The sequence below is a fragment of the Stegodyphus dumicola genome, chromosome 8 (genome assembly GCF_044657685.1).
Source record: "Stegodyphus dumicola isolate Sdum_Otavi_A_Nest chromosome 8, ASM4465768v1".
Lineage (NCBI taxonomy): Eukaryota > Metazoa > Arthropoda > Arachnida > Araneae > Eresidae > Stegodyphus > Stegodyphus dumicola.
Window position 1 is genome coordinate 130,071,643 of NC_140775.1, and position 144,179 is coordinate 130,215,821.

The following is a 144,179-nucleotide window of genomic DNA, read 5'->3' on the forward strand; positions in this document are numbered from 1 at the left end:
ATTAGAAATAAATTCTGAAGGCACTTAAAGGAACGCAGCGATTGTAAAACTGTTGGCCACCATAAAGAATTAAAAGCTGATTTTAAGTCGAGACATATTATTGCAGAATGAAGTTGCTTTATTTTGTTGTTTCTGACTTGATCAATAGCTGATTTAATTGCACGAATTGTTCAAAGTAGGCTTTGAAATCCAAACTTGTCATTGCTTATTAAGTTTTTGCTGTAACCATGAAATTTTAGGCGGCCGATGAGATATCTTTCCAAAGCTTTTCCCAGGGCTAGGAGATTTATCGGACGCTAAGATTTAGGCTCATCGGAGCTTTTATTCTTTTTATTGAAGGGTTATTATATTACACATTTTCAGACAATCAGGAAAGGCCGAGAACTCTGTACATCGATTGGAAAAACTACAGATTATGTCAGGATGGGCTTGATTGATTAATTTTATAACGTGATTATCGTTGCCATTTGGACCTGGTGCCAAGTTATTAACCTAATTATTTGCTTGATTTCTTGTTTTGAGGATGGAATATTGTTATCTGTTTGCGGAATGTCATTGCAATTACAGATATGGTTTGAGTAGGAGACTCTTCAGCTGGATCATCTTTTAGAAAGACAGAGTCAAGAATTTCATTTAGAATTGAGAGAGTGGCATTCTGAATTTCAGCAGAGCTGGAAAGCAAATTTGAGGAAGTTCGATTTGTGACGGTTTAAAAATTTTAATACTGGCGATTTTGCATAAGGTGCCATAAATTTCTTTACTGTTGGAACAATAATTATGCCAACTTTTTAATTTAGCAGATTGTCTTAATTTACCATCGATTATATATTCAGTTATCGATTTCATTTTCCGTTTCAGTGCTCTCGTCTTATGCTTCTGAGTGCGTAACGTTTTAGTCATTCGATTTATATGAAAGTAGGGGTTTTCAGATCATATTGGCAATGTATTTTCACCGATTTCTTGGATTTTTGTTATAAATTCTTCTGTTGCTTTATTTAGATCTTCTTTTGTTGCACTGAGTTGGAAGGAGGAAGTCTTTGGAAGTGCGGATTGTTGAATTGGCTTAATAAAGTTCTTTTTAGCCCAAAGAGCGTTAACCTGGAAGGGCTATTAATTTTGTTTTGGCATTTTGCGTTGGTTCACTAAAAATATCAGTTTACTTTTCAAATTGTTGCCACAAAATATGCGAGCCCTATATTATAGTTAAAAGAAATTAAATAAAGAAGGCTATGCATAAATGTATGTATGTTTCTCGCATTGTGATAAAACAACGGTACTTGGAGCCATCAGTTTCAATAACGTAATCTTTTACCGAATATGGACATCTGGAAGTCCTAATTTGAAATTTGTTTTATTATCGATTTTATATTTTGTAATACTTTAACGAATTTTTGAAGAATGGTAACACTGTACAAAACAACAACAACAACAAAAAAAAAAAAAAAAAAAAAAACTCCAGCGCGCTAGACTGTGTATCGGAAATTCTAAAGATATGTTCATTTTAAAATTATTTTGCGATACTGATGTTTAATTGAATTTTATGGTGTAAGTGCGAAGAACATGATATTTAATCAATAAAGGTAACCCACAAAACATTAGAAAACGCCCCTTTGGGCATAATGTAAAATCCGAAATCGTTCAGATTTTTGTTTTATTCCTAGTCTTTCTTTTTAGTAATTTTAAACATCTCTGATAGAAGAACAATATAAACATCTCTGATAGAAGAACAATATAAACATCTCTGATAGGAGAACAATATTATTGATGGGTTCTGATAAATTACATCTAGTGATGGATTTACGAAGGAAGCTCACCTCACTTGAACTGTTGAGAAGGCCCCTTATCTTAAGACACAAGGTATTTTATTATGTTTTAAACATCAGCTAAGGATTTAAAGATCCCTTGGAAGGCTCGGTTGCGACTTAGCCATCTCATAAATCTGCATCTAGTTACATTCATGCATTTACTACTCTCATTGTAATGGGTTTGGCCACAAAAGAGAGGGAATAAAGAAGCGTTTTATTTTGATAGAAAACGGGATAATATACGACCACAGAAGTCTATAAATGACAAATTAGGGTCAGAAAGCACACTCTGAAATCTTGTTATCGATTAGCGAACTCATCTTAGTAGCTATGCAAAGTATATTTGTAAGTATACTATATTTGTAAGTATAACATAATTACGGACTAAAGTGCTAGTGAAGTACACAGTATTTACTGCTTACATGTATACTTGTAGAGAGCATGCCCAGTCATATTTCTGCAATTCAGGACTACGCACATAACTATTAATTATTAGACTTGTAACCAATTTTTCTGGTACATCAGTCAAACACTTAGTAGGTCCCTGTTGTGTATACATAGTAATAAGTAAATTAGAAGTTGTACATATATGTAATAAAAAGTATAAAAAAGAATAAGTAATAATTCGCTTTCAATTTTTGCTGACTAAATTTCAGTGAATAACAAAATTTAAAAGAGTTTTCTTCATAATAATTAATAATAAATTCTTCAAAAAATATTGTTAACATTTGGTAATAGAACTACTAAATTCTTAGCCAGTTTTAAAGTAAAGTGTGGCTGATTATTCATTCCCAAAGTTAGTAAAAAATAAAATTCTATTATCTCCCATAGACTAATTGTCACCAATTCTATTTGAAATTTAAATGAAATTTTTTAGTCATCAAATAAGCTCCCAAGTTGGAAAAGTAAGAATAACATGTTAACTTTTGTATTAAGCAATATACTTTTTTTTCAAAAAGTTTCCGTATGAATTTCAAGTAAGCAGACAATTAAAAACATTATTTCCAAATTATTTACAAAATATTTTATTCAGTAAATTACAAAATTTGAGAAAGAAAACTGGTGCCATCGTCAAACATTGACTAGCAATTAAAGCACAGCTTTAAGCGTTTCTAAAATTGACAATAAAAATTACAACTTTCACAGCACAATTTTCACAGTTAAAACACGATTATTTGGCATACATAATTTCTTTGGAAAATAATTTTAAGATACATCTAATTACAAAAGGATTTGTAAAATATTTTCTTTAACAGATAACCGTTTAAAATACTTTAGTAAAAATATTACAATCTCATAACGCTAAATCATCAGTAAATGAATTCATGCAACTGCAATTGATGATTTCTCAAGATGTGAAAAATGCAATCACATTTCATTATCTTGGCAAAAGACTGACTCACACTAGTTACTTTTTTTAGGGTTTATTATATATTCTTAAATAGCAATAATTTTTGTCCTTTCTTTTTAAATATTTTTTTTCCACATAAAATTTGTACAATTTCTGGGAAAGATTACTTCTTTGAAAAAATTATGTTAAAAATGATTCACATTTCATATATGTGATGTCATTTTTTGTATTATGTGCGTTTCATATGTGAGAGTCACATTTCATATTATGTAAGCATAAAAAGGCGAGAAACCATCGACTGCATAGTTATCAAGAAGTCCATTTCTTGGCTTTCGCCGTTATTCCTTCATATGAATGACATAAATAATGCAGAATAGATTAAGACTCCATTCCTTGTTCTTTACTTTATCAAGTTCTTTAATTTTCAGTGAAGGAGACCATCTCTTGTTGGCTGACTTATCACATCATAACTTGTTGGCTGACTCAAAGACAAAACTTATCACATCTGGGTATTTCTTTTACCACATGGCAGCAACAGCATTCATATCGATGTTTACTTCTTTACCACGGGAGAAATTATGAGGTCCAGAAAAACTGTTTATTTTCCTTAAAAGAAATGGAATTATCATATTATACAACGAATCAATCGAGGTAAATGAATTTGCGTAAGAGGTAAGAGACAACGATAAAAAACACGAAACTTGAAAATTTGTCAAGTATTTGATAATATTTATTTCCTTAACTCTTTAAGAGCTCTGGTTAATTACTCTAACCACCTGTTTCCAAATTCTCCTGTCTATTTCCTGTTAATGGTTATAAGGAATTTTTGAAACTTTATTCATTCCTTTTATGTGTCGCTGTACAATATTACCTAATTTCTTTTATTGCTGGCACTGTTTGACAACAGGTCAACAGCGACGTATTATATACGCCTTTGGTACTTCAGTCAAGTTACAAAAGCGTATACACCAGCGGCACCTAAGAAATTAAAAGACATGAGCTTTCCGTAGAAGCTCAGGTCTATTTTGAAAGAAGCCCAGTCTGTGATGATGCTTACTCTGCAGTGCAAAGAAAGCCTACTATTGGTAGAATGCAATATGTGTAAAGTTGTGCTTTGTTTGAGAAACACTTCCGTAATTACCATACAAAGGATGATGATATATACTATACGTGTAAACTATTTACACTAAGCATTTAAAATTATACTTTAGGTATTCAATCAACAAATAAATGTTTTCATGATTGACCTTTTTATGACCATAAAAGGTTAACTAAATCAATATACGAATGCCACTGAAAAATTCCATTCTCCAGTTTATTTTATGAACTGAGTTAAAAATCATATAAGCTTATACACAGCTGCTAATATTTAGCAATGTAAGGCTGCGTTCAGACGACAACGTAAATGTCAGAGGCATACAAGGAATAAAATGCGGGAATTCCGTTTGGATGTGTCTACAGCTTTTCCGCGCTGTTTTCCCATTCAGGTTTCACATGTTCGCTCTGATTGTTCGACACTTATCCCAAGTCGGCATATACCCAAGTCACAAGATCTGGTTTAGGGCTCTTGGCATAAAGTTCGAAGTTCAACTTCGAACTTTGTGCCTAAACGCAGGTTTATAGACTATTAACTGACTTGAAGCAAAAGGAGAATAATAAAAAAAATATCTCCAAAGAAGACCAGTCTGGCACGAGAGGAGAAAACAGTAGCGCGTCATGTTCGAAAGCAATGCTGACTACGTATGATTTATTAATTAACTTACACTGTTAATAGCTTACTGAATACACTTTAAATTGACAGCGAATTGACATACATAGCATATAAAAACTGAATATATTTCTCATTTTTCAATTCATTTATTTAATTTTGAATTAATTTTACTGACTTAAAATAGTTAAATAAATAAAGTAATATTATATTAAGGTTGGCTATTTATGCAATATTTCCTTTTTTCATGAAATTCTAACACAATGTAATTTATGTACTAAGATATGTTTTCTCCACGATTTCATTTTAAAATGAAATAAAAAATACATAATTTAGAAATCAAACAACAAAAATCAGCGTTATATTTACAAAGTTTTCACAGGACTAGTTTCGATGGTTTTACCGAACCACCATCTTCAGCTGCAAAACCGCAAATGAACAAGATAGGAAATAATGATTAGATAAGATAAGAAAGCCTGGACAAGAATAAGCAAGTGGCGCCATCTGTTGGTAAAACCAGAACTAAAACATAATTTCTTTAAAGGCCGAAGGCAAATTTGGATTGGAATTATCATCGTTAACTAGAACAGAAAGATTTTTATGAATGTGAAATGCCTCTAGAAAATCCAGTTCTCCAATGGAAGATGTTTTTTGAATAATTTTGGCAGCAGAAAAACTGAAAGTGTGGTTTTCGGACCAACAATGTTGAGCAACAGAAGATTTCTGTGTTTCCTTTTTTCTAACATATGCCTCATGTTCCTTGACGCGAAATTTTAAGGCTCTCTTAGTTTGGCCAATGTAAATTAAACCACACTGGCAAGGAATCCTATAAATACCCCAGGAATTCATATCCGGAATGGGGTCCTTGAGTATGGAACTCTGAATTTTATTGATGGGAGAATAAACAACCCGAAAGTTAAATTTCTGCAAAATATGTGCAACTTTATAGCTAATTGATGGAAAGAAGGGAATGACAACAGAATTTTTATAATCTCCTAAAACAAGATTGTGCCTTTTAGTGTGTTGAGATGAGAATTTTTTAACTGCTTGATTAATAATGTTGCATGGAAAGCCCCTGTCAATAGCTACTGCTTTTAAATAATTTAGTTCTTCATCAAGGGATAGTTTGGAGGAGCAAACTTGAAGAGCAAGGAAAACATAGAAATAAAATGAAGCTAACTTTGCTTAGTCGGATGACATGATTTAAAGTGGCAAACCGATGAAGGTTTACAGTAAACCGTAGTACTAAAGTTGGATGTGTTCCTTGTGACCAGAATGTCGAGAAACGGAAGAGAATTGCAAGTCTCAAGTTCAAAAGTGAATTTTTTATGGTGTAAATGTTATTGTCTAATAGAGTTGAAAATCTAGAAACTAAATATTTAGCTAAATATTATTAATCAAGCAGTTAAAAAATTCTCATCTCAACACACTAAAAGGCACAATCTTGTTTTAGGAGATTATAAAAATTCTGTTGTCATTCCCTTCTTTCCATCAATTAGCTATAAAGTTGCACATATTTTGCAGAAATTTAACTTTCGGGTTGTTTATTCTCCCATCAATAAAATTCAGAGTTCCATACTCAAGGACCCCATTCCGGATATGAATTCCTGGGGTATTTATAGGATTCCTTGCCAGTGTGGTTTAATTTACATTGGCCAAACTAAGAGAGCCTTAAAATTTCGCGTCAAGGAACATGAGGCATATGTTAGAAAAAAGGAAACACAGAAATCTTCTGTTGCTCAACATTGTTGGTCCGAAAACCACACTTTCAGTTTTTCTGCTGCCAAAATTATTCAAAAAACATCTTCCATTGGAGAACTGGATTTTCTAGAGGCATTTCACATTCATAAAAATCTTTCTGTTCTAGTTAACGATGATAATTCCAATCCAAATTTGCCTTCGGCCTTTAAAGAAATTATGTTTTAGTTCTGGTTTTACCAACAGATGGCGCCACTTGCTTATTCTTGTCCAGGCTTTCTTATCTTATCTAATCATTATTTCCTATCTTGTTCATTTGCGGTTCTGCAGCTGAAGATGGTGGTTCGGTAAAACCATCGAAACTAGTCCTGTGAAAACTTTGTAAATATAACGCTGATTTTTGTTGTTTGATTTCTGAATTAGTATTTATTCGGCGTGTTATTGTGTCTTAAAAAAATACATGTTTCTGTCTCTTCTTCTATTGATTAAACTTTGATTTCTGATATAATTAAGACACAAAGTAAGCCAATTTTAAAAAACGAAATCTTATATGGACACCATATGACTTCCTTATATCGCATACTATACACATTTTTTGCTGCACTTTATTTAAACTTATTTCCTCAACGTATTGTAACTTAATCAATTCCTCAAAGCCAATTGAAAATGACATCGAAAATGGCAAATTTTGAAATTAAATATCCTGGTCAAGATTTGTCAAACGGAAATGAAACTTCTTAAAATTTTATTTTTTTCATAACGAATATAAAATTTTTCCAAGTATAAGTATAGGAATCGAAAGACCACATTAAAGTTAGATTTCATTATTTGCAAAATAAATTTTTGTTTTTTGATTTAACACTGACAAAGCATGAATATTTCCATCATTTAAAACACTTCTGTAATAAGTTAATTAATGCTTTTTCTGGCCTTTTATATCTTCATGTACATTCCCTTTTCTTATTATATATATTTTAAATTTAAATTTTTATTTTTTGATTTGTTTTTGCAAAGATTGCATTATATTTATTATATTTCGTAATTTTCTAATGTTTATTTCAATTACGTTGAGTTCTATTTCATAATGCCAATTTCCAACGTTTAATTTTTTACAAATAGTTTTGAATTAAAATGCATAAACACGAGGGTGTCGGGGGACAATTACTCAATTTATCATTTAATTGCATAAATTGCTTTTTTAAATTCAAAATTGAATTAGCAAAAATGCTTAATCAGAATGAATTCTATAGTGCTCTGCATTGGTTCTTGATACCTTCAATTCATGGAATTATTTGGCCTAACTTAAACTGCCAGTTTGGCATCACCTAATTACTTGAGTAAAAGACGAAACACCTTCGTATTTATTTCTTAATTATTGTTCATTGAACGGGAGTTGGTTTGTTCCCCTTGAAAAGTCAACTAATTTCCGATCAATGGCAATGATTACTTGCTTTTAACTTAAGTACTTGCTTTTAATTTAATTTCTTTTTACAATTGAAATTTCGTTATTCGTGATTTAATTCAAGTCCTCGTTAAACATTTTTAACAATTTACATTCATTCTTTTTAGATAATTCTACTAAAATTAATCTTAGGAGATAATATAATCAATATTTCTTTTCTATTGCGCAGTAGTAGAATAACTTGATTCCGCACTAAGTGAATTTAAGATCATACAACATATATATATAATACTGATTTTTACTTCTGATTTTTAAACACCTTCCTTGCATATCTCTCTCTCTCTATATATAGATATGCAAGGAAGGTGCACAGCTAGATGTTATAGCAGTCCCATATACAAAATTTCAAAGTTCTTCGGCTAATCATTTTGGAGTTAGGCGAGATAGATAGATACATAAATAAGTACGTTCAGACGTGACGAAAAAATCCATTTTATAATCAATTGTGGGGGAAGGAAGAGTCCTTTATTCTGCACATACAGTGCAGACGTCGATTAAAAAAATAGTCATTGAATTCGGAAGATGTAAAAATGCATATTTCCAATGAAATATGATACCCGAAATTTTTCGACTATAAACTGCCTTTACTCCGTACAAGGAAGTATAAAAAGGAGCATCTATTATATGGGTTCAGAGATTAAAAAAGATTATCAATGAAAGATCATTAATTTTTTCTTTCTTCTGATTTTTAAACATTTCCGATGAAACGAAAAACTGAATTATGGGGTTCATAACATAGCATTTATTTATAAACTCTTCAGAAGAAATCTACCGTTTGTGATAAGACATTGAAGAAAAGAAGGACAGGGTATCCTACCTTTGCACATAGGATAGTTGTTTTCTCCTGCCAGCTTCTTTCTGAGCAAATTTTCCAAAATTTTTCAAGCTAACAGCTCTTTTTCCATTGACGATTGTGCCGTATTCCTTATTTTTCTCATCATCTTCATCATCTTCAAAAGCATCATTGATAAGGCCGACTCCTGAAGTATTTGGAGTATGAATCATGGAGAATTGAACGGGTTTCAAAGGGGCTGAAGGCTGCAGGCAAGCATGCTCCCGAGTTGGTGATGTTGTGACTGTTGAATCTTGTCCAACGAAATACCTATAAGGAGTATCATAATCTACTTCGAAGATGGTGGAGAATTTGTTTGGGTAGAAATTGTCAAGTATGGACATTGCAGTTCCAACGATGACCGATAGTATACCTGCACATATATTAGCAAATTATAAATTATTATTATTTTCCTTACTGGAAAACAATCGTTATTAGTAAGGAAATGATATCATTCATATATGTTTACAGTAATAAAATCAAATAATTTATTAACATATTAAACGCAATCAAAAGGCGATTTTATAAAGTGAAAAAATACAAGGTATAGCTAAGAATATTTTTACTTTATGTGCAGTATTTAACCAGTGGGAGTACAAACTGCATTAAAGGTAGAATGGAAGTTTAATGTTCAAAATTTTACTTTTGACAAAAATATTTCATGAATTAGGCTAACCACATGAAGAATAAAAATGTTAGAAATGAGCAAATGAGCAAACGGCGATTCAAAAAAAGTTCAGGAATAATTATTTGCTAATTTTCAGTATTGAGTCATATTGCTCAAAATTTGTTGCATCTAATAAGAACGTTTTATAAATTTTTTGAATGGAATTGTGATATTAATGAAAAGTAATTGATGAAATTGTCAGTTTTTTTTTAATTTATGGGCATTAGTGAAAGTTCTTTGCAAATATTAAGGAAATCTGTTGTTTGTGGGCAAAAATATGAAATCTAAATTTTATGAAATAATAAATGATAATAAATGATGATTTTATGAGATAATAATTTATAAATATTATTTTTTTATAAAATCTAAATTTTTATTTAAATATCAATTTAAAGCTTTAAAAATGTTAAGTTACTGTTTGTAATAGCAATAGGTAAAACATTTTATAAGGGAAATGGTAGTCATGTTGTCTCTTCTTTCGCCTTTCATACTGCTTGTTTGCTGTTTTCGTAATGAATATTTTTCTCATCCTTTCAAAACATTTTGGGTATGAGGAATGTTTTCAAGTATTTATATCGCTGAAACGATACTTTTCATTTAGCACCCCTCAGTACAAACAATTTGACTATCATAAAGGTAATATCAAAATTTGCTCGAAAGCAACATTTTGGCAAATACTAAATAAGTAAATTGTATATTTAAAAAATATTATTACCTATTGCGTTTTTCATGTCATTCTTGATAAATCATTGAACATTTAATACGCTTTTTTTGGCATCCGAATGCTATACGATCGTTTTCAAAGGAAAACAAATTATATCAACATTTGTCGAGTTTATGTATCGCAGGGTTCATTCTCATATCCTCAGAATCATCTTGGGATCATAGAATGAGCTTAATAGTGCATGATATTTGGTTTTGGCTGTTGCTGGGATATGCGATTCTTGTCTAGAAAAGGATAATAATTTTGCACAGGACAAGTGCGGGAATTTAGCTTGTACGGCTATTAAAATCGATAGGAACCGTAAAGGTACCCAATCATCCAATCCTTATTGTCTCCAGAAATAAAATTTCGGTTAATTTACCCAGTGCATTTTTAGTATTTATGAATGTTGGAGGATTGTGCAGCCCTCTCACGCCTGATCGAATTAAAAGCCAAAATACACTGACTAATAAGTATTTTGACCAATAAGTATTTGGACACCTATGCAAATGACGATATATGCGGTCCTAACGTACGTCACGGACTCCTCCAGTATATATCGTGTAGGAAACAGCATCGGCTTTAGTCGCATGCAAGATGCCTCTCAGTTCGGAGCTCTCTGATTTCGAGAAAGGTATAATTATCGGGTATCACAAATGTGGCCGATCCTTAAGGGACATATCTAGCGATCTGAAGTACCCAAAATCGACAGTGGCCTATGTGATTAAGAAGTGGAAGGTGAGCGGTGATTGTCGGAATGTGCCCCGAGTCGGCAGACCAAAGAAACTGGGAGAGAGAGACCGACGAGTACTGTCCAGAGAAATTCGGAAGAACCGCACCCAACTGATGGCCCTCATCCGCGAAAAGTTTCAACAGGCATCCGAGAGTATTGTTTCAATGAATACCATCCGTAAGGAAGCACATCTGCTTGGTTTTCATGGTCGTGCTGCTGCCCATAAGCCTTTGATCACAAAGTCCAACCGCGCTGCTCGGTTAATGTGGTGCAAAGCACATCGAAATTGGACCGTAGATCAGTGGAAACGGGTTCTTTGGAGTGACGAATCAAGGTGCACCCTTTACCGTTCGGATGGCAGGGTCAGGGTCTGTGCCTGGCGTCTACCTGGAGAACGTCTCCTGCCAGAATGCATTGTGCCAACAGTCAAGTTCGGCGGAGGTGGAATTATGGTCTAGGGGTGTTTCTCCTGGTATGGGCCGGGACCCTTGGTCCCCATTCATGGTAAGCTCAACTCCGATGCCTACTGCACTATTTTGGATGACAATGTGCTTCCTACGTTGTGGCAGTTTTACGGGTTGGACCTCTGTTACTTTCAGGATGACAATGCCAGTTGTCATGTTTCGACGTTAACCAAGGATTGATATGGTGCCAATGGAGTTCATCGAATGGACTGGCCTGCCCAGAGTCCAGACCTGAACCCTATCGAGAACCTCTGGGACGAGTTGCATCGCGGAATTCAGGGGTGCACTACCCGTGCAAAATCGGTGAAGGAACTTCTAGGTCTTCTCCAAGCCGAGTGGAAGAAAATACCACTAGCTGTCATACAAAGACTTGTGGAAAGTATGCCCCGGAGGGTCCACGCTGTAATTACCTCTCGTGGAGGCTATACCAACTATTCATTTTGAATAAAGTTAGTTTTTCTTTTCTATCACAAATGTCCAAATACTTATTGATAATCAGTGTAGAAAACTTTTAAGATAAGATCCGAAATAAATAAGATTACGTTTATTGACTCCCTGAAGGAATGTATCATCAGAAGACTGGAAATATCAAATGCCAAAACTAAAAACAATAACAGTACATTTTTGATTGAACTATAAAATGTTAATAGCTTACACATAATATTAAGATATATTAGAATGATCTGCCTGATTATAACCTGACATTCTGAAAATACTTTTGTATTTGCTTTAAGTTTTTTTTTTTTTTTTTTTTTTTTTTTTTTAAGAGATCGCTAAAAATCAGCTTATTTTGCTTTTAAAAGACTTTTCCTCATCGAGCTGAAAGTAAAATAGATTATCACTAATCACTGCAAGCAAAGTTTAACGTAAATGTTTACTTGCTGGCACCGTAATTGTTTACTTCCAGTCACTAAGTGCTCATTTTACTGAAGATTGGTGCATCGCCGTTTGTTGTTCATGAACGAACCACGTTTTCACGTTTTTTCGTAAATTTGTACGGTTTTCATAACATGTTCATCAATAATTAAAGAATGACATTATTAGCTATTTTAGTCGAAAATTAGTAAAAATTGTAATATTACGTTATCCACTCAACCGTGACAAGAATCCCCGGGCAAAACGCTACGTCGTCGTAGTAGGCAACTCAGAATTTTACAAAAAATATATTTTACCTGACAACCCATTAAATTCGCGCAACTTTGGAATGCAGAAGCTTAAGTTTGTGATTCCTGCTTGTGATTAGTAGCTTCCCCTCGCCTTGTAACGAACTATAATGCAACTGTGGAGTTCGCATTTTCTTTCAGAAATATGGTGTTTTGCCTTAGTAGTAGCTTAGTAGTAGTAGAAATGCACATCCCATAAAATTGTATTTTGCAAACAATCAAAATGTCTGCGTTATCTTGAGAAATTCATTTGGAGAAAGTGTCTGGATGAAAAGGAAAAGAAGTGTTTCAATGAGATTTTAAATCAGATATTCACTGGCTGTAAAAATGTAAATATTGTTCGGATTGATTTTTAGTATTATTGTTGAACTAATAAAATGCATATAAAACGGTTCATTTGGCTTTTGTTTATCTCCGCTGTTATAATATTATAGAAAGCTTGTAGCTCGAAGGTAGTTTATGAACTGTTCTTGGGTTATTGTGATAATAGTTTTCTCCGAATGAGTGCAACTCTCCGATTATTTTTTAAAAATTAAAACAAGTCGATGTGTGCAAGAAGAGCACCGTCAGTTCGCTCTGCAATATCAAGAATTCTGCAGTTCTCTGATGTTTTTTGAAGTTAAAACAGATCTCTGTGCACACGGACAGAAGACCAAGAAAATAGAAAGTTAAGTATTTTATTATGGGTGTTTGTTGCTTTTTCAATTAAGTCAGTATTTTACAATTTTATGAAATTTTGAGTGTTTCGTTATGGATGTTTGTTTTATGTAATTTTTACTGTTTCATTACGCATGTTTCTTGCGTTTTTAATTTCGTTAATTCGTTGGTGTTTTAAGTAATCTCCATCATGCCGTCATCTTTTAAAATGGCTACGGTTTTTCATGTGAAGTTGGCGAAAAATTAGTAGTCAACGTTTGGTGATTTTGCAGGATATTTGAGTGGAAATGCGATAGTACCTTAAAAATATGTTTTGTTATTTCTAAAGGCTAAAAATTTTTAAAAGAACTTAATCATAATTTATTTGTGCAACTCTTTACAGGCAAGAAATATTCAAAATATTATAAATCTTTCAACATATTTTAGGAGTCATCTTCGTTTGCGAAGTTATTTTTCTAAGCTTTCAAATGTATTATTATCAGAGTCAGTAAGAAAATGTACCAGTGAAAAAGACTCTTTTTAACTATGATTTGTTTTGGTTTATGCAGCGCTATCACATTCCCTTCAAATTTACTACATTTAAAGATTAAGAGATAGTAATCAGTTACTATTTGCAGAATAGTAATCAGTTACTCACGTTTTCCAGGAATAGATTTTAATTGAAATTGGCTAATGCCAAACAATTTCACACAGTGTTAGATTTGTAGTTTAAGTGTTGTTATTGAATTTCATCGCCTAAAATGCTTGATTGCCGAAGCGAAAAAAACCTAGCTACTTGAAAATATTTTGTCTGCCTTCGTGGCGAAATATGACTGCAGTATTTGCGAAAGTTGCTTTTTTGAAATATCGCCATAGTTGCATTCGACTTATATGTGACAGTTAACTGCATAGTAAAATACAAAACAACGGCATGTCTTTTTTATAACGAACAATGAGTTGGCATGAAAGCATTTTGATGCCCTCAGGCCAGTCACAAATCATGTTTTGGAGGTACTAAAATGGAGTCTTTAATGATCGTACATAAATACACTCGTCGCCCTGAGCTTGATTTTAGTCTTGAAGCAAGTATGTTTTACACAATTCGTTTGTTATATTAAATAAACAATAAACACCTTGGATAGTAGCAATACGTTTAATCAAATAAATCATTCTTGATATTATCATAAAAACAATGTTTCACTTTGAGTAATTTAAAACTAAAGAATTGGATAAATATCAGAATTACACAATATAATATCTGGAAAATAATGAATATGCATCATCATTTCACTTAGAAAGCATCTGTGACTTTATGTATATCTGTAAGGTAATCAAATTTGCTCCACACTGTGCCAAGAATTCCTTATGCAACACAGTCTTACAAGTATACAAGACTAAATAACTTCTACAAGTCTCTTTCATAATTCTTGGATATCACATAGTAAAAATGAGATATATCTTAAAATTCTGTTGTAGTTTAAGAAATATTTCACAAATTAAGATGAAGAATCTTATTCGCGGTGTCTTATGTGTCAATTCTAGTCCGCCCAATCTACCAATTTCTCCGCCTACAGTGTTATCTGATGTTCAAAATGACTGCATTTTCAGTTGGCATGATAGGCCTATCAGATGTTCTCTTTCCAGGTTTGAATTTTCTTTTCAGCTGGTATGTCTGAAGTTATTATTTTCTGTAGTTTGTGTTTCTTTATTACTTATCTTAATTTCTAAAAATTGAATACATAACATTTTTTGTGGTAACTATTAAACGGTCGAAATTTCTATATAAATAATCTATATTTCTTTCTTTAAAGACTACAAATAATAAGCCTGACATCAGGCTTTCTGTAAATATCTTTGATGTTGTGAAGGATTTACTAAGGAAAGGCCGAGGAATTTCCTTTTCGTAACTTGATATTCTCTCTTTTATTCACTGAGTTATTTAAATCTTTTCAATACCAATGTATTTTCTTACACATGACTAATTTTTGGATATTGTATAATGCGTGCCAGTTTTATGCAGCATGCATTTAATGAAATTGGATTTTATTTACTTTAGATATTTTTTCAGTTTAAGATAGCTTCTCAGGCGTAGTAGGACAAAGAGGTCTCAATTTTTTTAAGCTTAAAGGGCCATGAATTTTCTCAGACATATAAGCCTAAACAAAATAAGCATATTTGAGTTTCACGTAGGAGGAAAACAATTTATATTTTCAGTTGGTAGTACAGACACTGGAAAATTTCATCTAGAAATTTTATTACAAAATTTAGAGTTTGTCAAGCAAAAACGGAAAGTGCCAAAGCCAGAAAATCTTTCATTCATTACTTTCTGAAAATAGTAAACTCAATTAAAAACTATTTTTACTAATGTACTTATCGTAATAATGATGTTTCAGGAACACAGTATTTTTAGTTGTTTACTTTCGATATATTCATTGTAGGGATATTTTCTGAAAAGAAATTTACACTTACCAGCGCCCATCAAAGCCCAGAAACACCATCCGAAGGAAAAGGTAAGCACTTGCATTTCAAAGTGAATGATTAGTGGTATCTTTGGTAGCATGAGAGCATAAAGACCATTGCATGACAAGATAAGAATACCGGTGAGTACCATAGTGTAAGCGCCATACCGTGGTACCATGCACAAAAGAATATTCATTACCATCCACACTGAAAAAGCTGTCCTATAATAGAAGCAAATAAAGGCAGTAACACCATAGGAATGATAGCAAATATTCAGACGAGAATACATAGTAGTCAAAGAACATGACAGTACATAACAATATACCTTGAGTACAGACATTTACTGTCAGAAATAACGCACACTGAGACACAGATTATAGTTTAATTCTAATTAAATAATTAGATATACACATAGTTAAGAGTACAAATTTATATTTACATAAACATATGTCGTGAATGTTATAATTTTGAAACAAATGACAAAAAAGCTTAATTTTTCAATACTTTTTTATTTCCTTAACGAAGCAAATACTAGTTGATTCTCAGCTATGTTACAAAAGCAGCTTTTAAATTGCTTTAATGGCCTTTCGTTCAACAGAAACTATTAAGGTGTGTTGTAAAATAGTAATAATTAAAAAAAAACAGTAAAAAGAAGAAAGGCGGTTATAAATTTGAACAATGGGATTTTGCTTTCGAGAAGCTAAAGTAAAATGCAAAAAGTGATTGACGCACTCCTAATTTTTTTTTTGAGTCATTCATATGGTATGCATCTCATACTATTATATGAATACTGTTGAATGTTAGTTGATTCGTTAGTGATCTTCTGAAAAAGCAGGCAAAACAAAAAGGAAATTACAGTTCTAGTTTGATAACAGAGTTTACACAAACATTAAAAGGATAGAAATATTATTACTGCTAATGCTTTTCTCTAATACGACTACTCACGATTCAAGATAGTTCGGTCCTTCGTAAGAACTTGTGGCACTTTAAAATTTATTTATTCGGTAGACTGCACAAATAATATCTGAAGACTATTAGTTGCCGTAAGGAAAGTGATGTTCAATATTGATTTTTATTTAATTTTTCTATAAAATACTGTACATAGTAATCATCTTCAGGAATGTTAACAGGAAAATTATCTCAGGTTCAGTTCCAATACGTCATGATTATTCGCTGTCAAAAATTCACAGTACCGAAGTTGAAAAGATTGATTTCCCAATCGGTCATTGAGCTAAAACTCAAGAATAAACATTCACAATTGAATACTTAAACGCGTAACTCAACTTTCGGCATCTGCCACCGCATTTTATGTGCTGTTTTAGAGCAAACAGAAATGCGCCTAAGTTATTCATTTTATAATTAATCTTCTTAATCTTTTACTTCGATTTGGATGTTGAATAGCTTTCAGTAGGTTTAAATTTTACTAAAAAACAACATCACATTGTGTATATACTTTCATTGTTTGTATTTGTAATTTGTATTGCATTTATCGTTTACCTTTTAATGGTTATGTTCGAAAAATCAATGACCAACCAATTTATATTCAGCCAAATGATCCTTGGATCAACTTGTCTGTTTATTTCAGAGCCATATCGAGGCTACCCTCGTTTTCCACCTTTATATTACAACCCGATTCGTATATACTATTTTTTGTTCCTGAATTCATGCACTAAGAACATTTTACCGCTCTTGCATTTCTTAAAATGCATTTTTCAAGCTGGTTTCTTTAAGAATTTTTCAAGCTGGTTTCTTTAAACATTCTTAAGTTCTTGATTACAAGAAAGAATTTTAGTGAGGATAAATGCTGTTACCTCTTTGTAAGCAGAAAGCCTTCCTACTTTATATCTGAAATCCTTTTTAAACATGTCGAGGAGATGATTGTTTTCAATAACTGAATTTCATGTCCTAGCGCAATAAAATACGTTGTCACGTTGAGGAAAGAATTTGTTCGTGCTCAAGGAAATCTGTATCTGTCAATCTGAAGTCAATCTGAAGCTGTGTTTTTAATACTTCATTAAATAAGTTCTCCTCTTCATATTACGTTAGTTTACAATAAAATAGTATCTTTACATATTTTCCGCCTAAAAATTTGTATCTCTTTAATCTTATGATTTATATATTCTTTAAAGGTTAAATGTTTTGCCCAAAGTTTTGAAGCTTCAGTGTTAAAATCTTTGAGGTATTAGATTCTAATTTGAAGTGTTCTAAGTGTAATTCTCATTTTTTTCCCTTTATCACCCAATCAAGAATTATGTTACGCTTTTAACTTGATTCCGAGTCTTAACAATGAAACTCTCTCTATCTAGACCTTAAGTTTTCCCAAAGAAGTCACAAGATTTTCATTTTTTTTAAGTACCAGTGTGATCAAATTACTTGGAAACTATGTACGAATAATTTTCAAAATGTAAAATCCTCAAGGGTTATTGAAGAGCGCATTGTTTCAAATTTGGAAAAAACAACAACTACAAAATACAAAAAGACCTGCAATCTATATGATACTAAAAATTTTCATTATAACTATTAAACTTTTTTTCTGGATGCAAAAGACAGGAGTATTAGTACTTTAGAATTTTTCAATCCTCAAATTATAGTGTGTTAAAAATCTACTTTATTTTTGACAGTCATGCTACAAAACAGCAGTTCTAATAAAATTTTGTTTAGTAGTCCAGGTAAAATGACATTTTAAGCCATTAATATTATACCGAGCAACACATTTATATAATACAGAAGATAAATGAAACATCGAATGAAATTATCGACATTTCGCAACTGTGATAATACATTGCAGTTCTGATTTATCAAACACTGAAAAAATAAACATGTTGAAGAAATTTAACTTCAAGGTGTTTAAAAACCTTTCTTTCTGATATAATTTTCAAGGATATCAGAAGGGTTTTAGTTCTGATTTGGATACTCTTAAGGTTAGTTTTATTCTCGTCACAGATATCTACAAACCAAACTCTCTAATCAAAGGACAGAAATAATAAATTATTCAAAATAACGTAAATGATAAAATATAATTACGAGTTTCGTCTTTTCCTAACAGTTCTTTAACAATCTACGGAATATGAAAATAACAATTATAGCAGTTCTTCATATAAGAAATGAAAGCATTAAAAACACATAATAGAGTCTTACCACAGCAAAATGGAAGTATAATATCCTGCTTTTCGATATTTTCCACCCCAAGAAAATCCCTCCATATTCTGACTTAAGTATTCAGCTATTGTTAGAATTGGGAATGGAAGGCCTTTAATTAAAGCTTCACGGAATTCAGTCTTTAGCTGGGTCGCTAGAGAATACAGGAAACAAAAAGATAATGATTCATCAAGATATTATGTTTGATTTTTTAAAATAAAAATTATCAAATTCTTACACATACAAACTGATTACCCTGGACGGTATAGTGGTTATTGGAGACTAACTGCTAGGTCGAAAATCAAGGGTTTGGGTGCGACTTGGCTATATATCGCATTCCCCCCTCCCCTATCTTCGCGGGTTGTGGTGCGCCCTCGGCAACCTTCTCGGTGATAAAATGGTTAGTATATCGATGGGATCCGTTATTCCCAACGAGCTGCCCCCCAAACAAATGTCTGAACCTTAAAAAAGATACACAGATCCCTTATGACGGTTGCCAGTTATTGACTCATCAGTTACCAGTCAATATTTAAGCAAAAAATATTTAAGCTTGCTGTATTTTAGTAAATTTGTAAAGATCTTAAGTCTTACTAACGTTTATTTTATTTTAAATCTTTACTATCACTTCTTATTTTCTACTTCCGGCAGAATTAAAAGCGTTAACTTATTTGTGCAAAATTTGTCTGGCGAACGCCAAGTACTTAAGTTGTGGCTTTTTGCCAAGCGAGAGAGAGGAAGGAGTTAGTCGAAGCCAGGCCGCTTACCTTAGAAGTTTTACTCAGTTGCTAGTTGCCTTCCAGGCCAGAGGTTTAATCCTCGTGATAATTTTAAACGTATTGTAGTGTTAACAGTTCTCTGTACTACATACGGCTTCCTGTTAATAACCGGCCAATCTTCCACGTTTATTATTCCAAAGTTAAGTTAGAGTTTAGTTAAATATTTTTATATTCTTACGTTCAGACCACAAGTAGTTGGTCTCTGTATTCCGAAGTACGGAAATTATTGTAAAGAGTGAAAAATAAAGGTTTTGTATACCCTTCCTGTGTATCTTGTCTACTTCCCACAGTTATTGAACAGAGCTTTAGTAAGCTCCCTGTTCCGAGTCAGGTCTTTGCATGTTTCCAAAGAAAGTAAGGCGGGACATTGAACCTGATAAATTAGCTGAATTATTCGATTCCGCAAGGGTAAAAGGTGGGCCAGCGCAAGAATCTGAGCGACCAATGCAACTGCACTGGGAGACAAAACTTTGTCCTACGCGAATAAACATACTACTGTTTAATAATATAAAAAATAGTATGCAAAAAAAAGCAAAAATTTACCTTAAAAAAATCCAATGTGGACACCAGATTATCTGATTGACCTCCTTGTAGGGCTATTCTATTATAGACATTTTTCTTTTTGGCTGCTCTTATTTAAACTTATTCCTCGAGTTATTCTAAATTAATTAACTAATCCCTCAAGGACAAGTTGAAAGTTACATCCAAAGAACTATTCGGCGGCTTAATTTAGGAGCGAAAGAGATTGCAAAAATGTCTAACGTCACTCTGTGTAGGTGATACCGTATTGCGAGCGAGGATAAAATGGAATTTAGTGATGACTGCTGAATCACTAAATTTTCTCATCAAATGTCGAAATTTGTCCAAATCGAGCAAATTTGTTAAGCAAATCGAGCAAACTGATTAAGAATAAAATCATGTAGCATTCATATAATGAATAGAAATTAGTAGGAAATTAATAGAACTTTAAGAATAGACAGAGTGATAGCATTTGCTTAAATTTTCTGTTTCACAATTTTGATATAAAACTCGCTATTGCTAGCAGCCCGTGATTTTATGTTAAGTCACACATGACCAACAATTTTATGATGACTAATTTTTTTCTTTTCTTTTTTGAACACATATTAAAAGTGTGAAACATTTGTATATGTAATAGGATGACATAGGGAAAGCTGCAACGAATTGGCAATGGTTCTCTGCGTTATAACCTGGAGAGATTTTATTGCGTTCTACGTATAGTTTTATTCCTGGGCAATGAATCCTGAGGAAAAATATTCCTTTCCATTTCACATCATTTCACGCTATGCACCCCAAAACTTTATACAGATCATAATTTTAGAACAATTGACAATAGCTGGCAGAGGCTAAGCAAGAAAATTAGCAACTTAACAGGAAGAGAGGCAGAAGCTAAAGTTCGCAGTTATCCAACATGGAAGCTAACCAAGAGAAAGTTTTGATTTAGGTTGCTTATTATTAAGAGAAAGGTTTCAGTTCTCGAAATTTTGAGTTCAGGTTCTGAATTAGCTACATCATCAGTGTTACGCAAGTTATATGAGATGGACTGATTTAGAAATGACGCAGTCCAGAAAAAAGCATTATTGTTTTTAGAATAGAGAGGGGTAATTAAGAGGTTACCAAGCTAGTTTAAATTATAATTTTGATTTATTTATTTTTTATGTTATAATTTTGATTTACCTATTTTTTATCTTACAATTTTGATTTACATATCTTTTATATTACATTTATATATACACTCATATGTAGATTTCTAACAATAACAACAACAGTTTTTTATGTAAATGCTGTTATTTTCATGAAATAATTTTCAAAAGTTAAAAAAAAAAAAAAAAAAAAAAAAAAAATTAATTCCTTTAGAATCCTGTCAGTTTTAAACTTCGCAAATACTACTTATGGAAATATCAAATCTCATGAAGTAGCTTGTGTTTCTTTTAGCGGTAAATGTGAAAAAGATGCAACAGATGGGAAAAAGATGCGGTAAATTTACCGTCATATTGAAATTTATCCATATCTGAGACACTGTTTCATTTGCCCAGTTTTTCGGATAATTTTATGGACATGAAATTCGCGGTGATATAACTCAGAGCTTAAAGTAAAACTTCCAATCGATCTACGTTTGTGTGATGAAATAGAAAACAATCTTTAATTTTTGTCAGTTAGCAAAGATAAATACCAATTTCCGCTTTAAAACAAAATAACTACTATAACTTTAGTGACAGCAAGGATGTACAGTTCCTTTCTCAAATTCATGAAAAACATTTTGAAATAGGTGTTCAAAGATCGAGGCCAATGGCAAAATAAATTTAAAATTACATTGCAACAAATGCGTAACGTTTCCTTGAAGGGAGACCTCAACAATTACATAACATCATTTAACCCAAAGAAAAAATCCACTCGATATTACAATAATATGACTTAAAATAATGGACTACAAGATATGATTTGGAGACCTTTGTCAAAAGAGTTAACAAAAATGAATGTACGCTTTATAAAACATAATTTTAATTAAATAAAAATTGTAAAATTCCAGATGGAATCAGTGTGTTATGAAGTATTGTTTAAATTCGGATCTGATAATTAAAAATATTCTTACCTTCGACCCAGTTGAATCTTTCATTGTAGTTTATTTCCTCACTATTCTTATGAATTTCATTTGCTGCAAAGAAAATATAGTAAAAGCAGATATTACGTTCGCTTAAAGCAGCTGAACCTAATAATTGCTTTAAACATTTAATTATAACAACTAAAATTTTACAAAAATAGAATAAATCTCATATACTTAGAACTGAAATGCGATAACATTTAAAAACAGTACGATTTTCCCAGTCTGCATTCTGTTTTAATGTGTATTTGGGTGGTGTCATTTAGTTTAGAAAATCCCTCCATAAGCATTTTAATAAATTTCAAGTTTATGATTTTCGATGATCAATTACTTCTGTTTCTGCTGTATGACATATTCAGATCGTACAGGCAAATTAATAACAAACTTACAGTACATAACAAATTTTGAAATAATACCATCTTTTTTTATTTGGAAGCACTGCTGAATTGAAGAAAAGGGCCATTAATCACCTTATGATCCAGATCATTTTGATAAAAGACCTAAACAAAATTTAATTATCTATGTGGTAAAAGAAAATCCTGTTGGCTATGGATGTTCATTCATAACAAAAGCAGATACGAGGAGTAACTAATTGGACCACGTATGACTTATTAAAAATTGAAAATCCATGCGATACCTAAAATTTAGTTACAAATGCAGTGTTTCATGTAAATCCTAAACATGCAGCTTCAGTACAATGCAGCATATAACATAGTCTTAAAATCTACTTTTAAATTAAAATTGATTGCAGAATCATTTCGTAACTTTAATGGTTATTGTAAAAGTAATTAAATTTTTTAATTATTCACTTTTCTAAACTTTTAAATTTTTTAACTGCTAACAATATTATAAAAATCTATTTTTAATATTTTACATGTCACCTGACCTCTACTTCAATAAAAAAGATTAGAAATTTCGAGAGCAGAACTGTTTCGAAAAAGTCCCATTTTAAAAAATAATTTCATCTAGCTTTAAAGTAACTCTAGAATACTTTATACACATACTAAATATTTTATTATTTACTGGCATGACTATAGGCACTTATAGCTCTTAACTATATATTATTACATAAAAATTCTGAATACACGAGCGCAAAATTATGAAATACCTTGTAATTCTTAATGCTGAATGACCTAATCACAATAAGAGATTTAAGTAATAACATAAAAAAAAATTAAGTGCACATTTAGAAAACAAACGATTTAAAAATCCAAGATTTATGGTTCCAAGGGTGTCAAACATTAAAGGAACAATAATCATAATAAATATAACATTAATGATATTGGATAAATGGAATGAAATTTCGTAACATAATGTCTATTTTACGGAATAATGCAAGAGGATTCGATCTCTCTGCAGAATAGTATGTAGATTTATTGCAAGATGTGCTTCTCTGGCACGTTGAAGAGAATATGTCACCCAGCGTTTAGATTCCGACTAAGAGGATGCGAGGAATAATACGATATAAAATTCATGATTAAATGGTGTACAATATAGAAGCTAGAAATTAAATAAACAGACAAAAAGCAGAAGCATATGGAGCCTAAAATTCCGAAATATATTTTCCAATATCTGGGAATGGTTCAGAGACACGACTAGTTTATCTCGGCGCCTAAAACCAAGGCTTGAAATATGCTGCTAACAATCTATCCCAGGAAATTGGATTGGCCCAAATCACCAAAAGAAAGAAGCAAATGACTGCTTCCCAAATTGGAGAAAATTTGTTACAGCTACAATATCTCAAATATTCAGACACTCTACGATTGAAAGGTATTCTAAAAGAAATTTGTATGAGAAAATACCATTCATTTATCCCTCCACTGACCCCAGCCTCGTAAATCGCCCAATTAAAATGACCCGTAAAGCATTATGTTTGAATTGGGTTACGGCAAAGCATAAAATAGCTATCTCAATGCCTCCGTACAAGACTCCTAAAGGAAACTGGATCGTATTCAGTTTTCACGTGGACAAAATCACGAAAATGTTCATGCAGCCAGGATTTATAACAGATGGAATGCATTATGACTGGAGCTAGGGTCTAGTCTAGGGTTTCTTTGGAAAGTGATTCTAGTGGAATTAAAAGCGCAATAATTCTATAATCATTGTAGCAAAAAATCTCTACAAAAGTGATAGACTTATAATTTGGGCGACGGAATCATCCTGAAAAAGAACACTGGTCTGTATATCTTTGTTCCTAGAATTACGACTGCTGATAGGTACTGTGAAGTTCTTGATCTTTGAGTGTAGCTTCTTAGAAGTTCAGTTCTTTACTCTAATAGACGATAATAATCGTCTCCATAGTGTCCTGTTGGTATTAGATTTCTTTGAAAGCGATGGAATGAACCGAATAGAGTGAACAGCGAATCACTAGTTGGTTTTAAATAAATTCAACAAAGTGAGAATAAGACATAGACTTATATTACTATAATCATCATTTCATATTCTGCAGAAGCTTTAGAATGCCGTTTAGCAAGAACACCTTTTTATTTTTCAGGTATTTCTAAAAAATCTAATCAAAAACATAAGAAACCTATGTGCAACTTGCACTTTGATCGATGACTGCTCGGTAATAAAACTAGGTCCAAACTTTAAAAAAAATGAATACCAAAATGCCTGTTATCTCAATTTGTAACTAAAATTTCTACATTTAAAAGTAATTAATTCTAAAAATCACGATTACACTTCAAAGATACGCCAGACTTAATTCAGGTAAAATTGTTGAGTAATTTAAATTTTTTTAATTTTCACCATAAAGTCAGTTGAGCTCTTTTATATTGTTCCTTTTAAATTCCTCTTCATTATGTTGTGAAACTTTTGAATACAATAAACAGTACTTTTTATAATATAGGAAAATAATGCCTTTTATTTTACGATATAAAAAGCAGCATATTTTATTTTACAATATAGTAAACAGTACATTTTAACCTTACAACAGTAAACATTACCTTCTGTTTGTTCCTTCAGATTCCAGTACACAAAAGACTGGTAATAATAATAAATGAAATGGATATAAAAATTTCTTAAAACAAGATTTCAACAAAAGAGAATAGAGAAAAACCAATGTAATTTCAGAATAGACTAAAATATTTAAAAGCAATGCATTGTGAATCTTTAATTTTTTATTACTTATATAAATGCACAAAGAGAATGCAAAAGTGCATCATGATCCCGGAAAAGCCGCGGGATTTGTAAATTTTATACATGTCCTCTTAATCCTAGCTTGTTTCGTAACGAAGTGGCGTAAAAGTCCGAAAAATGCTTCATTTTCGGGCACCAAACTATTTCGGTAAAAGCAACATTTACCAAAAACAAATGAATTTTTATTCCGTAGATGAAAAGTAAGAAATAAGAATAAATAAAGGAATAATAAGAGAAGATTCTTAAAATACAAACAGAAAAGCACAGAAATGGCGGCAATGAAAATGATAGGGATAATGGAACAACGAATGCGAAAAATGTAGTCAAAAACGTGAACCTGAAAGAAAAGAATATATAAAAGTATTCCAAGAAAGAAAATCAGAGAGAATCGAAAACAAAGCAAGAAAATTTTATGCGAAAATGTGAGAATTAAGAAAAACTAAGGAAGCAAACAGAAGTGCATGGAATGGGAATCAGAAAAGAGACTAAGAAAAACTTAAAATCAAAGAGATAAAAATAAAGAGTAGAAAAAGAACCATGTGGAACATACTTACAGATAACTACAACAAGTCTAAAATTTAGTCAAGGGAATAGAAATGTATCATAGGAAAAAAAAAGTATACAAATATCCATAGAAAACCTAAATTTCGTTTAAGTTGTAGACAACGTAAACAAACATGGTTTTTCTGTGCCATACTTCACACATTTCCTCCAGGGTGACAATACAGCCAGAAACGCCTTTAATGTGATATTTAAACTACCTTTTAATTTGAGCTAGCTATGTAAATAACAACTGAAAGACGTAAAAATGCATGACGATCTTATAGAACAGTAAATATATAATCAAAAAAACTTCCCCTATATAGGGAACCTCTAGCTCAACCAATTAAATGAAATTTCAGGTATTGTTATTTGAAGGTATGCGTTCGAGATTGTGACGATTTAAAAGAACAGAGCTCTCACGGCTACAATGAAAGAATTTTGAAATTTTCGAATTGCAAAACTCCCTTTTCTATTCGGAAAATTGATCAGCGCATTGAAAAACCATAAATGGTGTTGAAACGAAACACATATGACTAAAATTGCCAAACATTTCCAAAGGAAGAGTATTGTAAAGGACAAATGACAACACAGAAAGGAGTTGCATTGACTCACTTTGCATAATTCACAGGGATAGACAGAGGAAGCACTATTCACAGAACACCATGCGCAAAACATTGTTTGGGGAAGATCTTTAATAAGGAGCGTGGGAAGATAGTTTCTTCAGTCAGGTGTTCGTAAACGTGCTAACAAGTGTGTGTGTGTGTGTGATTATGGTAAAGCCTCGAGGGCTATCTGCCTAAGAGGAGGGATGCCTTCGTGGAGGACTTTCTAAGGGAAACTGGCTCGTATACACGTTACGCATGAGGAAAACGACGAAACCGCCCATGCAGCCCTCCCGTTCGCGGGATTCGAACCTCGGACCGAACTACCAGTGTTCAGCGACTTTACCGCTCGGCCGCTGGTGGGCCAACGTGCTAACAAGAGAACATTTACAGGAAAACGAGGTGAATTGATAAAGTTCTTTTATCTGAATATGCTGCTGAAGCAGTGCGAGTTTATCGGCGAAATCATAAGCTAAGACGAGACCCATGTTTCGTAAAAATTGTACATGATTTGGAAAACACAAATTGAAGAAACTTGATGCACTTGTGACAGACCGCGATCCAGATGACCATGAATTCTCGTTGAAGTTGTTGCAAAAGCTACAATTAAAGCAGATCCATTGCATGCTAATGTTACGGCGAAACACCGAAATCTGGAGAATGTCGACTTTCACCGGTGAATGTCAGCATTAACATAGTCTCTTAGTGTATGTCCGAAATATTTTCTAAATACTCTTATTTCTGACTTACACCGGTCAATGTCGACATTCACTATGTACTAATGGTGAATGTTGAACATATAACAATATTATATTTTCTTCTCCATAATTCAGTCGCGAATGAACGCACTTGAGACTTGAAATAAGAACTTAAGAACATGAGAACCTAAAACACACAATACATTCAAAATGAGAAAGGAAAATAATAGAAGTTAAAAACTTACTTAATTATACAGTACGTTCTAAATGAGAAAATAAAATAACAGTAATAAAAAACTTATTAAATTATGTGATTCAAATCTTATTTATTGCAACAACTTAAACTATTATGGCAATTTACGGCCTCTCTTTTCGACTTTCACCAGAGCATATCTGTGATTGTCGACATACACCGGTGAGAGTCCGAATATACAAGAATGTAGTGAAATATTCGGTCTTTCACCGACGTATTTGGTGAATGTTGATATTCTCCGGTGAAAGTCGACATTCTCCAATTTCGGTCTTTCACGGTAACACAAGTACAAGAAATGTTAGCAGTAGTTTGAATAAATAGAAAATTACAGTTATAAAACTTGTACTCTCTTTTCTGTAGATGTTTCCTAATCGATTCCAGCGCGTTCAAATGTTATAGCCTGCAGACGAGCAACAGCGTGTCGACTTTGCGAATTTCTTCCATTCTGAAATCCTTCTCATCAAGTATGATGAAGTTAGCAGGTGGCTGGGCTGCTGTGGATATTGTAGACGAATGGGAAACGTAAACTCAAAGAACTGCATTCACTGGGCTAACGAAAATCTTAACGATATGGCATCACCACATTTACACGAAGCTAAAATAACTGTAGTGCGGCATTGCAAGCACATTCGCTCTTGGTTCATACTTCTTCGAAGAGATCACTTTCACAGGTATGAAAGAGTGCTCTATTAAAAGTACTCGGTATATAACACTGCTGAATTGTGAAATTCCAGAACTGCAGCAGCAAAATGTCATTAATGACATTATATGGATGCAAGATGATGCTCCTCCACACGTTGCTACATGTGTTCGGCAAATGCTGCAACATCACTTTGGAGATAGACACATCTTTACAGTTTCGTGGCCACCGCAATCCTTTGAGCTCACTCCGATGGATTTTGGTATGATCTAAAATCTAAGATGTACACATCAAATCCACGAGACTTGTCAGAATTGAAAGGTGCCATACAACGTTAAGTTACGCTGCTTGCTCTTGCGATATTACGTTCGCCATTGTTATCAACAATTTTCAGCATGCATTGCTTTATCCAAATTGGGTTGGGCCACGTTAAAAACTTGTCATTCCAATAACAGTCTTTTTCCCTCTCTTGTGTTGCCATTGGTCTTTTGCAATGCTTTTCTTTGCAAATGTTTCATGGCAGTTTTCGTCATATGGATATCATTCTAATGCTATTTATTGTTTTTCAATACGCCGATCAGTTTGCGCAGGAAACAAGTGGATGCTGCCTTATGAAAATTTTCGATATGTTTTCAATGTAACCGTAATCGTGAGAGCTCTATTGTTTTAAATCATCACAATATCTGAAATTTCATTTCGATTGGTTGGGCGTATACGCCGCTCGGAGTTTATATATCAGGGAAGTTTCTTTATGATCATGTATATATGGAAAGAGACTGGGAGATATACGCTAAGATTGTGTAATGTATGCTCAGTGAAAGAGAAAAAAACAAAAATATAGGAAATATTCATTAATTAAACTCAATAGCTATGCCACAGCCCTGCAAGTCTGGGCGGGGGTGATTTTGAGGATGATTTTATAAGTAAAACCTCTCATATTAGGCTATATAGGGACCTTACAAGAAGCATAAAGGAAGAGCGAGAAAGAGCAGAGAGACTCCCAACAATTGACAGACGGGAGCAAATAGGCACATATTAATGCGTGAAGAGCAGAAGCATACGGAGACAAATCAGCATGTAATATGTAAACAGAAAGACACATCTAGAGATTCAAACATACAATGACAGTGACAGAAGTAAGCATACAGACACAAATAAAAACGCAAGCGGACAAAAGAAGAGACACACAATAGACAGACAAAAGAAGAGACACACAATAGAGAGACAAAAGAAGAGACACACAATAGACACATTCAAGAAAGACATTACAGCGATACAGACGGAGAAGTGCACATACAGAAAAAAATAGAAAGAAATGCATAAACATAGAGAGACACACTTTGATAAATAAAGACATATCTTCTGTTTTATACATATATATATATATATATATATATATATATAAGAAATAAATAATGGAGCAAAATATAAATGACTAATAGGAATATTTAGCATATATAAAGCACTAATAGCATATATAAAGAGGCATAAGTAGATACAGAAAGAAACGTTTTTAACCAGGCATAGCCTCACAAAATGAAAAAAAGCACTATTCATAAATTTAATGAATGTTTAAGAAATTCCGTGGCGTCTTTTTATTAATTTTAAACATTAAATTGAAAAATGGTGTATTGATTTTTGCATTAAGTTATAAGAATGTATTCGATTTACATTTTCGAATGCCAGACTCAGCAGTGGCTTAAGTATAGGCAACATAGGCATCCGCCTACGATCCCAGCCTGTCGTAAGTCGCCAACTAAGTTGTTCTAATGAGCAAGAAGTAAATAAAAGTTCATTTCGCTTAGAAATTTTAATATGTTTAATTTATAAAAAGACACCCATTAAACTGATTTCTTAGGGCACCGACAATACCTGAACCTTGACTTAACAAAGTATTTCATAAAAAAAACCTTTAAAAATTCTCTTATAATTTATTTTTAAATTTAAGATTATTTTTAAAGTTTCATGAACTGAACCAAACTGTTTCTCTTTAATATTCAAATATAAAGTTCAGTGAGCAAAAATTAACCACTTTTTCTAATTAAAGGAATAAAAAGCTATTCTAACATAGGAGACTTTATTTTAAAAAAATATATTCATACTTAAAAAGAATTTAGTAAAGAAGTTCGGAGGTATTTTAAATATTAAGTCGTATTTTGCATGGCACTGAGATAACTTTATAATCATCTGGGATGTTTTATAATTATTTGAAAATGGGTCCTGTTACTAATAATAGGGAGATGTTTGCTTTGGGAAAGTATACTGCTTGAGCAGTTAAAATAAATTGAGGTACATTATTAATATATTACATAAATCATAAATACATCCAGCAGCTAGGAAAGAACTAAGCTATCCAGCAGCTAAGAAAGTTGAAATAGCCAGAATTTAGTAATTTGACAGGTTTCGCAAATGAGAGTTCTAGCATAACAAAAGGCAAGAAAGAATATAAGAAATATAATCATATTTATTTATATAACCTACCTTGTAGTGTGACATTAACACTTTCGAGTCCAATTCTGACACGTATGTCAGCGTAGAGTTTTTCTCTGGAGAAAGCACGGTAGGGTGTGCTAATGGAGGCTTCTGAAACGTGCCAGTCTGTGCCATAGTTGGCCACTGAAATGCATAAGGTTATTACATACACACAAATTTCATAAGAAAAACTGCAACAATGAATAAGGTGAATCTTCTGCCAGTATGAAGTGATTTCGCTCATATCTTTTTTAACCTGATAATTTATATATTTTTCATAAATTGTTCAATCGAATACCTAATTTAAAGACTTATTAACGAGTTTTAATCATAAGAGTTTAATGGTTTTCAAAATTTTCTTCAGTGTTTTAAAATAAAAGCTTTTTTCTATTTGACAAAATTGTTGTCACATTCATAACATTTTAGTTAAATATTTAATTTATTACCGAGCTTAATTTGTAAGTTTCGTGGAGATGTATTACTTTTGTGAAAATGTTTTAAAGTGAATAGATTACTATCTTAATTCTTGTATAAAATACACTCTCAAGGAAATAAAAAAAAAAAAAAAAAAAAAAAAAACAACGCACCAAGAAGGAGTTATCCGAATGGGACGAAAATCGGTAGAAGAGATGTACATGTACAGAAAAACAAATGATTACAGTTTGAGAAAAATTTGACAATTTATTGAAGTGACAGAGTTTCACAAAGTGAAAAAGGCAGTAACGCGTTTGTCCACTCTGGCCCTTATATGCAAGCAGTTATTCGGCTTGGCATCGATTGATAGAGGTTGCGGATGTCCTCCTGAGGGATATCATGTCAAAATCTGTCCAACTGGCGCGTTAGATCGTCAACATCCCGAGCTGGTTGGAGGGCTCTGCCCATAATGCTCAATAGGAGAGAGATTAGGCGACCTTGCTGGCCAAGGTATTGTTCGGGAAGCACTAAGGCAAGCAGTAGAAACATGTGCAGTGTGGGGGCGGGCACTATTTTGCTGAAATGTAAGCCCAGGGTGGCGTGACCTGAAGAGCAACACAACGGACCTTAGAACTTCGTCGACGTACCGCTGTGCTGTAAGGTTGCGACGGATGACAACCAAAGGGGTCCTACTATGAAATGAAATGGCACCCCAGACTATTACTCCTGGTTGTCGGCCTGTCTGCCGGAAGACAGTCAGGTTGGTATCACATCGCTGTCCGGGGCGTCTCCAGACTCGCCATCGCTGGTCATCGGGGCTTAGTTCAAAGCGGGACTCATCACTGAAGACTGTCCTACTCCAGTCACTGACATTCCAGTGCAGATGAGCCCGACACCACTGCAAACGGGCTTGACGTTGTACAAAGGTCAATGGTAGTCGGCGCAAGGGGCGCCGTGACCTTAGCCCCCTTTCTGTGAGCCGTCTATGAATGGTCCTTGTGGTCACTGAAGCACTAGTTGCACGTACAATCGATGATATGATGCATCTGGGGCTGTGAGTGCCGCTCTGGCGATTGCTCGGTCTTCACGTTCTGTCGTTTCTCTAGGCCTACCTCTTCCTTCTTGACGCTGTGTACAGCAATGGTTCATCCATTCCTGCCAACATCGTGTGATAGTGGCATCGCTCCTGCTCAAATGTCGAGCTTTTCGCCGATAAGACCAACCGGCTGCTTTGAGCCCACTACACGACCTCTCTCAAATTCTGACATCTGCGCATATTGTTCGCGCACCTGTATGCGAGGCATAGTTACTGTCCACCAGAGTACACGGAATGAAATTCGTGAAGAATTTATAACCTGAAATTGTAATTTCTCCTCTTAAATATCCTGCCAGTTGCGCAGATCAGATGCGCTGTAGCGACAATCGTTCATTCATTGGCATCCAAAATGTAAAATTTTGCGTTTTCCGTCGAAACCTGTATGCATATCAATGTGCTTTATATCTTCTCGGTGCGTCTTTTTTTTTTTTTTTTTTTTTTTTCCCTCTAAGAGTGTACATTATTCTTTATTTGACTAAACGTAAACTATTCAAAAGTAGTTTACAAAAAAAGCGGTACTAGAAGAAGAAATTATGATCATGTAACAGACTGAATCAAAAATACGGCTTCAGGTTTGAAATAAATAGAGTATGTTACTATATATCTAGAGCAGTGGTTCCTGACCCTTTTAATGATAAGCATTTCTTAAATCTGAAAATAAATTTTCGTACCCCTTGAAAACATTTTTCTATTTTTTTAAATTTAGGAAATTGCATTTACTGCAAGATAATTTGTTTATTGAAAAATAAATATACATCTATATACATAAACAAAACAATGTATCAATTTTTAATAACCGTGCTGCTGTTATTTATTAATCACAATAATTATGAAGCATGGTTACTTTTTTTTTGGAAGAGCATTTAAGTCTTTTCTAGCTTTTGTTTTTATGTGCAAAGATGATGAATATCTAATTTTATGCCTATTGGCAAACACTAAAAATGTCTGCAATGCCTCTTTTGCCAGTTGTTCTTAAGGTTCTAGTGCGTGATCAGTGTTGTTACAAAGTCCAGTTTTTCATTTCATTTGAATATGTACATTGGTTCGTATTTCAGTAAAATTATCTTTTAGTACATCCCAGATCATCCATAGAATTTGAGTCAAATAGAAATCGATCCAGTGTCCACATTCGAACTTTGCTAATATTTCGAATGGTAAAGTATCCAAAAAATAATTACATTTATAAAGGTATACTGCAGCTTCAGAAAAAAATATTAATTTCTTATTTTTTAAGCTTTTTTTAAGATTATTATTTTATTTTTCAGAAAGATTTAAAGCAAAATATTTTGCAAAATTCCCATTTTCAATTCATATAATTTTACCAGCTCCTCAATTATCGCGAGACATTTTCGTTTTCTAGCTCACAGATATGCTTGATTAGAAGATTCAAAAATAGGCTTTTGAATTATTATAACATCAAATTTTCTGATAGTATCACTGATATCAAATCATGCCTACAGGATTCAAGATGTTAAGACTAAGCCTTCTGGATTCATTACTGTGCTGTTTGCTGAAATGCTCTTATAATCTGATACTTTAAAGTAGGAGTTTGAAAATATCCTGCGGCATAAAATGCATTGGGTACCATTTTTTTATTGTACAAGTGAATAAGCAATCTAACCGTGTTTCTACGAATTTTTCCAATATAGAGAGTGCAATTACAATAAATAAAATAATAATTTTTCTTCATCGTACCAGTATGAGTCAATGATTAATGTTGGTAATGTAAATCAAATTCGTGTTCTTTTCTATGTGAAATCACTTCGTTAACGTTCATGCTCGGAGTATACGAAAACGTCCGCATATTACTTTATTTCCTATCGCACTGCTATTGAAAAAGGCGTGGCTACCGTACTGTAATACGCAGAGGAAAAAAAAACCTTTCTTAGAAATAGGTTATAAAATATTCTGTCAATGCATTCATGTTTTAACAGAACAAAATTTAAGCATGATTTCAGTACTCATAAATAAGAATAAACTAACTAGTAATAAAGATAAATTTCACTTGAATGAAGCAGCTAGAATGGGATATGAAGCGCAAAGAAAGCAAGACATTTAATTTTTTCCAAACGACTGAAGGAAAATGTCGCAAACCACACAATATATAAGCCGCTTTTTAGAATTTACAGCACGTGTTATTGAATTAACATACTAGAACTGCAACAGCAACCATTAGCACATTTCTATAAAAATGACTTGCCTTATCGATTTTTGTTAATGAAGGAGGGAAGAATAAAGTATAGCAAACATGAGTGTCACTCTAAGAAGGATAGGAAACAGAATGAATGATTTGCTATTTCTATTAGTTTTACACTATTTAGATTTACTGTAACATTTCAAGTCACCCTTTCTTGTGAGTAGTTTACGTATTTTTTTTTAACTGTGTACTTCTTCCTACTGTGCTTTAGGGTAGCAAATGGAGTATACTTAGAAAACTCTTCTGTATCTTAACTGTGTCCCTGTCTTTACTGTATCTGAATTATATCCCAGGATGGCGAAGTAGCGTCCTCTAGAACTGTTTACCTGTGTACCCTAATACTGCCATTACACAATGTGATCAAACGTGTAGCCATATTTTTGACTCATCCTGCAGTATAAGAAACAATAATGAGTTAAAAATTAAACCGAAAAGTGAATGGTTAAATTTAGTAATATATGATGATGACGAGAACGATATCCGTAGAGAAAATAACTAAAATAAAACTTGATAACTTTGTATTTAGAGATCCTATGACATTAGCTTCAGAGTGATGGAGATTGGAAGAAATAGAAATATCATGGCATAAATGAGATAAAACGTAGAATAAGATTACTATAAGATGAATTAAATAATAGGTTGGCATTCCTCACTGTTTGAATTGCTAATATTATAGCTATTGAGAAAATCAGAAACAAAATGGGACGCAGTTCTGAACAGAACAAAATGAGTTAATATAATATTAGATGAAGAAGCACCATATGTAGATAATTTTTTCTATTGAAACCACAAATATGTACTTATATTCAAAAGGTTATTGAATCAGTTATCTTACGTGCTCAAAACTTGCAATAATTAAATTATGCACTTAAAGGGCATCTCTGATGGAGAAATATGTGACGCAGCATCATTGAGTAGTTAGATGGAATGAAGCTAAAAAGCACCTTTCGACCATATGGCATCATACGGCACTTTGGGCACAGGACGTCTGACCAAAGAAGCTTTGGGTCCTTTAACCATAAATATATTTTTGTCATATAATAACTGTTGCATTGACTAAATTTCTCACTCTCTGATCCCACAGCTCTTTCTCATCAACATTGTAAGGAAATAATGTTTCATACAATCAAGTTATACAAAATGATGAGAGGAAAACTTTATAACAGATAACAAAAGCAATATTCTATCAGTTCTTCAAGGTATGTCAAAAGAATAGGAGAGAGAGTATGTATTTTGATGGATGTTTCTTTGAAGGTGATTGGGCGATCATTTTTTAAATTTAAAATAAAATTAAAATAAAAACTTTAAGAGTTAAGTTGCTGGAACATAGCAAAGTTCACGAAGGCTACTTTCCTTTGGGAGATATATCTTTATGAAGGACTTTCTAGGAGAAACTGGCTTGTATTAAGTTACACACGGAGTACATCAAGCAAACCAATTATGAAGCCAGCCCATTTGCCTGGGATCCAACCATGTCCAACTCCCAGTATTCTGCGGTCCATGCTATTACCGGCATTGCAATGCCTTGACAGCTTTCAGTAAAGGAATATACGAGAGAAGAAGCAAAAATAGTGGCACAGACAAGTACCTATCAGCCACTGAATTAGGAATCATTGTGCAGAAGAAAGAACACACAGCGGACGCAATCTCAATCACTGTTTAATCGATTTATGGCAAATTATACCAAGACTATTTAAGGAAGGGCAGAAAGAATGCTTTCACCATGTTGGTTCCAAAGAAAACTGGCTGTTAAACCGATAGCACTTGAAGAAAATCACGAAAACAAAATTCTCCTATTCACCGAGAATCGAACTAAGTTTTAGCTGTCTTATTCGCTCGTTTGGTGGAGACAGTCAATATGAAAAAGAGTAAGGAATTGGATAAATACGCTAGCACGCATATCATGCCTTTAATACAATTGCTTCAAACCCAGAGTTACTAATCGTTGTGATCAGATCGGACGTATATGCACTTCTTCAGAACTCGAGAAACACCCTCAACGTTCAGTTAATAAAAAGCTGATCCAGGGTGCTCATACACCCAAAGTTGCATTGTCGTTAACATTTGCAAAGAACTGAATGGACAAACATAGAGGACCGTAACCTCAGAAGTGAGTTCTATGTAATACGCTGTCAGTAATTGTTTTTAAAACTTCTCCCGATCTATAACGTAGCTGAAGTACTTCCAAAGAATTGAAACTATTACGATCTGTGTTTAAACAAATACATTATTTTCCATGAAAAACCAGAATCACTTATCAGATATTAGAAGGATCGTGAATAATCACTGAAAGATTTCAAAGTTCTGAAACCCGGCATCTTACTTTGTGCTAACAGTCAGTAGAGGATTGCCTGGAAATTCCAAGGAACGATGGACAAAAGATTGTTTAGTGAACACAACTCAGAGTTTAAGAACTGTTAAGTTATGAGCTTGAGAGAAGTTTAACACATCTCAAGAGCGCAGTAGTCAAGATATCAGTCCAATAATCACATACCCATTATTTTCTGTTGCCATTGAAATAAAATTCATCATTTCATTCATTTTTTAGTTTTCATAATCATTCACTCAGTTCATTCTGATAATTTAATAAACATTTTCTCGTTCATTCCTTTTATTCATCTAATAGTTTCATTCATTTCTTGTCCTTCGTTCAGTTCATTCTTGTAATTCATCTAAAAATTTTGTAGGGTTTATATTTATTTTAACTAACATTTATTTTAAGTTTAAACTATCTTTCCTGTCAAGCCTTACTTTCCCCTAGAACTGCCAATGCCAGAATATGTAAATTTTAGTAGAACGCGCAAGCATTCAAATTATCAGCGGAAGTATTCTGATTTAAATAGGAAGGAAACAAGTTCGGTGTGTGATATTCTTACTTAGCGAGCGCGGAGGTAGTTAGCGAGAATTGAAGAACCCCGCGTTGCGGCCTAGGTGCTTGGCGGGAAGTAGTGGTAATCGTTCCAGTGAGCTTCAAGTCTGCTGAATTAGCAGCGGTATTGTAAAACGCGGTGAATTAGTTATTTTAGAGAGCCTCGTAGTTAGAATCTTGTCTTTAGTTTCTTTTCAGGTTATTATTTTTATTTGACTGCCGAGTTGGCACCGTCTGTAAGCGTCAAGAGCACGCAATTGTAATTTATTACGTTGAATAAAAAGGGACTTAAACCCTTCACAAGACTCTATCTTTTATACAGTTTTCACAGCCACCCCTTGGTTGCGTGCAAGTTGGAGGCGCGCAACGTTATAATTTTACCGATCCATAATCATACATTTCATTCACTCATAAATCATTCATTGAATTCATTCTTTTAGTTTATCTAAAACTTGCTGTTGATTAACAGCCACTCGAGTAAATCCACTCTTTTAGATCATCAAACGATACTCTTTCTATTTATTCAAATTTTAATGAAGTAATTTATTTTTCCTAAAAATTCTATTAATTTATTTCTTTGTTATTGTAATTTGGTTAAATATTAGTAAATTATTCCTCTGCTTTTATTTTACATAAAACTTTCTTCTCGCAAGAGACTAAAAATTCTATTAATTTATTTCTTTGTTATTGTAATTTGGTTAAATATTAGTAAATTATTCCTCTGCTTTTATTTTACATAAAACTTTCTTCTCGCAAGAGACTACATTTTCCCAGCAATTATAATAATCTAACTTTCATTTCCTTCTTCTCTTTTGTTATTTAGAAATAATCAAAAGGGTTTGAAGAATAGTTAAAGCAGCATTCCGTAATGTCATTTGGACATTCTAAGATGTTGCCTAACTGTTCTTATAACTTCAAAATTATCAAGAAATGTTTACAGAAGATTTCAAAAGAATATAATATCTGATATTTGATCTTCTGTTAAAAGTGATGATTTTTTAGTTCTTAGATTTTTTCTAAAACTGCGCACTTCTCATTTCATTAGCTTTATTTGAAGCATTCTCCCTCAACACACGTGTCTTAAGTTATGTTGACTTATATTTATAGAGCAATGATACTGAACTTTTATTAGTTATATTTATTACTTTTATTGTTTCCTCTTACACCTTCTGTTCGAAAGTTTTTCTTAGACTGTTCTCCTACAATCATGTCCTTCCCTCAAATAAAACATAAAATTAAATTATTCTTATTTCAGTAGGCTAAAAGGGCACACACATATTTAAGTTTTATTATATTTAATATTTATACATATATTATTTATAGGCTCATTGATATATTATAAATTATTATGATTATATTTAATAAGGGTTAATAAAAAAACTTCTGATTTCACTCAAGTCCCAAGTTATAATCTTTTCATTGCTTTTGAGGCGTGTAATTTCTACCATCATTAACTGTTTTTGTAGTGAAAGTTTTATCACAATTTGGATTTATCATTCTGAGAGTGCATTCTTCCCTTAGAATTATTTTAGAACTCACTAAATTTCTGATATGACTGCTGATTTCTCCTGGGCACTTAAATAAGAATTTTCATAGTTAAATAGAACCTTTACGATTCAATGATTAGCTTAATGTAATTTATGATCACACGGATAAATTTTAATTGTATACCACAAAAAGATATTACGCAATAGAAAGAATAAAGAGTTGAATTAAGCAACAATACTTCTGCCAGATTCATCTACTTTGATCGCATAAAAATTGTAAAAATTGTGTCATTCAGTATACAATCTGTGATTATGTATGAAGTTTATCTGAAATGATGTCAAGTTTCTTTCCTCGTTTTATTCTAATAATAATTAATTATTATTCCTTACTTACTCTTCTTTCTCAGAAATAAGTTAATTCAAAATAAAAACAATAATTTAATACAAGTCATTGGCTTTAACCTTTCTATTAGAAAATTATTTTACTTTGATATATCATGTTTGTTACTAAGACCCTAAAAAATCTATTACTTATTTATTTCAATTTTTAATCTTACATTTTGAGGAGTAATTTTTCTTTGACAAATTGTATTTTTCAATCCTATTCAGTTCTCGAGTAACAAAATTTTAGACCAAATAGTTTTATAATAAACATTTCCATTTAGAATTTGCAAAGCCGCTATAATACATGTATAAAAGGATTAGAAAATTACACCGGAAGAATTTTTACAGCTTCGATGCATCTCCGATCACTAAAGATTAAGATTTTTTTTTAACGAATTGTGAATGGTGTGCAGAAAAAAAAGTCTTCAATTCGCACGGAATTTGATAGGATTTGAGACAGAGCATTGAATGGACATTTAAAATTTTGAAAGACAATTTTGAAACTATTGTAACGTAAGTGCCTTTTATCGAAGCAGTTGAAAAATCGATCTTTTGCCATCTGAAAATAGTAGTGGAGTAAGGATATTCGTAGTTTGTGAAATTTGTATTTTTGTACTTAATTGGTACTCATTTTACTCATATAAAATTTGTATAGTTAAATTACAACATGTTTTCTCATCTTCAATATTATCCATATTACTCGATGCATAGCAAATGAACTTTTTTCCAACTATTTCTGAAAGCTTCCATAAGATATAAAGCAAGATTAGAAGTGCTACAAATCTTTACAACGATGAAATGTGCTTGAATAATGCTTCTTATTGCTTAAGAAAAGCAAAGGTTTAAAATTATTAAATGTGAGCTAGAATGGGAACTCACAGCTAGAGTGTGAACGCCTCATTCTGTTCAGTTATTCGAATATTGGAAAACACACGAGGGCTATCTGCCTAAGGGTAAGGATGCCTTTGTGGGGGACTTTTTAAAGGAAATATTCAGGTTACGCATCGGGAAAAGTATAAATACATCCATGCAGGAAGTCCGTTCGCTTGGGTTTGACTACGGGTTGAACTACCATTATTCAGCTGTCTTAATCACTTAGCCACTAGTACATCAGTGAACTGAGTTAGATTAAGACAGGCGAAACAAGGGCTATCTGCCTAAGGAAAGAAATGTCCTTGTAGAAGGCTGTTCAGGGAAACTGGCTCATATTTATGCTGCACATCAGGAAACCTCAAAAAATCCCATGTAGCCAGATTTGTTGCCAGGATTTGAACGCGGATCGAACTAGCAGAATTTAGCTGTTTGATCGCTCCAGCGCTTGTGGACTGAATTACGTATAAACGAAGTCGGACGAAATTACAGATGTATTTATTTAAACAGATTCATTTTCTGTGAATGTATGAACTGTATGAATTAAATTGCTGAACCAGATATTTGCTTCTTTATTATCTAATGATCAGTAAACATTTTAATTTCAGTGAATTTACATCGTATGGTAAAAGCACTTAGCGAAATGCATGTGAAATTACGTATTTTTTCTTTAAGAAATTTTATGTAACTTTTTTCAGTTTTAACATTTTTTCCTATGTACTAAACGGCACTATAGCTTGTAATCCTAAATAAATGTGGTTCTGTTTTTGAAGAAACACTGTTCACAAGTTGCTTTGCCTGTCAGGCCTGTGGAAAAGCAGTTAATTTCAAGTCGGCTATTTTGACCATAAAACTACAAATAAGAAACTTTCATTTTCACAACTTGAGAGAAAAGCGGGGAAGCCGTGACAAAGTACTACTTATTATTTTCCTGTTAGACACAGAGATCAAATGTTACTCATATAATGAATAAACATGACTGCTTTTACGAACACTTTAGGAAATAATTGACAGCCTACTCATCTTCCCTTTGCTGCAATAATGCTTTGATGATTGTTGAACACCTGTCTGCCCACTCGATATTGAAGAATTTCATCTTCTGTTATTGGGAAGCCAAAAAACTTCCAGTGGTTTTAACGGCTTGAATTTTTTCTATATTTATATGTTTTTAATTGTGTTAATATTCACCTTCCTTGTATAATCGCTTTGTTTGATTTTCGTGCACAATGACACACAGAATGGACAAAATCATCACAAAAATATCAATATCCATTTTATGTATCTAAGACATACAGAATTTTATGAAACATACTTTTTGGTGTCCAATATCATTTTTAGCTTATCAGATCCTCTCTAAGAAGACCACTTACGATTTCAGACAATAGTGAATCCTTTCATCTGCCCGAGAAGACAACCTCTGAAAGTAATCAATTCCTTTAATTACATAAATTGTCATCTTTATTAAACACCATACCTCTATCGCGATTGCTTCCCCAGAAAACCAAAATCCTTTGAAATCGAGAGTAGTTGTCTTAGACAGGATTCATTGAACTCAAAACAATAATACACTGACAAAAAATATTTCACAGAATTCTGAAAGTCAGACGCATAATACGCAAGAGATGTTTTTGTCATTCAATGTTTGTAGCACCTTTATTTGTTACCACGATGTTATTAAACTGCGAAATTTTCTCATTATTTTATATCAAATTGTTTGGCAAGCGAGAAATTTTTCTCCTTTTTTCAATCAAGATATTTTGTTCGATTATATTTTTTTCTTAACATAGTTTTCTCTGCAACGTTTGCGTCTGTGATTTTTTTGGTGAACACAGGCTAAAACTGAGAAATGAAAGTCACTTTAGGTATGGATGGTCATCTAGATCTCCAGAACCCAATGTTTGTGATTATGGCCCGATTTGAAGTGACAGATAAGCAGAGATTACCTAACGTCGCTACAGCAAGAAAAGAATGATATGCGATACTGTCTGGTATAAATACTTCTTAACCCATCTTCAAAGCGTGCTCAGTAACAAAGACTGTCAGTCTTATTTAGCTTTATTACGAAGTATGTTTTCTTTTTTTTAAATGATGAATGAAGATGAGTAAGTTATTACAAACTTTTCTGCGGTACTGTAGGATGGTAGAATGGAAGATGGTAAGTGTAAAGGGTAATCATAATAATGAGTAACTATTTTTTGTGTTTGGTGTTCATAGTGGAAATTTAAAATAAATTACTTGATGAAATTCCTTAAAGTTCAAAAATTAATTCTCTTGATTTTCTGAATTTCTGTGCATTACTATACATTGAAGATACACTGAGATTAAAAAAAAAATACAGACTTTTAAGATCACCCCGTATTTTAAAACACACAAAAAATAGAAGCAAAAGAAATATTAAAAAGCATAACTTTTGAAGTCATTCCATGCTTCTGATAATGTATTATTCAGGGCAAAGTTAAAAATTTATCATTCCGTTTCGTAATAGTGGTTTTGCATGCATATATAAGGAATAAAATTTCATAATACGTAGAGTTCTCATTTTATATTTTAAAATCTATATTATATGTATCTAATTTTTTTAATTTAACAACATAGTTAATAAAAACATCGATTAGAATGGTTTCGAATACGAAAGACACCGACCAAAATGTATTCTTTCGTTTGAATCTCATTCAATCTTTGTATTGGTTTCCAGTTTTGACCTAGAACAATTTTGGCTTGGATAGATTTCCGACTTATTAGAAACAGTCTGGTGAAATTTCTGGTGAAAATGAAATTTGTAAATGAAGAGTCGTCACTAACCAATCAATCCGCAAGTAATAATAGAATACATACACAAATTATCCACAGTTATATAAGCAGGAACTTATTTTGCTTGGAGAAATGTTTCGTTTTTGTTTGGCGCGATGCCGCATTTTTGAGCAAAGGAGTTTGAATTTCTTTAATTCAAAAATCCTTTCGTACCCCAGCTATCTCTTTTGCGAGACTTCTTCCCTTCCGATGCCGTTTTTTTTTTATTTTTTTTTATTTTATTTTATTTTATTTATTTTTTTATGAACATGTTATACGGAGTCTACGTTTTCATACAAACAAACTATCCAAAACTATATGACGGATACCAAAAGATGTCATTCTGACAATGATTCCAGGAATGCTAGGAGCGCTGAAGCGAGTGTTATAATTTTGCACATTTTTCAATGGCTGTTATTTTGAAAGTGATTAGGTAAGAACTTTTTACGTTTCAAATAGAAGTGTCATACAAACATTTTCCATGTAATTTCTCTATATAAGAATGGATCCAACAGATAATGATTTGCAATGCAACGTTGTTAAAGTTATTAAAAGATGTGTCTGATACTATTTGTTACGTAACTAATATAAAATCTTTCATTTAAAAATTTTTATGTATTCTGCATTTCTTTTAATTATATTTATTCAAATTTTTTAAGAACACTTTTAATGATATTTTCGCAGAGGTGTTGGAGTGTAATTTGAAATCTTCAAATTGAGATTTTTTCCAATACTTCCCTCTCACCAAGCTTTTAATACATAGCTCATACTTTTTTCTGTATATGAATTTTTTCATCTTCATTTTCCTAACTTATAGTTTTTTATTTTGTCTCCTGGCCGATCATTTATAATATGTCTGGTTACCTATTTAAATATCATAAAATATAAATTCCAAACTCATAAAGCATAGGGATTTTCTATATAATTTTCATTCATTCATTTTCCTTCATTCAGTCACTCAATTTCCTTACTCCTAGCGTCATTTTATATGCTCACTCAGTAACAGGTAATCAGACAACAGAAAATTGTCTGCTTACCTGTCATTTCAATCTCATTCTCACTCTAATTTATACGAGACCACTTAATCATTCATTCTTTTTTTCTTTCATTTTAGACAGACGTTAATATTATCTGCTCACCAGTCTCTTAAATCTCATTCGCAATTCACACAAACTACCTATATGCTTATTTCATTCACTCTTCCCTGTCTTACTGCTTACAATAATTTGTTTATCAATACCCTTACCAATCTCATTCTCACAAACAGTTCATACATACTATGCATACACTTGTTCATTCATTTATTCATCTCCTTCCTTACTTCCTTCTTTTATAACTATTACTCCCCCCTTCCTGAAGTCATTTATTCTGTCTGCTGGGAAATCATTGAACTAATCCAGTTTTTTGTAACAACTCTTAGTAATTTACTATGTAGTGTCATTAGGATTTTATTTTTGAAGCAGGAGTGCATGAAAAATGAGCAATACCCTCACCGGAACTCGAACTTGGACCTCTCGAATACGCACTGAGTGTGCTAACCGTTACACCACGAAGGCATGCAGAAAGGAGGGGGGAAATCTACTCCTCCTTTTACAGGGCGACTGGGGATTAGGATGGTGATGAATCAAATATCCACCACCTGGATTTGGCGACTGGGTCCCCTAATCCCCAGTCTCCCTATAAAAGGGGAAGGTATTTTCCCGCTCGTTTCGGCATGCCTTCGTGGTGTAGCTATTAGCACACTCGGCGCGTATTCGAGATGCCCAGGTTCGAGTCCCGGCGAAGGCATTGCTCATTTTGTATGTACTTTTGCTTCAAAAATACCTAATGTCTCTACAACTACTTATGCATTCTTTTCATTCTCAATTCATTTATACTACTTACACTCTTAGTCATTTATTCATTCTTTCCTTCTAACACTTTATTAACACTATCCTCTTACTACTCATTTAATCTAATTTCACTCACTACTTATTCACTATTATACATTTAACATTCTCACCCTTAATAATCAACTATTAAAACTGTTCACCAGCCATTTATAATATTATTCATAAGTAATACATATCATCTGTAAATTTAATTAGAAATTCTTCTTACCTTATTTCTGCCTTTTATTTATTAATACTGTCTACTTTCCAAACACTTAAATCTCATTCTCACCTAGAAGTTTCACACTGATTGACCATATCATAGTTTCTTTCAAAATTTTCTTTCTTTAAACACTATTGTCATGCATTCAGTTCCTTCTGCAACATATTTATTTCCCCAAAATTTTCTTCTGTCACATCGTTTGATAAGAAACAAATATTTTAATTATGTGACATTCAAATATTGATATTAATTCTTCTGTTTAGTTCCAATTATTCAATCACATTCTTACTTTTTAACAATCTCACTCTTATTTTTCCAATCCTTTAATTTTACCTTAGTTCATTTCAGTTTCTATTCACTCTAATTTTCATACATAATAACAATAAAATTATTCACTCATTCACATTTTCTTATTATACAAAAGAACTTTCATCTATTCAGTAACTCTTTCATTCATAAAGCTGGAAATAAACATACAATAATTTGTATTCTACTTATTTTCGTGAAAATCAGTGGATGAATAAACGCATAAGAAACTCGCTAAATCAAAATTAGTAATATTTAATTAATATTTAGACTTAATTTTAAAATTAAACATCCTTACAAAATTAGGCGGAAAGAAACGAACTCAGACTGGTATAGATTTGATACACAATTCGAGTTTTATATAAAATCTATGCTAATTCAAGGCTGGTTGTTTTCACCTTGTATTTTACATTTAGCACTGGCTTGTCTTTCTTTCCATAAAAGAAAAGATATATAAACTAAGTGCTAAAAGCCACGAACGTTATAATTTGTTTAAAGTTGATAAATGTTTAGTCTGTACATTTAATTTATTTTGCGATTATATAAGAGAAGGTAAATTCTTGGTAAAATTAATTTTTTTTTATCTTAAGAGTCAGTACTCAGTAATTCATATTCACAACCTATGTTTTGTTATTTAACAGAAATAATCCATAAATTTTCACTTCAGTCAGTCGTACATTTAAACGCATTTATTCAACCATTCATTTTAATGAATTCATCTATTCTATCATCATTCATAAAAAAACTCATTCATTCACCCAATCGTCACTTTACATAAATCCTTTCAAATCCCAGCAAACATTCTTGCATCCTAATGCACCTTTCTCACTGACATCAAACAATTGATGCACACATTTATTGTTTGCTTTCTCTTACTTTCATTTAATAAATTACTGCAGCTCTATTTATTTCAGTTTTCTTTAATTCCCACAACAGATTGATATTTGCAATTCCCTGTCCATTATTATCACAAATAGTCAGAAAATATCAACGTGCTATTTTTTTCTTTTTTACTGGTGCAGTATTGTGTTTTTACTTATTTGTCTTTCATTCTTTCTGTTGACTGCTCCAATACGGCAACAAAATTTATCAGCAGAGCAACTTTCAAGCGAATGCGACGAAATTAGAGTTCAAGGTCCGAGATATTAACTGTCATGTCTAAATGGAATGTACACACATAAAATCCATCGGTAAGAGCATGCATTCTTGTAGCTAATTATAAAACAAGAGGGATGTGAGAATCCTAAATACTCTTCTTTATAACATAACTATACATTATTAATATGAGTGCAGGTATTGGAGAGAAAGCCTTACTATCACCACTACTGCCTAAAATTTTGTTTTAGGCAGAGTTTTTCGATTCAAATACGATACAAAACAAGTGCAAAAGCATCATTCCTATGCCTAATAATCTGAGGAAATAAAAGTTTTATACCTACTTCACATACAACTCATTAACTGTTAATTTTAATGTTATTTTCTCGTAAATTTCATAAAATCTTAATGAATTCTTTCTAATCGACTACGTGATTGAAAGATCATAAACCCATTCCTTACCTAGCAAAACGATGATCACTCATTCAGATCTTTCAGAGCATAAAAATTTCGACTTTCACAAGAACGCACTAACGGACGGAAATTTGGCATCGCAATATTTTAGGTATGTTAAATATACTAAATAAGAGCAATTTTTAATAAATTTTTCGAAGTTTTAAGAAGAAATGTATTTTAATATACAGGGTAATTTACAAAATTGAAACTGCTTTTTTCCGCATTTGGTATTAAACCATTTATGATATTGAAACCCTCAGGGTATCCAGGAATAAGTAAATCATCAAAGTCTCGTATGGCACTGCTTAAGATTGATAAGTGAACCGCCCATCTCGCTGCATGTGTCTCAACAAATCCACGTTTGTGGTTTCGATGGCTACCTGTATACGTTTACAGTGAAAGGTCTTGAAGTATGATCGGTAGATACACTGTGCTTTTGCTATACGTCTGTAGGAACCAAATCACAGAGAATAACAGCAAATGATCTTCGTACTATCTGTGGTTTGATATTTCGACATCGGTAAACAAAATCACCTAATATTACATCTGCGATTTTTTTTTTATTTTTTTATTTACGGCAATTCGTCTTGGAATATTCATATGTTTCATGTCTACCACAGGATTTGACAGAATTAATGATAGCATATTGAAAAACCACAGAAGAGAATTTGCAACAAATCTTACGAAAAGAACTCGATTGCCGTTCTGGGCATACACTACGTGACAGGTGGTGCATAACCTAGAACAATTACAGTTCTTTTATATGATACGAATAACACACTTTAAATCTGCAGAAGAATTCTTGTAGAGATACTTAGGGATTCCTATACCATACACAGTTAGTTTACACTAAGCATTAAAAATCGTTTCCTCATTCTAGAATTTTCCTATATTTCGTCAATATTGTGATGAAACATTTTATCACCCACCCCTTTTCATTTTCTTCAACAAAAAACGACAAATATTTTCACACGTTACGAAACTGTGTGACAAAAATCAACCTATTATTTTTTTTCTTATAACTTCAGTAATACGAACTACGCATTCGTTCATTCATTCTCACTTGTTGAATAAAGATGCACTTATCCATTCATTCTTCGTTGTTAAACGAGAATACATTATTTATTCATTCATTAATTTATACACATTTCAATAATCTACGCCAATTCAAAGATGATGTTATGTTTCATGAATACAGCTTTCGGATTAGCTGCTATCCCTTTCAATCTTTGCTTCTATAACACATATTTTACATTAATTTTTCACAGCCATCTAGAGATTGAGTTCCTTAACGAACAACGTAAAATCATAATTATTTACAAAAATTCCTTTAGGCTTTACTAAATGCTCATTAAATAGCTCCAGAAAGATACTTATTTGTTGCATTTCTTGTGGGATCAACCTTCTGAAGATGATGTTGCGAAACAATATAATACTTCTTTTTATTTTTATTTTGTCTTTCTGTACTCTGCGGTATACAAGTTTCTCTGAAGTGCTATTTTTGATTTTTATTCTTCAATATTATTTAATTAACTGAATTTTCTATGAAAAGAATGTAAATCTAAAATATTTATAAAGCTTATTCTATTATTACTACCAAATTTACTCCAGATTTTAGCGTGTTATTTCGTTCCAATTTTTATATACTGATTGGTTTAGGTTATTTGAATATGGTTAAGCACACAAGGGCAGCCTTTGCTGGGTGAAAGAACATTTTATTAGAGGTCTTTCTAAGGGAATTCTAGCTTGTACTCATGTTACATAAGCAGAAAATTACGAAAATCGGTAATACAGCCAGCTCGTTCAATCAGGATCGAACTCTCAGTATTCAGAGTTTTTAACCAGTCAGCCATTAGTGTGTGTGTGTGGGGGGGGGGTTCTATTTCAAGTTTTAGTTTAATGGAAATTATAGGTACACTGTTCCTTTAATTATTGCACCATTAAACAGTGCTTTTTTTAAAAAAGTAACTAACGTGGTGAGTTCTGTAATTCTCATTTAAGGCAAAGAATTTTTTTCTTACAAATATGCTGCGCAATTGAAGTCAATTAATTGCTTTACTCCTTGCTATTTTATTATTGATTGCTTATTGATGTTGCTCCATCCTCTTCCTCTGTATGTTCATACTTTTTTATTATTAAAAAAGTATAAGGCTTCCTTTTTACTATAAAATGAAATTTATTTTAATCGCATAATTTTTTTAAATAAAATAATATAAAAATAATTATAGTTCACTCACTTGCATTAGAAGTAAATATTTGTATAGCTTACAAAATGAAAGAAAATCCATTATTCAAATATTTGAATGGGTTATGATCCAAAGAAGGAATATATCGGCTATTTGGAAATTTTACCCCTATTGCTGAACTTATCTCTATTTACTATTGTTGATCTTATCTCTCACCATAGCGTAGAAAATTAGAAAGGAAAAAAAAAGTTGTAATTAACAAATTAAACTTATTCACAAACTTTTCTCTCTTCATCTATTTCTATCACATAGATTATAAAATGTATACTTTTCCCATTGCTCTAATAAAAAAATAAATTCCAATAATTTTATGAATTTTTCACTCTGATTGATAACAAATGATTTACAATAGAATATGTAAACATAGTTCGGTAGAATGGTGCAATCTTAAAATTCCAATTCAAGATACTCATCTGAAATTTTTATTCTTATATTAGTTATACCAGGAAAAAATTGTTCCGCCAAATACATGCTTTCAATACATAAACAAAGAATGCTTATGAAATTCTGGAAAGTTTTCTTTGAATAAATACAACTTATTAAAGTCCGTTTAAAGAAATTTCTTTAATTTGCAGTTTTTTAACAGAATTACATTCTTTTTCTCAAATTAAAGGCAATTTACATGTCTGACTGTATGTAATTACTGAATTTAATTCTTATATTTTCTAACAAGGAAGCTGTCGCATAAAAGTTTCATGAGTGATCAAGCATGTAAAGAAAACGACGAAGGCACAACATGAGGTAGTTAGTATTCATTCTCAACCAAGAACAAAGAGTATAAAGAAACAAGTAAACCAGCAATAACACGTAATTGCACTTGCGAAGTTTAAAACATTCTATCGTCAACAAGTTTCACGTTACTCGGCTTCTGGAATTTGATGTGCATATATTGGCGAATGCATACTATTTTGTGTTCCATTTTATTACGCACCTCAACTGTTATGATAATTTGTCATATTTTATTGGTATTATCTTGTATTTTTGGGCAACCACTGCGAAAGTTTTGTATTGGGCCGACAAGGTAAATTCCAACATTAGAAAGTGCTTGTCAGTGTCAGTGAATGTGTCGTCTGTTGGCAACATAATGCGTTCATCTCCTTTGTTAATATTTTTACCACAACATAAAAATCACACGTCGTTTGACCAATCGTAAAACTCACTTATTACTTGGAAACACTACCTTGTTAGCAGAGAAGATTCTATTGTTGTGTATCACACTTACTCAAACAATAGTCAGTATCGTATGACATGAATGCCACCTTCTAAGAATGCGTCTTCTAAGAATGCGTCAACGACTCAGATTCATTATGCTTGTTGATCTATTGGCTGCACGTATCGCGGAAGCACACTTAATCTCACACGCTTTTTTTTGGGGGGGGGTGTTGAGGGCGACTGCGAAATGCCTTATTTTGCACTTGTTGTTTTGTTTACATGCTTGATCATTCCTAAAAATTTCAGACTATTATCATTGATAAGCCTTACAGCTTTTCTTGTAAATTTCATTCTTTCAGAGTTTCAAGGTGAGGCCTGGTCATTCACTCGAAACTTTTATGAATCATTTATCCACAATACAATAAACATTCATTCTTATAATACACTGTTTCACCCTTCTCAAAATTTTCATCATGCGATGTCTCCACACATTCTTTCCAAGCATCTGACACGAGCTCCATACAATCAGCTTTGTCCAAATAAATGATAGTTAAAGGCATCATTTTTAATTCTCACATCAATGAACAAAAAATTTTATATTGATGGTTTTCATTATATAGTTTAGATTCAACTAAAGAAAAACTAAAATGGAATTTAAACATTTATATTAAGAGAGAATCTGTTAATTAAGAGTTAAGAAAGAATCTGTGCTCGCCATTGACACTGTATAATACATAACAATAGATACAAAATAACCAAAAATTGTACGATGTTGGTCATGACTTTATTTTATGACTAAATTCAGATAGCTTATATTTTCCGAAGTGAACTTTGAATAAAATCTTTAGCAATAACTTTTATAGTAAATAATTATTAAAATGCAGATGGATGAAGAAACTAAAGTTTAGAAGGAAGATAATAGAACAAATTTGTGCAAATAAAGTTTCGCGCTCCGAGCATTTACATTCTTTTATGTTAAATAAATGACGTAATACTTTCAATAAGGAAAATGTTCTGATAATTTCATTCCCAATTTCATTCATTCAACTGGAAAATATAAGTCAGATTTCTTTTATACTAATATGTAATCATAATATAGAACTGATATTAATAAAGTTCCCTTGCATGTCTATGAATTTGATATATATCTCCATTTTTGTTACCAACAGATCATCGTTTCGCTTTTAAAACAATCAATCATTGTCACATTCTCGATCTCAGCATCAGTTTGTTTCTAAATTTTCTTCCACTCACTTATTTACCCCCTCTCAAGCATAATACTTCATTCTTCATAATTATTCTTCGTTTCCCATATTTTCACTATGTATGTAATCTGTTATTAAAACTACAAACTTTTCTGCTAACTTCATTTTGATTTTCTGCACCTTTTTGCACATATCCGCTGTATCAATCACATTCCAAGCTTACAATTCATACCTCCTATTACTCTTATTATACTCTTTCAGTTTGTCAAGTCGTAAGAATTTTCTCCCCTCTTACCATGTGCCTTCGTGAAGTAATTGGGAAGCACGTCCAGTTAGCAATTTGAAAATCAGGAGTTCGAGTCACGGCGAAGGCATTATTGGCAAAAATGCGTAATTGCAGATTTATCATGTTTCCTGTTTCAATAAAACCTTTTTTTTTTCTCCCCTCCCCCCCAATGACGGGCCCGCAGCTGCTTTCGGCTTGGCCATTTCGAAGGCCAGAAGTAGTGATCACTTTATCATGGAGGCACCTAATAGGTGGACCGCCACGTTTACAACCATGCCTTCTTCGAGATTCAAAACCTGTCCCGTTGGTACCTCAGTCTCCTCCCCTAACCACTATACTGTCTGAACGGCCCAATAAAATCTAATAGTCTTTGAGAAATATTTAGAGGATTAGTCCTAATGTTTTCACCACTGTATCGTCATTGAAAACAATAGGAATAACCCAACTGATGATAATAGGAAAAGAAAGGTTCAAAATGTTTTTTCTGCAGACTTTATAAATTCTCGGTTCGTCCTTCTCTAGCAACATGGTTAGTATCTTCACTATAATATAGTTCGGACTAAGTTCTTATCATCACTGTTTGCTATATGCGAGTGATAATGAGGATATGTTTCAATTATATTCAATTTTGGATAAATAAACTAGGTTTCCCCTCGCATTCATGAATAATTCGTGCATATCTCGCTGAGGAGTTAATCGTTATGTAGATTAGCCATATATCTGCCGATGGACGACCACATTCTGGCTCGCCACTTCAGTTATCAAACTGAACATTCTGTAATTTTCTATCCTCTGGGAAAGCATCAAGGGCGATTTGTTTGTGCCTCTATTTAATGGAAATAAGACTGGGATGGACCGTGCGAATGTTGACTGAATTGCATTTACAAAATTGAATTGCATAACTGAATATATATACATATGTCTGAATTGCATTTACAAAATTCAGGTGAAATAACATTATGGAGTGTTTTGCTTTCATTACGTTCACTTATTACTTTCCAATAGAGGGCAATGCTACACTAATTTATCAGATTTTAAATAAAAAATAAATTACACTATTAAATTATTCACATGAGCATTTGCAGTTACCTATCTTATCTACACATATGAATAAAAATTGGAGATAGGGGGATGTGTATAAATATCTTTCTTCCTGCTCTTATTTATTACTCCCTTGACAGCAATAAAGATGTCATTAGTCAAACACATTTTCTATCGGTGAATACAAATAGTAGTATTCAAGTAGTAGCTTTATCTGAGGGGTAATATATGTTCATACATTTCTTTTTTTATATTGTTTTATGTTTTTCTTGTTTTATGCTTTATGTGTTCATTCTGCATTGATTCATATTCTAAACAAAGAAATGAATGAATATAAAACGGGAGGAGGAATTTTAAACCGATATAATGTTTGTAAAATTCTTGATATTTGTCGAAAATTTACAAATGAACATTTTGAATATATGACATTATATTAAATATTACACATTGTTCACATGAGAGGAAAGTTTGAATAATGTAATTCTCAGAAAATTATTGAAATGTTGAGGTTTTAAAATACTGTTATATATTGAAATGTGTATTATTATAAGTGCAATATCTTACTATGATCAGAATTTTCAGTTTCCTTCTACCATATCTGCTGAAGACTTTACTCATTCTCTTTTACATTAATTAGACTTTCTCAGCTCTTTTACTCATAAGACACTCATTCACATTTCACTCTTTTCTTTCATTCATTCAATCATTCATCCAAGTCATGATTTTTTTTGGTATGTATTCATTCTGAATATAATAAAGTTGTCTTTCATTTCATGACGCTTTACGTATCATTGTTTTGACCGCGTTTAGTTAGATTTCGCTCCAATGCTTATATTTGGCGCTAAGTGGAGTTCGTCAACAGAAAAGATAATAATATTCAGTGAAATTATGAAACAATACTGCATTATAAAGTAAACAAAATCTTCATTTAAGATGAACTAGGAATTACATTTAATGCGAAATTTGAGATTTCCCCCCCCCCCCCGCTTCTTCAAGGACATGATTTTACTCGTATTCTAGGTATACTTTTTCCCATGATGGCCATTTGCACCTTATCTTATTTATAACTTATTATTCGTCCTGTGTAACATACTCATAACATGTTGCCACACACATTATATGATATACATAAAAAGTTAGTGAAAATGAGGAAATTAATGATTAGTTGATATACTGAAAAAAATTAAGTAAATATGAAGATATTATGTAAATTCATATTCACTTCTCTCACACTTTTCTGTTTGGTACAGATCCACTCATTCTTTGTTACATATTCATTCAGACTCCTTCATTCTTGCTATCTAACCTTATGTTGCCATGTTTTCATGCTTCGCCTTCATCCTTTCGTATCTTAGTGATATCAACTATTTTTTGACGATTCTTAATTATAACTGTGTTTTTACAGCATAAATATTCATTTGTCATGTGCACAAAAGAAAGATTCGTTTATTTTATAGATTTTAGCACAAGAAATGTTTTGTCCAGAATATTCGCCTTTTACGCTTTGGCCCAGAATTCGACGGCCAAGTGTAACAGACCTGAAGCAAATAGTAGTCATAATAAAACCGACAATATTTAAAAGACACTTGGTAATTATTCTCACTCGGTATAGTGACAATAAATAATATGAAGTGATTTATAGTAAAATAAATATAAAAGTATTTCACTAATCAACATAAAAATAAGTCTTCATCAGAATTACGGTTTAATACAAATAAATGATAGATTGTTTCCTCTCTCACGTTTAAAAACGTGTGCCCACATTTTGAAGATTAAGCTTTGTACTCATTCTTCTTCATCATAGTTGCTGCAACCATATCCGCAAGTTAAGTAAAACCCTTTTTGTGTTTCAGAATTTGTATAAAGTCCAAAGTTCTCTTCTTCCTCTATTTTATCTCTCCGTCTTCGTTTTGAATTTTTCGCTTAAGAGGTATCAGAAACTCCTATACCGACAATGTTAAATTGGCCATTTTCGATGTACCTTTTTCTCAAAATCTGCTGTAGATACACGCTTGAAATTTTTTGTGTAATTAAAGTGTACCTATCTGATTATACTGAAATGAGCTTTTGAAACATTTTGAATTTTAGACTAATTTACAGAATATTTTGTTAGGCATAGTAAAATTTAGCACTTTTCTCCCACAAAAACTGTTTTAATATTTTTTTCCAAGTTTATAACAAAAAGCTCATTTCAGTAAATATTAGGAAACCTAATAAACAGGCCATAAAAATTTTAGATACCTGTGAGCTGTAGTTCCTGAGAAAAGGTACATCAAATATTTAAAAAAAAAAATTACGTTTAGAAAAACGCGTTTTTTTGTAAAAATTCTCATTGATCAAAGCAGTCGATGACAAATTAAAACTAGATTTTTTACAGTTCTAATTTTTATAGAGATAAAAGAATGGTATTTTTAAAAAGATACAATTTTTTGAATATTTTGGGGTTCCAACACCCCTTAACCTTTCCTTATATTTCTCTACTTGGTTTCGTTTCTTATTACTTTTTTCTTCCTATTCTTTTTCCAATGCTTTTTTTTTTTTTTTTTTTTTTTTTTTTTTTTTCTCTGATGTGTCAGTTAGATAGGAGTTTTCGTTTTCCCCGTCGGTCTTGATAGACTATTTCTGGGGTGAATTCTTACGGAGAAGCCTAATCTTTGAGGGTAAAAAACCAATTTTTCTATTTTGGGAAAAAAAAAAAAAAACTAGATTAGATAATAGATAAATTAAATTTGTAAAAATTAAAATATTTAAATTAAATTTATGGAAAATTTAAATTTTACCTTTGTGAATTTTTTTCAGTTTACGCCAAGAACAATTCACTTGGCGAACTTCTTAATTTATAGCCACTTATTTTCCTTTCCTTTTTCTTCATTGTCCACAAGAGGGAAAAGTCAACATTAATACTTTCAAATAATTTTAAAAAAGTGCGTAAACTACATTTTCGTTATTAAAAGCCTATTTCAAAACGTGCAAAAATGTCGATTCCCGTATATCTTAGAAAATTTTGAATAAAAAACTCTAATTTTTTGCAGGTATGCTTATAAATACATCTACTTTAAGATAATGGCAAGCCTTTTATAGGTTACAATTAAATTTTTTTTTGAAAAATTTATAAAAAATATTTAAAAATACAAATTTATAAAAATAAAATTTTAATTTATAAAAATTAAAAATAAATTTTAATTTATAAATATTTAATTTTATAAATTAAAATAAAATTTTAATTTATAAAAATATTGGAATAAGTAAAGAAATTAAAGTCGTATTTTAAACTTAATAAATAAACAAAATAAATAAATTTTTTAAAAAGATCAATTAATTTACCTGAAATCAAAATTTACGAAATATTTTTTTCGAAAGCTAAAGAAGGAACACTTCTACACAGCCTTTCACTTTTCTTTTCGGCAGGGCACTAACGGTGCTTACATAATAGGGCCCATCAAAAGAATCAAGTTCAATGAAAATTCGGATAAAAATTTTTAACAAACTCTGCGTAACGTGAATGTTACGACTTAACCCTGTTACAACTATCCCCTAGCTCCCTATTGCATACAAAGTGGCTCACAAATACATAGTCCGCATGCTCATTCATTTATAATAGGGCCCATTCATTTTCATACATTTCATCCCACTTTGCCTTCATTTTTACGCGAAAAAAAGTGGGGGTGCAGTTCTATACCTCCCGCTCTACTGGGCCAATTGACGAAATTCAGTTTTCCATTTCTCGAAAGTGCGACTTAAGATATATATATTAGATTTATACATAGCTTTGTTCTACCTAGGCATTTGACACAAAATCGGACTTTTTCTGATATAACATACCAATTTTTTTCCATATTCCAATTTTACAACTCAAATAATGCCTAGATATTAAATTTGTAATTTTTGGCGAGAAATTTATGGAAAATTTAAATTTTACCTTGGTGAATTTTTTTCAGTTTACGCCAAGAACAATTCACTTGGCGAACTTCTTAATTTATAGCCACTTATTTTCCTTTCCTTTTTCTTCATTGTCCACAAGAGGGAAAAGTCAACATTAATACTTTCAAATAATTTTAAAAAAGTGCGTAAACTACATTTTCGTTATTAAAAGCCTATTTCAAAACGTGCAAAAATGTCGATTCCCGTATATCTTAGAAAATTTTGAATAAAAAACTCTAATTTTTTGCAGGTATGCTTATAAATACATCTACTTTAAGATAATGGAAAGCCTTTTATAGGTTACAATTAAATTTGTTTTTGAAAAATTTATAAAAAATATTTAAAAATACAAATTTGAAAAATAAATCATAATAAACAGGCGAATTTTATTTGGAATGAACCTTAATTTTGAAATATGAAAGGAAGAATCAAGTTTAATAAAAAAGAGATATTAATAAATAATATATATCAAATGCAATTAACACTGAGGAGCTAATATTTTAAAAACTACTCTTGCGATTTTTACAAATCTTGGCAGTTTGGCATAATTTGAGCCGTAAAATCGAAATATGGGAAAAAGTTGACATGTCATTTCAGGAAAAGTCCGATTTTGTGTCAAAATATTTGTATTAGAACAATGCTATATATAAATCTAATACATATCATAAGTCGCGCTTTCGAGACATGGAAATCGCAAGTTGAATGTCGTCAATCGAGCCAGTAGAATAAAAGATATAAAACTGTCCTTTTTTTTTTTTTTTTTTTTTTTTTTTTCCTGCAGTGTACTTACGTTCCGTCTTCTGTTTCACTATTCTTTAATAACTGTAATCGCTCTGCAAAATTACATCATTACCCTTCTCTTCCTTACTTATTTTATTACTTTTTACATTCTGAATCTCCGCATTCCCTTTCCCTTTCTCAAGCATATATATATATATTAATTCAGAAGTCAAACAACAAAAATCAGCGTAAATTTGCAAAAAAGCGTAAATTTTGCAAATTTACGCTGATTTTTGTTGTTTGACTTCTGAATTAGTATTTATTCGGCGTGTTATTGTGTCTTAATTATATATATATATATATATATATATTGTCATTCAGTATCTTTCATTCTCTTTTTCTCAGATTCTCATTCATTCTCAGAGCTACATTAGAAATGCACATGCATTTCTTTCTCCCGTTGGTTTTCTAAATCATGCCTTTTGAAAGTAAGCGTTGTTTATAAATAGTTCTGGGTCTCAAAAAAATAGTTTAATGTATTTTAATGAATAACTACGTGACTGATTTTTATCTAAACAAACAGAATTATGCACTCATTTAATTCAGTCATCTACGTGGCTTATATTTTGTGAAATTTCTCAGTGCTTTTGCTAAAATTTTTAATGTATCTAGTTTTGTATTGTTTTGATTTTTTATTCTATTTTACAAAAAACTCGAGGGCTATCTGCCAGGGAAGAAATATCTTCGTGGAGACATTTTAAAGGGAACTGGCTTGTATCCATAGGCGAATATAGTTTCAATTACATGGTTACAAATCTTTGTAATTCTTCCACACAATAAAAATTGAATTTTTAAACATTATATTTCCAACTAAGCAGTGTGGTTGCCAAAACAGAGTAACCGAATCCTATAGAATCGCGTCTAATTAAAAAACGCCATTTGCGAAAAACGTTTCAAAAACAAATTTGTAAATTATTCTCATTAGCCTTTATTTTTTCAGTTCTCTAAGTACTATAATTGATTCATTCATACACTTTCTTAGTCTAGCTGTAACTCGCATTCCATTTCACATTTTCTCGCACTCACTTTCTTTTCCACTGATCCGCTTTTTTTTTTTTTTTTTTTTGTTTGTTTGTTTGTTAAGACACTTTTGATCCGCATTCTTACTTTTACTTCACTACATACACTTACGCTTTTGACACACATGCGCACTCTTCTTTTACTACATATGCTCATTCTTGACACACATGCTCACTTTCTTTACTACATACGTTCATTCTTTTGATAAAATTTCGTTCAATCGCATTTATGTTACTTGATAACTTATTTACAATTATCTCATGCTCAGGTTTACATTTACTTTTTCATTTTCCCTCACTATCTCTATCTGAATCCTTTCAGATACTTTCTGTTCTAGTGAGTGCATCCAGTACCACTTAATCATTCAATATTAGTTATGATACTCATCGTTTATTTTTTGTATTATTCGTTTGGTTTAAGGTTTTCTTATTTTAATGCATCCGTTCATTCTCTTTCATTCTCGTGCATTCTGCCCTTTTTATTTTCCTCTTGTTCATTTTTATGCATTCATTCTCATCAATTTATTATACATTCATTCACGTCAATTTCTCATGCATTTATTCTCATGAATTTTTCATGAATCTAGTCTCGTTGATTTTTCAAGCATTCTTATTTATGTGCTTTCATTTTCATGCATTTTATCTTTTGCATTTCTCAGACATTCATACTAATTAATTATTCAACCATTCATTCATTCGTTCTTTCATTTTTTACGCATTCATTCTCTTTCATTTTTATTCGCATCCACTTACTAATCGCACCCACTATCACTCTCCCTTTTAATATTAATTACAATACTCTTTGTTTAATTTTTTAAAACAGCTTATTTGATTTAGTTTAGAATTTTCTTATTTTAATGTATGCATTCATTCTATTTCCTTTTTTGTGCACTTTCTCCTTTTCATTTGCCAAGCATTTGTTCTCTTTATTTTTTTTTCTTTCATTGCCATTCATTCATTCTCTATCATTGCCATTCATTCATTCTCTTTCATTGCCATTCATTCATTCTCTTTCATTGTCATTAACTCATTCTCTTTCATTTTCATACTCATTCAATTTCATTCATTGAGCTCACCCATTGTATTACTTAATATTAATTACAATACTCTTTATACAATTTATTATCAGAACTTGTTTGATTTGGTTTAGATTTTTCTCATTTCAACGTATGCATTCATCTTCTTTCATTTTCAAGCATTCTATCTTTTGCATTTCTCAGGCATTCATACTAATTAATTTTTCAATCATTTATTTTCATGCCTTCACTTTAAACCCTGTCTCAAGCTTTTTCTCATGCATTTTTCATGCATCGACTCACTTATTTTTCAAGCATTCATTTTTAATCATGTCATTCTCATTCATTTTTATTCTCAGTCATTTTCATTCGTATTCATTTGCTGAGCTTACCCACTATCACTTATTATTAGTCATATTACTCTTTGTTTATTTTCATGAAACTTCGTTTATTTTCTTTTGTGATTTGGATTAGATTTTTCATATTTTAATACAGGAATGCATTCACATCCGTTTCACATGCATTGATTCTCATCTATTTTTCATGCTCTCATTCTCATCCATTTTTTCATGCGCTTGTTCCAATATATTTTTCATGAATATAATTTTTTCAAACACTAATCCTAATTCATGTCATTCTCATTCATTTTCATTCACATTCATTTCCATTCTCATTCATTTTCATTCTCATTCATTTTCATTCTCATTCATTTTCATTCTCATTCATTTTCATTCTCATTCATTTACTGTGCGCACTCACTATTTCTCAATCATTTAATATTAGTTATAATACTCTTCGTTTATTTTTTATAAGAAGCAGACATTCCTTCTCATTCATTTCTCATGCATTCCTTCTCATTCATTTCCCATGCATTCCTTCTCATGCATTCCTTCTCATTCATTTCTCATGCATTCCTTCTCATTCATTTCTCATGCATTCCTTCTCATTCATTTCTCATGCATTCCTTCTCATGCATTCCTTCTCATTCATTTCTCATGCATTCCTTCTCATTCATTTCTCATGCATTCCTTCTCATTCATTTCTCATGCATTCCTTCTCATTCATTTCTCATGCATTCCTTCTCATTCATTTCTCATGCATTCCTTCTCATTCATTTCTCACGCATTCCTTCTCATTCGTTTCTCATGCATTTATTCTCATTCATTTCTCACGCATTCCTTCTCATTCGTTTCTCATGCATTTATTCTCATCCATTTTTTCCAGTACATTTTTCATAAATCCAGTCTCAGTGGTTTTTCAGGCACTAATTCTAATTCATTTCTTATTCCTTCCTTTTCACTTGCACTCACGTTCATTCTCATTCATTTACTAAGCGCACTCACTAACACTTTATCATTTAATATTAGTTACATTACTCTAAGTAATTAGCTATATTATTAAGAGTAACATAATTAATTATTATATTATAAAGTATTAGCTATATTAATAGTTTATTTTCCTTTTCTGATTTGGCTGACAGTTTCAGATTTTAATGCATGCGCCCATTCTGATCCATTTGTTCTAACACATTTTTCATAAGCTAGTCTGATTCTTCAAGCATCAATCCTAATTCATGTCATTCTCATTCGTTTACTGAATGCACTCACTACTACTCTATCATTTAATATTAGTTATAATACCCTTCGTTTATTTTTCATAAACTCACTTGATATGATTAAGACACAATAAGACGCCGAACAAATACTAATTCAGAAGTCAAACAACAAAAATCAGCGTTATATTTTCAAATTTTCACAGGACTAGTTTCGAAGGTTTTACCGAAACACCATCGTCAGCTGCAAAAGCGCAAATGAACGAGATACGATACAATGATCAGATAAGAAAGCCTGAACAGTAAATAAGCTATTGGCGCCATCTGTTGATTAAACCAGAACTAAAACATAATTTCTTTAAAGGCCGAAGGCAAAGATGGATTGGAATTAGGATCGTTAACTAGAACAGAAAGATTTTTTTTGAATGTGAAATGCCTCTAGAAAATCCAGTTCTCCAATGGAAGATGTTTTTTGAATAATTTTGACAGCAGAAAAATTGAAAGTGTGATTTTCGGATCAACAATGTTGGGCAACAGAAGACTTCTGTGTTTCCTTTTTTCCTTGACGAGAAATTTTAAGGCTCTCTTAGTTTGGTCAATGTAAATTAAACCACACTAGCAAGGAATCCCATAAATACCCCAAGAATGGGGTCCTCGAGTATGGAACTCTGAATTTTATTGATGGGAGAATAAACAACCCGAAAGTTAAATTTCCGCAAAATATGTGCAACTTTAAAGCTAATTGATGGAAAGAAGGGAATGACAACAGAATTTTTATAATCTCCTAAAAGAAGAGTGTGCCTTTTAGTGTGTTGAGATGAGAATTTTTTAACTGCTTGATTAATAATGTTGGGTGAAAAGCCCCTGTCAACAACTATTGCTTTTAAATAATTTAGTTCTTCATCAAGGGATAGTTTGGAGGAGCAAACTTGAAGAGCAAGGAAAACATAGAAATAAAATGAAGCTAACTTTGCTTAGTCGGATGACATGATTTAAAGTGGCAAACCGATGAAGGTTTACAGTAAACCGTAGTACTAAAGTTGGATGTGTTCCTTGTGGCCAGAATGTCGAGAAACGGAAGAGAATTGCAAGCCTCAAATTCAAAAGTGAACTGAATAGCAGGATCAATAGAATTCATTTTTGAAAGAACTTTATTTAAATCATCTTTATTACCTTCAAACAGGGTAAAAGTATCGTCTATGTAGCGGAACCATACCTGGAAGTTTAAGGTTTCAAACAATTTTGATTCATAATAATGCATATAGATATCAGCCAGGATGGGACTGAGGGAACTCACTTGATTTGGTTTAGGGTTTTCTTATTTTAATGCAGGCATTCATCCTCATCCATTTTTCACAGTAAATCTTTCATGAATCTAGTCATATTGATTTTTCAAGCATTAATTCTAATTCATATCTTATTCATTCATATTTTTTCCATTCATTTTCATTTGCATTCATTCTCATTCACTTACTGAGCGCACCCAGTATTGTTTAATATTAATTATGTTACGCTTTGTTTATTTTCTTGTTTGATTTGAATTAAGGTTTCAGATTTTAATGCATGCATTCATCCTCATTCATTTTCCATGCATTTGTTCCAATACGGTTTTCATGAATCTAGTCTGAATTTTCAAGCAATAATCCTAAGTCATGTCTCATTCATTCATATCATTTTCATTCTTTTTCACACTCATTCGTTTTCATTCTCATTCATTTACAAAGGGTGTACTCACTATTATTCTATCATTTAATATTAGTTATAATACTCTTCGTTAATTTTTTTATAAAAACTTACTTGATTTGGTTTAGGTTTTTCTTATTTTAATGCAGGCATTCATTCTCATACATTTTTCACGCATTTTTCCCAGTACATTTTCATGAATCTAGTCTCACTGGTTTTTCAAGCATTAATTCTAATGCAAGACTTCATTTATGCCATCTCGTTCATTTCTTATGCATTCATTCTCATTCCTTTCTCATGCATTCAATTTCATTCAATTCACATGCATTCAGTTTCATTCATTTCACATGCATTCAATTTCATTCATTTCACATGCATTCATTCTCAGCCATTTTTCATGAATCTGGTCTCATTGGGTTTTCAAGCATTAATTCTAATTCAAGTCTTATTCATTTATGTCATTCTCATTCATTTCTCATGCATTCATTATCATTCATTTTTCATCCATTTTTCCGGTACATTTTTCAGGAATCTGGTCTTGCTGGGTTTTCAAGCATTAATTCTAATTTATGTCTTATTCATTTATTTCATTCTCATTCATTTTCACTCACATTCACGAACTGAGCTCAACCACTATCATTTAATATTAGTTATATTACGCTTCGCTTATTTTCTTGTTTGATTTGGCTTAAAGTTTCAGGGTTTAATGCATGCATTCTTTCTCAAAAATGTTCCGTGCATTTGTTCTAATACATTTTTTATGAATCTAGTCCGATTTCTCAAGTATTAATTTTAAGTCACGATTCATTTATTCATATTGTTTTCATTCTTTTTCACACTCATTCATTTTCATTTATTTACGGAGTGCTGTCACTATTTCTCTATCATTTAATATTAGTTAGAATAGTGCTAATCTATTTTTTACAAAAAATCACTTGATTTGGTTTAGGTTGTTTTTTTGTTTTAATGCAAGCATTCATTCTCATTCATTTCTCATGCATTCACACTCGTTCATTTCTCATGCATTCAAACTCATTCATTTCTCATGCATTCACACTCATTCATTTTTCATGCATTTTTCCAGTACATGAATCATTTCCAGTACCATTTTTAATTGAATCTCGCCTCGCTGGCTTTTCTAACATTAATTTTATTAATGTCTTATTCATTTATGTCATTCTCATTCATTTTCACTCGCATTCATTATCTTTCTCTATCATTTACTGAGAGCATCTACTATCACTCTATTTTAAAATATTAGTTATATTACTCTTCTTTTATTTTCTTGTTTGATTTGGCTTAGAGTTTCAGATTTTACTGTATGCATTCATTCTCATCCATTTTCCTTGCATTTACTCTAATACATTTTTCATGAAGCTAGTCTGATATTTCAAGCATCAATCCTAATTCATGTCTCCTTCATTCATGTCATTCTCATTCGTTTACTGAGCGCACTCACTATTACTCTATCATTTAGTATTAGTTATAACACACTTCGTTTATTTTTAATAAGAAATAAGTTTATTTTTTATAAGAAATAAACGAAGAGTTATTTGATTAGTTTTAGGGGTTTTTTTATTTTAACACAGGCATTCATTCTCATTCATTTCTTTTGCACATTCTCACCCATTTTTCATGCATTTGTTCCAATACATTTTTCATGAATCTAGTCTCACTGATTTTCAAGCATTAATTCTCATTCATATGCTATCCATTTTCATGCATAAATTTTTTTCATTTTCCCGCATTGATATACTTTCGTTTAGATTCACACTCATTGGTTTCATTATATGTTTTTCCCTTTATCATCCGCACTGTTTTTTTTTCCTCTTTCCCCATCTTCCATTTAAATAATATAGCTCTTTTTCTCTTTCTTATTTTTTAACCTGCTTCATGTGGACTTTGATGATATAGTCTTAATTTATATAAGTGTGCATAAAAATAAAGTTAAAATCTAATATTTTATCCTTTTTAACTTCAGAAAAAAAAAAACAGAGGAGTTAAATATCAGGTAATGGAAAAAGCCGAATTAAAACTCATGATTCATCAGTAATGTGAAATGTGACTACTGGATATTCCAATAGATCTAATAAATTCAGGCTTCTCAAGTTAAATATTCATTTCATATGTGTTCAATTATTTTTTTCTTTTTCAATTTTAATTATGAACTTTTATTTGTTTTTTTTATGTTATTTTTTAGTTTAAAGCTTCTGTTATTTTTATTACCATTTGCATTTTTTCACTCTAGCACATATCACTGAATCTTGTGGCTTATAGAAGCTAAGAGTCGAGCCACAATCCAATATATATATATATTGGAAACTTTGTGCATTTGAAACGGCAAACTTTTGTGCATTTGAATGTCAATTTAAGATGTTGCTTGGGGCCATGAGCCGTATAATATGCATGTTTTGAAAATATTCAGGGATTTGTTCTGGAATAAAAAACATCTGATTATTTCAAGATTCTTGTAGTGTTCAAACAATCTTCCCATGAAAATAGCGCTAATGTAGTAAGAAATATGAAAATTTGGATTAATAATAATAATTTTTTTAACTTCACTGCAAGCGGCAAAAAGAGGTCTCATAAGCCATATGCGGCTCAAGAGTCATTACTTGAGACTGTTGACGGAAACTAACAACCTCGGTGGCAACACAACTTGATAATATTTACTTAAATGTAGTTGACCGGTTACGCCCTCGCTGAACTAATGTAGATGAAACACAAGAAGGACTTAAGACAAATCAAATGTCATTGTTTACAACAATGAAGTAAGAAAATTCATCTATCACGTGATTTAAATAATCATACAAGAGATCAAATTGTCACATTTACACATTGCTAATGAATCCAGAGTTTTAATTCACTTTTTTGCATTACCTGATATTTAATTCCTCTGCCTTTTGTTTTTCTGAAAACTAATCAGAACAGAATATTAGATTTTCCCTTTATTTTGGCACCACATACATATAAAAACATCCTTTCTCATAGGAAGATTAATATCATTATAACTATCAGGCAGAAAAAGCTTCAAAAGTTATTAAACTAAATTGTAACATCCATAAATTATTTGAATCAATGAATTTAAAATATGTGAAATTAGGCAATCTGGCACAGAATTGAAGAAAACGATGTATTGCTTAGACGATTAATATCGATTCCATGTTTCAGGAGCAAAATGTATTTGTGACCCATTTATTGCAAGGCAAAATAGATTTGTTTTAGCTCCCTACATATAGAAAATATAAACGCAAAGGGTAACGAAAATCAGTTTAAAAGCCAGGAACAGATAGTTTCCGTTTACGATATCACAAAATGAATTCTTTATATATAAGTCATTGTACACATAGTTCACTGTATGTGGTTTTCCTACTCGCCTTATGCAAGAATCTACAACAAATAAAATTAATGCGTAATCAATGAAAAGTATCAGTTTTCTTCGCGATTAGAGAATGCCATAAGGAAAACTGTTCCTTTTAATTCTTATCGATCAAATTTAAATTATTTGTTGCCAATTCAAGTACTTTTAAGATAAATGCAAATTAATATTTAACGAGAATTCTTAAAGCAAAGTTCTTTTTGGCAGTTATATTTTGAAGGGCATTAATCATAATGAAGATTCTGACTGAAAGACTACTTGCAATAAATATCCTTTTAATTAGCAAAACAAAGTAATTACATATACAATCCCTTGTTATAGCATATCACATAAACACTGAAATGGAGTTTACTTGAAAATGTTAATGTTACTTTTGAATACACAGAAAGTTTAGTTTCATTTTTATAAACACTTATTTTAATATTATATGATCCGGTTTACGCAAACTTTCACCAGTAGCATCTTATAGCAGCTCTAAAGATCATATAGTTGATTTCTTCGAAAAAATTTAGCGTCCTATGTCGAATTTTTGTCAGTTTATTAACTCCTAAAATAAACTCCCCTCCTTTTTGTACTTCCTTTGATTTAAAAAGATTGAATTGGTATAAGATTTTTTAAAATCATATTGACAAATTGGCTCAAGATTCAAGAGTTTTAATTATGCACTTATCAATTTCAGCTGCACTTTCACAATGCAGGTCTATTTAAAAAAACTGTGTTCTTAATTTTGTTCATTAAACATAAAATTCAATATTCTTTTAATTAAAAGCTTTTAGCATTAAATGTCTTTTCTTCTTCCATGAAGGATTTGAGTGGTTCAAGAAGCTTTTGAGATTTCGGATTTAAGAAAATTTAGAATTCATTCAACTTTTGTTTTGTAATATGTTAAATAAGAGGGATTCATTATAAAAGAATTATGCAGAAATTATGACTTTTTTCCCCAAAAATTATACACTAATAAAAACTTTAAATGCAATGTACTCGAAACAGAGATTTTGCAGATTCATACTTTTGGAATAGTGTTGGTAATATGAAATCCATTAAAATCGTAATTGTTAAGATCTCATATTGAGAAACATTAGAAAATCATTTTAAAGAAGGCAAGAAGAATATGTTTGATTTATGGCTTTGGAAAACCCTTCGACAGGACTGCAAATAACAGGGTAGGGCACCCAAAATGTAGGTAAAGATGTCATCCAAAGGCAAGAGGATGGGAAAAAACAGGAAGTTGAAGATACAAGTGGGCCAAGTGCCTCAAGGTCCGTACAAGATATGTGCTGTTGATTAAATGCGAACACTTCATTACGAGTTTGTCATTGTTATTCATTTAAATTTTTTACAATTATCTTGTTTAATACCGTAATAGCAGTAAAAGAAATTGAATTACCTCATAAAGTAGATTGCAAGAGGATACTTTGAAAGAATAACTGAGTGTTAATATTTCAATCTACACTATAGAAATATGATCGGTAAAGTTATTTTAATTTTATTCTGCTTTTATTATGAGACGTTTGAGCTAGACAAACAGGTATAATATGCAGCAAGATGTTTTAGAAACTTAAAGTATTACAATAGATAACGAATGGAAAGGTAGAATCAACGACTAGAAACAAAAAATGAATATTATTAAAATTTAAACTGGCATATTTTTTTTAAACAAAAAGAAACAGAAAAAAAACTTGACCAAATTTTTGGAATTTTTTAAGAAAATAATAAATTAGAATCTCCCATTGTCAAAATGATAGTATAATCGAAGTTGCATAAAAAAGAAAACTTAGAAATTGGTATAATGAGGCTCTTAAGTCATATTTTAAGCTTATAATACCAAAAAAATTCTTTAATAATGTTTGTTAATCTCTGCTACCCATATAGAATCTTGAAAACAGATCTGCAATGGAGTTTAAATTAAAGCACACTGGATATCAAGGAAAATCTAAAACATCAACTTCCGATTCACTATCACTAATTTATTTCGATATGATGAAGTTATTTTTTCATCAAAAAATATCCAGCGCTTTGTACAGAACCAGCTTATGTCATTTTTATTCATCTTTATATTTCTTCCATTTTATAATAAAAGACATGCACTTTAACTGCACTAAAAAATAGCCACTTCTAAAATTTCGATTCTCTTCGTTTTTGTAGCTAAATTTTTAACAGTTGTCATAAGCCAAAAGTAACCATAAGCCAACCATTTCTGTTAATACACAACTTTACAGCTGACAAATATTAGACACAATATTTAAAAATTGACTATTTTACGAGATTCTTCGTTAGGTTTAAGAATGTCTGTTCTAAAATTTGTTTATTTATTTCAAAAAAAATAAAGAATATGGCTCTCTGTGCTCTATGTAAATTTAACGCAAAGCAATTTTTAAGAATGGTCTAGACTTTTTTTTTATCATTTGATTACTTAAAATTCGAAAGTATCTCTTAATATATCTGAGTGAACTGAGCTGTTCAATAAATTATAGCAGCCAAAATGAAATTTAATTGATTTGTGGTTCAACTGATTTCGACTTGAATTTTAATATAAAATACAGAAAATTTTTCTACTGCTTTTCATATATTTCCGATGTTTAAAACTAAAATAATGTAATAGTTATTTACTTATTTATCAACGAATTGTTAAATGATTTCGTGGTGCCCATGTTAAACAGGTTTATTTTATTTGTTCTGTCAATACGCGAAGTAATCTGTCTAAGGCAGGGGCCGGTGGTGCGTGCATCACTGGTGGTACGCAAGAGAAAAATAGGTGGTATGCAAAGAAGCAAAGTATTTTCAACTATTAAATTCAAAAATTAAAACCCCAACATCCTGAGTTTTTCTTTAACACCCATAAATTTATGGGATCTGAGAATTGTTAAAGAGTTGTGGTGATAGTAGCACTTTATAGTGGTGGTACTAAAGGTTTTTAATTTTCGTTTAGATGGTACGCGTTAGTCAAAGGGTTGAGAACCGCTGGTCTAAGGGGTGGGATGTCTTCTTGAAGGATTTGCTCGTATTACAAACTGGGTTGAGGATAAGATCGAAACACCTTGCAAATTAATTACATTAGCGGGAGTGTTGTTCCGTGAATGCTGTTTGCAAGGTGTTTTTGACTATGGGTCTTATTTACTCGATAATGGCAGTCTCAAAAACAAGGGCGCAGTACAAATTTTTGGATCTATGAACGGTATTTATCACTGGCTCTGAATTCCTCAAATTCTACCATTTTTGTGTTTGTAAGGCAAATTTTCAAGAATCTGAGTATATTATGCATATTTTAATTGAACCATTAGGTACTTGAAGAAAGTAGTCGCTAATTTCTTAGCAGGTATCACCGAATATCCGTTGTTGCGGAAGATAGATAGTTTACGTTTTATGTCAATTACGTTTATAATCAAGCTTTCGTCCAATTAGACGATATTTTTGGATATTTAACCTCTTTCTCCAAGATGCTTCTTTTAATTTAAGGTATATAAACCCTTCTATATTTAAGTATTCCAGTCTATTACGATGCTGCTGAATACATAAAGCTGTTTTTCGCACTACCTATATTTTAACAGATTTATCAAGTTAACGACTTTTTAGTTCTCGACAATGGCAATAAATGCGAGCTCATAAAGAACATTTGCACTCGGCTAATAGACAAGCATAACTGATTTTCATTACCTTATTAAAGTTCTCTAAATTAAAATTATATTTTCTACTCAAATTTAATGAAATATTACACTTTAGTAGGCTTTTCAAAATTTATATTGAATTTTTATGCAGGTAGTATTACTTTAATGCACTAACAATGTAATCTGAATCACGTCAAAAGCTCGAATCTGTATTTTTTTTTTCACTTATTTCAATTGCATACATTTTCTTCGGAGATTTTCTTTCACTATGCTATAAAAAAAGATGCATATGTTATTGGATGACTGTAAAAGAACTAGTAACCTAACTCGATTTTGTACAAAACCAAATTCGGGTCAAATATTTAAACACGCTTTTCTTGAAACATCGATTTGCATATTCGTGGTTCAGACTTGTTCCTCATGGTTTCAAATTTAATGTTTATGCATTTGAAAATTATTATCTATTGTTTATATATAGTCTTATAAGCATCTGAACAATAGATAATAGAGGTACAGTCTCATAGGAACGTATGAGATACAGTCTTATACGTTTTTCGCAGAATTACTGGACCATGAAGGGAAGTTTTAAAATACGTAATAAGTTATTCTAAAAATCATAAACACATACTGTAACACGAAATGCATAGAAACACGGAAGAAGCAGTGAAGCGCTTGCTAAAACGTTATGTTGATTCAAGATCTGCCTTGCCAATTATGATAAATTTATTCATAACAAACTTACTTACAACATAAATAATTGAGCATTACAACGTAAATAAAGAACAACATTATTTTAATTCTTTTATTTTCAAGTCAATGAAGCAGATTAATCTGAAATAATATTTTAATAATTTTTTAATACCAAATGTTAAATGAAATTTCTTTTGAATTCATTCCAAAAATAAGCTTATATCAATATCAAAATATTATGAACAAGGTATTTATATTAAATATAAGATTAAACTAATAAAAGCACCGATTAACTTAAATTAGTATTCCAATATGCAAACAGTAAAGAACTAACATTTTCGGTAGGGATTTAGAGTAAAACAGAATATTTTTTTGAATATTTAAAATCTCGAAGATTTAAATAAACTTTAAAAAATTCAGCTTATTTAATTCTGGCTTTTATTGCAACTATCATATGTAGGTCCATCAGCTATAATGTACTGCGCGTTAAGCTTTAGACATCTTATTAATGATATTCGGTAAAAAGAATTTAGAAAGCTCTGGAGATAACTGATTATGGTAAATGTTAATTGCGAGAAAACTTTCTAATCAGGGTTGACTGAGAATAATTTCATAGGAGGGTACTTTTCCGTTTCGCCGGCGCAAATCTCGCCAAGCAGACTTTATTGGCGACAACATACACATAAAAAATATTTAAAAAATGTTAGTTCTAAGAATTCTTTTTTTGAAGGCATAAACATTTTAATATCGCTTAAAATTTCATAAAAAAGCCAATAAATAAAGACAATAAATTTGTTAAAAGACATTAATTTAAGAATTTACTATGCTTTCATGGTTCAACATCTTGATTCGCCGGTTCATATCACGTGACCCCAAGCGATCTCATCTCACGTAAACTACTCTACAAAAATCTAATGCTCTCAGTAATTATCTACATTAATTTCAAGTTAAATCTTAATTTGGAACACAAGTTTAAATGCAAGAAATATTTCAATGCGTACGAATAGCTTACTCAGAAATTATGTAAAACTGCAGAGCTTTACTTCACTAATGCATTCTCATTAGAATTGATGAATTTAACCCTTGACTTTACCTTTTCTATATTTTCGGCTTCGGGTAAGCGCTGTGATTGCATCCTAATTGACTTAATTACCGAAAATGGCCTTAGACATAAAAACGAACTGTCTGATAAAAATTCTATGTAATTTTATGCCAGTATTGAAAGAAACAATCAATCTGATAGGAAAAAGCTGCGACTTGTTTTGAAAATGAGGCGTAAAAGGCTACAGCGAGAATATTCCGTATGGAATCGGTTGTATACCATTATTGGCGACTTTATCGCTTGCGCCGACAAAACGGAAAAGTACCCATAGGGGTAACAAGGAAAAACAAATATTTGAATTAAATGAATGTCTTCAAATGAATAAATTAAATGACTGTATTTGGAAACACGGGTTTCTGAACCATATTTAGGAAGCAACTGCCCCCCTTCCCCAGTGTACTAGTGGTAGATAAATTCTGTTAGGTACTGCTGAAGGTGATACCGGCCCAATACCTCGTAAAGAATACGCGAAAGTTATCGGAAAATACACCTACATATTAATGATGAAAATATTTGTAAATGCAACATTAAAGTTGTAGAGAAGTGGAGAAAAGGCGTTGTAGTTTAGAACATTTGTTTCTTTTGTTTATAACTATCCTCAATAAAAGATATAAGCAGTAATTAAAAATGTGCGAAACAGCTTACTGGAACAGTTAAGTTGTCTACCCAAGATATTAAGTAGGGGTAATTTTTCAATCAGCGGTCAGTTTCAGCCTTCATCGCAAATATAGCGATTTTCTTTCACGGTAGTAGTTGTAACACAAACAGTATCCCAATTACTTCCAGAATAAACCAAGCATATATTCGAGAAGTACACACTAGAGTAAAATCAGGTGAAAGTGGTCCATGATGAAGAGTGACAGTCACCCTATAAACTGATAGTACTTTCTATTAAATCTAACCCAATCTAAGGTGTTCTCACCTAATTTTATTTTATAAGCCAAAAACTTTATAATCCAAGACCATATACCAGATTAAAAAAAAATGATAATAATTGTTTTCTTATTCAGATTAAGGTAATATACCGCACTGCTATGGCCAAGACCTCTTAATCTGAAGACAAATTTCCGAACTTTCACAAGTTAATCTCCGTTTTAAATGGAATTCATCTTGGAATCTACCAGTTGCCCAAATGGTATAGTGGTTAGGGAAGCCGACTACGATACCGAAAGATCCGGGTTCGAATCCTGGAGAAGGCGTAGTTGAAACTCTCCGTCCCTTCATAGGAGGTAATGGTGACCACGTATTAGGTGCCTCCATAATAAAATGGCCCTCACTTCCGGCCTTTGGAGGGGCTAGTGTCGAAAAAAAGACAAAATAGTGCCCACTGTTAAAAAAAAAAAAAAGTCTTGCATCTGCCAGTGACAAAAGAAGATGTAATTAAGCTTTTTTTTTTCTTTATTTTAATAAGTGATTTACGCTGATTTGAATTAAAATGTCTGTTACTACATAAAGTTACTAAAAATTAAAGCTTGGAATAAAATAATATTCAAAAGATATCAGTAAATGGCCTCATCAGAAACTACACTACCATTCTTAATGTTACTGGACTCCAGAAGATATGACATAACAGATATTTACAATTAACTTAAAATGATGAAATAAAAAAGACTGGGAAATGCTACTTACATAATATAATCGCTCCAACAAAGAGACTTGTAGTTACTGTTATTAATGTTGAGAACCTCTAAAAGTAAAATGAATGAAATAAATGATATGACTTAATAACAAATTCTTGCTAAGATAAGAAAGAAGAGATTCTGTTAGAGCTAGCTATAATAATACTTTCTCTTAGACAGAATCATAGAACCTATGCGACTTTAAAATAAAATAATCAGCAGTTCTGTAGTTAGCTTTGATAATTTTATATAAAAAGATAGTAAAATTATTTTTTCTTCATTACCTATCTTTTATATAGCGATTAGTACAAAAATTTAATTATATCTAAGATGATTCGTGGTAATATTTTAGTATATAAAACCATAATCATATTGCTAGCTCTAGAAATTTTGCTTTAAACAGCATTTTCTTTTACTCTCTTATACACAAGAATATAAAATAAATACTATTCATTAATAATTACATTAAACTCAGAAATCATGTAAAATATTCTACTCTAAAATTATGATTGAAACTGCATGATTTACAATATCCGTCTTAATGGAGTTTGCAGTGTGTATGAATTAGAGTGGATTATTTAATTACGATAAATAATACCATGGCTATTTCCCTAAGGAAATAGGTGCCTCTTTTAGGCATTTTCTACAGAAAACTACGTCCGCGAGGTTGGTCCGTTCGTCAGGATTTGAAACCGAGTCGAACTATCGGTGTTGAGAGGTCTTAATTCACTCATTCATTGACGTAATAACAACTTGTGTTATCCACAAATTTTCTTAACGTAAAAGTTATTTAAATGAACTTTTACGCAAATATATGTTTTAAGTTCTAAATAAGTATGAATTTAAAATTTGCCCATGAATGTTTGATTTAATTATAGAGGAATTAGATGTAAATAATGGAAGAGTTATTAGATGAGATTGCATGAATTATTTTATCCAAATTATTATTTGCGACTTATGATAACTTGAGGCATTTAGTTACACACTTCGCGGCTTTAACCGCTTGACTATCGGTGGGCTTCAGAAAATAATACCTAAATTATTATTTGCGACTTATGATAAATTGAGGCATTTAGTTATACACTTCGCGGCTTTAACCGCTTGACTGTCGGTGGGCTTCTCATAAAGGCTTGAAAAATTCGAAAACAAATTATTATTAAGAAAAACAGTAGTGTTTTGCCAAATGCCTCAAGTTATCAGAGCCTGCAGGTAGAATTTGAATATTTCCACGGCTTCTTAAAGATGGTTAAATAGATTTACCGAGATTTTCTTAATATGCGTTTTTATTTTTGGTCGGTTTCCGATAGAAATACCCCCGCTAAAAGGTTTCTTCTCCCTTAAACAATAGCTCTTTTTTAATTTGACATAATAAAATAATCAATTTCGTAACTGAATAAGCCAGTACAAGAAAGAAGCTAAATTTAGACAATTTAATTATCATTATTATGAATATTTAATTATTATAATTTTTTTTCTTGAGTTTGCTGATTATTTTACTCTTCAAGTGTTCAGGAATGTTATACAGAGAGTTGAAAACATTTAATTTAAAATTTTATTTAGTGCATCTTCGTGTTGTAGTATTATTAAATTTATCCGGTACTGATTCCAGAACCACTCTCAAGCAGCAATCGAAGGCTAGTTTAAATTATAGCATAAATTAATTAAAATAAGCATTTATTCTATCTTAAACTATTTGGTTTCAATTTGCAATGACAAAATAATAGATATTGTAGTTTGTATTATTCATTATTAACCTAAATTCGTTCGAGAAAAACTGCATTTAAACATGGAATGCATATTCTCACAAACCCAACCCTTTTTAAATTTAGCGCTTTTTTTTTTATCCAAAGGTTGGCAGCTTTCAGTTCAGAGGTGTTTTCTTAAGGAGTTACGCGTTTTCACATGATATTAGTATATGCTAGTTATTATATCATATATCTGTTTTTTTTTTAATAATGGGATAGCTGGCAACCCCATGTATCTGCCCTTAAATGTAGAAATTCTATATCCATTCTATGATTGAAAAAGATAACTTTCGCTTTAAGTCTATTGAAATCTTACATTTGATCACTTTTGATACATTTACACTTACGGATAACCTAACACCCATATGCTATTATTTAACTCATGGCTTTTGTAATAAATTCAAAGAATCTTTATTATTCAGTAACTTACAAAGAAAAACAAGATCAGTGGTGTTCTTAAATCCTTCCTGCATGGGAAACATCATTACTCCACTTCTTTCTAATTTAAGTGAAGGACGATTGTTATTTTTCGGCAAACAGGATAAACCGTTAAAAGAAATTATTTGGCAATAGCATTCGAAGGTCTTGGGAAGAATTCAAACATTGTTGGCGGACACCTAGCGCTCTGTTGGCGAACCTGAACGGATACGGAGTTCGCTAATAGGCATCGGGGAGCACACAATTTAACGGTTACAAAATAATGCAAAAACTGTTATGAAACATTAAAATTGCCAATTTCACGAAAGATGGCCTTGTAACTGCGAATATAGAAAATTTATTTAATCGAGCGATTTTTTTCCCTGTTTAGAAGTTTTTCGCATCGCAAGAAATGAAAACTTTAATAAAAACAGGTGATCGAAAGTTAAGAAAATGCATGGCTGAGTTTGTAACTCCCACTGAATTCTGAAGTACTGAAAACCGAATTTTGCTAAATTAAATAAAATTAACGAAGTATTAAATACTACAAGAAATGACATAAATTAAAAACACGCATACTTTGCATACAAATTTTTATGCATGTAAGGTAATAAAATTTTATTACTTTACATGCATAAAAATTTCTTTAAAATATACACGTACATCATTATCCGATTTTCTTCTCTACTAGTGTTTGTTATGTAATGAGGATATATTTATTTGATTTTAATAGAAAATTTATTCCGGATTGAACTTTTATGTTTTGATTTTAAGTTTTCTTTAAATTAATTGTATTTCTTCTGTTAAAACATTAGCTTACTCTTCATTTGCTCTGCGTCTGATATTTGATTATAACAAAAATAACGGCCTTTTCGTGAATAGCCTGTATGAATGTTAAGTAAGAGGAAAAAGAACAAAATATCCATGGTACTGGTCAGTTCCGCTGAGACTCAATCTTCGGACAAAACTATTGTGTTCTCAGTGTTTTTTAACTTCTTTGCTACAGTTAACCATCTCAAAGTAAGGCGTACGTTAATCTCACAATGCATTATGGCTTATTGTTAATTTAAGTGATTATGTGAAAGCACAAACGGACTATCCTACTTAAGGAAAGGGATGCTTCCGTGGAGGACATTCTCGGAAAAAGTGGCTCAAATTTATGTTTAGACGTACGGAAAACCACGAAAAACGCCCAAACTGCCAAGTTCGTTCGCTGGATCAAACTACCAGTTATTCAGTCGTGTTAATTACTCAGTCCCTGGGGCTGGCTTATGAATGTTAGTACTTACGTCCTGTTTGCACTAAATGATATCATTCTGTTGTTAAAGTATGTTCATATTAAAATGGTCTGTATTAAGCAGAAATAAATTTAAAAATATTTGTAAGAGCATCAACATCAGAAACTGAATATAACAAGAAGTTACCTCCCAATTTCTCTTTCCCAGATATGCATAATTTCCCTATTATACTTTTCCACACTTATAAAATTATTATTAAATATCCAAGAATCAAGCATTTTAAAGTGATTGAAAACGGACTAGCCTCAGCATTATTCCTATAACTACATTTTCATTTAAAAGCTCTTTCACTTTTATTTTTGCTAAATTAAAAACTTGCTTTGTTATTTCAAATGCCACTTGTTTGAGAATAAGTTATACACCGATAAAAGATCTTTCGAAGTTTAAACCTTTGGGTATTTTAACCGATTTCTGTGATGCAGTTTTCTCTTTGTGGGGTATGAGGCATTGTATAGAAAGTGATTAAACTCTAAGAAACTCGCATTAAAATATTATGCAACTTGCCAGATCTCAATTCTTTTATAAATATGATAGTTAAACATTCACCGTTACCATTTTTTATGTCATGAGAAGATATTTTTTGAGTAGTAACCTCTATTCTAGGTAACTAAAAAAACTTTTCGAGTAATAGCGTGATAGTAACAAAAGGACTTTACTTCTTTTCGGATTCCAGGAAAGATGAGCAGGAATGCTATGAAGAGGGTAGAGAATGTGACATAAATAAGGATATTCCTGATATCTTCGATGACAGACGTCCTGTTTGCATACGAATATAAAGTAGGGCCTCCGTCCACCCTGAAGGCGTCGAACCAACCTGGGAGCATGACTCGACGACTGGGAGATCTTGCTTCTCTTGGTTCGACTTCCTTGTCGCTGTCTCCAGGCGGTCAGCCTGACTGGGGAGTGGTCATCTTCCTGTACCAATAACTGGAAATTAAAATTAGTGCAGTAAAGTAAAAAAAAAAAAAAAAAAAAAAAAAAAAAAAAAAAATTTAGTAGTAAAGAAGCCATAGATACATACTTATATATTATTATGGAGTAGTTAACATCTGCAATGTACAAAGTTACAGGTAAAAAGTGATTTTTACTAGTAAGAATTATACTAACATTTTAGAACAATATCTGACGAATGATAATGAATCTCGCATGGAATTTAACAGAAGTAGAATAACATTATTTAATATTTATTCTCTGAGTTAGTTTACAATTTTCTATTTCCAAAGATATGAAAGAAAAACTTTTATAGAAGAATTGTTTATATATTTGGCAGTTGTCCAATTAAAAATACCCATATCTAGCTCAAGCCTACATTACCATCCATGAATTTTTATATCCAATGCATACGTAAATTATTAGAATTTTATTAAATAATTAGCAGTTCAGTTCATCAACAGTCGAGCCATTCAGTTTTTCTAATTCCCTGTGGCAAAATGATAGAATGAAATCATAGTGCTGTGTTCTTTACTATTTCAGATTCACTCCAGCACATAACTGAAATAAATGAGTTACTTAAGGGATGAAATATAATTAATTTGAGTGGATTTTTCTTTACCAACCGAGTAACGTTAGCAAGCTAGAAAGTTGAATTATCCTTTTTAAGTCTGCAGATAGCCTAATTACTTGTTCCCAGTTCTTTTTCTGAAGCAAAAGAATCACTTTTACCTTCCGGAGCATTTTATTGTTTTTAGCTCCGAATTTTTTATTGTTTTTATTTAATTTTCCAGTGTTTAAAAATCCTAACATGAGATAAATAACTAAAGCAACTTATTCTAAAAGAATGCATAACATTTCATATCCAAACTAAAAAGACCATTGATCAGGGTTCAAATTTCGGTGAAATGGGGTAACTTCGTGGAATATTTTACGACTTCCTCATGTGTAACACGAATACGAGACTGTTTCCCTTAATATGCCGCTTCCCAAAAGACATCCATCCCCTTAGGCAGATAGCCATCATTTGCGTTGCCACAATCTAATCCACTCCAGTCTAATCCAAAATAAATCGAACATCGCAATGGACGTTAAAGGCTAACTTTCTACAGAAGAACACTTTCTGAAGAACTTTCTAAAGGAAATTAGCATTAAGTAAGTTTAGGATTGCTTAGTTTAAACCGAAGCATGAGAGAGCTATAATCTGGCTATGGGAAGAGATGTTTTAATGAAGGACTTTTTGAAAGAAGTGGCTCGTATTCACATATAGAAAAACATGAAAAATCTCATGCAGAAAGACAGATTTAAACTTCTCCAGTTCTGATTTAAACCCGGCCCACCAGCGGCAAAGCGGTAAAGTCGCTGAGCACACTGGTAGTTCTGTCCGAGGTTTGAATCTCGCGAAGGGAATGGCTGCATGGGCGTTTTCGTGTTTTCCCCATGTGTAAAGTGCATACGAGCCAGTTTCCTTTAGAAAGTCCTCTACGAACGCTCCTTCTCTTCAAGCAGATAGTCATCGAACGCCCTGTCATAATCAAATAAGCTAAACCATATTTAAACCGAGCTCAGACACTGACTAATGTTCAGCGGTTTTATGATTTTATAGCTGGTGGGCGAAAACCAAGAAAACCGCATGCAGCCTAACCGTATTCTAAGAATTAATACACTGTGAGATACCAGTGTCAAAGTCTTATACACTCTGCCATTACTAAGCTGCATGGGAAGAAAACTACAATTACTGAGCGATATTTACTGCTGCGTATAATTATGAGATTACTCAAAATAATTCTTACATGTTAAAAACAGGAATTATTCTCTAAAATACAACTTGTCATTTATGTATTGAAATGACAAGCTTCGGAGGCGTCTGTGTTTGCAAGGTCTTAAATGATCTACCGAATTTATATCAGCATGTGTTCAGATTTTAATTTAAGGTTACGACATTGTTTTTAAAATATAGATTAGGTTAGGTTGTTGGAATACAGCAAAGTATACGAGGGCTATCTGCCTAGGAAAAGAGATGCCTTCTTTGACGACTTTCTGAGCCAAACTAACTCCTATTCACGATATATAAACGGAAAAGCACGAAAAACAACCATGCAAGTTCTCCGTTCGCCAAGGCTCGAACTACCAGTATTCAGATGTACTGATAGAGCCTTTTTTATATATAAAATTTTAAGGATATTATAACTGTATCTGCCGCCTCCGGTAAGTTAGAGGAGCCGACTGCAATAGCAAAGGGCTCGTGTTCGAATCCCGGAGAAGGCATGGTTGTAAATGTCCGTCCCCTTCATAGGAAGCAAAAGTGACCCACCTATTGGGTGCCTCTATAATAAAGTGACCACCTCTTATGGCCTTATCAGTGGCCAATGTCTATGATGACTAGTGACCGCCATTGGGAAAAAATAGCTATATCTCTTCAAAATAATTTCGGAAAGGAAATATTTATCTTAATGAAATCTGAGTACTGATAATAAGTCAACTTCATCTGTTCGTTTCGAAATACTCGAAAATATGTATATTTTATTTTGACTCCATGGAGAAGAACTCGCATTTTAATTTTCAAAGAAACAGAAAATCGTCGCTTATTTTGGTAATCCATTTCTGGGATGTAAAATGTGAAACAAATAAATTAGTAGCTGATTACTAAGTTTCATACAAATTAAATCGAGAAATTAGAAACTAAAAGTAAAATTAGATATTAATTTTTGAATGCAGGCTATATGAAAGAAAAAAATAGATTTATCCTACTTACTAACAATGATTCCAATTCAAGATCACGAGTAATTACAAACTTCCCAGTTGGCGACCGCAGAATCGCAAGCCCATCGGAAAGAAAATAAGAACAACACGAGGGACCGTTAACCAGCAGACAGAATTACCAATCTGTGTTCATCGGAGCATGGAAAGTGGTCTGAAGTAAGAAACGATAACAGGTGAAAGTAAATTCAAGAATTAAAAGGGAATGGGGGAGGAGGTATCAAAGTCACGTGGTCGGCAGTGGCCCACTTCCGAGAGGCAAGCGTGAGTAGTTTTGGGGAAAAGCGTGTCAAGGGCTCCTGTACAGCGTTAAATGACCCCTCAAGTCTGTCGGAAATCCTTGTAGTTCTAAGACTCAAGCAAGATTCTCTCTTCATCATCCCAGGTGGTTAGCATTGAGGAGTGGGGTGAGGGGAGGTCGGTAACTCGTGTGTCAGGTAAAGCTAACGTTTCTTCACTTTCGTTGCTGCTTTCTGAGGCTTAGTTGTGAAAACGAAGATCACAAAGTTCGAAGACCGCACCTTGACCGGGCGGGGGCAAAGTACCTTTGCTCAGAACGCGTTTACCGCAGCCTACGTTGAAATAAACCCGTCAGTAGAGAATGCGAAATTTAGGTGGATATGTTTTAGTCACTTTTCTGACAATTTATAAGATAGTAAATTGTACTTAATAAGTCTATAAAGTTAATTGCAGTTTTGAATGAGAAAGGTCAATTGAATCGAAGTTTCCTTAACTTCAGTATTTATTTCAATAGCTTTATATTTGGTAACTTAATTCCTTTATTCAACGCAAATTTGCACGATCTGAAAGCTATTTTTCTGAAAAGTCAATTTTGTGCGACTCCACAATTAAAGCAAAATTCTGCTTTGAATGAAAGCATTTTTATAGTATGCATTTACCGATATACGCGATTAGAAGAAAAAAACTAAGTTTTACATTGAAATAACTTTTCTTCAAGCTGCCTACTCTATAAGCACTATTTCTCGGAGATATAGGGGCTGCACCAGCTTCCAAGCCGTTCAAGATCGCTGAGTACTGGTACTTAGTCCTAGGTTCGAATACAATGGATATATGGTTCGAGTACAACGTCCTCTGTTCGAATGGAATAGCTTCATAGTTGGTTTCTCAAAGTGTAACGTAATTATGAGCCAGTTTTTCTCATCAATGGTCGGAAGATTAAGATCTCTGAATACTGGAAACTCGATCCGAATTGGATCTAGGGGCTGGTTGCAGGGTTAATTTGCTCAATGTGTAACGGGATTTACAAGCCAGTCTCCCTCCAAAAGTCCTCCACAAATTCATTCCTCCTGTTTAATAATTTGTCGCATGCACATATTTTTCTGCTGAATATACAATTCCTTTCAAAACAGCGTTTCCGTCCACTGCTTTAGGTAAAAGAAAATGTTTTTTTTTTTTCCAGCTTACATAATTTAAATAATATAAAAGTAAAGAAGAAATAAAAATTGATTAGTGTAGTTTATTTGACTATCGCAAAGAACCTCAAGGCTACCTGCCTACGGGAAGAGTTGCCTTCGTGAAGTGTTTTTAGGGAAACTGACTTGTATACACGTTGCACATGGAGAAAATCACGAAAACACCCATGCAGCGGTACTGTTCTTTTATCGGGACGGGATTTAGAAATGTATGTGCGTATACGGGTGTATAAGTACACACACACATGCATACGCAACATATACACATGCATACCTAAACATGTACATCCATCATGCATGCATATATATACATACATTTCTGAATCCGGTCCTGATAATAGAAGAGTATCCATGCAGCCAGCACGTTCGTCGAGATTCGTATCCAGAACTAAACTAATAGTATTCAGCAATACCGCTCCAAAAATAAAAATTATATTGGCTAGCATAAAATCTTTCTTAATTTCTTTTCCTAAAATATTATACTTTTATTTCCTGACCGCAGATTTTTTTTCCTAACAAATATATGGCAGTGTTCAATTTGCGTTCGATTCTCCGCTGGTCAATTATTTTGGCAATTTTTGTAGTTTTCCCTATCTGTAACGCAAGTACAACTTATTTTCCCTTGTCAAAAAGTCTTCATAGACAGATGGATACACCAGCGGCCGAGCTCTAAGATTATTACTGCTGGTATTTCGCCCTGAATTCAAATCCTGGACTATATATGTGATTCTTTAGGGTCATATGCCTAGCTTAATGCAAGCAGTTTTTATCCTGTAGATGCTGCTCAAGCGACGGGGGGGGGGACTGTGTACAAAACTTTTCCTAATAGAAACCAAATTTTAAGAGATCCGTTTTTAAATAACGCGCATTTCTATATGCGTTTTCTCTCTCAAAGTAACCCGATCTTTTTTTCTGTGCAAAACTCATCTTCTGTGTATATTGGTTGCTCTTGCCCAGAAGTGATGTACTTAATCTATTAATCAAGATCAACATAAAGATTAACCATTTTAAATCCGGTAATTTCTTACCAAATTATGAAAGAAGAAATTTCATATATTTTGCGCCCACGCAGTTGAAAATTATTGGCTTTAAATACTCGTATCTCATCGCATATTTAAGATTTCATTTCAAATTTCAAGTTAGGATTTCTCTTGAGTGTTGCCACGTTTTCCGTGACAGCGCACAGCTCCATTAAATTTGGTTATAATTTGCTTGCTATAAGCAAAAAAAGTGCGAACAAAATTGAAATTCTTAAATGAATTTATCTTTGCTAATATATATGTTATTTAAGTAGTCCCTTTTTTTCCTAGTAGAATATGCGGTGAAGATGTAATGTTCTGAAGATATATCTACAATTTAAAAAGTTGCTTTGAAATACATTCAGTTCGTTTCGTAGTAAATCTATGAGGTTACTGATTAAATTGGAAAGGAAATTGTTTAAAGAAGTAAATATAAATCTTTCTGAATTGAAGCAAAGTACTATAATTCGATGAGTAACCGTATAAAGAGAAGGTTGGCTTTTGAGCTGCTTTCATGACTTCGTTGTTCCCACTGATTTACCCTCTACATAAGGAATCTATGGATATCCTCAAGTAACTTTCCAGTGGTTCTTCCTCCTTCATGGCTTAGAGGTTAAATAAGATAGAGATAAACCAAAATTAGCTAACACCAGTATGGTTCTTGATCAGCTAAAGGGCAATACACTTAACTTTACCATAGAATCATTTAGTATATTGACAACCGCCCGCTAACTGAAATAGATTAAGTCGAAGAAAGGCATCTCACACAAGTGTAAAATTATTTCTTCCGATTCCACAGAATTAATGTTTTGGAATGCAACGAAAAGGAAGAATGTCGATCATTTAGATGGTGCATCTGTTCTAGAGAAAACTGGTACTCCATTGCAGGGCCGTTCCTAGACCATTGGCTGCTCGCGTACTTTCCTAAGATTGCCGCAAACAAATTTAAAACAAAATGCTCAATGATTAAAAAACATTTTATTTCACAATCAGTAAGCCCTTTCATATGACAAATTGTATAAAAAGTACTTGCATATGACAAATACTTACAATGAATTTAAAATATTTAGGCGTGGTGTCGCGAGAGTCCGGCCGCCCCTGATTTTCGCCGCCCGCGTACTTTTACGCGCTGCACCCCCTCTAGGAACGGCCCTATTCCACTGTTATCTCCGACCAATGGAAGAAAGCTATCAAAGCTATCATCAAAGGTCTTCCCCTCAACCACCACTTGTAATGACGTAAGAAATGAACTGTTGCTAGTTAGCATTCCAGTGACCAAAGTAAAACAGTTTAGCCCAAAGCACGATGGAAATGTTGCTTGATGAAAATTTAAGTTCTTTGTAGAAGTAACCAGGCCTGTTGAAGATAAAAAAAATATTTAATATAAGAAAGCTCTTATCTCCACAAGTGAACGTAAGATCCTACAAAAGAGGAAATCACCCTGTTATCTACTTCATCTGTCAGAGATTTGAGTACGTACCATTCGGATGTTTCAGCTGCTCGCGTTGCCTTTAGTGTGCTCAAGACCACCTTACTTATACTTTGCCAAGCGAAGAAAAAGCAAAGCTAAGTGTCTTTGATGTGAAGATGATCATCTTTGCCATTCAAAAATTTGCTCGTAATTCCCTAAACTGTATGACAGAAGGAAAAATACAAGGCCTAGCCAACGTATTCAAGAGATGCTAAATATAGGAACGAATATTCTTCCGTTCATCTTCTACCACTGTCTGGAGAACGTTTGATATCTGCTATCATACGAATGGCTATAAATTAAAGAAACCTGCAGTTTTCTTTAAAAATTCGTGGATATGGCAAATGAATGCAAAAGAGTTAAGTCTCCGACAGAAAAGAATTGAAACTGCCTCTAGATTTAGCACAAGTCCCTGACTTTAAGTTCATAAATTAAATGTTCCCTCTTGTTGCGAGATGATTCGTCTCCTTGTATCATGTGATATCCTTCGCTCCGGCTACAACTACTGATGACCTTCCCCTTCCAAGACCAACAGCCAGCTCAGCTCCGTAACTAATGTTTGTCGAACTCTTCCTGCTGATACGATTACCAAGTTAACTCACCTTCTAAGTTCCACCTCTTCCCTACTCAAAGAATGTATCGAGCTCAGAAGAAAATGTGCCTCTTCTTTTCTTTTCAAGCTTTCAAAGTCTATCCTACTCTTCACTCGCCGAATCCTCACATGGGATAAACTGCAGCAACTGGAAAGCGCTAACTGATGACTGGGGGATGCCAGTTAACATGCGAGTATCCGAGTTAGTTTTAAGAAAATGCGTACATTGCATACGTATGCTAGTATATGAGTGTATATATTTCCCCATATCATGAGATTATGTCCGCACTCACAGAACTCTAGCAAATATTGACTTTCTCCTCGAAAGAGAACATAATTATAATTGCAAACGATCTCAACGTTTGGGAGCTCATTTTGGGGAGCCCCAGAAGAAAATAAACGAACAATACCATTGCTTGATTTTATTACATCGAACAACTTCGTTATAATTGATTCAAGCGATAGTTCTCCAAGCTTCTTGACTATCAGGACCCTAAGGCGGCCAGACATAACTTTAGTTACATCTAGCATTTATTTTTCAGTTCGTGACTGGACAGTTAGTCAACACCCTTCGATCTCTGATCATCATTTCATCGAATTCGGAGTACAGAGACTTACAACAAGTCACTATATCTAGGCGAAATTCATTCATCTCCGCCGCTTCGGCAATGCTTTAGCTCCGCATGTGCAGAACTTAGTAGCACAGTGCAACAACTGGAATAATATATTAGAGATAGACGAACTTTGTGGTAACCTTATAAATACCTGTCACTCGGTGTGCGACCAAGTTTTAAATCGCCGCGAAAATGTTATCTACAGTAAAACACCTTGGTGGAACAATCAGCTGACAGTGAAACGTAACAAAGTAAGTGCCGTAAAGCGCCGAATGCAAAAATGCTATATTTCTGAGGAGAGAGCTGTCTCGGGAATGACTTTTAAGAAGCATAGGGCTGCCTTTAAGAGTAAATTTAACAAAATCAAACTTTCCTCATGGCAAAACTTCGGTACCACAACAGTTAAAAATATGGTACCGCCTTTAAAATCTCACATGACAAAATGTTCAAACCAACCAGCCTCGTCGCTACACTTCAGTATGGGACAAACTCCACCATAAAAGTTACTGCCCATACTCTAAGTAGTATTTTAAAACAAGATACTGCAGCTTACGACATCCCGGCAAAAAGAGAAATCAGACTTAATGTCTCCCAATATTTTCAGTCCACTTTGCCAAATTCAGAGCCATTCACGATAAGCAAGGAGCTCAGCAGCGTTATCAAAGTTATGAATACTTCAGAGCCCCAGGTCCAGATGGCATACATAATTGTATCATCCAGGCAACATTAAGCACTCAACCCGCTTTTTTTTTTTTTTTTTTTTGTTTGCCTGTATTACGGCACGCTGGAAGATGAGACAGCTTCTTGCTAGCGCAAAAGTCGTAGAAGTAGTCTTAATTTTAAAAGTACAGAAGGATCCCCAATGTAGTATCATTATACAGGTCAATTTGTTTATTACCCGTACTTGGTAGAGTACTGGAAAGAGGCTACATCATCACATAACAACAAGACATAACAAGACGAAGACCTGTGAACAGCCACCAATACGGTTTCATTGCAGAAAAATCCATGGAACATGCTTTAAATCATTATCTTAGCACAATAGTGGTCAATAGAAGGAATAAGATGCGCTCACTGTTAATTTCAGTTGGCATTCAGGGCGCCTTCATCTCGTTGTAGTGGCATGATGTTCTGAACAAATGAACACTGAATGCCCCAAAGCACTTTACAATTGAATTTGCAGCTACCTAAGCGCCAGGCATGTTCAGGCTTATAACAGATGAAGGCGTGTTTACATCAAGCATTAACAGAGGCTGTCCACATGGGCCATGTCTTGGACCATTTCTTTGGAACTTCGTAGCTGGTTCTGCTCTCGGTCTCTTCAACGACAGGAGCGACATAAAAATATTTGCTTATGACAATGACTTGCTGATAGCCAGAGGTCACAGCAGGGGAGAATATGAAACGCGTGCCCAATATGCTCTGAATAAATTTGTCAACTGAGCAAAAGTTCGCAAACTTGTAATTTCAGAGGCTAAAACGCAGGAACTGGTCATAAACTACAGAAACATTTTCGCATCCGAGGAATTAAAATAGGAGATATTAATATTAAAATCGTTCAACAGTTCAAAAGATGCCTAAGTGTAATTATAGATGTTAGACTTACCTGGCATCAGTCCACAACAACAGCTTGGTATCCCCACAAGCGCTAAAGATTTGGTATTCCGTAGTATCAGAAAAAGGACTCCTTGTGGGGCTCACACATAAACACGCATATGATAAATCAACTTAGATCGACTCAACGACGGTTTTTACTAGGCTCTTTTCGGGAATTTTTACCAAGCTCTTTTTGTACATCCCCCACTAGTGCTCTGAATGTGCTGGCCGGGCTGCCCTTGTGATACAAAGAGAGTGTGCAGTAGTTCGGATACAGAGATGAAAGTGAAACACAACACTATGGAAGTCATTTACTATCTACTTACTATTTACTTACTCATTTACTCATTACCCTGGCACCCAGCGGAATTTAACATTCAAGTTGAACTGAACCCATCACCAGCACTGGAAAATCATGCTTCGCATACAGATGGTTCCAAATTAGAACCGGATATAGGCAGCGGTTTCTGTGAAATGCTAGGGTACAATGCAATTCAGACCTCGTCACGCGAAGGCTAAGTCCCGACAACTCAGTCTTTCAAGCCCAGTTAACTGCTCTCGGAGCATCTACACAATTCTGCATCCAGACAGAACAGCCTTAACAATATATAGAGATTCAGCCAACTGTCTCCAGACCATACAGGGACAACGATGCAAAATCCAAATAGTGTAAGAGATTCAAAAATACTGCTTCTTTTACCTGAGAACGTGAGCCCGAGACTAAAATGGGTTCGTGCACATACTGGGCTTTACAATAATGTAGAAGCCGATGAAATAGCAGAATAAGCATCTATAGACTCAAACACTAAAATCCTCTTCATAAACCCCAAGTTCGCATATGAAGGCCGCAAGAAATTGTCAGTAGCAGAATAGCTGCAATGGGTATTCAACAGGAAGCAGAGTGTTCAAATACATCTCTAGAGTCAGCGTGAAACTCAACAGCTGAAAAACGAAGCCAACTTAATTCCTTACAGGTCATGACCCTTACATGATTACTTAAACCGCTTCGGGAGACATGGAATCAGAATCAATGCATTCTCGGCAAATGCACTGATTTCGGGCAAACCGCTGGCTGCATAGGCATTTTTAGTGGTTTTTCCCCATGTGTAACATATATACAAAACAGTTTCCTTAGAAAATTCTCCACGAATGCATCCCTTCCCTTAAGCAGGTAGTCCAAGTATGCTTTGGCGTAATTAAATACACCAAACCACAAAGGCAACCGCGTAAGGGAAGGGATGGTTCCTGGAAAACTTTATTGTCAGCGAGTTTTATTAAATACTTTCTGATTCAAATATCATGAATAAAAATAAAATTTCGCTGACAATAAATTAATTAATAAAAACTCGCTGACATATGTGTTTTATGTGGAGAAACCCCATGCAGCCCGTTCTTCGGAATTTGAAATTTAGTTCCTCCTTAATTCAACCTTATTTGTTAGGCCTACCAGAGTTCATCTTCTTAACCATTCGACCAGTGGTGGGCTTCTCACAGAAATGAATAATAATTTTAATTTCAGATTATATGTATTCATTGTTTTCATGGCAAATAAAGGGAACATATAAGGAACATTCTCTTCTCCAATAAAGAAATCACTAAGTAAATGCAGTGTTTATTGCTTGTACCTAGAATAAGGCCAGTTAAAGGTTAAATATGCGGAGTAGAAACATGATAAAGTTGTAATTCTGTTTCTCAACTTGTTTTAAATTTCTCATTAGGAGCATCTAGAAATCTCCATGGAAATAGAAATTAGCATTTAAAAAATTTTTATGTAATTGGAGTCATCTTTGATATTTTAGGCCAAATAGTTAATTTTTCAAAAATTTAGTCATCTTTGATATTTTCGCCCCTAAAGCGAAAGAATTTATTTCATTTCAACAATGAGAGTATAGTTAATGTATTGCATTTTGCAATCAAGGAATAAAAAAGACATATTACGCTCAAGAGGAAGAAATTTCATTCCAAAATAAATACTAAGTAAGCAAAAAATTAACTGGATGTAGTTAACTGCAGTCTGTGCTTAAGACAAGAGATTCTTGGCGGAGAAAGAACTGGTAAAACGAAGTACATAGCTATTTTCGTTTAAAGCACTTGTTATAGCTAAGCAGAGATTTTCTGAGAGGAGAAAGACCTGCAAGTTTACATACAACTAAGAATGTAAATACAAAACGTTAAGTTACAGTATGAAATTGCTTATTTATTTCTGTTTGTAATTTACATATTTGCCAACTGGTATATAATTAAATACTGTTAAATTGAATGAGGTGACAGACCGACATTTTAAGTAAACCCTTTTTTAAGTTGCTTATATTCATTTAAACTAATTCGAGATCTTCTTAAAAATAGATATTTTGTTTTTATTGTTTTTATGTTATTTCAATCAATGGAAAATTTAAAAAGCTCAAATAAATTAACACCAAGATTAATCTTAAATAATCTTGAAAGGAAAACAAGTGGTTTCTCTTATATTGGAGTTACAGATAACTGGAGATTGTTTTTCTTTCAAAAACATAATATGCAACAATTCAGCCAACTGATTCCAACGAAACGAACGAATCTATACCAGACTGACAAACAATACAGTTTTCATATCATTCGTTATATAGGGATTCCGAAAACTGATACAAAAGAAATGAACAGATCAGAACCAAAATTGATTGACAATACAGTTTTCATATCATCTGAGAATTCAATAAAAGATGCCCATATATGAAAATATGTAGGCGGCAGAAGTTATGCGGATATACGAGTAAAAACAAGAACAACTCAATTGGCACTATAGAATAACTATCAGCGAGTTGTTGACTTTCAGATCACGAACTAAGCCAGCAGTTTCAGGCAGTAATAATTGTTGAAAAGACACATCGCCAAGGCCATGATAAAAAGCATCAAATAGGATTCGATCTGCCAAGTGCACTCTGACACTTCTAATCCAAGTATGACTGTTCTTTTCTTCGGAGTGAGTTTCATTTTCTTCTGCACTGTGAAAAATTATTCAGAAGCATTTGAGAACATGTACTTTATTATGAATTGAAACAGTTTTTAATATATGTACTCGTATCTCTTGATAGCGTATTTTACGTAAATAAAATTATGAAAATATATTCTGTAACATTTAGAAACATGTATGGGTAACTTTTCCGTTTCGCCGGCGCAAATCTCGCCAAGTAGACTTTATTGGCGGCAACATACAGTATACAAATAAAAATGTTAACAAATGTTAGTTAAAAATTTTTTATTTTGAAGGCATAAATATTTTAATATAGTTTAAAATTTTGTAAAAAGCCAATAAATAAAGAAAATAAATTTGATAAAAGACATTAACTTTGCTATGCTTTTATGGTTCAACATCCTGATTCGCCGGTTCATATCACATGACCCCAAGTGATCTCATCTCACGTAAACTACGCTACAAAAATCTAATTCTCTCAGTAATTATCTACATTAATTTCCAGTTAAATCTTAATTTAGAATACAAGTTTAAATGAAAGAATTATTTCAATTCGTGCGAATAGCTTACTCCTGATGTTTAAAGTAAACATCAGTTTTATTTTACCAAAGGGACTAGGTTCGAATCCCGTAGAAGGCATGAATGTTTGTAAATGTATAGTGTCTGTATGGCATTGTTGAACGTAGAAAATGCCGTGGTTCGCAAAACAAATATTTATTACTGAGATACGCAGAGTTACATGCAGAGAAATACAAGTAAGCAGAGAGCGAAAAAGTTTACAGAGGTTTTATATATATAACTTTACAACAGATCATGGTTTAACAAATCATAAACAAGACACAATAAATAACCAATCAAAAATAACATGAAGAATAATTAAGTTTCAGAATAATTCGGACCTGACTGAAAGCTAATGAATGTATCGGACGTGACAGAAAGCTATACTTACTTTTAACCAATAAGAATGCGATTACAAATATCTCAACAGGCATAGAGGCACTTTAAATATGCGATGAGCCTAAAATCCTCTCGAGAGGTTGGTGGCAGGGAAAAAAGACGTGAACGCGTCACCTCCGAGTGCTCTCCACCAAAGTTGGGGGCGGGACTGAGCGAAGTCTTACTGTCATCTGTATGGTGCTCAAGGTTCTTGCCAACGACAGGCGCAATCTTTCCTTGCCACGATGAATTTCATGGGCTTGTTCTGATGTTACTGTCAGACAAGTGAGATAAGTCTCAACAATAGCAATACCAGTTTCACTTGGAAAGTGTTTCATGAAAGCAACCCTTTTCTTTAGTAGATTTTCTTGTATATCTTGCCTTATTGAAATAAACTAACCATATTTCAAGGAGAAAATCTGAGAAATTGGATTTATTAGATTATGAAAAAGCAGACCATATGGCTGCTATATGGCTGAAGGAAAGAATGCCGCAAATGAGACAAAATTGCGAGAAATAAAAATTCATATGATCTGGATAATTAGGAAGGCATAAGTTAATGCTTATTCCAGCATTGATCTAATTTTACGTATATTCATTTAAATTCATAAAAGCAATTGCAAAACTGAGTGTATAATAAAAACCGCCTAAAGGATAGGCATTATAAGTACAGCTTAGCTGTTTTTGTTATTTTAAAATATGATAAGGAAAGGTCTTTTTTTTTTAAATATGATTAAAAAGTATTTATTCTTTAATCATTATTATTTTAACTTATTTTAAATTTAACGGCACTGTATGATATACTCCATTAGCACCTCAAAGTGGATTCCTAATGATATTAAATCTATTTTAAATAAACACCAAATCATCATGGTCTATTAATACAATGTAGTACGTCCTAGTATTGAGACTGAGATTTAAAAACCTTTTCAGGAAATCGTTTTTGACTCGATACCGAATATATAGCAAACTACAAAAATAGTCAATTATATTATTAACAAGAGAACGGTTAATTTCTGTTTTGGAAGAACTGGGAGGTTAAATCTCGGTACATGACCAGCAAGGTTAAATAACTAGAACAGTCATGAATTAAGTTGTATATATATATTATAGGAACGAACTTATTTGGATATTTTTCACTAATAGCTTTTATTGAACCACGTTTGGTCTTCAGCAGTTCTGACTGCATGCTTTAGCGTTTTAGTTTTCTTATATTTTACTCAAGTTTTAATTAAAATAAAAGTTTTGCGAGATCAAATGTTATTTGGTTAAACTTTTTATGGTTATTTGGTTAAACTTTTCAGAGATATAAAACAAGGCAGTATGTTTAAAGAACTGGTTAAAATATTGCAAATAATAAACTTTATAACTAATAAATAATAAACTTTATAACCAATTTTGGTAAATTTTACTCAAAATAAAAAATGTGCCTCACCAGCGGCCGAGTGGTAAAGACCGTAAAAACTGGTAGTTAGAGCTGAGGTTCGAATCCCGCAAACAGACTTGGCTGCATGCGTGTTTTCGTGGTTTTCGTCATGCATAACGTGTTACGAGCCAGTTTTCCTTAGAAACTTCTCCACGAAGGTGTCCCTTCCCTTCCGTGTAGTGCCTTAGGGCAAAACACGTAAATAACAATGATAAATTAGTAATGTTTTGATGTATCGAATGAAGAAATAAAATTTATATGAAGTTCCTTAATTGTGTAAAGAAGTAAGGAAGGAAATTTTTAAATTGTTTTCAAAATGGAAAATTCAGATTTTTCGGATTTCATAATTTAACTGAAATTCTACTGGCAATCTAATATGTAATTTGTTTAAAGCTCAGATTACAAAAGTTCCATTACAGAAGAGCGAACAATATCAATGATGTATTAAAAACTGAAATATTCTAACGATGAATGTCACGGGAAAAAAAATATTTGCCCTACGTTACACCTTTTTACTTTAAGATCATAGAGTGCAGAAAAGATTACGGAATACAAAAACACAGATCTATCCACCTTTTAAAAAATGCTTCCTCTTCCCAGAAACCTAATTTTTAGAAAAGCCTTCTGAAAAATTATTCAGAAACAAGCAATATTTTTATGTCTATTAATAATTTTAATAATCTTCTCAGAATACAATAAGTAATTTGCAATCATCGATAATTAATTCTAACTCATTCGACATAGGAAAAAAATTACGTATTTGATTACAAATACAAATACATTAATTCTTACATGATCCAATACACGTAATTTTGTTATGTTGTTTTTGAAAAACGTTCGTAAACCAGCAAAGTGCTTATAACTGTATTATAAAATGTGGTACTTTCTTATTAAAGCAGCAATCGCATAAGCCTATGTCGACATCTGAAATATGTACGTTACAGACTGGTCAATTAAGTTTGCCAATTTTGGCGACTAAGTATGGTGATGGTTTTAACAAGAAAATATATAAATCTCTAATGATTAATTTATGTATCAAAAAAACGGAAGTAGATTTTGCGATTATTTTAAACATTTGACATTTAAAAACGTCTCAAGAATATCGCAATTAATGAATTATGCAGTTCCTAGACTAGCTGTTATTAAAAAACAATCAAAATTCATCATTGCTTGAGTCAAGGTAAAACGTAAATCAAAATCCTCATATTTAATAAATCAAGTATTCTTATAATCCAGCTATGAAAAATGTGCCATTTATAAATGTTTATCAGATATAAAATTGTACCAAATTATATTTTGATTAAGACTTATGTCTGGAAGAGTCTATATGCGGGTAAAATTACTCGAAGTTCACGCCAGAACTAAGCTACAATTCCGTAACAGTAATGGGGACTCTTCGATAGGGTCTGTAAAAAGATTGTCTGAAAAATAAGAGATTAGATAGATTTTACGAAGTATGATATAATCTATCTAGAGTGATATAACATATCTATATCACACAGAATTAGTGAATAAGAATAATTCGTACCAAGAGTATTAAACCGCAGTATATTGTAATCCAACTCGTTAGATTTAAAGATTTATTATTACTTTTAATACTATATAGTAGTTAAAAATTCTATTATTTAAATTTTGGAATAACGTATAAAATTTTATCTAATATTTAAGATCTAATTTAATTTGTTCCATCCTCAGTCATTTAAATTTTTTATGCCATCATTCCAGTCCTCTTAGATTTTAAAAACCGTTTACATATTTGAAACATTATTCAATTACATTTAAATATTTTTGATGACATGATTTTTTCAGTTATATTTAATTATATTTATATAAAGATTTTAATATTAACGGCGATTCCTAACCAAATAGAAATCTTACATAAAACGGAATACTATATAACGTAACTGAAATTTTATAAGTAGTAACTAAACAGAGTACAAATACAAATATGTCATCTACAGAAAACTGAACTGGAATGAAGTTTTATTGAGATTTATTCAGAAACACTTCACAGTAAGAAAGAGATTAAATATATTCACGAAAAATGTTTTTTTTTTTACTATTTGATGATAATTTAACTAAATACATTCATACACTACCCCCCTCAAAAAAAGGGAGGGAGACAAGAATAAAGAAAACTGAAATTCTTTCTCATAAAATGTTACAATCAGTTCTAAACATTCTAAATTATTGATTAGCATGAAACAAAACCTACCGTTGTATGATCATGTTGTTTAGCATATAAAATTTGATATTCTAGTAATATGTCTGAAACGTATTAAGTTATTTATTACACTGTTACATTAATAAATTCTTTTAATAACAAACCTTAAAAATGGACTTACCTGATCTTAATACTCAGACGCCTTGAATTCAATATCAGTTAGCAAATAACTTTTCGCTTCACTTCATTACATTGGGGAAGAGAAGATAAGACGAGATTCCACACATAATTAAATGACAGAATAATTTTCGAAGTATTTCTTAGAAATGAAAGAGGAAAAACGAACAACAACTTCAGTTTTATTATAAAAATGGTATATTTCAGCATTGAAATAAGACACTGCAAAGTATGAAAGTGAAAGATTAGAAATAAATATTTTGAAACTAGAATTAAACCGCAAAAAGCTATTTTACCATACGTAAGCATGCAGCTTCGTTGGAAGAACAGAAATATTTGTTCATCTTTATTATCACAAAGAATAAAAAATGCTAACTTTCCCTTTTGTCTTCTCTTGCGGCAATTCTATGCAACCCTTAGCAAAAACTACAGTTGTGTAGGCGTCGGGTCTAGGAGTTCAGGTCGACGTAGAGTCCGGGTCAATATTTGCAGTTCGGAATAATCTGACATGTGACCTTGTGACGATTCTCTAAACAGATTTTCATTAGTCTCTGTTTAGTGCAATGCAGTTCAAAAACTCGAGATCGAGTTTTATGAATAAATCTTTTTAAACTATTTTACGAATTTTTCTTTTTTTATTTGCTGACATTAATATTAATGCTAGAGTTCATTGAATATTTAAGCTGATGACCAAATATCGATGAATTTGTTCAATAGTTATCTGAATATGGAAAGTACACCAGTGTAGTCTGCCTAACGGAAGGGATGGTTTCACGGAAAACTTTCTCAGGAAAACTGATTCGTAATCACGTTACACATCGGGAAAGCTACGAAAAACAATCATGCAGCTAGCCCATTCGTCTAGTTTCGAACCCAGATCGAACTATTAGGTTGAGCAGTCTTAGCCACTTGGCCACTGGTGGGGCCGTTAAATACGTACAATAGTGAAAGAATCTCATTTAATGTTTTAAAGAATTTTTTTCAGTTGAGGGAATGCTGAATACTTCAAACATGTCTCCTGTAATCAAGACAGGATCAGAAATTTTTTTACTGAGTGTGTAGCCGTAAAAAGTTTTTAAATGTAAATAAATGTATGTATTATTATAATTAATAATTTAAATTCGTAAACAAACTCATAACTCAATTTTATTAAGAAAGTCTCTTCATTTTTGCACTGCCAGTTAGCAAGCTTTTACTCTTGAAACCTCTAAAACCTTTCGTTTAATAAGTCGTCTCAGAGTTTTTCTTTGAGGAACCCTTCGGTGGTCGAGTGGATAAAATCACTGAACCTTGGTAATTAGTTTCTGGTTTAAATCCCAGGAATGGGCTGGCTGCATGTGTGTTTTTCTGGTTTTTCTCGTTATGAATACAAGCTAGAAATACCAGCTTCCTTGGAAATAAAGCAGTTCTTTCCTTTAGCCATATGGCTACATGCGAAAACACCGCGGACGAAAATATCAGCAACGCAAGAGAAAAACATCATTGTACAGAACATCGTGAAAGAGAAGAAAGCAAAGAGAAAAAACCGCGGTTCTAAAACACCGTGGTAGAAAATAAAGCACTTCAAAAACCTGGCAATTTTAAAACTTCATATATCACTATGTCGTCATATAAAATATCGTGGTAAAAAATTGAAAGCACCTGTAAGTCATTGGGTGATGATAATATCGCAGAGAGTTTGGTAATTAATTAAACAGTTTAATATGGATTACCTCATGGTAGCTACTCATCTTCCTTTTTCTAATCCTTTTGTATACTATAATATATATTCCTTTCATGAAAAACTATTAATACAACTTTATGGAAGATTATATTAACTGCTATTTTTTATTTAACTTCTGCATAGTTTCTGATTTTGAATGCTTAAGTTTTTTTCTTCTTTTTTTTTCAGTAGAAATTTGTTGGTTTATTCAAAAATCAGAAATGATTAAGGTAAAAACATTCCTGATCTCTTCTTGACCTCACAAATCGTTATGCGAACATGGGGATAACATCACAGCTACGTCAAGCGGTTATTTATAGATGATTTATTTTTTGCTACAATATTTCATAAGACAAATATTTTAAAATGACTAAACTTTTCACCTGCTTCGTTTTCTACCACATTGTTTTATTTCACTATGTTTACTCCTTGCTTTCTTTTCTTTCGATGATGTTTTACTCTTACGTTGTTTTCTCTGCCACGTTTTCTTCTGCGAAGTTTTCGGCGGACACCAGCCATATAGTCCTTGTATGTTTCGTCATATTCAGCTAAATAAATAACTTTTATTCTCAGTACCGTTAAAATAAAGCCGATTTCTTAGTGAATCGCTATAAAGATGAACAATTATGTAATTATGTGACACAATTTTTACGGCGATTAGTTTTTCAGTAACCAACAGCATTAACAACATAATCATATTCTATGGAAAAAAATCAAAAATCAGCAGATAATTAAAAATTTATATCTCTTTGAGATTTCTGTGTATTAAAACTCATTTCACACACGCGACGAATGCATTAACTATAAGAAATGCATTAACATTTAATAAATTGCTTAGTTACAATTACGTTGCCACTTGGCATTTGATATGCAATAGAACATTAGGTACTTGCAATAAGTGTTAAACAAGGAAGTCATCTTTAATAAACGTTGCCTGTTAAAAAGCTACGAACATTATAAAAAGCATACTTTTGTACGGATCAATCAATACATGCTCTTATAATTTTAGTCAAATCATCGAAAATCTCGAATAGCGTCTTCTAACATTGCCTATATTTACCTTTATAATAAAAACGACCCAGGGTTCCAGCTCTGGAGATACGGATGACCATTTATTATGAAAGTGACAACATAATACTTACTTTTATTGGAAATTTTGTTTTTATAATTACATTTTTCTTATTAAAATGCTGTGATACCCTTTCCCCATTTACATCAAGGAAATCAGGCATCGTTATGATAGTTCGTATTTCCCTATTATAAGATCGAGCCAAATTTATAAAGTTTGCATTTATATTATAGCTGTTACAATTTGAATAATTGTATCCTACCAAAGCCGTATAATTTTTTTATGTAGACTAACATAAGGCAATATAAAAAATGCAGTTAAAAATACTGGAACTCTAAAAAAGGAATCTACAATTACAGCTTCCTTTTTATTATTTCACGTATTTAAGGGATGTATTTCCAGTAAAAATGTATAGAACATTTTTTTCTATTTAAATAGGATGGATGTTTGCTAGTCTTCTTTGGAATACTTAGAGTTACCGTGCAAAACTTTAGTCAATACATAGTCGAATTTCAGTTACAGCTGTTTCTAAAACTATAATTAATGTTTAGAACATAAAATATAAATGCAAACTGAGAATTTTCTGATTTGTATCGATTGACTTTACAATGATTTTTTTTAAGTTCGAAGTAATGTACTTGGTTTGAAATATTCTTAATGAATTAAGACATCGATAAAATAGGGAATTGCGGTAAAATACAAACAGTTGAGTTCCTGATTAGGAATTTAATTCAATTTTGGAAAAACATTTAATAATCAGAAGGATCTGCGAGAAAACATACAGTAATCTGGATACGATCAGAATTAGCTATTAGTAATAATTGAATTCGAAGCACAAGAAAGAAAATTATTCATAAATGTAGATTCCACAAGTGTTTGGATTTAGTTATTTTAAACAATTTCATTTCACATTTTTTATAAAATGTTTTAAATAATCTATAATACAAGACCGTATAATGGTACAAGTTATACTATCAAATTATCAACTCCACAATGACAAAAAAAAAAAAAAAAAAAAAAAAAAATGCGAATCTGGAAAATCATTGTGGGGGGGGGGGAATATTAAAAATGGTGAAAACGCGCAAATTGAATTTTGGTGAAAGAGGAGAAAGGAAACGAAAAAAATAAAATCCGTGATTTTCGCTTAGCGCGGACGACATAATTTATTTGCAACAGAAAAAATAATATTTAATCCTTATTTCAGATCTTATACTGACAGGAACTGACGGCAAGAGATAGAAGGCATTATTGTTACGCAGTATTGCATATAGTCTAGTGTGAAGAACGAGTTAAAATTTTTTTTTCGAGAAGTGTACCTTATTTTCTTATTGACCTCTTTGCAGACAAGGTGTTTCTGAGCGTCATTGTAACTGAAGAGTGTGTCTAACTTTACAGACCTTTTATTTGAGACAATTTATAAGATGACTCAAGACATTCAGTAATCATAGGTTGTGCCAGCTACCAAGATAGTCCCTTAGATGGCAATTTCAATAGGTGGATTTTCCTACTAAAGTTACGACACAGGCTGCTATGTTGAAATCTCTTTCGAAAGGCTGTCGATCTTGTGAACAGAAGGCTGACCTTCGAGGAGAAGTAGTTTCATTCCATTAATGGGGCCCCCTGCTTCTGTGTTAGGAAGAAATTCTGCGATAACCGCAAATCATGAAGGAACGTGAAAGAATCTACGTCCAATTTTCTAACTATGTTACAGTATCCTCTATTTCTTGCTATCTCGTGAAGGAAAAAAGAATAAGATTTATGTGTGATACACAAACTGATAAACAAAGAGTATATCGATCTAATGTACAGTTTTACATTTGTAACAGTCAATCGCTGACATATCTAAATATACCGGACTATAATTTTAATTTAAAGCTAAACGCTATAAGTATACATAAAAAAATTTCAAAATGTAATTCCTATATTCATATCACATGGAAGGCAGCAAATTTAAATCTTCATTGTAGTTTCTATTGAAATGAATGCAACAATTTTTATAAATCTTATCAACTATTATGTGTTTTATTTGAAGTCAAATATCATGTTAGAAAATATCATGATGTCTTAAGAGTACATCAAGCAATCATATCCTTGTTGTTATCGAGGTAGGACTCATGTTAAAAGTAGAAGCATCTCAGGAGATAAAAGAAATTATATGATGAGTTATATATAGGAGATACTCGATTTTCAAGAGTCTAGCTATTGTTCTTTTTTAACTGGTGGAACTGCATTTTAAAAGAGGTATTATTTTTACCTAGACTTCGCAGTAACAACGACGAAACGATACGTAGTTCCGCATCTAACTGCAGAGTAGGAAAGGTTCTGATATATTATTCATTGTGTCTAGAGTTGAGACGCATATTAAGCATGTTTTAAGCTGACCAAACGATAGCGCTCAGAACCACAATAATGCAAAAATTATGAAAAGCCTGTAAAGAACCATCAGAAGGATTATTTCGTTTTGATGATAAAAGAATCAGGTTCTTATAAAAACAGCTGCGTTTTATCCATAATTGTATATTTATAAACATTTATAGTTAATAGCTGTAAAATATAGCGCTAAATTATTTTTATGAGGCAATTTATTTACCTCCATCCTGACTTAGCACCTGATACGCCTAAAAGAGAATTGACTTTCAAGAGTCATATTAGTTTAATTTGATTTTGTTGATTTGATTACTCCCAAAACACACAAGGTCTATTTGGCTAGGGGTAAAGAGGCCTTCGTGGAGGACTTTCTAAGGGAAAATGACTCGTATCCACGTTACAAATGGGGTAACCACGAAAATGCCAATGCAGACAACCTGTTCTTTTCAAATCGAACCTAAGTCGAATTACCAGTGTTCAGCGACTTTATTATTCGGCCACTAGCGGGACAGAAGTCACCTTAAGGCATCTTATTTAAAGTGGTAAGATATCTCTCACTTTCTTCATGCTCTGCGGGGACACTCTAAGGAGCTGGAAACGGTTATTTTACAATAGCTGCATGCCAGCATAATAACTAGTTCTATGTTCTTCCAATTGCTTTCTTTGAGTCTTTTACAAGTTACAAGATATTCTTTATGAAGGTTGTTAAATGTTTGTGTTGCTTTATATATATCTTGGGAGATATGACTGTGCTCGGAATAGACACTATGTAAGATATGTTAGTAACAAAATGTTCTTCCTTTTAATTTTTTTCAGAAAAGCAAATTTTTTGCGTATTCATTGACCAAACTCTGTGCCTACTAGCACTTCCGTGTCAAAAATCCATCCACATGGTGATGCATAAAAGTAAAGTTTCTTCATTGAAGATAAGGTGAACATAATTAGAAAAATATAAAATGGATGCAGCTAAATCAATATCTGCTGAAAATGCAGTTTATTCCAACCTAGAGTTAAAACCATATAAAAAAACTGAATCTCTAAAAAAAATTGGATACGAAGAAAAAGTTGAGAAAGCTACAAAATAGGGATGTTGAAGAAATGTTTTTGCTAAAATGGTTCGCAATTCAAAGAAGCCGTAATCTGGTCAATATCTGGAAATTGGCTAATTTGCCAATTCTCGTTAATGAATTTACTAAATACTCTAGGAAGACTGGAAGGGAATAAATTATAAATTCAGTATTTGTACTTAATAAGAATTGCAACTAAATCTCAATATGAGTTTTAAATTAGATTTATTATTCACCTCTTTTGTGGATGTGGCAATGATGTGCAGCTTTTTATTTGTCAATCATTCAACTTTTACACGTTTTTTACTATAAAACCCATTTCTTTATTGCATTGGATACAGAGAACCAAACTTCCGGCCCCTTGAAATTCGTTAAAACGGGGTTCGACTCCATTTATTTCCTTACAAAACTCTGCAAAAGAATAATTTATCGATTTCTTGAGCGAAGATTATAAATAAATTGCATGTCATTTTGATACGAATCATTTCAACATGCAAAAACATAGGGAAAAATTATAAGGTTTTTCTCCCTCCTTACAGTGTGCCTCCGTGGTGTAACTGGAAAGCACATCCAGAGTTTGAGTTCCGAGAAGAGCACTGCACATTTTTCACGATTAATGCTTCAAAATAAACCTAATGAATCTGCAAAATGTATAAATGTCTGAAGCTAACCATAATGAAAACTAACCATATATGTAAGAGGCTGGTTTGAATAAACCCAGTACGGTATTCTTGAGATTTTTCACTCCAGCCAATCAGTCTGTAAGTTTTCGTAATCGTAAAAACTAATTTCGCTAGAACTCATGAAGGTACAATAATAAAGGCTTAACTTGAGTGAAAAGCATGGGCACAAATTCAGACGTCTCGCTCAACAAAGCTGTAATGAGATTTCAAACGCAAAACAATTCTTTCAGCTCAAAATCTACTTTAGCATCGAAACGAGGTATTTATTGTCATTTTCTTAGAAGAGGTGGAAAATCTGATCTTACTAATGACAAAAGACATACAGTTTAAGACCGCAGGTTTTTTTCTAAATTTGTTTTTTGAATTCCAATTTTAAAAACATTGAAAATCAGAGGTTCATTGCATTTATTCTTATTGGTTATAGCACCACTTAACTCGAATTTATTTTGCACTAACTAAATAAGATTTTAGAATCTTATGTAGAAAAGATAAATGGCAGAAGTACTGCAGTAAATGTTGGAAATGGTCAGGTATCCGCGTTGGAACGAGTTCGCAAAAACATGTCACATTTTCAGAAAAGAAATGAGATAAATGTAGTGTTAACTTCTTGTAGCTGTGTTGAAGGAGACGAAGGATATGAGAACTGTTCTCGTAAACACAATTAAAAACCAAATATACTTATAATATACACTGGTGTGCAAAAATTAAGGACGAAGTCGAAAAATTAGCATATCAGCTGAACGAAGAGGCAGAGTGGACAGAAAGACCAATCTGGAGATTAAGTAAGGTGATGTACGGTAGCACATGCGCAGATATGCAGGTAGACGTAATGGGGGAGTGTCTGAGTAGCATAAAGCATGTTGTCGATGTAAGATCAGTATTTCTGGCAAAGAGATTGCACGCCGTATAGCAGTTAAAATCACACCAAGTTGCTGCCTCAGCGAGAAATGGTGAATAATCAATCTGTTAGACGACATCTGGATGCTTTTACCCTAGGTCGAATCATTGGGAAGTTGGAGGAAGGCCGCAGTTTGACAACTGTGGCTGCAGAGTTCGAAATTGTTCACAGCATCGTTTCACGACTTTGGAGACAATTTCAAACTACAGGAACAGCTATCCGGGGGTTTAGTAGTGGTCGTCCACGAGGAACCACACCCCCAGATGACCGGTATATTGACTTACAGGCCAGAAGAAACAGGCAGCAGACAGCGGGAGAAATCGCTAGATTCACGACACAGGCGACTGGACGACCGATATCGCGTTTTACCGTGGCCAGAAGACTGCACGGTGGTGGTCTGTTTGCATGACGCCCTGTACTGTGTGTACCTCTAACGCCTGCCTATCGGAGAAGGCGTTCTCTGTGGTGTCGGGAACACCGGAATTGGAGAGACAATGAATGGGGACGAGTACTCTTTACAGATGAGAGCAGATTCAGCCTGAGTAGCGATTCTCATCGCATACTCATCTGGAGAGAGCGGGGAAGCCGCAATCATCCCTCGAACATCATTGAAAGGGACAGGTATGGAGGTGGCGGTGTTCTCGTTTGGGGAGGCATCATGCTTGGTAGTCGTACAGACCTTCACATCTTCGACGCAGGTTCAGTCAACGGGACCCGTTATTGTAACGAGATTCTTCTTCCATATGTGCGTCTTTTTAGAGGCGCTATGGGTCCGCAATTCCTTTTCATGGACGACAATGCACCATGTCATCGCACAGTAGCTGCCGAACAGCTCTTAGTGAGTGAGGATATTGAACGTATGGATTGGCCGGCACGATCTCCGGATCTCAATCCCATCGAGCATGTATGGGATTTTCTAGGCAGACGCTTGGCAGCTCGTACCTTACCACCAGTAACGATTCCGGAGCTTCGATTGGCACTGCAAGACGAATGGGCAGCAATGCCTCAACAGCTCATTGACACCCTCATTCTCAGCAGGGGCAGAGGCTGTGAAACCTGCCTAGCAGTCAGGGGAGATCATATCCCCTATTAAAGACCGGATGTTTCTTGCTGGACACCCATCACAGGGATGTTTCGGCCTTCAGTCGCATTGCGCTCCATGCTACTTTTTCAATACAGCTTCTTTTTATCCCTCTGATTTCTCTTTTAGTAAATGTTGCTTAGATTACTCATGTCCTTACGTATTGGGGATCTTACGGTATTAAATGTGTTGATTTGGAAAGCTTTTGTACAAAGTTATATTGAAAAAAACCGTCTCGTCCTTAATTTTTGCACACCAGTGTAAGTAATGTAGGGGTGAGAGATTAAGCGACAAAATCTCAAAGTGAATCATTTCGAGAAACATCTCAAAGTTATGTCTCGAAATATATCTCAGAATTACTTCAAATGTCATCTCAAAGGTCACAGTGTTGCCGTACACTTTTCGGATGATCCCGTTTTGAACACCCCGAACAATAACGGTATGGAATATGAAATGTGTGGAACGTAAACAGATCCCGCTGAAAGTAATTATTCAGATTTGTTTTTCTTAGTTAAATGCTAGTGATTGGGTACAGAATATTATATTTACAACATTGCAATATTACATGCTCCATATGGTTTTGTTATTCTTATATTTTATAGTTAAGTATTATATCATATAATTATTGTAAGTTAAGTATCATTTTAATAAGTTTCGCAGTGATATTAGTTCTCAGTATAGCAAAATAGCCTACACTCAACTTCCGTATGCGCACGTATTTCTATAGTTCCTATTAAGGTAAATTTTATTGACAATATAATCTATATTTAAAAATACAATACAACCGGTTATATGGAAATATCAAAAGATAAATTTTATTATTTAAAAAGAATGGTGTAGGGAAAAAAGTCTTAAAGAAATTGCGAAGCTACTGAAGATTGTTAAAAAATGGGAAATATTTAAAAGTGACGAAATAAAGTAACGCAGTGTAGAGGGATATTAAAAAAGTATAGCTATGAGCTTAATTTTCTTAAAGGTACGTAAATCAGATGAAAATAATAAAAAAACATAATAATATTCCAACACTGTGGCCATCAGAAGTTTCATATAGGGAAGAAAGAGTTCCTTGTCAAGTTAAAAATTCCAGCCAGTAAAATTGATTACACTTCAATTAAATAAAAACGAAACTTTCCATGGTTTCCTACATAAATTCGATGAGACAGTCAAGAATTTATCAATGAAAATTGATTGAAAACTTTTATTCAATTTAACTTGCTGTTTTCATTTAAGCAGTTAAAAGAAAATACTGAACTTAGGTCTCTGCTAAGATTTTGGTGATTAATGGTTTCATTTCGGGTAATAAGTTCTCCAAATTAAATAAATAGGTGGATCCATGCTAAGCGTGACCATTTGCTAAACGCATCTCAACGAGTTTTGTATATAATATGTAAAGGTGAGGAATGTTTTGCCTTTAGTTAATTAAAGCTTTCTTAAATATTTTGATGATTGAGATTTTTAATTTATGAACACATTTTTACTTATTTACTATTATTTTCGAAGCTTTTTTTTATCAGAAATGTCCAGATAATTTTCATAAAATTCATAACTTTATTTTAAGAAATTTTGGAAGTAAAATGCTACGTCTAGGAAATACTGTCCAATGTCACTTTTCAAACATCTCGCATCAATGAGTTGATTCATTTTCAGAAATTCAAATTATGTGAGTCATAACTTTCTCTAGGATTTTAGCATATCCTCTGCACAGCAACAAAAAGGGATAGATGTATTCCATAATTAATGATAATAGAAAGAGAAATGCTTAAACGTTTTTTAGCTTTTGAGAATTCTTTATATGTTTTCCCATCGTGACAAAACAAATATCCATTCTGTAAACAATTTGACGCACCTTAGCTCCAGTTCAGTCTGTTCCGTCTAAGTGATAAACCTGATAAAGAAGTTTTTTTTTTTTTTTTCAATTACAATGTGTTTCATAAATGTAGTCCTAGAAGACGCCGTAAATACAATACTGGAAAATACAGCGCAATCGTCATAGTCATGGAAGAAGAATTCTCGCAATTTTAAATCCGGTAATTGAGATTGTCCTACCTTTTACAGACATTTTGAGAAAATGGCATGGAAGCTCATTTATTTGCTTCATGAATTTAATGGAACTGAAACAACGTTTTAGTAAAGGTATTAGTTAAGCGGAACAGGTAAAGAAGAAACAAAGCAATTAGTAAACTGAAATCAGATTAAAGGATATAACCGTATCACACGACGCGCTATAATGGATAAACAAATATATCGAGATACAATATGAATGATATGAAACTTCACTTGAACATTTCTTCTTCCATTACTGTTACTGTAAATCTATTTTTTATGATGCATAATTCTTTATGCTTTTTGTGATTCATTTAGAGTTTTAAAAAAAGCTATAGATAAGGCGTTTATTTTTAATTATTTAATTACACAGAGCAATGTGTTTTTAATCGCGCTGACTGTCCCGTCTACGTGCCAACAACGAACACACTCACCTACCGGCCGACACGCAGGCGTGACAGAGCATTTTCCCGTTTACTACCTACTGTCACGTATTTGTGCCAGCGTCCTGGAACGTTTTTCAAACTATAATTTCTGCCACAAGATGGCACTGTATGTCCATATGGTTTCAGATACATGTACATTAGACCTTCTACTCGAAATGAGAGAAGCATGACTCACATAGACGTGTTTTTGATTATATAAACAAACGGGGAACTAAATGTTTCCGAATGGCGTGATTTATGACGTCTCTTTAAATCGCACTTTATTCGCACGTGGTAGTTGTTTATTGTAAGTAGAAGTTTTATATGCGCTAAAGCGTTGAGTATTTCGGTTTACAGTTCAGTTTTTAGAAAATAATTATATCTTGTTAGACGTGAATTCTTTTTGTTTTTACCGTTGCAATGTCGAAGCGTCGAAAATGTTTAACAGAGCATGAAATAGCAGAAATGATGCAAAATATTTCAGATATTGATTCTGAAATTCTGAAATTCTGATATTGATTCTGAAAGATTAACTGAAAGACAATTTCCAAAACTTTGTTCAGAAGAGACTGATAAGAAAATGAGACGACGATGCTTCGTTTGTTCACATTCCCGGAAAAATCCTCCAAAACGGCAAATGAGTTATTACGAGTTCAAGGAATGTAACGTAGGACTGTGTGTAGATCCCTGTTTTCAAATTTTTCATACGAAAAGAGAATTTTAAGTAATATATTTAGTTTTCATATGTATAATGTTAAAAGTCATAAAATGGTGAATAATTAAAATAAAATGTGTAAAATATGCATTTAAACAAGAAATAAGGTAATTAAAGTATATATATAAAAATATCTATAAAGCATAAGCCGTTTAAATACTCTATAGAGCATTATTAAACAATGCGTTGATACTTCGGAAATTTCATGGATTTAGGCTTAGTAGCAAAAAAGCCCCCGGCCCTGGAGAGACGCTCGCGGAAGACACTGCCGGCCTCCGCGATTAGCGCGCGTTTTCGCTACCCGGCTCGAAGGGGTTAAAGAAAGAAGAATGTGCCTTCAGTTATTTCGTCTAACAATACTCCATTTTTTATATTGGGTATGCACTGCTGGCTATTAAAATTGCTACACAGGAAGGAAAGCAAATATCAGAATCATACTTATTGTAAATATGCAGAATAATAGGATAAAGGCATGATTAAACTTTCAGGTGGTTTGGGGTACACAACGAGCAGAATTTAGTACATAGAGCTACCACTTCTGACAGTAATAATGGATGTTATCCCACTGGGCATTAAATCGAATTCAGGTTTGATGACAAATATGGATACTTCATTCCATGCGGCTTCAACTGAAAGTAGCTGGCGAATGTGATGTGCCAGTTTCTCGATAACTCATAACCAAGTATTCTCACTTGGTGAGAGATCTGAAGAGCGTGCTGGGCAGGGAAACAGTCGAACATCCTGTACATCGAGGGAGGTCAGGACAACATTGGGAACAAGGAAGTCGTGCATCATCTCGTTGAAAGACGGCGCCAGGCAAAGGAAAGGCACAGCCACAAGCCTTGAAAAGTCTGAAATATATTAATGGCTGTTTAGATTACGGGCTGTGCGAATAAAAGATAATCGGAATATACCCCAATAAGCACCCCATACCAACACGCCATGTGCTGTGGTGTCCGTATGACGATGACCAAAACAAGCTGATAACGTTCTTTCTCGTCGGTGCCTCATATAGATCGCTCAGATACCTCGATCCTGATGCTGTACGCAAAACCAGATTTTATCTGAACAGAAGATGTGGTTCCATTTTTGTGTCCAGTGTCGTTATTCGTCATACTGCTCTATGTGCACTTGTCTCCGGTGCAGCGTCAATTGAATCCATAATAACAGTCGCCGTGCTGGCAGTCCGTGGGGCTGCAGACGTCACTGCACTAGCAAAATCTCAAGAACTCATAAACTTCTTTGAAGAATCAAATACAAAAAAGGAAGTCAGTAGAAGACTTCATTCGCACTATCACATATACTTGCATTTCTTACTGTGAACAGCGTTCACCCACCAAAAAAATTAACTCTGAACTGGTGGGACTAATCATTATCAATTAAGAAAAGCAAAGTCCAGGCCTTAAAAAGACGATATAAAAGTTGTAGACTGCCTAATGAAAAATTAGAATTTAAACAACAGTTTAGTAAGTCTATAGCAATATATGAACGACATATTAGATTGGGCAAGATGAACAATTGAAAAAGGTTTTGTACAAATACTTCGGAGCTTTTAAAATTTCCCACAACAAAACTTTTTTCCACCGCAACTTTCAATGTCAGGTTTCTCAGGAGCAATTTGTTTCACTGATGTAATAACTCGTATCTTATCACAAATTTTCCTACAGGAGGAAGAATTAACAAAACTAAGTTTACACTCTGAATCGACAACAATCACAGTAAAATCTGAACAACCAATCTTCTTACCATTTTCCAGCCCATGTGAAAATGAAAAATATAATTAAACATTTGAATCTAAAAATGATCTGACAGCATAGGCAACATGACTTTAAAACAAATTTTTCAAACCAACAAAAATATCATACAATCTTTAGTTAATGCTTTTTGTAAGTATGCAACCTTTCCTACAATACTAAAAGAAGCAGAAATTATTCTTTTTCTGAAGAAAAATAAGCCTTCGGCAACCATCAGTCTTATCGTTTAATATGTTTACTTCAACCTTTTGGAAAGCTCTTAGAAAAATTGATTTTATCACGACTTCACTATTATCGCCACGAGAATAAAATCATTCATATAAACCAGTTTGGCTTATGGCGAATAAATCTGTAGATCACGCTTTCCAGAAACCGCAGCAAATACTTGAATTAAACAAAAATCAAAATTTACATTCTCTGGTAAATTCGTTAGGTATTTAAGCAGCATTTGATTCAATACGTTGGAAAGATGCTTTACAAATAATACACTCAATCCATTGCCCACAAGAAATTTTCCTACTACTTAAAGATTATTTTAGCAACCGGCACTCCAATTCATTTCAAATGCTGCCGCTCAACACTATAAGATTAAAAGAAGATGTCATCAAGGCTCATACTTGGATCCAGTAATTTGGAACCTAAATAGCTAATGAAGCACTTCAAAATTTTGAAGAAATAACGCACACACATTCCCAAGCATGCGCCAATGATTTCCTGCTAATTTTTCAAAGGAGACGTTGAAATGAAATAGAAGAAAATTCTAATTTTTCTTTGCAAATTTTCGAACATTGAGCGGATAAATTTCAATTAAAAATTTCTATCTCAAAGTGCAAAGTCATCTACATTCCAAAGCAGGCAACGAAACTTAACAACCTATGAAATCCAATCATAAAAATATCACAAGAGAAAGTAACGATATATAAAAATGAAGAGAGAAATAAAAATGAAATTATATTCAAGAGAAAATATGTCTTATTTAGGCATAAATTTGGATTACAGGCTATCCAGACATCATCATGTAAATTATATTAAAAGTAAACTTCCAATACTGTCTAACTCTCTGAAAATTTATACAGCCAGAACTTTGGGAATTTCTTCAAAATTTCAAAAACTTTAGTATCATGCAATGACTGAGAAGATTCTCCTACATGGGGCTTCCGCTTGAGACATGACTCTAAATAAATATGCTCAAAGGCAATTACTTTCTTTAAAACGTTTATTTCTTCTACCAATCACTAAGGCTTACCGGACAACTCTCAAGTTTTTTACAAATTTTAGCAGGCATTCCTCCAATAACCCTCACTCTACTAAAAGAAACGGTTAAAACTACACGTCTTTTAACCGTGTACCAAAGTAACACGTCTGCGACAACCAAGTTTCTTCAATTCTATTATCTATCATTCCTCAGATGATAGCTAGATAAGATTCAGACAAAATCAAGACATTCATCCAGCATATTTGTTTCCAATAAGCTTGCTTACAAACTTATCGACTAACTTATTTCAGTTGCAAGTATTCATAGATGGATCAAAACAGAGTTGGATGTAGGTTGTGCCTTTTGCGCCTTTTACAATGGAATGCAAATTAAAACCTGGAAAGCAAAAGAAATTCCATCTTCCAGGCAGAAATATTGGCAATTCGAGAGGCAATTAAATTTGCAAAAATGTTCTCTACAACTAGCATAATAATATCTGGTAGTGCTTCGAGTATTCAAGCTATAGTAGGGCAAAGTCGCTCTCCGTTAGTGAGAGATATTCAATATCTGTTAAAGGCACTTTTTAAAAGGTACAAAACAGAAATTATATTGAACACGTGCCCAGGTGGGCAATGTTGGCAATGAGATCGCTGATCAGCTAGCACAAGAGGCTGTATTTTAACATCAACCATTCCTTGACTAATCCAATTTCTAATTTAAAATCTCCTTTGGAAAAAGTATCTTATGTCACAATGTAAGGATCTTAAGTTTTACTAACGTTTATTTTATTTTAAATCTTTACTATCACTTCTTATTTTCTACTTCCGGCCAGAATTATAAGCGTTAATGTATTTATGCAAAGTTTGTCTGGCGAGCGCCAAGTATTTAAGTTGTGGCTTTTTGCCAAGCGAGAGAGAGGAAGCAGTTAGTCGAAGCAGGCCGCTTACCTTAGAAGTTTTACTCAGTTGCTGGTTGCCTTCCAGGCCAGAGGTTTAATCCTCTTGATAACTTTAAACGTATTGTAGTGTTCACAGTTCTCTGTACTACACACGGCTTCCTGTTAATATAAGGCCAATCTTCCACGTTTATTATTTTAAAGTTAAATTAGAGTTTAGTTTATTTTTATATTTTTACGTTTAGACCACAAGTAGTGGGTCTTTGTATTCCGAAGTACGGAAGTTATTGTAAATAGAGAAAAATAAAGGGTTTTGTATACCCTTCTTGTGTATCCTGTCTACTTCCCAAAGTTATTGAACATAGCTTTAGTAAGCTCTCTGTTCCGAGTCAGGTCCTTGCATGTTCCCGAAGAAAGTAAGACGGAACATTGAACCTGATAGTGGCGCCCAACGAAGAAGAATAACCATGGCCGAGTTTCAAGAAGAACCTGTGCTGCCTGCAGAAGCGGTTAAGAATCCAGAAATGCCAGCTGCCGCCCTGGAAGGATTTGGTTACATCGTCCAGACCATGCGCGCTTCGATGAAACCAGAAGCAACATTTAATGGAAACTCACCGGTAACCAGTTTTTTGGAAAAATTGGATGACCACTTCATGCTCTACCCCGTGCACGAATTTCAAAAAGTTACCTTAGCTACCAGCGCTTTGAGGGGCCAAGCGCTTAACTGGTTCAAATGTATAGGCAGAAGTCTCTTGGGTCAAGCAGGAAGTCCCACCTATACTTACGAAAATTTCAAGACTGCCCTACTAAAAGCCTTCCCTGTTGTAAGGGATCGTGCGAAATTAGAAACGGAACTTTTTAGTATATATCAGCAAAGAATCGAAAATCTCTCAAGCTTTATTTTAAGAAAAATTCACATCTTCAAACTCTTGTATGGAAACCGTCCGGATTCTGAGATAATTCAAGTGATTTTGCCGAGGTTACTGCCCCAAGTGCAAGACTTTATTGAATTAAGAAATCCGACTACACTGGAAAAGTTATTTGAGCTAGCAATCCAGTTTGAAAGTAGAAGAACGGCGGACATTGAAAGAAGACGCCAATATCAACAGCGAAACCAATTTGGTGCCCCAAAACTACAGCAAACTCAAGCACACGGCTACGTAAGCAAAGCGAATCAGTGGGCAAGGAAACCCGAGCATTCAAAAACAGCCGGCGAACGTCGACAGTTCAATAGCAATCCAGGAAAAAAGTCTCAAGGCCAGTGGAAAAAGAAGGAAAGCACGGAAATGAAAAATAATTTAAACTAAAACGGATTTCTGCTGACGAGAGGGTGCGAAAATCCGAAGGACAAGAAAACCCCTCTTCCTTCAAGTTAAATACAGTAATGGTGAAAAATTTGACTCTTCCGAAGATTGAAGTGTTGGTGAATAATATCCCAGCCACCGCACTCCTGGATAAAGGCGCGCAGTGTTCCTGTGTGGCAGAAGATTTTTTTAGGAAGTATGTTCGGAAATACCGCATATATAATTCGGATAATACGACAGTGTTAGCGGCGCAAGGAGAAAAATGTAAGTGTATAGGTAAATTACCGCTGTATGTCCGTATCAAGGACGAACAAGTAAAGGTTATGTTTTTTATAGTAAAGAATATGCAAGCACATATTATTTTAGGAATAGATTTTATTTCAGAGGCACAAGCAACGCTAGATTTTAATGAAGCGTCCCTTAAGCTGACAATGAAACCAGTTCGTGGAGAAAAGGCTGAACCGCCGATGTTAAATCTTGACCACCTGCCTAATGACGAGCAAGGAAGAATCCGACAAGTGGTAAGTGAATTTGCTTCGTTATTTAGTGATATTCCAGGATTTACTCAGGTTACTAACCATAGTATTGACACCGGAGATTCAATGCCAGTTCGCCACAAAGCATACCGGTATGATAAGAATAAGGAAAAAATTATAGAATGGCATATCACCGATATGCTACGTAAAAAGATCATAACGCCCATCTCAAGTAGTTATGCTAGCCCGGTGGTTTTATGTAAGAAAAATAATGATTATCCTTTGACACATCCAAAAAGGTGGAGATTCGCAATTGACTACCGTAAATTAAACTCCATAACTAAATATCCGGTATATCCGTTACCTATTATTGAAGAAATTCTAAGGAACATAACATCAACCAAATATATGACGACTTTAGACTTAACGACTGGTTATTTTCAAATAGGGGTTAGGCCTGAGGACGTGCCTAAGACTGCTTTTATAACCAAGTCTGGCACTTATGCATTTTTGCGTATGCCGTTTGGACTTTCAGGGGCGCCGGCAACATTTCAGCGATGTATGGACATTGTGTTAAGACCTGTTCTTGGAAAGTCCACATTTATCTATTTAGACGATATCATTATTACTAGTGATAATCTCGACCAACATGTACAGGATTTAAGACAGGTGTTTTCTTTATTAAATGAGGCCGGTCTAAAAGTTAATGTCGAAAAGTGCAAATTTGCAGCCCCTGAATTAAAATATTTAGGTTACAAAATATCTCAGAAGGGAATCGAGACAGACGAATCAAAAATAATCGCTGTACAAAAGTATCCGACTCCAAACACGGCGAAGAAGCTCTCTTCTTTTCTAGGACTTTGTTCATATTATAGGTCCTTTATAAAAGATTTTGCAGCTATTGCCGAGCCATTGTTAAAATTAAAAAGGAAAAAGGCAAGATTCTCGTGGACGGCCGAAGCCAATAGTGCTTTCGAAAAATTAAAACAAGCATTAACGCAAGCCCCTGTGTTGAAATTTCCTGAAAAGGATGAGAATTTAGAAATTTCAGCGGATGCTTCGGATTATGCGGTAGGAGCGGTACTTTCGCAAAATCAGCAGCCCGTGGCATTTTTTAGCCGAACTTTAAATCAAACACAAAGAAACTATTCCGCGACCGAGAGAGAGGCACTTGCAGTTCTGTTAGCAGTGCAAAAGTTCCGAGTCTATTTTGGAAAGGCGCCAATAACCGTGTACTCTGATCATGCGGCGGTAACTAGATTGTACTCAGGGAAAAACTTATCCCCAAGGTTAATAAGATGGGCACTCAAGCTACAAGAATATAATCTGGTAATCAAGCATACCCCCGGAAAGGAAAATATCGTAGCAGATGCCGTATCCAGAATTAAAATAGATGAAGAAGGTAATACCGTAAAGGTGGCAATGCTCACAGCATGTACAATAAATTCCCGAGAAACTGTAATAACCGAACTGGGTAAGGATCCTGAGTTTGGAAGCATTTATGAGTATTTAAAGGATCCTGAAAATTTTAATATATAAGATATTGTGGCGATAAGAAATAGGGCGGCCCATTACGAACTAATAGATGGTCTATTATTCTATACAAAAACTACGAATTCCAACAACGAATTTCGACCTGTTATCCCAGCTAGTCTTAGATTAAGTATCCTGCAAGAGCTCCATGACAGCCCTTTAGCTTCTCATGCTGGTATTCGAAAAACTATCCAACGCGTACGCGAGGCAGTCTACTTTCCTGAACTGCAAAAGTTAACAAGGGCGTATGTCCAGTCCTGCCCAACATGTCAAGCAGTTAATTATATTAATTTCCGCCCGGCCGGGTTTCTAAATAGTATTAAATCCGAATTTCCAAATGAAATAATTGGCATCGATTTATTGGGCCATTTCCCAAAAAGTCAGTTAAATAAAAGTCGCTATCTCCTTGTTATGGTTGATCATTTTAGTAAGTGGACCGAAATTGTACCCTTAAAACGAGCCTCCGCGAAATTAGTTACTGATTCTATTTTAAATAAATATATTTTAAAATACGGGGCGCCCCTAAAAGTTATATCGGATAATGGTCCTCAATTTGTAAGTAATGTATTTGAAGACATGTGCCAAAAACTGGGCATACGTCATTTAAAAATGGTCCCGTATCGGCCGCAATCAAATATAGCGGAACGGGTCAATAGAAATATAGTGAAAATTATCCGTAGTTATGTTAAAAATTTTCATAAAAGCTGGTATAACTATGTCAATGAATTTGCTTTCGCCCTTAGGACCGCAAAACATGATACAACGGGCAAAACTCCTGCTGAGTTATTTTTAGGCAGAAAGATTATAACGCCGTTAGATAAATTATTTTATGTGCAACCAAGAGCCCCAGAATTTAAAATGGGTGATATAGAAAAAACTAATTAAAGAAGCAAAAAAGAATACTGAAGTAGCACAGAGAAAACAAAAGCTATATTATGACTTGAAACGACGGGGAGTAACTTATAAAGTAGGGGATGAAGTATTAAAAATTAAGCATTCACTTTCTTCAGCACCAGAAGATAAAACTGCCAAATTTTTTCCACGATTTGAAGGACCATATGTCATAGAAAAAATAACTCACGTTGTAGTAGTGTTAAAAGATAGAAATGGTGAAAGCTGCTCCGCAAACATTGATCAAATCAAACCCTACTATGATCGTAATAAAATGCAAATATTTACAGATCTTTTGCAGGATCCGGCACGGCAGACACCGCAGGCACAAGCTCCAGAGGTGGAACAACGACAAGTACAAGGGCAAGCCATTAAGAGGCAGGAGCAAGTGAAAAGAAAGTTTCCCCGCGGGAAAATTGAAGGTAGCAAGAAAAAGAAGCCGTTCCACCGTCCAGAAAAGGGAGCTCACAAACACCCCCAGAATGAAGAAGGGAGAAGGACGACGTATGCAAAGAGAGCCAGGAGAAATGACGGCAACTATAACCCGGCTCTAAAACGGAAGATCTACTCATCCGACAGGACTCTCCGCAGCAAATGTCGCCGAACTGTGGAAGGGCCACCAGCGGCGGAGGAAAAGTTACAAGGAAAATTTGAACTGCCAGCAACGAGGTCCAAGCAGGAACACGAAAGAAGTTTCCCGGTTCCGCCAAGACCAGCTGCCATCAAACGGCCAAGACCACAGGCAGAGGCGAAAAAGAAGGTATTCAAGGGTGACCGAACTGGAAAAAAAAAGGAAGCTTCTAGAGGAAGGCACTGAAGGGCGAGCCCGCACACGAAGGAGGATAAATCAAACAACAATCTACGCTACTTTCCAGGACTGGGCTCAGAAAAGAATGTCCGAATATCACAAAGATAAGTAAAATTTTATGTTACTTTGCAAACTTAAGTTAATCTTTCATTCTTACTGCAAGTGGCAGATTTCAAGAAGTTTTACCTCATGCGAGGTCTACCTTTATCGCCAAAAGGGCGAGAAATGAGTTGTTACCGATTTTGGTATTATGTTTTTCAATTACTCGCGTGTAAAACTAAAGTTGATGTATAATAGCGATGTGTAAAGACTTAAAAATTGTAAAAGTTATTGGATAAATTTTATTTAAAACTTTCTGGCAAGAAAGATGTTTTAGTCTGAAAGACTTTTTGAAATGTAGTATTTCAATGTAGAAGTATTGGCACTTGCTTAGAAAAGAATAGAAGTTAACAATGTACTACTAATGTATGTTTTCAAATGCATAAAATTAACGGCATGTTAATATGTTCTTATATACAATGTGAACTGTTATTTCAAACATTAAGAAATACCGTGATATGGTAAAAGTGAAAGTAATGTTAAAATTTTTTTTTATTCGTGTGACTGTAAAAAGACTAAATCATGGTGAATATGTGTTAAAGGTTGAATGAATGTAGTTAGGCTCTCTGACGCTACACTTCAGAGTTAGCCACTTTCAGAATAGTACCTCAGGGTTTAGAGTTGAAGTTAGGGTGTGTTACGAGGTCTTGGTATGTTGAATTTTTAACACGTTAGTGTTTTGATTGTAGGAGGAAGTGATGAACACATAGACATAAACACATTCGTGTTTGGTGTTCTTTTACAACACATGTCAGAGAGCACGAGGAGAGATAATTAAAATAGTCATGAATGAAATAAGAATGTTAAGAGAAATATAATTATACATGTTACTTGCCATTTCATTGTGTAACATTTCATTAAACTAGTTTTCCTTCCATATCTCTGGAAGGAACCAGATTTGAATAAAAGCTCCTGTTTAGATGCAGTACAGATGAAAAAATTTGCGTGTCCTGGGAGCTGCTATTGTAAAAACAAATTTCTTTCTTTTAAATTTCTAGTTTCTAGCGAAAAATGTTTGTAAAAGATTGGCCTCGCGTTAGATTCTAGAGCTAAAAGTTTTCAACAAGGTCGTTTTAGACCTCAGTTTCAAACTAATTAACTCTGGCGGGAAGTATGTAAGGATCTTAAGTTTTACTAACGTTTATTTTATTTTAAATCTTTACTATCACTTCTTATTTTCTACTTCCGGCCAGAATTATAAGCGTTAATGTATTTATGCAAAGTTTGTCTGGCGAGCGCCAAGTATTTAAGTTGTGGCTTTTTGCCAAGCGAGAGAGAGGAAGCAGTTAGTCGAAGCAGGCCGCTTACCTTAGAAGTTTTACTCAGTTGCTGGTTGCCTTCCAGGCCAGAGGTTTAATCCTCTTGATAATTTTAAACGTATTGTAGTGTTCACAGTTCTCTGTACTACATACGGCTTCCTGTTAATATAAGGCCAATCTTCCACGTTTATTATTTTAAAGTTAAATTAGAGTTTAGTTTTATTTTTATATTTTTACGTTTAGACCACAAGTAGTGGGTCTTTGTATTCCGAAGTACGGAAGTTATTGTAAATAGAGAAAAATAAAGGGTTTTGTATACCCTTCTTGTGTATCCTGTTTACTTCCCAAAGTTATTGAACATAGCTTTAGTAAGCTCTCTGTTCCGAGTCAGGTCCTTGCATGTTCCCGAAGAAAGTAAGACGGAACATTGAACTTGATAACAATGTCAATTTTTATGGTCACAAGAAGTCGCTGGAAGAAGAACAATTACCTTCTTACCCACCCCGTCACGTAAATTAGTTTCTACAAATAATGCAGTGACTTCTGACAGCTCATAGATATTTTGTGGCCTGCTTACTTCGTTTACAGCTACATAACACAGACAGCTGCATTTGTGGCTTAGCAGGTACATTGGATCACTACTTGTTTCAGTGTCAAATAACCAAAGATCTACAGTTTTGGCCCTATACGACAAACAATGCTCGTGAATGGTTTCAGCAAATTCTCAGGAATAAATCTCTTCGACAGAAGCTTCAGATTCTAATGAAAATATCTTATTATAAACAGCGACAATCTCAAAGTAATACAATTCTCATTTTTATTTATAAAATTTTAGCTATTAATGTTATTAATGTAAGTAGCGGTCGCATAAGTGGCTTATAATCTTAATAGTTTTACTCTTGTAATATTATTTTATTACTTTTATTTTAATTTTATCAGTTAATTATTTATTTGTTATTCAGTTTGTTATTTTATTTGTTTCATTTTTATTTTTGTAACATTATTCGATTATTTTTTTAAATAATATCTCTGAACTGTATAATTTTTCTCAAATTTTGCAAAATACTTTCTCAGACCTTGTAAAATCTTCTTAGAATCTCAGACCTTATGTTAAAAGTATTCACTAATAACTCTGTTCATCAACTTTGGATTTTGACAAATTAAGCATTGATAAAATATTCTATACCAATGCTTTAATTTGTCAAAAATTTGACAATGTCAAAACCCTTTATAACATCCATGTTATACCTGCAATAAAATTTTATACTTCACAGAAAAATCTCTGTAAAACGTAACATTCTTTGTAACAATGTAACATTCTCTGTAAAATGTCCTCTACAACATCTCTGTGAAAAATTCTCTATAACATTTATATCTTCATTATATCAAAATTTTGCATCCAAAGAAAATAATTTTCTCTCTTTCTCTTTTTTTAGTAAAAGCCCCTAAATGAGCAGAAAAAACTGAGGTCTTTCAGACAGAACAGATGCTCATTTTGTGTTTTCTTGTTCATGCGAATACTTTTCGCCCTGTACTAAGTGTCTGATTCATGGTACGCTCGTATACTGAAGAGAACTCAGAGCATACGTAATATGGCTATACGATCCCTGAAAGCCGAGAAGACAATATGTCCTTTCGGAAGTTAACAGCCCGGGGCCGCTGAGATACTGCATGGTGTTCAGTACGGCCCTCCTGGACCCATCGATTTCATATTCGCCTGGCAGTCATGGGATTCCGAAAAATACGACCAGCAACGTCGCGGAACTATAAGCCACATTCCCGATAGTCCACGATCCTGCTGCAGACGAATTCCGACGTGTACTGGTATGTCTTTCCTTTTGATGAGAGACCTAGCAGGATCTTTACACAAACAACCAACATTCAATTGCAAATTCCAAGTAAGAAACCCGCTGTGCTACCTTCCCATTTATGCACAATAAGGATGGCGTTATTCATACCTGCTTTGTGCACGCTGGAATTCTAATCCTTTGTATGTACCTAGTATATATCACCTTTCATCCAAATCTGACATTTTTGCATGCCGCTTTCATGATATAGCAATTTCAATAGACAGCAGTATACGACAGTCTCCATTTTTTTTTTTTTTTTTTTTTTTTTTTTTTTTTGTTTTTGTTTTTTCTTTTACATTTGAGAGCGGGGTTTTTATTTATCATTTGGTCCAAATGAGTAGGGAATACCAGAATAGATCGATCAACGTATGTAATACAAGCTCGAATAATTATTAATATATTTCGGTACAAAATTAACTTTTTAATATCTAACTAAACAGATGACATTTCAATTATTTGATGAAGTAATTGATTGAGTTAATAACAAAACACTAATCCGAAATAATCAGTTTTTCTTTAAAAGTGAAAGCGTTTCATTTAAAAAAATTTAAATTAAGGACATAAGATTCGAGGATCATATCCGACAAAAGCAATCCTATCCAAGTATTTTTTTTTAACCGATCAAACGTGAAAAATGTAAGACTATTTATTTTAGGAGATAAGATATTCATGGATTGTAGACAAGGATTCAGGGAATTTAGACAATAGAGATTCAAAGAAATCAAGTGTTAGAAAACAGTTGTACTACGAAGGGCGTAGGATATACTGTAGCTAAGTTAGTATGCCATGTGTATATCGTAGATTAACAAAAGCCAGATTTAATTATACGTTAAGAATAAAAGCTAAAAACAAATGGAATTTTATGTATATAAAATATAAATTAAACAAAAACAAACCTAGAAAACCTTAGTATTGTGTGTAAAAAGATTTATATTTTAATGCTCATTTTGTATAAAACTGGTTTAGATGAAATACAGCAAAAATAAAATCAGAAGCAAAGAGAAACTTAAAAGAGTATGTCGTAAGCAAAATGTAGTACGAGCTAAAACTACTTGAAGGATAAACATTGTTTCATTATTGAAGTAATCTCAATCTGAATGACTTTTCTTTAATTGCATAAAACCTTACCTTACTTTTTTTTAAAGTATTTCATACTTAAGAGCTCAATTTTTTAGTTCTTGCACAAAACCTTCAGTACTTCCTTTAAGATTATCTGGTAGAAGGAAAATTCTACGCTTTATTACTTTATTATTATTGTTAAACTTCTTTCATTTGAACAACTTTTAAAGACGCAGTTCGCCACCTGACATAATTTAAAAGGAATTGTTTTCAGAATGCCATTCATTAGTTAGGCTAATCAGCTACAATACTTTACATCAAGGGGCATAGGGGCATATTCTTAATTTTTTTGAAGGGCATTCTGATGAACACCAAGTATTAAATATATATATATATATATATATATATATATATATATACAAATGAATAGTAGCTTGAATTACATGTATTCAAAGGCTGGATATAATATTTGCGTATTTATATAGTGTTAAATAACGCATAAGATTGGAAATAATTACGTGTGTATATTCACAAAATTTAAGCTCATATTTCAATTTTGCTCGATTTATGTGGATCGCACTATAATATATTTTCAAGCATAGTTAGTAAATAAATTATATTAATCAATTATTCGTTCATCTTGGTGTCAAAAAGCTCAACATTGGTATCGTTAATGCTGATACTGGCAAAATCAGTGATGCAATCTTTTAATTTATCATGCTGGAAATACCGCTGCTATTTATACCAATAATTTTATTTCTACAAAGAAATATACGAAAGCGTTTATCTTCAATCTCAAGGAAAATGCAGAGAATATTAAACTGAAATAATTCATAGGAGTAGTGTTAAATATATTTAATAAAATTTTGGAAAAATTTTAATTAGAAGACTGAAATTTCTCTGCGTTTAGAAAGCTCGTAAATTATTATTAGGATCAAGATTTTCGCATATTTTTTAGAAGTTTTACAAGGTAACAAAGAGGCAACTGATTTCACATTTTCAATACACATTCTGGGTTGGAGGGAAAAAATTTTCCCTTTGAGTATTGGCCTTTTTGTAGTAGTGCTTTTTTATGGATGTAAACTAAAAAATTGCTCTTACTTTACTATAACATTCGTATTGTTTTTTTAATGCAATTTATAAAATCATTCCAAGCAATCTCAGCAATTAAAAATTTTCATGCTAACATATGGCTACATTTTCCTACTCTCACAAAAATGCGTTAATTTAATGCAGTTTTATCAATTTACAGAATCAGTCGGACTGGTCAAAGCCCATAAAGGTAGCTCTTGGTTTATGAAGGCATGCATGTAATTTATAAATCGGTTTGATAGTTTGTAAGGTTTATCCTAAGTTTTTAACAGTTATCTTCATTTAAAGCTACTCTCCTATCCCTCCTAATTTCAGCTTACAATTTCCTACCAGAATGTGTTTTTAGAATCGCGGTTAATGCAAATGAGTAAGAGCGGTATTTAAATCCACTGACTTCGTTAGAGAGCAATCTGACTTCGTTAGAGAGCCAGAGATTCTGACTAGCGCGAGTTCTCCTTTTGGCTACAATCTCTCTAAGCTATTACTACACTCGGTCGTATTTCAGGCCCTTGCTAGCTTTGCTAGCTTAGTAGGTATTTAGGGTCCAACTGCATATAAATGTTGACAGCTTCGGCTATATCTTTTTAGTTAAGCTTTAGCTAAGTTTTACTTCTTATTACTTTAAGTTCAAGCCCAAATGGAAGCTTTGCTGTACGCTCTGATGGAGCCATCTGTTAATTTTTTATTTTGAGAAATAAAGGATAATTAACCCTTCTTAAGTTTTACGTATCTGTTTCTGAATTGAGCGATTATTCGCTTTAGTGTTCACGAGGTTCCTACTCACTTGGTTGTTAGATAAAAGGTTGGAACCCCACAAATTTATTCCCTTTTTTATTTGCATCTTGATAAAATTTTACATACATTTTCTGAATTTCTAAAATTAGAATTGCTGGAGCTCTAGAAAATGCGGTCAGCAGAAGGGATAATAGATAAAGCAATAAATAATGAATAATTAAATAAAGGTATAAAATATTAATAAATTAATTTAACAATAAATAATTAAATAATGTATTAAACAATCATAAAAGTTAAATGAACAGAAGTAAATTAAAAATAAATTAAAGTCAAATCGAAAAAGTTTTCATAATAACGGTGGTGTGTTGGTGGTGTATTTAATTATGGCAAAGCACACTAGGGCTATCTGCCTAAGGGGAGGGATGCCTTTCGTGGAGGACTTTCTAAGGGAAACTGGCTCGTATACACGTTACACATGGGGAAAACCACGAAAACGCCCATGCAGCCAGCCCGTTCGCGGGATTCGAACCTCGGACCGAACTACCAGTGTTCAGCGTCTTTACCGCTCGGCCGCTGGTGGGCTTTTTCATAATAACGAGGCATGACATAAGATAAAAGAGCTAAGTTTCCTTTCTCTCTCTCTTTTTTCCCCAAATTTCCAAATATTTAGTTCTCAAGTATTATGATTTTCAAAACAGATCAGTCATTTAGCCATCACATAGCTGAGCATGTTGCGCAGTGTTTATCAGTAAGGGCGATCGGATAATACGCTAGGGAGAAGCCGGAAGGACACATAAATAATCATTTCTTGTTAGGGATTCAAACCCTCTCCCTGGAATTCAGACTAGCAGTGTTAGATACCACTAACCACTATACAATCCAAGGAGACAATATACCAAAAGTACATACTATATTTATTAGTACTCATCGCCCAGAGATAGAATGCATTTTTTATTTTGGTTTCTTATCCAATTATCCCTAAAAAATTCCTCTTTCTGATGGGTTCACATTTTAACAAGTTATTCTTCCTCAGCTATTGAAGTTTTCTCAAGCATCTTGCTCTTCCCGGAGAAATTTAATCCTTTATTTTGTATCTAGTATCAACATCAATTTTATTAAGTGGTACACAAAATGTGGCTTTGATATTTTCTGTTAACATTGCAATTCAGTACAACGGAGTCTTTCTTATTGAAAACTCCAATGCACTCTGGGTAGAATTACGATTTCATTCAAAAAATTTAGATGTAGCGGAACCGGGCATCGGCTGACTTTAAGCCTTGATCAAAGCGAATCGTTTCGTGTCTTAAGATACTAACAACAGATATTAAAAACACACTGAAAAAAACTTACAAAGAGCCATGACAAAATAAACCTTTCTTTAACATCATAAACTATTACTTAGTTTTCTTCATTATGTAACAGTTTAAGTATGTTTCGGGCTTTATATTTACTGCCCATGCCCCTAAAGACATTTATTATTTTTAAGTGAATTTTATTTTTCCTTTATAACCAGCAAACCAGCAAACCCTAAATATCGACTGACCTAAGCCATTTAAAAGATTCTCCCGTCGCTTTTCAGTAACGCTCCAAATTTCTTAAAAAAAAAAAAAAAAAAAAAAAAAAAAAACTTTATATTGGATTACAGGCTCACCAGCAGGTTTAATGTATTATCATGCGAAACTTTGTAAGAAATCCAGAAATAAGAATAATACAAGTTTAAACTAATTGTAAATGTAACTTCGAAGCAGAAAACTTGCCTTTGTTTAATAATAAATGCGTGATAATAATGCCTAAAACACAATAAGAAATTACTTCAAATTTATTGCTAATAACGAACATTCGTTTCTTCCAACTGAAGCAATGAGGACACCAAATGTAGATAGAGAATTCGATCAATCCTTCTCGTTTGGAGAGAACAGAAGAGAAATCCCCATCTCTGCCTTTGTAAAATGCATTATTTTGTCAATAATTCTGCTCTTTAGACAGTACGCAGAGACAGAAAATCGACACGATAGCGCGCTTTTCGTTTTCTTTCAAACTTCTGATTCTGAATGAAATGGATGATTCAGTGCAAAGTTAACATATATATTTAAAGAAACTGATAAAGGTTTTATAACTGAGTTAAAAAGTAATAATTCCTTTTCCACAATTTCAAATTTATAGGCATGCCCTAAGGAGACATCTCTGCTTATATGTAGATAAGGCATGCTGTTAGATAAGCATAGAGTCACAACATATATTCTAAAATTTACCATCATAAGACATTGTTTCTTTTCACGGATAAATCGATATAAATAAATTAAGCCTTCTATTTAATGTTCTGAAATATTAAATCTGATTTTACAAGGTAAATTCATAAGTTTCCTGACCTAAAATAAAAGTGGATATATTTATTTTCTGTAGGAATAAAAATTCGCATTTTCATATACCATTAATTTAAAATATGAAATTCTTTTTCATGTAAATTTTTTAATTGCCTGATTTCGGTATATTTCAGCTACCGAATGGTTATTTTTTATCAAACTTGGTGAAAGCCATTTCAGATTATAAAAACAAAAATAAGCAATTCTTGTTCAAATTCTTCGCTAAATTTTTTTTTTTCTTTCCGAAAAAAAAAAACAGGTTTTCTAATTTCAAAGCACGTAGAAGACAGTAAAATAACTGTTAAAAGCGATTCCTAGCTTCATTACTTAAAAGTGCCGCCCTTGAATTCATTCATTGAGAAAGGTTACTGGGGATTTCGGCAATTGCTTGTAGGTTGATGACCAGATACCGAATTGCGACACTGACCTTCTGAGCTGAACTTCCTTGAATTTTGGGGACTAGTTAAAACCAACCATTATGTAGCTCAATAACAGTGAAACTAGTTTTATGCTATTGCGAAATTGGAAGAAGTCATCGACACTTTCGACTTTTATTTTCTTTTATCATGAAAACATTTATTATTCCTAGTGAACAGGACATTTTTTACTCGGAGATTTTTGCATTAATTTTCTGGTATTTGCAAGTTTAACATAACTGATGTTAATACCGGAATTTTTAATGGTGTTATTTAAGCATAATCATCATTCCTATTTATTTAGGCTAAAGAAATTCAGCTCCATGTTCAGTTTAGCTGATTTAGAAGGAAGAAATTATAGAAAAAAGAATATAGAAAAAAGAATAATAAAAAAGAATCGATTTTAGTTCGTTCCGAATGTAATTTTGCAATTTTCGAAAAGATATGTGGTCTTCATAGCAATAAGGCTTCTGCATCGTTTTCGTATCTGAAGCAAAAATGTAGGGATTCGAAATATCTGTGAAAAAATATCTGGGGATCTGCGTAATAAATATGGCTTTTAGAGCAGTTTATTAAGGGAAATATTGCTATTATTGTTTTTATATTCAATTTTAAGCACAGCAGTTTTGAAAATGTATTAAAAAGTAATTTCTTCTTATTTTTTATTTAGTCTTGAAAATACAAAAGTATTCTTAGGGTGAAAAAAGTCTGTTTAATATATTTATAACAAATTAATCGATTAAATAATTCCATATTAATAATTACTCATACGAAAGGATTTAAGGATCTTGAAATGTTTTCTAGCTCTATTATTTTTCTCTTTCAGACATGTGGATTCATGTATAAGCAAAAATAGTATTCATTATGCTAATGATGGAGATGTTCACCAAATTGTGAGTTTAATATAATATGAATTGTATCTATCAGATTATGAAGCGTACTTTTGGGCTATTCACAAATTATAACAAAAAACTCCAAAATATATCTTTTTGCCGCAAATGTTATCGATTAAATGCATTGTTAAAGAGATACGTACGTTGCTTTTAAATGACTCAGTTTGCTAAGCAATATGCACTGCTTTAATTCAAATATAAATTAAACATCTTATGCCGAGAGGAATGGCAGCATCTCTCAGAGTTCGCAATTTTCCGGAGCAGGGTTTCCCCAACCACTTTTTTACTCATGACCTGTTGTTTTGATATTTTTCTTTCATGACACAGTAAAAATGTTCATAGCTTATTAGTAAATAAAACAAATTTTAACATTCAAATAATGTTCCATTCTTGTAAAAGTAAAAAACAACTACATTCAAAAATGTAAATTTAAAAAAATTTTTTGATGCTGTTTCTCATTCTTAGAACTTTTAAGTCTACAGGAAAAGATCTTACTTTTTTCTTAAATCTGGTTCGACACTTATAACTGTCGAGCAGGCTATTTTACATTTATAATTTGTAACTAAAGTCATTAAAGACTTAATTGTCTTTCATGCCAATAATGGGAACTCTTCAGACAAGATAGCCAAAAACCTATCAATGGTATTTTCTCGAAACTGCCTTTAAGCGCTATATCACAAGACAATTCAATTGTGGATTCAATATCTGAATTCAGTTAAGGTTAGTTAATTTGGTTAGTTAATTTGTATGTAACTAACGAGTTATTTATAATTTCAGCCTTTACTATGACTTCTTTCCGTTTCCTAACCAGAATGCAAATCAGTTAGATATTCAGTTGAAGGCTTTGGAGTGTAAGACACAGTGTGATTCTGTCTTTTATGCCACACTACGTTAGTTCCTGCCACGTCTTATAAGTTTGTAATTATTCAGCTTTGCATTTTTGCTTCCGAAATTTGGTTTTGATACGCCGGTTAGAAGTTCTGAGCTACCTTAGATTTAAATTTAATCGTGTGGTCTGACTACTATTCTGCTTCTTAAATTGGAATTTGTATAACAATATTTACATCGTTGTTGTTGACTTTGTTAACACAAGAACGTGCATTTATGTTCAGAGTTTATCTCTACATATAATAAAAGAAAGAGTCTGTCTGTGTGTCAGTGTGTGTGTCTTTCGTTCGCGCTGTGCGTAAGCTAATAGAACCACGGCTATGAAATTTGGTACATAAGTGCATCTAGACAAGAGCCAGTGCACCTCGAAGCGATTTTTTTTTTTTTTTTAAATTCGAATTCGAATTTTTTTTATTTTATGTTTTGTGACGAAATCGCGTCATTTTGAGACATAATGCGAGCGGAAAGCGAGATTTTACTCTACACACTCCATTTTCACATCGTCATGAAACGTAGGCACTTAGTTATTTTACGAACTTAAAATAAATTTCATGTTTCAATAAATCGATTAAATACGAATTTATTTAACAAAGTGAGAACATCTTTTTAACGGTATTTTTTCTAAAAAAGTTAATTTTTGTTTGATTTTTGGACACGTTAACTTTCATCCTTGCAACTGCTTTTACAAAAAGAATTTTGGAAAAATGATAATATTTTGTATTTAAAAAAAAATTAAATGAAGCTTCTGAGTACACTTCTCACATCTTTAAAAATGTGATTTTGGCAACAATTTTCCTTTCTTATTGTTTTTGATAGATTTTTGATGAAATCGCATCATTTTCAATAGTTTCATTCTTTAAGAAATATGGGTTTGGCAACAATTTTTCATCGTATTTCTTATGTCACTGTTTTTAAGAGATTGGCATATTTCACTGTCATTTTTTACATATATAATACATTTTTTTTTTTTTTTTTTTGGGGGGTAAAGTTGTTCTGCAGAGTAAAATTCTGCGCGGAATTTTATGTTTTTTGAGTTGCTTTCATGTTATTTTTTGCTTAGTTCACTGTTTGTAAGATATTGAAAAGTTTTGAATTATTTTTTTTTTCTTCAACGGAAAGTTGGTTAATTTTTTATTAGGATAATTAATATTTGTATTAAGGGATATAGCTTATTCAATTTTAATTTTTTTTCTCTTAAAAATATAAGATAAAATATCATTAATTATACTTTGCTTTTCTGGATTTTTTTTTTTTTTTTTTTTTTTATTCTTTTATGTTATTTATTGCTCATTTTACTGTTTTTAAGATATTGAAAAGTTTTGAGTGATTTTTTCTTTAGGAAACAAAGTTCTTAACCTCCTTTATACCATTTCAGTTCTTAAGAATTTTCAAAGGGAAGTTGGTTAATTTATTTATTAGGATAATTAATATTTGTATTAAGGAATATTGCTTATTTAATTGTAATTTTGTTATACGTAATAAAATTTTTTATGAAGTTGTTCTGCAGAGTAAAACTCTAAGCACTTTTTGAATTTAACATTTGGTGTTCCCTTCAGCCATTTTTCCGGTACATTTAAAAGCCAGACGAAGGCATAACGATAATTCGCTTTATGTCTGTTAGGTAATTCGCTTTATAATTAAAAGGTAATTCGCTTTATTATTAGGTAATTCGCTTTATTCGATAATTCGCTTTATGTCTATTCGCTTTATGCTTTATGCCCTATTTAATGTTTACCAGATTAAGTAAAACCTTACACAATAATTTCGTTTCTGGTTCTATATGATTTATGGAAGGATTTCTTATTCATGCCTTTTTGCTATGAATTGAAAGAAAATATTCTTTCAGATCTGTCAGCAGTCAAATCAGATGTTCTCTGATAGCAACTGAAATTTCATCAGGCATGAAACTAATAATGTATACATTTTGCCTTTCAGTTAGCTTAATAAAAGCATTATAATTTTTTTCTTCCACAGGAAGAATCCACAAACTGAGCTTTTACATTGCAGCTTCCTTCTTTTCTTGCACTTTAAATAAAGTTGCATTGTTGCCTTACAAGGAAAGATTTCATTTATTTTAAAAATCAAAAATGTCATAAAGGTAACATGGTAGAGATATTAGGTATTTTTTGAAAGCAGGTGAGATGAAAAATGAGCAATGCCCTCGCCGGCAATCGAACCACTGACCTCTTGAAATACGCACCGAGTGTGCTGATCGTTACATCTCGAAGGCATGCTAAGAAGGCGGGAGAAATCCCTCTTTTAAAGGACGACTGGGATTAGGAGACTCAGTCGCCAAATCCTGGTGTTGGAAAATCATCAACCACCACCCTTTTTAGTTCCAGTGTCACTGTAGAGACATTAGGTTATTCCGAAGCAGGAAAGATGAAAAATGAGTAGTACCGTCCCCGGGACTCGAACTACGGACCTCTCGAAATACGCGCTGAGTTTGTTGACCACTACGCCTCGAAGGCATGCTAAGAAGGCGGGAGAAATACCTTATAGCATAACTCATCAACCAATTAACATGATTAAAACTATCTGTAAATTTAAATATTGAATCTTTAGCCATTGAGGGTTATTGGCTTTAGAAACATTAAAACTTCTTTCATTTCCAAAAGTCTCTTCAAAATATTCCATCTGGATAACCATTGTACTTCACAACGTAAAAAACAGATGCTTATGTTCACCATCCATATCTTTATATAATGCACCAGGGACGATGTTTTACGAAATTTATAAATTCTATAAACTCTTGCATAGCAGTTTGACAAATGATGGCACTTTTTTATGGCCAAGGTTTCTCTGTGTATGCTGCAGTTGAACCATACACATTCTTTTACCATGGCCTTTATTTCTGAAAAAGGTATGCACGATGCCTGCCATTGCGCGAGAGCCATCGTTGTTTAGTCCTACGCATATTTTCCTGTCAATTGTCGATTGATATAAGTATCAATTAAGTTAAACATTTCTTCTTCTGTTGTTTTTGTATTCAACAGTTTGAAAAACAGAAATTCTTGATTAGAAGTATTTTCAAAATCATATCTCACAAAACATATCGAAATGATTTTTCCGATATGATTGTACTTTCATTCACTTGAAGATGAATAACAATGCACTGTTTTAAGAAAACTACAACAGTTTCTTCTTTATCTGTCATTTTTTTATGGTTCACTATGGCAATGGAAAAAGATAACAGATTTATTTTCTTCTGCTGTTTTTATAACATATACGAGATACCAACATTTTCATTAGATGGAAATACTAAGTTTTCTGCAATTTTTATGAGAATATCCAGATTCAGCAATAAATTTGAATATTTCATAAGAAATTATAACTAAATTTTCAGATAAAGTCCTGTGAGAAAATTTCGAAAACATGGTTTTAGTTCTTTCTTCTAACTTATAAAAATAATCTATCGGCTATAGGTGAGATCTTTTAATTATAAATGCCGCTCCACTTTAAAGGTCTCATCGGCTCATTTGATAAGACCGTATAACAGATAACACATACAGTGGTTTTTTTTTTTTTTTTTTATCAACCCCTTTAACGAAACCAAATTATATAATCGTCAAAATACCGTCGAATCCAGGATGTTTTCTTTTTTATACGTGTAATGAACAGCATCTCTTGCGACCGTTTATCAGTGCAATTCTCGGAACTCGTGCATAGTTGGACGCCACTTAACAGTTTATTTTTACTGTCATAAACAAAATTTGTCCCACAGTGGACATCACTTGATTGTTTATCGTTTATATCCGATCCATTTTTGGGGTGCTTTATTAACCATTTATCCACTGATAATTAGATGTGATATAATATTACAATTAATAGTAAATTAGTGCAGAATAGTGTATGCTGTATCTGAACTAATAACTAACAAATAATCACTAAGACTCCAAATAAAGCTGTATTACCTCCCAAATTTGATTGGAATACGGCAGTAGATGCTAGCAATGTTTTTCAGCTCTAATCTACTAACATTTGGGAAACGCTACTCCAGACCACATGATTATTAAATGAAAGATCTTATTTTATATAAAATTAGCAGTTTGCTTGACCGCGTGGACTAAAAGTGCCTTGGCAGAATAATATGATACGAAAAATTAAAAGAACAAGCTACAGACATTTCTAAAATTAAAAAAAAAAAAAAAAAAAACATCAATTTTGAGAAGAAGAAGTTGCTTCAGTATGAAGTTTGTTTTCAGTCATCTTTATCGGAATATCTATTGAGGTTTCCTCAATTCTTTATTAAACTCGCAATGTATTGTACTGAATATTAACTAGTAAACATTGATGAAGGCACAAACGAGGGGGATAAGCGAAGACAAAGAACAACGACTGCTAAACTTTGGCTGTTAAAAATGTAGGTTCACTACTTGGGAAAGGATGTGAAACTATTAACAAATTAAATAATAATAAGAAGAAAACTTCGCAATAATTTCTTTGTCATCTTCGAAAAAGTTGTTCACCTTATTTAAGGACTCTGTGCTTGCGGAATTTCTTACCAGTATTTTGTGCCTTGACCTCTTTGCTCTGCCATATACGGAGCACTGAATTCCATTTTAATTTATAAATTTCTTTGACAGATTTACTTTAAAAAGTGCATTTTCTGTGTAGAAAAAAATTAAACTTGTCCCAGAACTTAATTTTTTGCAATGTGTTCCTTTTTCTAAGCATAATAACCGCAAAAACGTTTCTTCTAAAAAATCGTTAATATTTTCAGCGTTTAAAATAATTTAAAAGAAGACATTACTTTTCTGCTATAACGCAATTAGAAATACTGCGATTTCAGATATTACACCATGTTATAACCACATGTAAATAACATTCTCTGGGAAATAACGCAACCAGGAAAAAATCGCTCAAAATCTGAAAAAATCAAAGGTGAACAAGAATAGAAAGACAGTGGGGAGGGGAATACTTTTGAAATCAGCAGATGCTGGAAACTCTAATTCCACAATTCCATGCGGTAAATTCAAGTTAAACACGGTTTCAGCTTATACCTTGTAATTGTTCGAGATCAAAAATTTCAGTTTCACCTAAATATAGAAAGATGTTAGCTTTCGATGGAAATGGATAGAATCAATCCCAAATCTAATGCTGTATTTAAGGATGAAAAAGAAATAAACAGGTAATTTTTTTTTTTGAAATCAATAATGTTGTTTAGGCTCCAGTATTTAGTAGTAAAAACAATATTCAGCAGTAAAAAAACCGACTCCTCGTGAATGTCAGGATGATGATTACATTAACATACGTATTACGTGCACAAGCATGACAGATGAAAACGTATTAGCTGGATACTTCAAGAGGGAAACATTGAGATATCCAACTAAATATTCGTCTCAGTGTTTGCACTATTGAGATAGATGAAGGCTATTAATTTCTAACACTAAATTTAGGAAACATCACAAAAAAAAAACTATATTTAAATTATCTTAACCTGATGACTGAAGCGACACTAGCAAGGATTGATTTGTGACATATAATTCAATTTTGCATCTTCGGAAGGTAAAAATATTCTTCTATTACGTTGCTGTGCGCGGTTTGCCAGATCTTTTTAGTGTGCACATCACAAAAAGCATTGAAATGGATGCCAGTCACCTCGAAAATTGCCAGGTGTTTGCAGTATAAACATTTGTCATCAGCGAAGAGAGCAACTGTGGGTTTCTTCCTGGGTTGAATGGTTTAGTTATTATACTATTTATTTTATTATTACTTATTTTTACATTTGTCTGTATGTCTACATGCAGTGAGAATCGTTTGCTCTGTAGTGAGTGAAGTTTTTTTGTTCACCAAAGTATTACTGCTTTCCTGCTTTCCCGTAATAAAATCCAGAGGCTTTCACAAAAGGCATGCTACTTAACACAAAATTTTTACATTAATATCTATATTAAGATAGACTGTTGCCGAATACAAAGACATCGATTGTAGAAAAAGAAAACTGCTATTAAACAGTTATACTTGGTTAGGCAATACGCAAGAATATATCTGTAAAATGTTTAGCATATAATTAACTACAACAAAGTTCTTTTGCTTCTGAGTACAGTCCATAGTTAGTTTTATTTTAGTATACACATAATCTGGGAATTAGTGTTACATTATTCCGAAGCTATTCTATTACTAGTAAAAATTTAAGTTCACTAATTTTGAGACTTGATAAAATTATAAAATCTGTCAAGACTGATAAGCAGTTTATGTCGTAGTTCCATTAATTCGGTTTAACTTGGTGTAATTTAGTATAATTCAGTTTCGCTTGGTTTATAAAGCCCGTATTATCGTATACGTCCGTACAAGCATTTTTTATTTGCTGATTTAGAAGATCTTTTCTTAATCCGACGTATTGGAAAGCTCTAAACTTGCAGCAGTATAAAAGTGAGATTTTTCATGTCTTAAAAGAGACGCTAAATATAATAAATTTGGTAAATTCATCTTTTAGCCCAATTATTTTTTCTGTTACTGCCAACCAAATGATCAGAGACAAAGAGAAAAACCTTTCTTTAAGATAATAACCGCTAACCTGTTAATTATCTTGAATTATGTAGTTTGCTTTGAATTTCTAGAAAAGCTATTAGATTTGATCTTACAAAGATAATAAACTGTCACATAAAATTGTGAAAGAAATGAGGATCAGCTTTAAATTAAATGCATGGTGCAACGCAAACCTCAAAACATAAAAAAGAAATTGCCTATTATTACTGATAATAATAAATTAGGCTACATTCAGTGGTAAGCAGTAATTATTCTCTCTTTGCAATTATAATACGACAGCATGCAGTAGGGCGAAATTCGATTATTCTTTTGCATTATAGCAGGAAGACAGAAGTTTCTGTAAAATATTTCGTAGGCTGAAGCCGGTACACTCGACAATATACTCAATCCTCTTACAGTAGAGGATGGACAGAAAGATATAAGAAGCGATTATGCGTTTGGCTTTTAATTTTTGACTCTAAAATCAATGAATCAGTGCATAGCTACAGCTCTACCCGACGAGACGGCTCCTCACCTAAGCTGTCCTGTAAGACATCGAACAGGATATAGTGCATGGGCTATAGATTAAAGGTAGGTTAATAAGGATTTTATTATATGATCACGTTAAACAGTAGTTCTTTCTTCCCAATGCTAAATTTATACGCATGCGCTAAAGACGACGCCCTTGCCCAAAAACCTCTTGTAAAATGGTAGGTAAGAAAATTTTCAGTGAGTTAAAAACAGGAAAATAATTAATAGATTATATCTGAGGCCTGGTGGTGCGGTGGCTAGTGCATCGCGCAGCAGCACCACAGGTCCGGGGCTCGATTCCCTTGCTGGGCAAGGTGGACTCAGCCTTTCATCGCTTGATTTCTATCACTTGGGTCGATAAAATGATTACCAAGTTCGCTTGGGGACTAAATACTGGGGGTCCTGCGACAAGTTGACCACTTGTTCAGGCCATATGCTTACGCACCCCAGGGCCCACGGTCAAGAAAGAAGATTTTCGGGCACTGCAGGCCTTGGTCCATTAGGGCTGTTACGCCACTGACTTTAATATTTTTCTTTTTTAATTATATCAAGAAGAGCCTTTCTCTGCATTTGGCAGCATATTCTATTTAAGAAAGAAGGTAATTTTAAAAATAAATCGTTTTCAAACTCAGTTGCATAAAATGTTGCAATTTTATAAAATGTTCAGCAGTTTAAATAACTCTATCTAATGATGACTAGAAAGGCGTAATTACAAGCTGTAAGAACTACATCTTCCTTGTTTCTATTGGACAGAGCTCCTTTTACACATCGAAATTATACTAGCCTCTTAAAAGCATAAAGTTTTGATTTATGCGCCTTTAGAAACAAAAAAATTCAATTTCAGGATCGGATGCCTTCTTTTTTATGGGTGAGAAATTAAGCAAATTGCAGTTAAACGTCTCTAGATTTAGATACAGGATTCTATTTTCAATTAAAATTTATTTAAAACCTTAATTTTTTCCCTTGATTAAAACAGCTAATTTAATCTATAATAAAATAGACAATTTAATACATATTTTTCAAAATGCTAATTTATTATCTGCAATAGGTTTTTTTTAATGCAAATATCACATAATTCAGAAAAAAAAATTAAAAATTAAAAATACATAGACAAATTAACACCAAGCTTAATTTTACTCGGAAAGAAGAGCATGCAACTAAGAACTAGAGTTCTACTGTAAACCGGGGGGGGGGGGAATCATTTCAACAAAAATTCTTCATGGAAATAACGAAATATGACACTGCATGATATATGGCCGAAATGTATAATGAGCTGTGATTGTTAATAATAATCATATAGTTTGCATCAGAGAGAGGAGCGACAACACGCAAATTTCTCAACATCAGCCACATGCTCACGATTCAGCGCTCTTTTAATGAAAATAGCGGTGAGCCGTCAACTAGATGCAACACAGGTTGATTTATATTTTATTATTTTTCTGAGCAAAATTAATTTAGAATTTAAAAGCAGATCCAAAGTATTAAGGATAATTCTCTCATTTCCGTAAGTTGCATAGTGCTTCTTTGGGTTCTCAGCGCACACCTTTGTCAACATTTATACAGAGCCGTTCCTAGCGGGTGTGCAGCGTGTAAAAGTACGAGGGCGGCCAAAATCAAGGGCGGCGGACTCTCGGGGGCGATACCACTACTAAATATTTTAAATTTATTGTAAGTACTTGTCATATGTAAGTACGTTTTATACAATTTGTCATATGTAAGTACTTAGTGAGTATGAAATAAAAATTTTATTAATCATGGACATTTTTTTAATAAATTTGGGGGTGGCAATCTTAGAAGAGTAAGCAAGGCCTAGGAACGGACCTGCATTTATAAAATGGGGAGAACAAGATTACGGAAAAATCTAAAGTTATTTTTAGGCGTTTGGGCTGGTATTTGTGAGTCTAGGCAGTGATTCAGGCTTTCAAAAGGTTACAGAAGTGTCATCTTTTTAAAAAATTTCTTCTGAAATTTGTCAGAGTTTGAAAATGAAGTGCTGCCATCTATATCATGCAAAATAAACAACTTTCATTAACCTTATCAGGAGGTGCTGCCATCTATAGTCCAGTTTAGAAGGTATAATGTCAAGATGTTTTAAATTTTTCGATCAGAACTTTCATAGTAGCGGCCCGCAAAACAATTTTTTAAGGCCGCCTACAAATCTCGTAAGTTAATAAACCTTATTATGACATCACGACTTCTCAAATGGAGTAGTAACATGCTACTCGAGAATCTGGATTTTCAGGCATGTTTTTCAGCAAATGATTGAAAAATGTTACAACTCAAGCAAGGGTGCACGAGCGGCAGAGCTGTAAAAGCACTGAACTCTGGTAGTTCGATCAGGGTTTCGAGTTCCAGCGAATGGGATGGCTGCATGGGTGGCCGCTTTCGTGACTTTTACCCTTGTGTAACGCGAACACAAGGCAGTTTCCTTTAAAAAGTAGGCTTCCAAATAATAATAATAACTCAGAACATGAAACCAATTAACAGAAATTATAACTACATGATTACAGTAAAATAAGAATTTTATGCTACGGGTGGGAAACTTTTCATTGTAAAATTTAGCTGCAATGCAATTAAAACACATTCAAATAATTACAGTTTGATGTATTACAAAATTTGCATTATTTTATAAAAAATACATTTAATAATGACTAATGCGGAAAATTTTAATAGTCATACAATTAACTGTTAATGAATGTGCAAATTACTTTTATTGCGTACATTTAGAAAATTTGTCTTTGTAACCATTTATTTTAAAACTAAAAGAAAATATTATAGAACATTTCGTTCAATTTAAAGTTAAGTAACCATTCAAAGACCTCGACTTTTTTTGTAGAAAATTTGTAGTAAAAATTTCGAATACTTGTTTGCAACATGATGAACAGCAGTTTTAACTGATACTTTAGAATTTTATCCACTATTCGTACCATTTTATGTGTATTGATTCAGATCTTCTAGTACACTGGTTATCATAAATTAAGAAAAAATCACAAAAATAGCGATAACTCCCTCAAAAATAAGATAAAACTGTGTAAAATTTGAATATGTTGGCAATTAAGAGTAGTTGAATAAAACTGCAATATGCAAATTAGTGGCGCTGCACTCAGAATACGTCATCTGCGAGGAGAATAAAAGTCCATGTTTGAGAGCAAGGCCACATTTTTCACTGTGATAGTGATATCAGAAATCTGAGATAGACAATTCGTAACAATGACCTCTAGGCATCATTTGCCTGCAAAACTACGATGGAGAGCCATTGGGACACTAGAGGCAGGAGAAAGTCAAACAGAAGTAGCCAGATGGTTAATGAGAGTCTTTCTTTGTTTCATAGACTTTGGAGACGATTTCAAACCACAGATTCGGCATCTAGGAGGTTCAGCCAAGAACGGCCAACTGCTAAGACGAGCGCCGATGGCCCATATTTGACATTATGTGCACGCAGGAATGGAACCGCTACTCCGACTCTTCTTAGATCCTCCCTTGCTGCAGCCACTGGAAGGTTGGTGTCAACGTCAACTGTGCGTAGAAGGCTTCACGAAGGTAGTCTGTATGGGAAACGACCAGCCATTTGCGTGCTTCTCACGTCACACCATAGGAGGGACCGTTTGCAGTAGGCACGACAACATGTCCATTGGACGCCTGATCAATGGAGGGCTGTTCTCTTTACGGATGAGCCCAGGTTTAATCTAGAAAGCGATAGTGGGCGTTATTTGATATGGAGAGAACCTGGAATCCGTCAAACATCTGTGAAAGAGATGGAAACGGAAAAGGCAGTGTCTGTGTTTGGGGTGGCATCTTTTTGGGTGGAAGCACAGACCTCCATGTTTTTCCAAGGGAAACTGTGAATGCTCCGGTTTATAGAGATGACATCCTTCATGCTTATGTGCGCCCATATGCCGGGGCAATAGGTGATGCTTTCCTGTTACAGGACGACAACGCAAGACCACACAGGGCTCGCATCATAGATGATTATCTTCAACAGGAAACAATTATGCGCATGGAGTGGCCAGCTCGATCCCCAGTCTTGAATCCTATCGATCACGTTTGGGATGCTTTAGAGAGACGTCTAGCTGCTCTCAATCCGCCCCCTCAGACCCTTGCCGCGCTTGCAACTGCTCTGCAAGAGCAATGGTTCTCGCTTCCAATGGAACTGATAGAGCGTATAAATGAAAGCATCTCACAGCATCTCACATTTTAGAGGCGACCATATTCCATATTAAAGGTACTTTTCCTATAGCAAACTGACACCTTCGATTTTTTCATTTTATACATGTACTAATTTCTATACTACCATAATTGCCTGGTAATAACGTGAGTTTTCTGTAACATTTTCAGTATCTCGGGGAGATATTTCTCAGCACCAAACAAGGACTTCAAAATGCTCATTTCTAAGATTTAATTCAGTTCCAGCTACAGTCCTTTAGGAGTTTTAAAGACAGTAGTTACTTAAAGCTGAACTGTTAATCTGGACTTGTTACCCTGATTCTGGAGGTAAGTGAATCTATCACTGTGTGGGGATTTATTTAGTTTGACTAATATGAATGACTAATATAATGACTTGAATAAAGGATGAATTCTTAACACCCTTCTTCTGACTTTTCCTGTTGTACTAAGATCTGGGGATAGTTTCTCATACAGACCTTCTAGAGCTCGTTAGTGGATATTACCTAAGAGAATAAGACTTTATAATTGTATTCTGCAGTTAATAAGCTAATTTTGTAACATAAGCTTCAAACAATCTTCTGATTTGTATAAATCTTTCTACTCATCAAAAACGTTTCAAAGAAATAAAGAAAATATTTATCTACAATTTTTAAAAAATATTTTAAAAATAAAAATATTTATCTAAAATTTAATTTTTTAAATCAGTTTTTTTCAATGTATTTGGGTTTTCTTACTACATGTAGGTATTTCTTTTCCAATGAATATATGAGACATTCTGTTTTGCAACAAATTCAGTAAAAATATTTTAGTAATCCAATTCGCTGATCCTGTACTTCATAATATTTAATCATGTATTCTGTAAAGATAACATTTTTTGATAATATATAAACCCCTATATTAAAGACACTCAAAAATCATGCAGAAAAATCTACTTGATGTAGGACATTATCCACTTTTAACATGTTATTAATTTGAATTTAATGTATTGCTTTTGCCCAACTATAGCAAATAATATTTAGAATTTTCTCGGAACTGTCATTTAAAATGATAGATTTCGATTAAATAAGAAAATTACTTTTTGGCATATTAAGGCATTTCATTTAAATATTAAAATAAAAGCAATAAATAACAAATAATCTTTCCAAAAGTAGCTAGTTATTTGCAAGAATTTAAAAAATACTTTAAACTTCGAAAATTGGCTTTATATATTATATTAAAATGATTAAATTTGTTAAACGGAAAAAAATCCATGCTTTTTAAAAGAAATAAAATTGCGGCGTAAAAATTTTAGTTAATAGTCTAACACCTCGAACAATTTCTTATTAAATTTTCAAAAGGTAAAAATTATTTTAAAAATGAAATAGATGAAAAACAGAAAGTTAAAAAGAAATTAAAGTCTGACTTTATTATGCAGATTTCAATTTAACATTTGAAACAATTTTAAACTAAGTAGTTATGAAAGACCTGCTGTTACAAGAAATATCTTCCCCCCCCTCAAGAAATTAAAGCTATAAAACATAAAATTTTATAGTTAAAATGAGGCGTTAAAAATGGCATAGCCAAATGATGAAAAAAAATTTGCTGTAACATTATTTCATCTTAAGTTAACGTCATGTAGAGAATTTTAGAGTTAATAAATAAAAAAAATATTATTTAAGACGTAGTCGAGCATCTATTTCATGAAATCGCTTGCGGACAAAACTTGCAACAAGTATTTCCTTCAAGTGGTAATACTTTTTATTTTATGAGGACGTGAAATACCCTAACTGAAAAAAAAATTTTTTTTTTTTTTAGGTTTTGACAAGAAAAAACATATTAATAAGTCATAAAAGAATCTATTTTAGAGAACTTGAATTCATTCAAAAGGCCTTACTTTACATGCATTACAGCCTTCCTGTAAGCGTGACCGCCCAGCAAAAATATTTTATACTGACTTATGCAAGAAAAATGTGCTAAATCTGGGGAGGGCAGAGAAGTATTAAATTTATATTTGCTATTATTTCAGTTTCATTGGGGCATTTTGCAATACTACTATTCTATTACATTCAATAAAGTCAACGTGAAATCAACATATGTTCAACAGACAGGAAAAGAAAATATCAGAACTCATTTCTCTGTAGTTATCTTTGAAGAAATTTCCATTTTTAGTTGTTTTTCTGTTAGTAATTTTGTTATTAGTAAAACAGTTTTAGTTGTTTAATGTGTCCATTTACATATAAATATTTTAATTATTTAATATGAATTTACATATAATACTTAATTCATATTATGTACTAATAACACATAGTATTTAATCGAAAAAACATTAAAGTACTTATCATTATTTTTAACATATTCTACTAAAGTAATTAACTCTTAAAAATAGTAAAATCTGTCCTTGATAAATGTTTTTTAATTTTTTCCTCGTCACAAGAAGTGATTCTTCAAAGAAGATTGTAACTGATTTTTTTACATTATTTTTTATTCTACTGATTCTTTCTAGAATATGACTTTTTGCTAATATATTTACATTAGAAAACTTTCATTCTCCTGTAACACTTTTCATTTAAAAAATGTTTCCTCAGACAACATGAATTCTTGATTTTTTCAAGAATTTTTTTCTCCGTCTTCAAATAGATGCCATTTTCCTATCATGTGTAACGTGTATACGAGCCAGTTTCCCTTAGAAAGTCCTCCACGAAGGTATCCCTCCCCTTAGGCAGATAGCCTTAGTGTGCTTTGCCATAATTAAATAAACCAAACCATTTCCTATCAAGATTTTCAGTTCTTTTCTTCATTAAGATTTGAAAAATTCAAAGCTAGTGGCATTATTATATAAAAAGAGACTGATTTGCATATTTTAGAATTTGGCAAAGCCAAACTTTTTAACGTAGGATCTCTGAAATTTATTAGTTTGAAAACATGGTTAAGAATTAATCATAGATAGACAACAAGCATTCAATTTTAAGCATCTTAAAGTCTCTTTTTGGATCTTTATCCTGAGCTAAATCATTTCAGAAAAGCTTTCACTCTCGTCTCTGAATATATATTATCTGTATCTGAAAATTCAGAATTTGTTTTTTTCAGTTGATGATATTTTAAACACATCACGATTTCAAAAAGTACTTTTGACGAAATTAGAAGATGAAAGGGATTCAACGAAAAGTAATAATCTAAATATAGATTGTAATTGGTAAAAGAAGAAAATGTACTCCTTATGGGACTTTGTAGAGCAGTTCAGACTTACTTAACTTGTTCATTACCATCTGCTGCAACACTCAAGGTGAAATATAAACTTATATATATCTAACTCTGCTGGGTTATTTTTATCATTGTTATCGCTGGCAAGGGAAAAAGTACGAGATTTGATACGTACACTGGGACACTAAAAATGCATAAAAAATTACTAGATTTAATATGAAAAATCCTACAATGGTAAAACTGCTCCCCGTCCTTAATACATACTCTATCACAATTGCCTAGCTTGTAAGCAAGCCTTCGTGAATGCTTTTCTAAACGAATTTACTTTCCGTCACATAATTTTGTTCCTTCTTGTGTCATCCACAGCACAAGAAAAAAAAAAAAAAAAGAAAAGAAACCATCTAGCATACAAAAAAACGAAACGGGGTAAAACTATCAGTTTTAATAGTTCTATTCATTTAGCTGCAGCGGAAACATCTTTAAACATAACCAGAAGGAAGGGAATACGTCTAGATTTTTTTTCGCCCTAGAAATGTCATCCCAAAAAGAAGAAATGCCGACATTAAAGTAATAAAGAGTTGTTCAAGCAAATTCGCTTTTTACCTCTCTACATATACCACATATCCCATAAATTGGCGTTCGTCACACTGCGGCGCTAATTGAGGAAACTAGGCTTTACGCCGTTGTCAGTTGGCGGGTACTACGAGTTGCAAACGGCACATGAGATATGAGCAATAATGGTAATTAAAAATAAATCCCAGACCTGTACCAGTAATAAAATCAGTAAATACGTTTCTTCAGATAATTTAACTTGTTCCTAACTTTCGAGTTAACAAGATTTACTATTAGTAGATTTCTTTTCCGCTGAATATATGAAAAGGATATCAAAGGTTGAAAAATGTCCCAGTAGGTCAAGGAGGGCATATTCGTATCTCTGAACTTAGCAGCGTGCTTATGATGTAATAATAGACGCTTATTTGTTGCCCTCCCCCCCCCCGCTCTGGAACTCGTCAAACATTCTCTGAGTTTATTTTAGTTCCTGCTAGGTTGGAATACAGCCAAATAACCTCTCTTGTTAACTTCTCACAAATGATTCTGAGCTTTCGATAGCTGAAAGATTTATACTATAATCTGCATCATCGACTTTTTTAAACAAAGGGAACAAATTCTTTCGTGTATTTTTTAACTGGTAAATTAACTGTTCTGTAATAAAAGATCAAATTCTAGATTAGTTATAGTTTCCTTTAAAGTAAGGGTGCTATTTGGCTATTCTTTTTATAAGCAAAAAATAAGCAGAGAAAATGACCTTAAGAAACAAATAAAAACTTCAGTTTTTATTTATTTCGTTAATAGATATAATTATTGTTATATTGTTATATATTGATGCAGACACTCATTAAATTATTTTTTAATTCATCTTTTAAATTTAGTAATATCCTAATAGAGTTGTGTATAATATTATATAAAGCCGCGCTTATAGACAAATATTTATATGTTTTCGAAGATATAATCACATTTATGCGATACGTCCCGAGATTGCGCAACATTTAAGAGTAATAATAACTAATTAATGTCTATTTAGCAATAAAATTCAACATTAGATGAAAATTTTTGTTTTCCAGCCCTTAGAAACTTTTTTTTTTTTTTTTTTTTAACTTAGCGGATAAGATAAAAACATTGCACTTCGTTTTAAATTGCTAATCTTATAAAGACTGAATGAAGTCCATCCGCGCACAAATCAACGATTTTAAAGAAAAGTATCACTTAATCCCTCCTTCAACAGAGGGAGCTTCCCTTTACCTGCCGACGTAATATCCCTACGTCATGCACGACGTAATACGCAAGTGACGTTATCGATCCTACCCTCGTAACCAAGGCAACGCCTTTTCTTACACCTCTCACTTACCAGCTCGAGGTTTTTCGACTTTTCAGCATCAGTTATTTTGAGCGATCCTACTTCAAGTGTAAATGCTGAGTGTCTGTGAACAAAGCAAGGTTGTCTGCTGGTAAGGAGCCAAGCTTTTAATTGTAGTCAGCTAACATAATACTGAAAAGTTGCGAAATAAAGCATTTTACCAAGCTTCTAATAAATAGAAATTTATCAATAAGTACATCTTAATTTTTTTCCTGTTCTCAACATTTGCCATTCTCATTTATTTCATCAGCATCTTCAAAATTTATAGTACGTTGCGCTTAGATCTGCTTGAAAAAGGGGTTGCCTCTGCCATCGTTACTACAACTCTATGGACTTTATGAACCTACTGTCATGGCTTTTTTTTTTCCCTTTGCCCCTGTAATATAGACTAAAGCTTCAAATTTCTGTGTATTCACTTTAGCTGGGAATGCTGAATTTTTTTCCTGCTTCTTGTATTTTAATGTTTATTTAAAGGTACTCATGCTTGAAATAGGCATAATTGTCTTGTTCTGCTGTTTCGATGCATTACTTCAGCATATGCAGGGCATTTGGAAAGCTAATTTCCCTTACTAACTGATTTACGTATCTTCTATTTTAATGAAGAAATGAAGTGTTTCACAGCAGTAATGTTCTTTCATAGCTCTAGTAATTGCATGATCGCACGTTTGAATTCAAAAAGTAGTGTTTTCTGAAAGAAATACATCTTCAGTATAATTTATGAAAGCGTTTACCTATCTGCCAAAAACCCAATCTAGTTTCGAACAAGAATAACGTAAAGATTCGCATTTCAAGACCTGACAATTACTAAGTGCGTTCAGTTGTAAGATCTTAAGTTTCTTCCGAGATTGGAACGAGATTGTACGGATGTGATTAATTTTAAGGGATAGAACAATCTATTAAGAACAGACTTTTGCGAAAGGTTGATCTAATTCTAAATAAAGCTAAATATTTCAACAATCTACAAAAATAATCATTTTATTTACAAAGCAACCTGGATTGCATCGATGGTTCACTACTAATTACGTCGCAAACTGAAAAACTAACATTCTTTCTCAGAACGGAGATACAGAAATCATTTTTGGGGTTTTCTTACACTCCCCACCTGATAATTTTTGCAAAAATTATCACTATTTCAGCATACAAATAATAAAAATATAAGAAAGCAACTTACATATCAAGTACATTCAACTGATGTAAATATAAACTGCAAAAGGAAATTCTATAAAATAAACGAATATAGTTAACTGCATCAGTTCAAATGTTACTCAATACGTAAATATTAATTCGAATTACAAGCAGTAAATTATTAGTAATAACTAAACTAATTATCTAAAATTAATGTTAGTGAACATGAAATATAAGAAATAAAATTAAAAGGTTACAAAATTAGTTCATTTTCAGTCTGATAGTTCAAGGGGGTATATCAATTGCACAGGTCTCTTAAAGTCCCCTTTTTTAGTTTTTACCACACATGATCGTACAAGACCATCACGTCCTTTAAAGACTTGAATTACTTGACCTAAATCCCAGAGGAACTTAGATTTAGTTGTTCCTTCAAGTAAAACTATATCACCAATTTTAAGATTTTTCTTGGCTTCTGGTGTACCGAAGAAGTGAGCATTTCTTAACTCAAGAAGATACTGATTTTTCCATTTTTTCCAGAATTGTTTTATAAGTGTTGTCTGATATTCTTTTCGTTTTATTAGACTCTTTCTTGTTGGAGAGCTTTTCAGGATCTCAGCAAAGTTGTATGGATATTAATCCTTATGTCCGATCAATAGAAAATCAGCCGGCGCAAGCGGTTCATGTTCATGTAAATCGTTGTAAACGTAGGTTAAAGGACGTCTATTCACAATATTTTCGACCTCTGTCAACACAGTCATAAATTTTTCAAAATTCATTTGAGCTCTGCCTAAT

General features: G+C 32.9%; 1 protein-coding gene across 4 annotated transcripts; it reads right to left on the reverse strand.

Annotated features, from left to right (window-relative positions):
- Window positions 1–2,814: 2,814 nt before the first annotated feature.
- LOC118181918 (dual oxidase maturation factor 1-like) lies at window positions 2,815–94,708 on the reverse strand. 4 transcript variants are annotated; one of them, XM_085822425.1, is made up of 9 exons: window positions 94,449–94,708; window positions 77,033–77,291; window positions 72,927–72,984; window positions 30,572–30,706; window positions 22,208–22,270; window positions 18,821–18,974; window positions 15,692–15,903; window positions 8,842–9,229; window positions 2,815–3,762 (listed from the first exon to the last, which is right to left on the reverse strand). In XM_085822425.1, exons 2-9 carry the CDS (start codon window positions 77,198–77,200, stop codon window positions 3,675–3,677), a joined length of 1,266 nt encoding a protein of 421 aa, XP_085678551.1. In that variant the 5' UTR covers window positions 77,201–77,291; window positions 94,449–94,708; the 3' UTR covers window positions 2,815–3,674. The 4 variants fall into 4 exon arrangements, with proteins under 4 accessions (XP_085678551.1, XP_085678550.1, XP_085678549.1 ...); XM_085822424.1 differs by having other exon boundaries at window positions 77,033–77,303; window positions 94,449–94,707; XM_085822423.1 differs by lacking the exon at window positions 94,449–94,708 and adding an exon at window positions 80,062–80,231.
- Between the last annotated feature and the right edge of the window lie 49,471 nt (window positions 94,709–144,179).

Excerpts from the sequence above, each read along its gene's own strand:
- LOC118181918 (XM_085822425.1), bottom strand. The coding sequence starts at position 77,200 with ATGCTCCCAGGTTGGTTCGACGCCTTCAGGGTGGACGGAGGCCCTACT. Across the intron at positions 72,985-77,032 it reads TTCCTGGAATCCGAAAAGAA|AGGTTCTCAACATTAATAAC; the intron begins GTAAAGTCCTTT and ends TTTTACTTTTAG. Across the intron at positions 18,975-22,207 it reads AAGATTCAACTGGGTCGAAG|CGACCCAGCTAAAGACTGAA; the intron begins GTAAGAATATTT and ends TGTATTCTCTAG.